The 112,219-nt window shown below is 43.0% G+C and overlaps 3 protein-coding genes, 1 long non-coding RNA gene and 2 other non-coding genes across 7 annotated transcripts in view; 4 read left to right on the plus strand and 2 right to left on the minus strand.

Moving 5' to 3' along the window:
• AMD1 (adenosylmethionine decarboxylase 1) overlaps positions 1-11,301 on the plus strand; it is a 21,183-nt gene extending 9,882 nt beyond the window's left edge. The window contains exons 2-9 of the mRNA XM_003255565.3: positions 2,819-2,905; positions 4,177-4,303; positions 5,569-5,671; positions 7,789-7,831; positions 7,927-8,071; positions 8,362-8,454; positions 8,538-8,693; positions 9,097-11,301. Coding sequence (XP_003255613.2) covers positions 2,819-2,905; positions 4,177-4,303; positions 5,569-5,671; positions 7,789-7,831; positions 7,927-8,071; positions 8,362-8,454; positions 8,538-8,693; positions 9,097-9,237 — 895 coding nt within the window. The 3' untranslated portion in view covers positions 9,238-11,301. The remainder of the gene's footprint in view (positions 1-2,818; positions 2,906-4,176; positions 4,304-5,568; positions 5,672-7,788; positions 7,832-7,926; positions 8,072-8,361; positions 8,455-8,537; positions 8,694-9,096) is intronic.
• A 33,303-nt stretch (positions 11,302-44,604) lies between these two features.
• On the plus strand, positions 44,605-53,970 carry GTF3C6 (general transcription factor IIIC subunit 6). The gene is made up of 6 exons (XM_003255570.2): positions 44,605-44,889; positions 45,230-45,310; positions 46,493-46,556; positions 46,651-46,695; positions 48,490-48,603; positions 53,607-53,970. Exons 1-6 carry the CDS (start codon positions 44,836-44,838, stop codon positions 53,885-53,887), a joined length of 639 nt encoding a protein of 212 aa, XP_003255618.1. The 5' UTR covers positions 44,605-44,835; the 3' UTR covers positions 53,888-53,970.
• LOC115834585 lies at positions 49,569-49,672 on the plus strand. Its single transcript, XR_004029524.1, has one exon. It is a non-coding gene; the product is annotated as a small nucleolar RNA U13 (small nucleolar RNA).
• LOC115834445 lies at positions 51,330-67,762 on the minus strand. Its single transcript, XR_004029334.1, has 3 exons — positions 67,688-67,762; positions 51,971-52,084; positions 51,330-51,441 (listed from the first exon to the last, which is right to left on the minus strand). It is a non-coding gene; the product is annotated as an uncharacterized LOC115834445 (long non-coding RNA).
• A 50-nt stretch (positions 67,763-67,812) lies between these two features.
• Positions 67,813-111,821, plus strand: RPF2 (ribosome production factor 2 homolog). Of its 2 annotated transcripts, XM_003255571.4 has the most exons (10): positions 67,813-67,925; positions 70,804-70,936; positions 74,811-74,848; positions 77,516-77,555; positions 83,803-83,884; positions 86,412-86,488; positions 95,139-95,238; positions 103,081-103,183; positions 109,915-110,059; positions 111,120-111,817. In XM_003255571.4, exons 1-10 carry the CDS (start codon positions 67,903-67,905, stop codon positions 111,297-111,299), a joined length of 921 nt encoding a protein of 306 aa, XP_003255619.1. In that variant the 5' UTR covers positions 67,813-67,902; the 3' UTR covers positions 111,300-111,817. The 2 variants fall into 2 exon arrangements, with proteins under 2 accessions (XP_003255619.1, XP_012361580.1); XM_012506126.2 differs by lacking the exon at positions 74,811-74,848 and having other exon boundaries at positions 111,120-111,821.
• On the minus strand, positions 95,371-95,477 carry LOC115834495. Its single transcript, XR_004029445.1, has one exon. It is a non-coding gene; the product is annotated as a U6 spliceosomal RNA (small nuclear RNA).
• Positions 111,822-112,219: the final 398 nt, after the last annotated feature.

Genomic DNA, 112,219 nt, shown 5'->3' on the forward strand with positions numbered 1-112,219 from the left:
ACCACAGTGCCTGGCCACAACAGCCTTTAAAAAAAGAGAAAACAAAAATAAGAAAGGAAAAGACTATTATACTCTTTAGTTCAGCCATGGAACGTGTTTAAAAGTCTTAATAGAAATGGTGAATATAACTGAGAAAGGGAGGGTGGGATTTGTTAGTGCGTCCAGTGGGTAAAAAAGAATATGTGCAAGAATAAGTTATAGTGGGAAGTCAGTAGGTGATGACTTAAGCAGGTAGCATTATTGATGGACCTGAATTAGATAAGCTCTTAAAATATCTGAAATTTTAATGCTTGTAATACTTAAATCATAGTGGGTATTTTTATTTACCTTCATATTCAGGAATGGGAGTCTTAATAGATAATTTTTGAAAGGATTTTGTAAATTTATCTTAGTCAAGTGAAGCAGGATTTCATTCCCACGAGTAAAGTTTATTTTTTTGAGATGGAGTTTCACTTTTGTTGCCCAGGCTGGAATGCAGTGGTGTGATCTCGGCTCACTGCAACCTCCATCTCCCATGTTCAGTCTTCTGCCTCAGCCTCCAGAGTAGCTGGGATTACAGGCGCCCACCACTACACCCAGCTAATTTTTGTATTTTTAGTAGAGATGGGGTTTCACCATGTTGGCCAGGCTGGTCTCAAACTCCTGACCTCAGGTGATCCATGCACCTCGGCTGCCCAAAGTGGTACAGGTGTGAGCCACTGTGCCTGGCCAAGTTTTTTTTGGTTTTTTTTTTGTTTTTTGTTTGTTTGTTTGTTTGTTTTTGAGACAGAGTCTCCCTCTGTTGCCCAGGCTGGTATGCAGTGGCGAGATCCTCAGCTCACTGCAACCTCCACCTTCAGGGTTCAAGTGATTCTTCTGCCTCAGCCTCCTGAGTAGCTGGGATTATAGGCGTGTGCCACCACACAAGCCAGGAGTAATTTCAAGGGTTATCACAGTATATGTCCTGCATATGTATTCTTTCCATATATGAACAAATTGTTAGCACCCTTTTTAAAGAACCTTAAAACTTTTTAATAGCTCTTTTTAAAAAGTTGCTTAGTCATGTTATAGTCAAATACAGGAACTCAGCTCTGTAATCATTAGCAAGCCTAACACATTAAAGATTTTTGCATGGGTATTGGTACGCAGATGGGTCAGTAACAGTTTCTTATAGCAAAATGGTGAGACAGGCACAAAATTCTACCAGGCATGTTTGGTGTTGTGCTTCCTTTTTAATACAAACAAATAAAACATTTTGCTGTTGGATTTCGCTCAAAAGGTCTTATCTGGTTAACAAATGATTTGCCAGCTGGGCACGGTGGCTCACACCTGTAATCCCAGCACTTTGGGAGGCCGAGGCAGGCGGATCATCTGAGGTCAGTAGTACGAGACCAGCCTGGCCAACATGGTGAAACCCTGTCGCCACTAAAAATACAAAAATTAGCCAGGCGTGGTGGCACGTGCCTGTAATCCCAGCTGCTTGGGAGGTGGAGGTTGCAGTGAGCAGAGATCATGCCACTGGACTCCAGCCTGGGTGACAGAGCAAGACTCAGTCTCAAAAAAAAAAAAAAAAAGATTTGCCATTTTTGTGAGTATAGAGCAATGGCCTTGTCAGATATCATAGGGCTTAAAATTTTTTCTTCTTTTTTTAAAGACTAGGGTATTGCTCTGTCGCCCAGCCTGGTCTCAAACTCCTGAGCTTAAGCCATCCCAGTCCCAAAGTGCTAGGATTACAGGTGATTCTCCTGCCTCAGCCTCCTGAGTAGCTGAGATTATAAGCACCCGCCACCACGCCTGGTTAATTTTTGTATTTTTAGTAGAAACAGGGTTTCACCATGTTGGCCAGGCTGGTCTCAAACTCCTGACCTCAAGTGATCCACCCGCCTTGGCCTCCCAAAGTGCTGGGATTACAGGCGTGAGCCACCACGCCCGGCCTAAGAAATATTTCTGGCAAACAGCTGGGCATGGTGGCACATGCCTGTGGTTCTAGTTACCTGAGAGACGGAGGCAAGAGAATTGCTTGAGCCTGGGAGGTCAAGGCCGAAGTGAGCTGTGATTGCACCACTGCACTCCAACCTGGGCAACAGAGTGAGACCCTGTCTCAAAAAATAATAATATCTGTCATGTTAAGCTGTTCCATGGAATTACATTGTCTTTTTATAATGGGCACACTAGTGAAAGAATGAACACTTGCCTAATTCTATTCTCAGGCAAATTAAGACTAGTTTGTTCATGTCCATATGACCTTCATTGCTATGGTTGCTTGTACTGCACATTTCCTGTTAAATGGGCTTTCTCATTGCATTTGGAGAGCTGCGTAGTATTCCCAAAATCTTCTAGGTATGCTTGTAATTGGCAAAGTCATTCCAGTTTTTTGTGAGTGCTATAAGAGTAACATCACTCACTCTGTCCAGACAGACAGGCTTTCAAATTTCTATGCCAATTAGATTGGTAAAATTATGCTCTTCTTTTTTTTTAAGTGTTTCTTAAGTTTAAAATCTGCACATGTTATAGACAAAGTATCCCATTGAATTTCTATAATCATTGATTAGTTAATGGTTTACCTTGGTTTTTGGACCTTTGAACATTTTTTTGCCTATTTTTCTTTTAGTAATTTGTAAATACATAGTATAATGACCAATTTTTGTTTCATATATAGCATAATATACCTATCATTTATCTGGATATGTTAATACAGATTATTTTGAAAGAAACTAAAAGTTGGTGTACAATATTAATTAAAAATGTGGTCTTCATAAGAAAAAGTGTGAGCTTTGTAATTTTTATGAGTAGGTGGGTACTATTGTGGATTAATCGTAATTTTTTTGTTAAATGATAGATCTGAGTGGGACATACTTTTGAAGGATGTGCAATGTTCAATCATAAGTGTGACAAAAACTGACAAGCAGGAAGCTTATGTACTCAGGTAAGTCCTGTAAAACAAGTGTTAGGTAGCTAATTTCAGTCCTAATCATAATGTGAAACAGTTAAGTTCCTCTCAGTTGCAATTCTGGGGTTTGTTTTGTTTTTTGAGACGGAGTTTCACTCAGTCACCCAGGCTGGAGTGCAGTGGCACGATCTCAGCTCACTGCAACCTCCGCCTCCCTGGTTCAAGCAATTCTCCCACCTAAGCCTCCTGAGTAGCTGGGATTACAGGCATCCTCCATCATGCCCGGCTAATTTTTGTATTTTTAGTAGAGACGGGGTTTCACCATGTTGGCCAGGCTGTTCTTGAGCTCCTGACCTCAGGTGATCCATCCGCTTCAGCCTCCCAAATTGTTGGGATTATACACGTGAGCCACTGCGCCCAGCCTTTTTTTTTACATTATTCTTAAAAATATGGTATAAAAGGAAACGTTTAGTGTAATGTGAATGTTTCTAGGACATAGGTTTTGAAGCCTCACTGGACAGTTCAAGGTAGTTTCCTTCTTTTCCTCCCAATTGATAAAGAAGGACCTCTTAATCAGAAGTTCAGGCAAAGGGAAAGTTAGCTTCTCTATACAAATACAGTTGTCTAATTGGTATATAAAAGCTCATCACCTTTTTTGTAGTTGCAGAGTTAATTTATTCAATAAATACTTCGAATGCTTATAGTATATATTGTGATGGGCCTTGCAGGGGGATACTGGACTAAACAGCCCCCCCACCTTTTTTTTTTTTTTTTTTTTTTCTGAGGCGGAGTCTCAGTCTGTCCAGGCTGGAGTGCACTGGTGCAGTCTTGTCTCACTGCAACCTCTGCCACCCAGGTTCAAGCGATTTTCTTGCCTCAGCCTCCCAAGTAGCTGGTATTACAGGCGCCTGCCACTGTGCCCAGCTAATTTTTGTATTTTTAGTAGAGACGGGGTTTCATCGTCTTGGCCAGGCTGGTCTTGAACTCCTGACCTGGTGATCCACCTCGGCCTTCTAAAGTGCTGGGATTACAGGCGTGAGCCACCGTGCCTGGCCTCTCTTTTTTTTTTTTTTTAAACTGAGCTTATATTATGAATATGCGAATGTTTATCAAAATGCTTACCATGTGCCAAGCCCTGGGGATGTTTTGTATACTAGAAAAAGAAAAGAATAATGTGTTACTTGCTTCCTTGAGATCCTAATATTTAAAAGTACTAGCCAAAATTGTAAATGATAATTAAATTGGTTGATCGCACCCTCAGTAGTACATTAGTATTGTTATAATATTGTGACTTTTTTCAACTGCAGTGAGAGTAGCATGTTTGTCTCCAAGAGACGTTTCATTTTGAAGACATGTGGTACCACCCTCTTGCTGAAAGCACTGGTTCCCCTGTTGAAGCTTGCTAGGGATTACAGTGGGTTTGACTCAATTCAAGTAAGTAAGCAAACATTTAAATATTTTTTCAGGCATAAATGTTAGGGTTCTTATCCTGTAATATGCAAAGTAAATAAATTTATATACTTACTGCCTTTGTTACGATGCTTGCAAACACGTGGTAAGGTATTCATACCTTAGGAAGAGATCTGATTCTCAAGAACAGCAGAAAATATGAAGGAAGCAGAGAATGAGTTAGGATGAAATTCAAATGGGAGAAAGAAATGAAGAAGCCAGACACTTCCAGTAGTTAATTTCTTAACATGGTTACTTACAATAATAGAGAAATGGTAAGAAAAGAAGGAAAAGCAAGAAAAATGTCATTACCGAAATTGTCCAGTCTTTATAATGAAGAGTCAGGTTGAAGAGCAACAGTCAGTATTGAGTTAAATTCTCATACTTTTCAAGAACTAAGGTGTTTTTACCTAGGGTATAATTTTCTGATTAGCAGTTGGTACATTTTATTTTTTTTTATTTTTTATTTTTTTGAGATGGAGTTTCGCTCTTGTTTCCCAGGCTGGAATGCAATAGCACAATCTCAGCTCACTGCAGTCTGCGCCTCCCAGGTTCAAGCGATTCTCCTGCCTCCGCCTCCCAAGTAGCTGGGATTACAGGTGCCCACCACCACGCCTGGCTAATTTTTTTGTATTTTTAATAGAGACAGTGTTTCACCATGTTAGCCAGGCTGGTCTCTTTACTCCTGACCTCAGGTGATCCACCCGCCTCAGCCTCCTAAAGTGCTGGGATTGCAGGCGTGAGCCACTGCACCCGGCCTGAATTTTAATCTTTAACTTCATAAGGAAAGGATGGATTGTCATTAGTACTCAATACAGTTTTTGTTGTTATGAATTGATCCTTGTAAGAAATCTAAAGCAATGTGTGCTTAACTGATGCTTAAAACTAATGTTATTCCCCCCAAATTTTTGCTTATATGACTATTAATAAGCTCAGTTTAGAAACTACAGTTCTAGAAAGGAATATACTTGGTGTTAATAGTTGTTATGACCCATCATCACTAGACTGGGCTTTTTAAAAAAAAAGAGAGAGAGAGATGGGGCTTCAGGATGTTGCCCAGGCTGGACTCCTGGGCCAAGTGATCCTCCTGCCTCCTAATAGCGAGACTACAGGCATATGCTACCATGCCCAGCTAAAATATTTGAGTTTTGATTTTGCCGAGTTTTGATAGGTGGAAAATAGTTGATTAGCTTTGAAAAGTGATAGAATTCTACATCTAAAAGTTATCTTTTTTTTCTTTTTTAATAAAGAGCTTCTTTTATTCTCGTAAGAATTTCATGAAGCCTTCTCACCAAGGGTACCCACACCGGAATTTCCAGGAAGAAATAGAGTTTCTTAATGCAATTTTCCCAAGTAAGTTTAAATAAAATATAAAACTGTTGTCTTCTTAAAGATAGAAAATGCAACCTCTCAGAGATCTTTCTATATGAGAGGATACGTATGCAGATATAGCATTCTACACACTAATATTTGCTTTCCTTGTGGGTTTTTTGGTTTGTTTTAGACAGGGGTCTCCTTCTGTCACCTATGCTGGTGCAGTGGTGTGATCACAGCTCACTGCAGCCTCAACATCCCAGGTTCAAGTGATCCTCCCGCCTCAGCCTCCCAAGTAGCTGGGGCTACAGATGCGCACCACCCCACCTGGCTAATTTTTTTTTTAATTTTTAGTAAAGACGAGGTTTTGCCATATTGCCCAGGCTGGTCTTGAATGCCTGGGCTCAAGGGATCCACCTGCCTTGGCCTCCCAAAGTGCTAGGGTTACAAGTGTGAGTTACTGCACCTGGTTCATATTTACTTTGACTTGGATGTTTTAGGAGTACAGTGGTGATCTTTATATAGCCTGTAATTCAAAATATGCAGAATTTACAAAGATCATTAAAATATCAGATAAAATATTTTTAGTTAAGATTGATAGCTTATTGCAAATTATGTATTACACACATGTACTTGTAAAAATAATTGTGTATCATAAATCAATGCTGTTTAAATGATGGAATTTTAAAATGTAGAATTGATCACCTGCCTCCTCTGGTTTTTCATATAGCATAGAGAGAGTTCATCTTCATCTGCCCAGTCACTCTACTTTGTGTCTCACTCAGTGGTTCTTTTTGCGTTTTTGTTTGAGACAAGCTTTCACTTTGTCTCCCAGGCTGTAGAGCAGTGGCATCTATAGCTCACTGCATTGTCAAACTCTTTTTTTTTTTTTTTTGAGACGGAGTCTCGCTCTGTCACCCAGGCTGGAGTGCAGTGGCGCGATCTCGGCTCACTGCAAGCTCCGCCTCCCGGGTTCACGCCATTCTCCTGCCTCAGCCTCTCCAAGTAGCTGGGACTACAGGCGCCCGCCACCACGCCTGGCTAATTTTTTGTATTTTTAGTAGAGACGGGGTTTCACCATGGTCTCGATCTCCTGACCTCGTGATCCGCCCGCCTCGGCCTCCCAAAGTGCTGGGATTACAAGCGTGAGCCACCGCGCCCGGCCTGTCAAACTCTTGAGTTCAAGCACCCAGCTAATTTTTATTTTATTTTTAGTAGAGACGGAGTCTCGCTGTGTTGCCCAGGCTGGTCTTGAACTCCTGCCCTCTAGCAGTCCTCCAGCCTCAGTGGTTCTTAACATATAGATCATAATGTCCTTTGACATGAAGAAGGATATGATTCCCTTCAGAAAAATGCCTAGTGCTCTGCTCCAGCATTTTATATAATAATTGACCTGGCTTTTTAAAATTGCACAGTGTAAATTAGTGTTTCTTGAACGAAATTGGTAAGGGTTTCTTTCATCCTTTTACTAAGCTTTTATTTGTAGAGGTCAGGGAACTAAAGGTTATCTGATAACATCCTTACTTCCTAGGTAAGGCTGAAAACCTAAGATAATTTAGTAACTTTGCACAAAGTTGCTCATAAGCATGAAAATCGAACTTAGCACATCTTCTAATATGAAACCAAACCAGGCTAATCAGAGTGTTGGGTGTTTAGTGCAAATACCCACCAAGTCAGTCGATCCTGCTTATCTGGGAATTCACCTACTGTTTTCATTCCTTTCACTGATGACATTTCTTTTTTCTTGAGATGGCGTCTCGCTCTGTCACCCAGGCTGGAGTGGAGTGGCATGATCTTGGCTCACTGCAACCTCCGCCTCCTGGGTTCAAGCAGTTCTCCTGCCTCGGCCTCCCAAGTAGCTGGGATTATAGGCGTGTGCCAACACGCCTAGCTAATTTTTGTATTTTTAGTAGCGATGGGGTTTCATCATCTTGGCCAGGCTGGTCTCGAACTCCTGACCTCAAGTGATTTGCCCACCTCTGCCTCCCCCTAAAGGGGTGGGATTACAGGCATGAGCTACTATGCCCTGTCCACTGATGGATGACATTTCTAATAAGTGGCAAATAGTATCATTCTGCTTATTGTGGAAGGGTAGTAACAAACCATCCTATTAAATGGATGTGTTATATTTATTTTGCGTTCTCTTCCCTCAACAGATGGAGCAGCATATTGTATGGGACGTATGAATTCTGACTGTTGGTATGTTTAATGGAATTTTGTGGATTTTTGTTGTCCTATGTAAGATTTAAACTGCCAATTGTCATTTTTAGGAACTATTTTTAACTTTTATTTAGGTACTTATATACTCTGGATTTCCCAGAGAGTCGGGTAATCAGTCAGCCGGATCAAACCTTGGAAATTCTGATGAGTGAGCTTGACCCAGCAGTTATGGACCAGTTCTACATGAAAGATGGTGTTACTGCAAAGGATGTCACTCGTGTAAGCATTTTTAGTAATAATTGTTGCTGGATTCTTCTGCATGGGGACTAAATTTTATTTTTCATTCTTTAACTTTTAAGTTCAGGGTAACAAGTGCAAGTTTGTTACATAGGTAAACTTGTGTCATGGGGGTTTGTCGTACAGAGTATTTCGTCACCCAAGTGTTAAGCCTAGTACCCATTAGTTACTTTTCCTGATCCTCTCCTTCCTCCCACCCTGGGACTAAATTTTGGACTCATTTGAAGTTTATTTGTCAAACCTTTGTTAAACTCGGTCTTTTTTCCCCCCAGGAGAGTGGAATTCGTGACCTGATACCAGGTTCTGTCATTGATGCCACAATGTTCAATCCTTGTGGGTATTCGATGAATGGAATGAAATCGGATGTGAGTAGTTATATATTGCTGCAATAATTATTTAAATGTGTAATAGTCTTTCCATTCTTAACACTGTGAACTGTTTCTCTCAGGGAACTTATTGGACTATTCACATCACTCCAGAACCAGAATTTTCTTATGTTAGCTTTGAAACAAACTTAAGTCAGACCTCCTATGATGACCTGATCAGGAAAGTTGTAGAAGTCTTCAAGCCAGGAAAATTTGTGACCACCTTGTTTGTTAATCAGGTAATTTTATATTTTATTATTAATCAGGTTATTTGATTTTTAAAATCTTAAAGGAAATGAGACAGTGAGGCCTAAGATGTATTCTAAGATAGCACATATACCAGCCACTCAGATATCCAGAAGTAATACTGTTTGAGGTTACTGGTAGCTGAGAAGCTTTGTTTCATTAGACCTCTGTCAGTCCTTGTTTTCTATCTAGCCAAATTGATGGGTTCCTCCTGTCTTGCTATTGACAGGCCTGGTGGGAGGAACCATAAGATGTCCTGGTCCCTCCAGCACATAAGGCAGCTAAAATAACTCAGATGTCTTAGTTTCATTAAGATAAAAGTCTGTCACTTAACTGTTTTGGATGAAAATACTTCTGGATTGCAAACACTAATGGTTATTTAATTTTTTCCCCCAGAGTTCTAAATGTCGCACAGTGCTTGCTTCGCCCCAGAAGATTGAAGGTTTTAAGCGTCTTGATTGCCAGAGTGCTATGTTCAATGATTACAATTTTGTTTTTACCAGTTTTGCTAAGAAGCAGCAACAACAGCAGAGTTGATTAAGAAAAATGAAGAAAAAACGCAAAAAGAGAACACATGTAGAAGGTGGTGGATGCTTTCTAGATGTCGATGCTGGGGGCAGTGCTTTCCATAACCACCACTGTGTAGTTGCAGAAAGCCCTAGATGTAATGATAGTGTAATCATTTTGAATTGTATGCATTATTATATCAAGGAATTAGATATCTTGCATGAATGCTCTCTTCTGTGTTTAGGTATTCTCTGCCACTCTTGCTGTGAAATTGAAGTGCATGTAGAAAAAACCTTTTACTATATGAAACTTTACAACACTTGTGAAAGCAACTCAATTTGGTTTATGCACAGTGTAATCTTTCTCCAAGTATCATCCAAAATTCCCCACAGACAAGGCTTTCGTCCTCATTAGGTGTTGGCCTCAGCCTAACCCTCTAGGACTGTTCTATTAAATTGCTGCCAGAATTTTACCAGTTACCTCCACTTTCTAGAACATATTCTTTACTAATACCAATTTCTACTTCATACTGATTTTTTGGAAACAGCAATTAAAGTTTTTCTTCCATGAGTTGAGTCCTTAAGAAAATGATTCCAGTTACTCATTTTGCATATTTGCTATTTTAACATTATTGGACCCTGCATTTGTAGTCCTTTGATTTCTTCCCTCTCCCTGGTGTCTCCCCCAAGACCCCAAATAAAGCAATACACTGTTAACACTGTGGGTTTATATACTAATTCTGTACCCCAGATGGGGAATGGGGGAGATGGTCCCTGAGCTTAATATTCTTTAAAGGGCATGGGAATTTAGCCTCTCTTTTATTGTAATGTGCTCTTTTGGAAAATAGTTGATTAGCAGGGAAGACCCAGAGTTGTAGATTGAGATTAGGGTGTACTGGCTGAACTGTGGAAAACATAAAATTCTGTGTTCCTCAGTAAATGAGATTAGCGTCTAATGAGTAGCACGCCTTTACTAACTTAGTAGTAGTATAAAATCATTGTTTTTTTTTTAGTTAATTACCAGAGAGATTTAGCATAATTTTGTTCTGCATTCAGTAAATCAAGTCAGTTTGGATCATTCACCTTAACTTTTCCTTTAGCAGCCATTTCCACTAGTTTCCATTAAGTAGTGTTCTATAAACTTTGATCCAAAGCAGAATCAATGTCTTTTCCATCTTGTGACTTAAAGTTCTGTGACTGTGATGCATGTGAGTGTTCTGACTTCATCTGTTCCTCTTAACTACGGTGTTTCCCTCACCATGGCATTCATAGGATGAAATGAATGACTGTCCAGAATGAGAATTTGTCCAGATTATTCAGATAAACATCATAAAGCAGAATACGTGAATAAGTAGAACATGAATAAATAAGTAGAATAACAAAATTCCAAAATACTCAATGGGAAATGACTAGTAATGTAGGCTTTCAAGAGTTGGTACCTTTTAGCTATATTTGCAGATACTCTGGGATTTTAAGGAACTGAGAAAACAGCAAAGTTGACTAAATTTTATATTTCTTGTCCTCTAAATATTTTGATAATTTCTGGATTGATGCAGTGATGTTTTTGTTCCTTCGTATTTATAAATGAAACACCTTTTTTTAGTGTTTCTAAACCTAAAATCTACTTGGTTTGAAATCAAGTGGTTGGAACACTGTTTGACTTTTATTTGAAGCATGTTGTTGATTGAAAATTTCATTGAGGAAGTTTTCAATCAGTGTGATCAGTTCGATTCTGTAATGAGCACAGCACCTAATATTTTGAGGAGCTCTGTTTTGAGGACCAATGCGTAAGGTGGACTTTGTTCGTAAACAATATCCCAATAGATTTGTTGACTTGAGGTCTGGTTTTTTTTTTTTTTTCTAATAGAATTAAGAATTCTAATGTTGAAAAACTGCACAAATTTTTATGGGACAAAGCCTAGAAAAGAGAAATGTAGATTGAATCATAATCTAAATCATGGTATGATAGAAGAGGGAAAGTTTTGGTGCCGTAATTTCTCCTTTCACTGGTGTTGGACTTAAATCAGTTGAAATGTATTTCTGTACCACAATTTACGCTTCAATAAAAGTTTAATTGTCTAGTGACATTCAGAAACTTTTCTGTTGCCCTGTTTTTTAAAGTAGCCTACTTGACCAAATACTATATATCTGAAGTTTAAAATCAATACAGCAATGTGTATTTATGAGTTTGGAGTTAGAAGTTTAAAAGTGTTAGGTCCCAACCTTTATTATTGACTAGACTCTTAAAACATTGGTTAAGGATGATCAAACTATAAGTTTCCTTATTTCATTCATGGTTATTTCTATTAAGTAGAAAAAAATTTATAACCTTGATCATTTTCTTTATTTTTTTAACTTAGGGCCTTGTTCTGTTGTCCAGGCTGGAGTGCAGTGGCTGTTCACAGGTGCGATCGTAGCATACTGCTTCCTTGAACTCCTAGGCTCAAGCAGTCCTGCTGCAGCTTCCCAAGTAGCTGGGAATGCAGGCTTCTGCCATCACACTTGGCTTTGTCATTTTCTTTATTTGGCAACATTTTAGTTCTACAGTCAAATATGTAATAAGCTGAAAATCTTACGAAAATATATATTCTGATCTTTCTCAGAATATGCTTCAGTTAGAAAATATTTCCTCAATTTTCATTAAAAACAGATGGTGTTCCTAGAAAAGCAAAATATTACATATCTGTGCAATACGTAATTCACAAGATTCGTTTGCCAAAAACAGGTGAGTGAATTTGGGGGTTCATTGGTAAGCAGTCACCAAGTTTCCATCATAGACACAAGTGGTAATGTGGTATTATTTTATTCTCCTGGATGGACAATTGTGATGGATTTTTTGGGTTCCGGGCTTCAGGCTTTGCAATTTCATCCTCTGCCCTTCCTCTTGTCATAATGGAAGAGGTGCTGCTAATTTGGATTCCATCCTTTCCTGCTTTCAGAGACTGTCCTGTGATTTCCTAAAATATTTCCATTAGTTTGTTTGAATTTTCTGATTTTCTTCCCTTAGGGCCCTCCACAGGCCTCTGTGCTAGTGCCTTGAATGATGGCAAGTGTCCAAAAAAATTTTTTTTTTCTTTTTAAGACATTTTTGTTCTGTCACCCAGGCTGGAGTGCAGTGGCATGATCTCGGCTCACTGCAACCTCCACCTCCCAGGTTCAAGTGATTCTCGTGCCTCAGTCACTCAAGTAACTGGGACTACAGGGATGCGCCACCACACGCGGCAAATTTTTGTATTTTTAGTAGAGACAAAGTTTCACCATGTTGGCCAGGCTGGTCTTGAACTCCTGTCTTCAAGCAATATGCCCACCTTTGCCTCCCAGCGTGTTGGAATTACAGGCATGAGCCACTGCACCTGGTCAAGTGTCCAAATTCTTAACTCCAAAACTGAACTTTGGGCTGGGTGCCATGGCTCACACCTGTAATCCCAAAAGTTTGGGAGGCTGAGGTGGGAGGATTGCTTGAGCCCAGGAGTTTGAGGCCAGCCTGAGCAACATAGCGAGACCCTGTCTCTACAATAAATAAAAGGAAGTTGAGGCTGTAATGAGCTGTGAATGCACCACTGTACTCTGTCCCGAGCAAAAGTGAAACCCTGTCTCAAAAACAAAAATCGTGCAATAGCCACCGTTTTCCTGGATTCTCAACAGAACCCTATGGTGAAATTCGAAACAAAGCTAGAGGTATGTGACTTCAAGATGGTAAGAAAACCATCAAACAGACTTGTCAAGGGATGTCTGATAAATTGTTAGATATATGGCCTAGGGGCCCAGACAATAGATTTTAGATTTGTAAACATCTTAATATGGAGGGGTTTGTGTGTGTGTGTGTGTATGTGTGTGTGTGTGTGTTTTGAGACAGAGTCTCACTCTGTCACCAGGCTGGAGTGCAGTGGCGCCATCTTGGCTCACTGTAACCTCCACCTCCCAGATTCAAGTGATTCTCCTGCCTCAGCCTCCTAAGTAGCTGGGATAACGCACGCACCACCACGCCCGGCCAATTTTTTGTAATTTTAGTAGAGATGGGGTTTCATCATGTTGGCCAGGCTGGTCTGGAACTCCTGACCTCAGATGATCTGCCCGCCTCGGCCTCCCACAGTGCAGGGATTACAAGCATGAGTCACTGCGCCCAGTTTTAATATGGAGAATTTTCAAACATACAAAGTAAACAAAATGGTACACTAAACCTTTATATACAAGTTTCAACACCACCATTCTAGTTAGGCATATCTGTCTACTAACTACATACCCTTTTTAGATAAAATGTATTTAAATTGAAATACACAAATCCAGCTGGGCACAGTAGCTCACGCCTGTGATCCCAGCACTTTGGAAGGCCGAGGTGGGTGGATTACCTGAGGTCAGGAGTTCAAGACCAGCCTGGCCAACATGGTGAAACCCTGTCTGTGCCAAAAATACAAAAATTAGCCGGGAGTGGTGGCGCATGCCTGTAGTCCCAGCTACTCAGAAGGCTGAGGCAGAAGAATCACTTGAACCTGGGAGGCTGAGGTTGCAGTGAGTCGAGATTGCCACTGCACTCCAGCTTAGGCATCAGAGTAAGACTTCATCTCAAAAATATATATATATGTACACATCTAAGCTATAATTTTGGTAAGTGGTTCTCCTTCGCCCACACCTGACCAGGACAAAAGGAGCTCACTTACTCTACCCAGGCAATTAAGCAATCTCCCACCACCACCAAGCTCAAATGTTTTCATCATAGACTGGGGTTCATTTTTATTTCCTTCCCTGGAACTTTGTAATTCTTTCAGCATAAACATTGTTGAGGTTCAACAGTCCTTATTGCTGAGTAGGACTCGATTGTATGAATATACTATAATTTGTTAATCTGTTTTCCTGTTAGTGAACATTTTATTGGTTTCTAGTTTTTGGCAAGTGTGAGTAAAGCTGCCATGAACATTTGCACACAAATATTGTGACTTCTGGGCATGTAGTGGTATCTTGTGGTTTCAGTCTGCATTTCTCTGACTAATGAACATGTTCTCATGTGTTTATTGGCCATTAATGTCTTTGAGTGTGTATTTTTAAATTAGATTCGTTTTTATTACCAAGTTATAGGAACTCTATGTATTTTGAATAAAATTCCTTGTCAGTTATTTTGCAAATATTTTCCCCATTGTGTGTCTTGACTCTTGATTTTTTTTATATAGTGTTTTGAGCAGAAGTTTCCACTGGAGTCTTAATTTCAATTTTTAAGTGGACTTTTTCTAAATAAATCTGCCTACCTCCAGATTGTTATGGTGGTATTGTTTTCTCATGAAATGTTTAAGCTTTTATGTTTAGGTCTATTATCAATCTCAAGTAAGTTTTTGTAGTGATGTGGGGTGGGGCTTGAGGTTCATTTTTCTCCCCCCATCAAGTTATTCTAACACTGTGGGAAAGATTCTTTTCTCCATCTATTTCTGGAGTGTATTCCCCCCACACACACACACTTTTTTTTTTTTTTCTGGAGACAGAATCTTGCTCTGTTGCCCAGCCTGGAGTGCAGTGATGCGATCTTGGCTCACTGCAACCGCCACCTCCCAGGTTCAAGCAATCCTTCTGCCTCAGCCTCCCAGGTAGCTGGGGCTACGGGCGTACGCCACCACCCCCGGCTAATTTTTGTATTTTTATTAGAGACAGAGTTTGGCCATGATGGCCAGGCTGGTCTTGAACTTTTGGCCTCATGTGATCCGCCTGCCTCAGCTTCTCAAAGTGCTGGGATTACAGGCGAGAGCCACTTTGGATGTGTCCAGAAGGCACCTGGCCTTCTGGAGTATTTTCTCTTTCATTGATCCACTTTTATCTGTCCATGTGCCCATATAATACTGATTGCTGAGCTTTAAAGTCCTGAAGTCAAGTGGTCTACTTGTGTTCCGTTTGTAGATTACTTTGTCCTTTAGATGTGATATAAATATGACAATAAACCTGTCAGTTTCAATTTTTTTAAAAGCCTGATGGGATTATTATAATTAGGTTGAATTGTTTTGTTTTGTTTTTTATATACAGTTTTGCTCTTGTGGCCCAGGCTGGAGCGCAAAGGCACAATCTCGGCTCACTGCAACCTCCAACTCCCGGGTTCAAGCGATTCTCCTGCCTCAGCTACCTGAATAGCTGGGATTACAGGCGTCTGCCGCCATGCCCGGCTAAATTTTTTTATTTTTAGTAGAGACAAGGCTTCACCATGTTGGCCAGGCTGGTCTTGAACTGACCTCAGGTGATCCACCCAACTCAGCCTCCCAAAGTGCTGGGATTACAAGCATCAGCCCCTGTGCCCAGCTAGTTTGTTAATTCCTGAGCATTTTTGGTTTCTGGTTGCTAGTCTAAATGGAATTGGTTTCTTTTTCCAACTGGTACTAGTTTATAGAAAGGCAACTTTAAAAATGTTGACTTACATTATGAGACTTTGCCAATAGTGGGTGGTTGGTTGGTTCCTCCCTTATTCCACTGGTTAGGACTTCCATGGTGAGAAGAGGTAAGAGCAGATTGTGACTAAAGTGAGGTATGTAATAAAATGTAAGGAGGCACCGTCAGGGCAGTGGAAGCGTAGAGTGGGCATCTGAGTGGGAGTACATCCTTGCACTTGCTCCCTCCCTTGCACTTGTACCTTACTTGCTTGGTCTCATGTACTGTTCTGTATTAAGGGCTTACCTCCTTGCCCTGTTGCCAGTTTTAGGAAGAAAGCATTGAATATTCCATCAAGAGTGTTTGCTAGTAGGTGTTTTTGTTTTGCTTTGTGGAGACGGTCTTGCTGTGTCACCCAGGCTCAAGTGCAGTGGTGCAATCACGGCTCACTGCAGCCTCGACCTCTCCAGTTCAAGTAATATCATCTAACCATCCCGAGTAGCTGGGACTATAGGCGCACACCACCACATCTGGCTAATTTTTGTGTTTTAGTAGAGACAGGGTTTTGCCATATTGCCCAGGCTGGTCCCCACCTCCTGGGCTCAAGCCTTAGCCTCCCAAGATGCTGGGATTACAGGAGTGAGCCACCTCAGCTGGCCTCTACTGGTTTTATGTAGATGTCTAGATCAATGCCTTTTATTAGATTGAGATAGTCCCTTCTAGTTTGCTGGGTTCTTATGAATGGAAGATATCACATCCCTACCTCCCTTTTTTACCCTCCATTGAGATGATCATGGTTTGTATGCTTTTTTAGATACTGTTTCTGTCCTCAGAATGAAAGGAGTTAGGTAGTGGAACCTGATGACTGAAACAGGCCCTCTACCATTGGAGACACGAAGGGAAGTGTATGGAGTAGCCATTCTTTTATTGGTTTACTTTCTTAATAAACTTGCTTTCACTTAAAAAAAAAAAAAAAAAAGAAAGCGTAAAGGCACCTGGGTAGTTCTCTGGTTTAAAGTAACTTTGTGGCCAGGTGTGGTGGCTCACGCCTATAATCCCAGCGCTTTGGGAGGCCGAGGTGGGCAGACCATGAGGTCAGGAGTTCAAGATCAGCCTGGCCAACATGGTGAAACCCCATCTCTACTAAAAATACAAAATTTAGCCAGGTGTGGTGGCACAGGCCTATAGTCCCAGCTACTCAAGAGGCTGAGGCAGGAGGATCGCTTGAACCCGGGAGGCGGAGGTTGCAGTTAGCCGACATCATGCCACTGCACTCCAGCCTGGGCAACAGAGGGAGACTCCATCTTAAAAAATAAAAGTAACTGCCCAGTGTTAGACTAGAAATGATAGAGCCCAGATTCAAACTCTGGCAGACTAGAGTTTGTTGTTTCAGTCACTGTTATCTCTCAGCTAAATCTTTTAATCTACTTAAAGCTTTGGAATTCAATTATTTCATCTCCTATTTTATTTACCGTTTAAGAATTCCTCATCTTTGGTAGCCTGTTTGGTTCTGTTGACTTCAGCCTCACCTTTAGCATTTTACTTTATTTATTTATTTAAAGACAGACTCACTCTGTCACTGAGGCTGGAATGCAGTGGTGCGATCTTGGCTCACTGCAGCCTCCGTCTCCCAGGTTCAAGTGATTCTCCTGCCTCAGCCTCCCGAATAGCTGGGATTACAGGGCCCTGCCACCATGCCTGGTTAATTTGTAGAGATGGGGTTTCACCACGTTGGCCTGGCTGGTCTCGAGCTCCTGGCCTCAAGTGATCTGCCTGCCTCAGACTCCCAAAGTGCTGGGATATCAGATGTGAGCCACCGTGCCCAGCCACCTTTAGCATTTTAGATGTAAGAGATACTGAGATGATGCATGCAAAACACGGAGAATAGATGCTGGTTAGTTAATGTGGTCTTAAGTGCTATGCAATTATATAAAACTACATGGGCTGGGTGCGGTGGCTCAAACGTGTAATCCCAGCACTTCGGGAGGCCAAGGCAGGAGGATCACCTGAGGTCAGGGGTTTGAGGCCAGTCTGGCCAACATGGTGAAACCCCATTTCTACAAAAATACAAAAATTAGCCGGGCGTGGTGGCACATGCCTGTAGTCCCAGCTACTCAGGAGGCTGAGGCAGGAGAATCGCTTGAACCCAGGAGTTGGAGGTTTCGGTGAGCCAAGATTGCACCACTGCACTCCAGTGTGGGTGACAGAGTGAGACTCTGTCTCAAAATAGAAAAAGTACATGAATGTTTAGTCAAAAATAACTGGATGAGTATGAATTAAATGCTGGTGTTACTGGTAGATGCTGAATTTTCTGACCCTTAGAGGAGGTCTAGTCTCTACTTGTAGAGGAAATAGATGTGTTAACAACATGAGAAGTTATAGAAGCATGTACAGAGGAGAGCCTCTGCCCAGGGAGTTTAGAAAAGGTTTACAGGAGGGGTCATCTTTGACATGACTGAAAAAAATCCACGAGATGACAAGGGCGTGGTATTCTAACGCAGATCTTTTTATCTGGGGGCGGGAAAAAACAAACCAAAAACCAAAAAAAAACCCAGTGAATTCCGTGCTCTACAAACCGCATGTGATTGGTGTGGGGAGTGGGGACAAGAAATAAGATAGTATTGTGGTAGATGCTATGCTGCCACACCAAGACCACCCCAAAGACTAAGGTCTTTATTCTTTTACTTACCAGGAGTATTGGTTACTAGCAGCTCACAGCCAGGTCCCTCTCTAGAAACTTCTCAGCAAAAAGTTTCTGTATAAGAACAAAAATACTAGAATAAATTTCAAGTATTTGAAGTAGTTTGGGGAAAATTTTTTTTTTTTTGAGGCGGAGTCTTGCTCTGTCGCCCAGGCTGGAGTGCAGTGGCGCGATCTGGGCTCACTGCAAGCTCCGCCTCCCGGGTTCACGCCATTCTCCTGCCTCAGCCTCCCGAGTAGCTGGGACTACAGGCGCCCGCCACTGTGCCCAGCTAATTTTTTGTATTTTTAGTAGAGATGGGGTTTCACCGGCCAGGCGTGGTGGCTCAAGCCTGTAATCCCAGCACTTTGGGAGGCCGAGGCAGGCGGATCACGAGGTCAGGAGATCGAGACCATCCTGGCTAACACGGTGAAACCCCGTCTCTACTAAAAATACAAAAAATTAGTCAGGCGTGTTGGCGGGCGCCTGTAGTCCCAGCTACTCGGGAGGCTGAGGCAGGAGAATGGCGTGAACCCGGGAGGCAGAGCTTGCAGTGAGCCCAGATCGCGCCAGTGCACTCCAGCCTGGGGGACAGAGCGAGACTCCGTCTCAAAAAAAAAAAAAAAGATGGGGTTTCACCGTGTCAGCAAGGATGGTCTCGATCTCCTGACCTCGTGATCCGCCCACCTCGGCCTCTCAAAGTGCTGGTATTACAGGCGTGAGCCACCACACCCGGCCTTGGGGAAAATTTAAAATTTAAAAGACCAAAAAAGGTAGTGCTGGTGCAGCTTACAATGGGATTGCAGAAAGTTAGTTTGGAAGCCAGGAAGCCAGTTCGACTAGAGAGGTAAGAAATGTTAGGGCTGGCATGTGGAAGTGGCAGGGACAGAAAAGGAGTAAAGGGTAGACCTAGAGTTTCTGGCCTCATTCCACTGACAATTCAGGAGAGGGAGGAGGATGGGGATAGAAGGAGGTAGATTTGCTTTTGGATATGTTGAGTTTAATGAGGCAAAATGTGCATAAAGAAACCTAAATTCGTTATGCTACAATCGTGGGGTTATGAGCACTTTCAAAAAGTGCTTAATCTTTTCAACAAGTAATTTTTGTTGTTGTTTTGAGGCAGTCTCACTCAGCTGCCCAGGCTGGAGTGCAGTGGCACAATCTCAGCTCACTGCAACCACCACCTCCCGGGTTCAAGCGATTCTCCTGTCTCAGCCTCCCGAGTAGCTGGGATTACAGCACCCGCCATCATGCCGGGCTAATTTTTGTATTTTAGTAGAGATGGGGTTTCACCATGTTGGTCAGGCTGGTTTTGAACTCCTGACCCTCTGGTGATCTGCCCACCTCGGCCTCCCAAAGTGCTGAGATTACAGGCGTGAGCCACCACACCTGGCCTCAACAAGTAATTTTTAAATAATTTTTAAAAATTTTACAGTGAGATTGGTTAAATAATTATACATTGAAATATGAAGCTATCAAGACTGCATACAGATTTATATTGGCATCATAATTTTGTATAACATTAAGTGAGGAAAAGTAAGATAGAAAAATGGCCGGGCATGGTGGCTCATGCCTGTAATCCCAGCACTTGGGAGGCTGAGGTGGACAGATCACTTGAGAACAGGAGTTTGAGACCAGCCTGGCCAACATAGTGAGATGCCCCATCTCTACTAAAAATACAAAAAAAATTAGCTGGGCATGGTGGAGCACGCCTGTAATCCCAGTCATATGGGAGGCTGAGGCACAAGAATTGCTTGAACCCGGGAGGCAGACGTTGCAGTGAGCCAAGATTGCGCCACTGCACTCCAGCACTGGGCAACAGAGCAAGACCCTGTCTCAACAACAAAAAGACTCTGAATAAAACTAACTTAAAAAAAATAGAAAAATATCCATTGTCGATCTGGAAAATTAAAAAAACAAAAAAGTATTCCTGCAGGTATGAGGCAGGCAAATAGTTAATTATCACCTTTTTTTTTGTTTTAAATAGTGGAACAATAGATACAGGAAATCAAAAGTATCCTGGTGATGGAATTGTAGGTGTGCTTTTGCTTATCTATTTCTATAATCTATGTGGACTGTTTAGTAGCAAATAGGACTATCTTAACAAAAACGTATTCCTCTTATTGTTCATCCATTCCACCCTGAGCCACCTACCGTAAGTCTAGCCCATGCAGGGACTATATTTTGTGAAATAGATAGCTCCTTCGGGGCAGCCACAGACCTGTAGGGAAGCATGGAGAGTGGAGCTGAGGGTGTGCTGGGTTTCAGCCCTGGCCTGAAAATGGACCTTTAGGCAGTGCATATTATATCACTGTATGTAGCTGCCCTGATTGCAGGAAAAGAATGGAGACCAAGGTTAAGGTAAGACCAGGTAAAGTCAGAGATAGAGGCCAATGGCATAGAGGCATTCAAAAAGACAAGGCTTCCAGCCTAGGCAACATAGCTCTACCCCCATCTCTAATTTAATGTGGCAGACACCTGTAGTACCAGCTACTTGGGAGGCATAGGTGGGAGGATCACTTGAGCCCAGGAATTTGAGGCTGTAATTTAGAAGAGTTTCTCGAATGTTTGTTGTTGAAGGACCAGTTTTCATTTCCAATCTGCCACAGACTGATGCTTTTGTAAATGGCAATAAAAGTCAATTGCTATTCAAATGAATTTTTTAAAAATCAAAAATACCCCGTTTTGAATATTGATATAGTCAAAATAAAATTGCCAAATATTTATAAAAACTAAGCACGTGGCTGGGCGCAGTGGTTCACGCCTGTAATCCCAGCACTTTCGGAGGCAGAGGTGGGTGGATCACGAGGTCAGGAGATCGAGACCATCCTGGCTAACACGGTGAAACCCTGTCTCTACTAAAAATACAAAAAATTAACCGGGCGTAGTGGCGGAGGCCTGTAGTCCCAGCTACTCAGGAGGCTGAGGCAGGAGAATGGTGTGAACCCAGGAGGCGGAGCTTGCAGTGAGACGAGACTGAGCCATTGCACTCCAGCCTGGGCGACAGACCAAGACTCCGTCAAAAAAAAAAAAAAAAAAAGGAATAAAACAACACAAAGTTATCAGGGGCTTATGAAAAGCCACCAATGATGCCTGTTTGTGCTCCCAAGTTGACAGAATGACTTCCATATAGAAAATTATGTGATGAATTACTATAGGATATTGTGTTACTGAAGCAAGCACCTACTTCCTTTAAAGAAAAAAATAAAAACAGCTGTGTAAAACCTGAGAAAACAAATATAAACTGAAAAACAGAACATGAAAGAGTGGTGTTCACCGCTCATAGTAAAGATGTCCTTTTTTTTAGAGAGAGGATCTTACTCTGTTGCCCAGACTGGAGTGCTGTTGCAGCCTCAACCTCCTGGGCTCAAGTGATCCTCTTGCCTTAGCCTCCCAAGTGGCTGGGACCACAAGCGTGCACCACCATGCACACCTAATTTAAAAAAATTTTTTTTTGGTAGAGACAGAGGTCTCGCTATGTTGCCCAGGATGGTCTCAAACTCCTGGGCTCAAACAATCCTTTTACCTCGAACTTCTGAATAGTTGGGATTACAGGCACATCCACTGTGCCCAGCTAAAGTTCTTACTCTTTAGTATCTATTGAGCTAAAAGAGTATATCAATTACTTTTTGTTTTGTTTTGTTTTGTTTTTTTGTTTTTCGTTTTTGTTTCTTTGAGATGGAGTCTCGCCCTGTCGCCCAGGCTGGAGTGCAGTGGTGCGATCTCGGCTCACTGCAACCTCCGCCTCCCGGGTTCAAGCGATTCTCCAGCCTTAGTAGCTGAGATTACAGGCGCACGTCACCATGCCTGGCTAATTTTTTGTATCTTTAGTGGAGATGGGGTTTCACTGTGTTGGCCAGGATGGTCTCGAACTCCCGACCTCGTGATCCACCCACCTCAGCCTCCCAAAGTGCTGGGATTACAGGCGTAAGCCACCACACCGCCTGGCTGACTATATCAACTACTCTTATAGCTAGACTTTCTCTACCATTGTTCAAGTTAGAAGATGCTACAATTTGAAAATGATGCTATCAACATGATTATTATCTGATTGGGTGTTGCTGAAAAGACCGATACTTAGATTACTCTATAGTTAATTGGGTGTGGTATATTTTTTCCAGTTAAGAATTAAGGTTAGAAGGGCATTATGTCTGCAACTTACTCTTAAATTGCTCAGGAAAAAAAAAGACATATATATGTATAGTCTAACCTATGTAAAATCTATAGGTTAGGTTTTCTACAATTAGGCTTTATAAAGAAATGTATATAATGTTATAATGTGAAGGCTATCTGAAAATTCATTGTACTGTTCCTGCATTGTTTCTGTATATCTGAAATTATATTTAACTTAGAATGAAGGTTCATGCAAGTGGATTACATATTTGATGAGTGACAGAAAATTAGAATTATTTTTAAATTGATAGATAATTCATATACCACGTCATTATTTTTAAAAAGAATCAAGATTCATTAAAACATCAACTAAAACTATTATGATCCTGACGGCCTGGTGTGCCCACCTGCAGTCCTAGGTACTCAGGAGGCTGAGGGAGGATCGCTTCAGCCCAAGAATTTGAGGCTAGCCTAGGCAAAATAGTAAGACTTAATCTCAAAAAAATTATTATGATCCAAAGTAATTATGAAAAATATTACATAAGCAGAATATGTATGGAAAAAAGAACAAAAAGAAAAATATGTATTCACAGGCACTTTATATCTTATGTTTAACAGCAAAGCTTCTATTGTACTTTCATTAGATAAAACACTAGAGAATTATACTTTGTGGAGTTTTTGTGTTTTGTTTTGTTTTGTTTTTTGAGACAGGGTCTGGGTCTGTCACCCAGGCTGGAGTGCAGTGCTGTGATCTCAGCTCACTGCAGCCTCTGCCTTCCAGGCTCAAACAATCCTCCTACCTCAGCCTCCCAAGTAGCTGGGACCACAGGCATACACCACCATGTCCAGCTAATTTTTTGTATTTTTGGTAAAGTTGGGGTTTCACCATGTTGCCCAGGCTGGTCTCGAACTCCTGAGCTCAAGCTATCTACCTGCCTCAGCCTCTAAAAGTGCTGGGATTACAGGCATGAGCCACTGTGCCTGACCACTTTGTGTTTTTTATTCACTAGCTAGATTGTCAGAGAAATAATTAATATCAAAAATAGAATATCAATGGCACTTAAATTTTTGGCCTTCAAGCAAAAATTTCAGTAATTCTCCAATTTCAGCCTCAATTATGTCAATTGCAAAATTAACTAAATCCCCAAGTTTTATTCCTGGCCCTACCACTTACAAGCTCTTTGGACCTTGAATAAGTCCCTCAACCTCTCTGAATCTAGCCTCTATAAAATGCAGGGAGTCATATTAAGTTGTCTTAGAAATTCCCTTTAGCACTAACATTCTATTGTAAGTTCCTTTTTACAAATAGGGAAATAGAAATTTCTAATTTTAAGTAACTTTGAAGAAGTCACATGATAAGAGGAAAGCCTAATTTTGAAAGAGTCAATTATTAGCTACAAGTCAGTGACAAGTTAAAAAAAAAAGATAAAAGAGTCAATTAATCATATCCAGTCTGGATTCATCCACCAACAAGAAGCCCATTGTAGAAAAACTGTCTTAAACTTCCCAGGCACACCTGCTCTCAAGGATCATCCTCGAGTGATCAGTTGCCAAAGCTCATCTCATTCTATAAGGGGTGGGGAATGGAAGGGCTAAACCTTCTAGTTTGCTCTTGGGAATGTTTTCCATCAGAGGCTCACAGACCTCCTGGAGACAGGAGTAGGAAGGAAGAAGAGGCCCTGGAGTCAACACAGTCTCCACAGAGACTTGGGACAGGAGATGACTTGGCCAAAGGATTGTTGCTACAATGGGCTTTGTGTTTTGTTATCCTTTATAACTACCCAACACTTTCTGGTAAGTGAGAAAACATGTTAGCCTCATTTCGAATCCCTGCCCTTTTTATGTGATCTTAATTATGGGGAAGCGGTACAAAGACTGACCTCTGATCCTCTGGCTCATCAGCATATGGTAATCATCTTAGATTTCTTTGTGTAGTTTGACCTCACAATAAGGAAATATCCTGGTTTGAAGTGTCCACTTCTCTAAAACAGAAAAGGAGAAAAGAAGAAAGGACAAAATCTATAGGTTAGGTTTTCTACAGTAAGATAGGCTTTATAAAGAAATGTACTTTTTTTTTCCTGAGATGGAGTCTCGCTCTGTCACCCAGGCTGGAGTGCAGTGGCACAATCTTTGCTCACTGCAACCTCCACCTCCTGGTCCAAGTGATTCTCCTGCCTCAGCCTCCCAAGTAGCTGGGATTACAGGCGTCTGCCACCACGCCCGGCTAATTTTGGTATTTTTTAGCAGAGATAGGGTTTCACCATTTTGGCCAGGCTGGTCTTGAACTCCTGACCTCAAATGATCCGCCTGCCTTAGCCTCCCAAAGTACTGGGATTACAGGCGTTAGCCACCATGCTCAGCCTAAGAAATGTACTATTTTGATGGAAAGTGGATACTTAAAATTCTGATAGTGACAAATATGTACATAGAGCTTACACTGTGTCAGGCTCTGTTCCAAGCACCTTACATACATTGACTCACTTAATGTTCATAACAACCATATGAGGTAATTATGCTGTTTTGCCCATTTTGCCGATGAGAAAACTGAGGGACAGGGAGGTTAGTGTGATCAGATTGTACATTTAGTAAATCCTTAGTTAGATGAATCCAGGAAGTCTAGCTCCAGTGCCCATCCTCTTAACTGCTGAGCAGCTACCTTCCTAAGCCTTATTTATTTATTTATTTATCTTTTTGAGACGGAATTTTGCTCTTGTTGCCCAGCCTGGAGTGCAATGGCACGATCTCAGCTCACCGCAACCTCTGCCTCCTGGGTTCAAGCGATTCTCCTGCCTCGGCCTCCCAAGTAGCTGGGATTACAGGCATGCACCACCACGCCCAGCTAATTTTGTATTTTTAGTAGAGACGGGGTTTCTCCATGTTGGTCAGGCTGGTCTTGAGCTCCCGACCTCAGGTGATCTGCCCACCTCGGCCTCCCAAAGTGCTGGGATTACAGGCATGAGCCACTGCACCTGGCCACTGCACCTGGCCACCTCTGAGCCTTATTTATTAGTCTTACCTTATACTTAGGGCAATGGTGCTCAAACTTTAAAAAGCATCATAATTACTTGAAGCATTTGTTAAAAGTGCATATTTCTGGTCCATATACCAACCCTCCCTCCCCGCCATTCCGATTCTAGTAGGTCTGTGGTTTAACTGAAGGATCCATATTTAATATTTTATATTGTTTTGAGACAGGGTCTCACTTTGTCACCCAGGCTGGAGTGCAGTGGTATGATCTGGGTTCACTGCAGCCTCAATCAACCTCCTGGGTTCAAGTGATCCTCCCACCTCAGCTCCCAGGTAGCTGAGACTACAGGTGTACACCAACACACTTGGCTAATTTTTGTATTTTTTGTAGAGACGGAGTTTCACCATGTTCCCCGGGCTGGTTTTGAACTCCTGAGCTCAAGCCTCACTTTGGCCTCCCAAAGTGCTAGGATTACAGGGCTGAGATCGATCGATCTATCGATCTATCTATCTATCTATCATCTATCTATCTATCTATCTATCTATCTATCTATCTCATTATCTATCATCTATCTATCTATCATCTATCTATCTATCTATCATCTATCATCTATCTTTTCTTTTCTTTTTTTTTTTTTCAGAGAGAGTTTTGTTGCTCGTTGCCCAGACTGGAGTGCAATGGTGCCATCTCGGCTCACTGCAACCTCCGCCTCCTGGGTTGAAGCGATTCTCCTGCCTCGGCCTCATGAATAGCTGGGATTACAGGCATGCACCACCATGCCCGGCTCATTCTGTATTTTTAGTAGAGACGAGGTTTCTCCATGTTGGTCAGGCTGGTCTCAAAGTCCTGAACTCAGGTGATCTGCTCGCCTTGGCCTCCTAAAGTGCTAGGATTACAGGCGTGAGCCACCACGCCCTGCCTGGGATCTATATTTTTAACAAGCATTTCAGTGATTATATTACAAAGGGTCTAGTACCACATTGAGAAATACTGACTTAGCCAAAGAGGGTTCTTTCTTGTAAGGGAAAAAAATTTTTCTTTGTAATTTACTCACTCACTCAAGATTTATTAAGTACCCACTGTAAACTTACAATTGTATTAATTGTAAAGTTGGTATGTGTAGACTGAAAAGGACTTTGGGTACAAAACTGTTTGCAAAATACAAAATAAAGCAGATGGGCCGGGCGCGGTAGCTCACGCCTGTAATCCCAGCACTTTGGGAGGCCAAGATGGGTGAATCACCTGAGGTCAGGAGTTCGAGACCAGCCTGGCTGATGAGACCCTGTTCCTACTAAAAATACAAAAATTAGTCAGGCGTGGTGGTGTGTGTCTGTAGTCCCAGCTACCCGGGAGGCTGAGGCTCGAAAATCACTTGAACCCAGGAGGCAGAGGTTGCAGTGAGCTGAGATCGCGCCACTGTACTCCAGTCTGGGTGACAGAGTGAGACTCCATCTCAAAAATAAAAATAATAAATAAATAAATAAAGCAGATGGCCAGCTGAGCCTGGATACCAGATTGTTCACATCAGTGAGTAGACAAAGCTAATGAGAAAAAGCATCAGAGGAGCATAACAAAGGATGCTGGATTTGGAAGAAGAACCTTCAGCATGAAAATCTCTTAGCACCAGCCCTTTCTCTGAGGCAATAATCAAGATGTATATTGAGTTATAGCAGAAAGTTAGATTTTGGGGTCAGAGAGATCAGGATTAAAATTTAGACCTTATGGCTGGGTGCGGTGGCTCATGCCTGTAATTCCAACACTTTGGAAGGTCAAGGCAGGAGGATTGTTTGAGGTCAGGAGTTTAAGACCAGCCTGGGCAACAGAGCAAGACCCTTGTATCTACAAAAAATAAAAAAAAAAAAAATAGCCAGGCATGGAGGCACACACCTGTAATCCCAGCTATTTGGGAGGCTGAGGTGGGAGGATTGCTTGAGCCCAGGAGGTCAAGGCTGCAGTGAGCTCAGATCGTGCCACTGCACTCCAGCCCGGGCAACAGAGCAAGACCCTATATAAAAAAAAAAAGAAAAATTAGACTTTGTCACCTATTGCCTATGTGAAGCCTTGGACAAGACACATTTGTCAGTCTCCATTCCTCCATCTGTAAACTGAGGATGGTAATAATCTACCCTCAGGCTTCTTGTAAGAACTGAAGAAAAAAATGAACATCAAGGATTTGACAAACTTCCTGGTTTATGATAGTTACTTAACTGGTGGTCATTATTATTAGGTGTCCTATTGGGAAAATAATGAGGTAACCCCACCCCACAAGATGAACAAGAACAGACTGGAAGGCCAGGCAAGGTGGCTCACCCCTGCAATCCCAGAACTTTGGGAGGTTGAGGTGGGAGGATCACTTGTGGCCTCCCAAAGTGCTGGGATCGAGACCAGCATGGGTAACACAGTAACAGTGCTTCTGTATGAAAAAAAGTTTTTTTGTTTGTTTGTTTGTTTTGAGACAGGATTTTGCTCTGTTGCCCAGCTGGAGTGGTATGAACACAGCTCACTGCAACCTCGACCTCGTGGGTGCATGTGATCCTCCCACCTCAGCCTCCCGAGTAGCCAGGACTACAAACGCATGCCACCGTGCTTGGCTAATTAAAAAAAAAAATTTTGTAGAGATGAGGTAGTGCCATGTTGCCCAGGATGGTCTCAAACTCGCTTGAGCAATCCTCCCACCTCAGCCTCCCAACATACTGGATTACAGGTGTGAGTCACTGTGCCCAGCCTGAAAATTTTCTATTTTTAGAGACTGGGGCAGACACTACTAGCTGCCTTCCCTTGATTCATTGTCCTTTTATTTATTTATTTTTTTCTTTCTGAGAGAGCAGGAATATTGCTAACCACAGAACTACATTTTCCAACCTCCTTCACAGCCCAAGGGTGGCCATATTCCACAGTGTTGGTCAATGGGACTTACATGAAAGTCTACTGGATTTTCTTTTCGTAATTTTTTTTTTTTGAGACAGTCTCACTTTGTTGCCCAGGCTCGAGTGCAGTGGTGCCATCTTGTCTCACTGCAACCTCCGCCCCCTGGGGTTCAAGGGATTCTTGCGTTTTAGCCTTCCGAGTGGCTGGGATTATAGGCATGCACCACCACACTCAGCTAATTTTTGTATTTTTTAGTAGAGACAGGGTTTCACCATGTTGGCCAGGCTGGTCTCTAACTCCTGACCTCAAATGATCCGCCTGCCTTAGCCTCCCAAAGTGCTGGGATTACAGGCATGAGCCACCACGCCCAGCCTCTACTGGACTTTCTCTTTTTTTTTTTTTTGAGATGGAGTCTCACTCTGTCTCCCAGGCTAGACTGCAGTGGCGCAGTCTCAGCTCACTGCAACCTCCGCCTCCCAGATTCTCTTACTTCAGCCTCCCGAGTAGCTGGGATTACAGGCGCATGCCACCACACCCAGCTAATTTTTCTATTTTTAGTAGAGACAGGGTTTTGCCATGTTAGCCAGGCTGGTCTCAAACTCCTGACCTCAGGTGATCCGCCTGCCTCAGCCTCCCAAAGTTCTAGGATTACAGGCATGAGCCACCATGCCAGGCGTGGACTTTCTATTTTATTTTCTCCTTACAGCTTTCTTCTACTTCCCTGGCACAGACACGTGGGGCTGGGGGTGCAAAGGCCATCTTTTGATCAGAAGAGACAATGAGCAGAATAGAAGACAAAAAACAAGATACAAGAAGAAGAGACACTGGTGACATGATGGAGACACTGCCGCTCAAGACTACCTACTCTAATTACCTATGTGAAAAGATTAAACCCATGTGGTGAAAAAAAACAGAAAAGTGAGACATAATCGTCAAAGACTGAGAAGCAAAGTCAGCCTGGCGAAGAAAATAGCATTAGCAAAGGCCCAGTAGCAAAAAGAATATAAGGCAGGATGTAGAGTTTCAATAGATCATCTTGGTTGGAACAAAAGGGCCAGTTGGTGGGTGAAAAGGAAGAGTGTGAGGTTTGATAAGGTGTGCTGGGTTCTGATACAAGTCAAACTGTCATAACAAATGAAAACATTCGTAACACCCTAAGTACGACAGTTTTGCTCTTATAACTTTTACTTCCTTTCTTGAAATGTGTTGGTAATAAAACATTCTATAAGACCAAGCTATTTATTTTTTTTTTTTTTATTTTTGAGACAAGGTCTTGCTCTGCCACCCAGGCTGCAGTGCAGTGGTGCAAACACAGCTCACTGCAGCCTGGGCTCAAGTGATCCTCCTGCCTCAGCCTCTCGAATAGCTGAGACCACGGGCATGTGCCACCATGCTCAGCTAATTTTTAATTTTTTGTAGAGATGGGGTTTTGCCATGTTGCCCAGGCTGGTCTCGAACACCTGGGCTCGAACTCCCCTGGGCCTCCCAAAGGGCTGGGATTATAGTCGTGAGCTTCCACACCCAGCCCTAGACCAAGCTGTTTAAATAAGTAATATTTTGTAAACAGACTAAAGAGCAATGCCATCAAGATGATAGAGCAAACAAAATGGTATAGGCAATGTCAGGGATGAAAAGGAATTTAGAGATATCTCTTTTAATTAAACCTCTCTTTCACCAGATAAGAAGTTTAGAGTCCTGGCAATGTAGGGTCCTGTCTAAAGTTTTGACAATGCCAGACAACACTGCTGCCTCATTTACTAACAGTTGATGGAATCTTTGTGTTCACAACTCTACCCGAATTACACGACTGTTATTCTTTGAAGATCTATATGAAAAATATGAAACATATAAAAAATTAAATAAAAGACAAAGACACTATACACAGAAGATGTTGAAATTAAGGATGGGAGCCGGGCACGGTGGCTCAGGCCTGTAATCCCAGCACTTTGGGAGGCCGAGATGGGTGGATCACGAGGTCAGGAGATCGAGACCATCCTGGCTAACATGGTAAAACCCCGTCTCTACTAAAAGTACAAAAAAATTAGCCGGGCTTGGTGGCGGGGGCCTGTAGTCCCAGCTACTCGGGAGGCTGAGGCAGGAGAATGGCGTGAACCGGAGAGGCAGAGCTTGCAGTGAGCCGAGATCGTGCCACTGCACTCTAGCCTGAGCGACAGATTTGGATTGGTCGAGAGAAATAGAGGAGAGATCAAGAGACATTCCAGTTGAGAAAGTATTACCTGTACTACATTTTCAGGGTGACTGCCTGAATAAGGAGGCCATAAGAGAAAAATAAAGATTTCCAACTGTGACCCCAGTGTCAGAAGTGAAGGTTAATTCAGAAGTGGTGGTTGTTCAAGGGGAAAGGTGACAGAACACATTTCATCTAAAAGTAATTCTTGGCCAGGCACAGTGGTTCATACCTGTAATCCCAGCACTTTGGGCAGGCTGAGGCAGGAGGATCACTTGAGTCGAGGAGTTCCAGACTAGCCTAGGCAACATAGTGAGAACCCATTTCTAAAAAAAAAAAAAAAAAGAGTAATCCCAACACTTTGGGAGGCCGAGGCAGGCGGATCATGAGGTCAGAAGATCAAGACCATCCGGACTAACACGGTGAAACCCTGTCTCTACTAAAAATACAAAAAAATTAGCTGGGCATGGTGGTGGGCACCTGTAGTCCCAGCTACTCGGGAGGCTGAGGCAGGAGAATGGCGTGAACCTGGGAAATGGAGCTTGCAGTGAGCTGAGATCATGCCACTGCACTCCAGCCTGAGCAACAGAGCAAGACTCTGTCTCAAAAAAAAAAACAAAAAAAACAAGCAAAGGTAATTATTTGAGGCCAGGTGAGGTGGCTCATGCCTATAATCCCAGCACTTTGGGAGGCCAAGGCTGGCGGATCATGAGGTCAAGAGATGGAGACCATCCTGGCCAACATGGTGAAACTCTGTCTGTATTATATAGGTTTGAAGCTACACAGATTGAGTTATCCCTTGTATGAAATGCTTGGGATCAGCAGGTTTTCAGATTTCTGGCTGGGTGCAGTGGCTCACGCCTGTAATCCCAACATTTTGGGAGGTCAAAGGGGGTGGATCCCTTGAGCTCAGGAATTCAAGACCAGCCTGGCCGACATGGTGAAACCCCATCTAGTAAAAATACAAAAATTAGCTGGGGGTGGTAGTGTGCACCTGTGGTCCCAGCTACTCAGAAGCTGAGGCAGGAGAATAGCTTGAACCCAGGAGGCGGAGGTTGCAGTGAGCCAAGATCACGCCACTGCACTCCAGCCTGGCAACTGAGCGAGACTCCATCTCAAAAATAAAAAAAAAAAAAGCATTTGCAAGATGAAGTAGTTCTGGAGACCAGTTGCACAACGTGGATACATGTAACATTAATGAACTGTGCACTTAAAGTTGGTTAAGATTGTAAACTTTATTTTAAAAAAGAACTAAAAAGTGCCTGTAATTTTTTTTTTAAAAGACAGGATCTCACTCTGTCACCTAGGCTGGAGTGCAGTGGCACCATCTTGGCTCACTGCAGCCTCCCACCTCCCAGGCTTAAGTGATCCTCCTGCCTCAGCCTCCTGAGTAGCTGGGACTACAAGCCTACACCACCATGCCCAGCTAATTCTTATATTTTTTTTTGTAGAGACAGGGTTTCACCATGTTGACCAGGCTGGTCTTAAACTCCTGAGCTCAAGCAATCTGCTCACTTCTGCCTCTCAAAGTACTGGGATTACAGATGTGAGCCACCTTGCCTGGCCAGCTCTCTCTCTCTCTCTCTCTCTCTCTATATATATATATATATATATATATATTCATTTATTTATTTATTTTTCCTTGAGATGGAGTCTCACTCTTTTGCCCAGGTTGCAGTGCAGTGGTGTGGTCTCGGCTCACTGCAACCTCCACCTCCTGGGTTCAAGCAATTCTCCTGCCTCAGGCTCTTCAGTAGCTGGGACTACAGGTGCGCACCACCACACCTGGCTAATTTTTGTATTTTTAGTACAGATGGGATTTCACCATGTTGGCCATCCTGGTCTCAAACTTCTGTCCTCAAGTGATCCACCCACCTCGCTCCCATAGTGCTGGGATTATAGACGTGAGCCATCATACCCAGCCAAGCCCGATTTCTTTTTTTTCTTTTTTGAGATGGAGTCTCGCTTTGTCGCCCAGGCTGGAGTACAATGGCGCGATCTCGGCTCACTGCAACCTCTTCCTCCCGGGTTCAAGCGATTCTCCTGTCTCAGCCTCCCAAGTAGCTGGGATTACAGGCTCACCACTACGCCCAGCTAATTTTTGTATTTTTAGTAGAGATGGGGTTTCACCATGTTGGTCAGGCTGGTCTCGAATTCCTGACCTCGTGATCCACCCACCTCGGCCTCCCAAAGTACTGGGATTACAGGCGTGACCCACCACTCCAGGCCTAAACCCATAATTTTTAAAGTAATTATTTTTATTAATTTAAACTTTTGCTCAATCTACTTTGAAGCTATACAGGTTAAGTATCCCTTATATGAAATGCTTGGGATCAGAAGTGTTTCAGATTTCTGGCTGGGTGCAGTAGCTCATGCCTCTAATCCCAACATTTTGGGAGGCCAAGGGGGGTGGATCCCTTGAGTTCAGGAATTCGAGACCAGCCTGGCCAACATGGTGAAACCCCATCTCTACTAAAAATACAAAAATTAGCTGGGGGTGGTAGTGTGCACCTGTGGTCCCAACTACTCGGGAGGCTGAGGCAGGAGAATTGCTTGAATGCGGGAGGTGGAGGTTTCGGTGAGCTGAGATTATGCCACTGCACTCCTGCCTGGGTGACAGAGCAAGATCCTGTCTCAAAAAAAGAAGTGTTCCAGATTTCTGTTTTTTTCAGAGTTTGAAATACTTGCATATGTATAATGAGATATCTTGGGGATGAGATCCAAGTCTAAACACAATATTCATTTATGTTTCATATACAGTTTATACACATAGCTTGAAGGTAATTTTATATAATATTTTAAATAACTGTGCATGAAATAAAGTTTTCTCTTTTTTTTAAAATTGAGATGGGATCTTGCTATGTTGCCCAGGCTGGTCTTGAACTCCTGGGCTGAAGTGATCCTCCTGCAACAGACTCCCAAAGCACTGGGATAACAAGCACAAACCATGTGCTGGTTGAAGTAAAGTTTTTTTCTTTCTTTTTTTTTTCTCCTTCCCCTCCTCTGAAACAAACAAACAAAAAAATTTTTAAGCATTCCAATCTAGGAACATGGGATGCTTTCCCATTTATTTAGTTCTTTTTGTTCTTGTTTTTTGAGACAGAGTCTCACTCTGTTACCCAGGCTGGAGTGCAGCGGGGCAGTCTTGGCTCACTGCAACCTCTGCCTCCCAGGTTCAGGCAATTCTCATGCCTCACCCTCCCAAGTAGCTGGGATTACAGGTGTGTGCCACTATGCCCAGCTAATTTTTGTATTTTTAGTAGAGATGGGTTTTCGCCATGTTTGCCAGGCTGGTCTGGAACTCCTGGCCTCAAGTGATCCACCTGCCTTCGCCTTCCAAAGTGCTGCAATTACAGGCATGAGCCACTGTGCCCAGCCTGAAACAAAGTTTTGACTTTGACCCATCACATGAGGTCAGGTGTGGAGTTTTCCCTTGAGGCATCACATTGGCACTCAAAAAGTTTTGGATTTTGGGCCAGGCATGGTGGCTCACACCTGTAATCCCAGCACTTTGGGAGGCCAAGATGGGCAGATCACCTGAGGTCAGGAGTTTGAGACCAGCCTGACCAACATGGAGAAATCCCATCTTTACTAAAAATACAAAATTAGCTGGGTGTGGTGGCACATGCCTATACTCCCAGCTACTTGGGAGGCTGAAGCAGGAGAATCACTTGAACCAGGGAGGCGGAGGTTGCAGTGAGCCGAGATCATGCCATTGCACTCCAGCTTGGGCAACAAAAGCGAAACTCCATCTCAAAAAAAAAAAAAAAGCTTTGGACTTTGGAGAATTCTGGATTTTAGATTTTTGGATTAGGGTTGCTTAACCTGTATCAGCTTTTCAAGTTTTAGGAACACAGATTTACTCCTGCCATCTCAAGTAGTAGGAAGTCTCTCTATACACATATTTTATAAAGAGATGGGGGTCTTGCTGTCTTGCCCAGGCCGGTCTCAAACTCCTGAGCTCAAGTGATCCTCCCATCTCAGCCTTCTGAGTAGCTGGGAGGAAGTCTATTTTGAGGATACACACGACAAGAAAGATGAGAATATCATAGGAACTTAAGAACAGCAAAGTGGTTAGACCGCAGTTGGGAACTAAAATGAATGTGGAAGTGGACAACAAATTCTATGCACACCTACGGATGGAGTTAAGTGTCACTCTCAGTGGCAGGAGTCATGCAGTACTCCCCAACCCCGAGGGTGTGTATCACCATTTCTCTCTGTCTCTATGACTACCAGCCAACTACCTCATTTAGTCATAGCTTCTGCTTAGTCATAATTCCAGTTTACTCATATCGTGTGTCTCTATAACCACTTATAACCACTTTCAGCTTTTCTCCCCACATTCAACAGACTTATTCTCTGTATAATCTCTTTCTTTCTTTCTTTCTTTCTCTTTCTTTCTTTCTTTCTTTCTTTCTTTCTTTCTTTCTTTCTTTCTCTTTTTCTTTCTTTCTGTCTCTCTCTCTTTCTTTCTTTCTTTTTTTTCAGACAGTCTCACTCTGTCACCCAGGCTGGAGTGCAGTGGCGTGATCACAGCTCACTGCATCCTTGGCACCCCAGGCTTAAGCAATCCTCCCACTTCAGCCTACTGAGTAGCTGGGACTATAGCTGTGCCACCAAGCCTGGCTAATTTTTTTTTTTTTTTTTTTTTGAGACGGAGTTTCACTCTTGTTACCCAGGCTGGAGTGCAACGGCATGATCTTGGCTCACCGCAGCCTCCGCATCCCAGGTTCAAGTGATTCTCCTGCCTCAGCCTCCCGACTAGCTGGGGTTACAAGCATGAGCCACCACGCCCAGCTAATTTTGTATTTTTAGTAGAGACGGGGTTTCTCCATTTTGGTCAGGCTGGTCTTGAACTCCTGACCTCAGGTGATCCGCCCACCTCGGCCTCCCAAAGTGCTGGAATTACAGGCGTGAGCTACCATGTCTGGCTGCCTGGCTAATTTTTTTAATTTTTTGTAGATACAGTGTCTCACTATGTTGCCCAGGCTGGTCTTGAACTGGTGGGCTCAAGCAGTCCTCTTGCCTTGGCTTCCCAAAGTGCTGGGACCACAGGCATGAGCCACCACGCCCAGCCCAAATTCTGGAAAGAAAAAAAACGCCGGGCGCGGTGGCTCATGCCTGTAATCCCAGCACTTTGGGAGGCCGAGGTGGGCAGATCACCTGAGGTCAGGAGTTTGAGACCAGCCTGGCCAACATGGAGAAACCCCATTTCTACTAAAAATACAAAATGAGCCAGGAGTGGTGGTGCATGCCTGTAATCCCAGCTACTCAGGTGGCTGAGGCAGGAGAATTGCTTGAACCCGAGAGGTGGAGGTTGCAGTGAGCCGAGATCGCACCATTGCACTCCAGCCTGGGCAAACAGAGCGAAACTCTGTCTGAAAAAAAAATATATACATATGACTGGGTTTGGAGGCTCACACCTGTAATCCCAGCACTTTGGGAGGCCAAGGTGGGCAGATCACTTAAGGTCAGCTGTTTGAGACCAGCCTGGCCAACATGGTGAAACCCCGTCACTACTAAAATTACAAAAAAAAAAAAAATTAGCCAGGCGTAGTGGTGCGTGCCTGTAATCCCAACTACTTGAGAGGCTGAGGCAGGAGAATCACTTGAATCTGGGAGGTGGAGGTTGCAGTGAGCCAAGATCATACCAGTGCACTCCAACCTGGATGACAGAGTGAGACTCCATCTCAAAAAAAAAAGAAAAGAAAAAAATTTGACTGGCTTAGTTCAGTTTTCAAAATTAAATGTGCATCAGAACCTGGCCAACATGGAGAAACCCATCTCTACTAAAAATACAAAAACTAGCTGGGCATGGTGATGTGTGCTTGTAGTTCTAGCTACTCAAGAGGCTGAGGTGGGAGGATCACTTGAACACAGGAGGTCAAGGCTGCAGTAAGCTGTGATCACACCAATGCACACCAGCCTTGGTGACAGAGCAAGACCCTGCCTCAATATAATAATAATAATAATAATAATGTGCATCAGAATCATCTGCAGAGCTTAAACCACAAGTTGTAGGACCCCTTCGCAGCATTTCTGATTTAATCATCTGGGGTACAGCCTGCGAATTTGTATTTCTAACAAAATCCCAGGTAATGCTGACTACACTGATCTGGGGACCACACTTGAGAACCACTGGTCTGGTTAATCATCCTTTTATCTGTTTGGACAGAGCAACTGGGGCAAGCTACCTCATGTTGCCAGTACCATATTTCTGAACTGACTCTCAGGCCCATAACTGGAGATTTTTTTCCTCCTCATTTAGGCAGTCACCCAAGTCTTACGATTTATAACTGGAATGTCTCTGACCTCTTCCTTTATCTTCCTCAGTCACTGCCCTCATCCAGGGTCTCATCTCCCCATACCTGGATCACAGAAAAGCTTCCTGTTTCAAGCTGCCCTAGACCCACAGCTGCCAAATTACCTTTCCACTGACAGTCCTCAAATGCTTATGGTTTCCCTCAAGGCCATCGATCGGCCACCTTTGGTTATCACATTAAGTTAAATTTGGGAACACCTCTAAACTTTTGCTTTTAGGTCAATAATATTTATTTACTTTTATTTATTTATTTATTTATTTATGTATTTGGAGACAGAGTCTTGCTCTGTTGCCCATGCTGGAGTACAGAGGCACAAATCTCGGCTCACTGCAAACTCCGCCTCCCAGGTTCAAGCCATTCGCCTGTCTCAGCCTCCCAAGTAGCTTGCCACCACACCCAGCTAATTTTTGTATTTTTAGTAGAGTCGGGGTTTCACCATGTTGGCCAGCCTGGTCTCGAACTCCTGACCTCAGGTGATCTGCCTGACTGGGCCTCCCAAAGTGCTGGGATTACAGGCGTGAGCCACTGCGCCTGGCCTTAAGTCAATATTTAAATGTCTGAATTTGTTTTTCCATATTGATATATGTTTTTTTCCTTTTTCTCTTTTTTTGGAGACAGGGTCTTGCTCTGTGACCTAGGCTGGAGTGCATGGGTGCCATCACAGCTCACTGTAGCCTCAGTGTCCCAGGCTCTAACGATCCTCCTGCTTCACCCTTCCAAGTAGATGGGACCACAGGTGTGCAACACCACATCCAGCTATTTTTTTAATTTTTTGTAGAGATCGGGGGGTCTCGCTATGCTACCCAGGCTGGTTTTGAACTCCTGGGCTCAAGTGATTCTTCCACTTTGGCCTCCCAAAGGGCTGTGATTGCAGGCGTGGGCCACCATGCCCAGCCTTATATTTCCTTTCTACCAGGACCTCCTACCCCTTCCCTTAAGGAACCCACCTATCCGAACCTTAGGAACATGCTTTAGGAAAAAGCTTCAACTTTTTTTTTTTTTTTTTTTTTAAATAAAGATGACTCTGGAACTGGAACTTTAAGAAAAAAAATTATATTTGGCCAGGTGCAGTGGCTCACACCTATAATCCCAGCACTTTAGGAGGCTGAGGTGAGTGGATAACCTGAGGTCAGGAGTTCGAGACCAGTCTGGCCAACATGGTGAAAGCCCATCTCCACTAAAAATAGCTGGGTGTGGTGGCGAGCGCCTGTAGTCCCAGCTACTCGATAGGCTGAGGCAGGAGAATCACTTGAACCCGGGAGGCAGAGGTTGTAGTGAGCCTAGATAGTGCCACTGCCCTCCAGCCTGGGCGACAGAGTGAGACACTGTCTCAAGAAAAAAAAAAAAAATTATGCAGATTTTGCAATCTTCTCCATCTATTTTTGCTTTAACATAAAAGGAATGCGATGAGGCCGGGCGTGGTGGCTCAAGCTTGTAATCCCAGCACTTTGGGAGGCCGAGGCGGGCGGATCACGAGGTCAGGAGATCGAGACCATCCTGGCTAACACAGTGAAACCCCGTCTCTACTAAAAATACAAAAAATTAGCCGGGTGTGGTGGCGGGCGCCTGTAGTCCCAGCTACTCGGGAGGCTGAGGCAGGAGAATGGCGTGAACCCGGGAGGCGGAGCTTGCAGTGAGCCGAGATCGCGCCACTGCACTCCAGCCTGGGGCACAGAGCAAGACTCCGTCTCAAAAAAAAAAAAAAAAAAAAAAAAAAAGGAATGCGATGGGTGCAGTGGCTCACACCTGTTATCCCAGCACTTTGGGAGACTGAGGCGGGTGGATCACTTGAGGTCAGGAGTTCAAGACCAGCCTGGCCAACATGGTGAAACCCCATCTCTACTAAAAATACAAAAATCAGCCGGGAATGGTGGCAGGGCCTGTGCTGAGGCAGGAGAATTGCTTGAACCCGGGAGGCGGAGGAGGTTGCAGTGAGCTGAGATCATGCCATTGCACTCCAGCCTGGGTGACAGAGCAAAACTCTGTCTCAGAAAAAAAAAAAAACAACCTGCAGTCACTGCAACCTCCGCCTCCCAGATTCAAGCAATTCTCCTGCCTCAGCCTCCCAAGTAGCTGGGATTACAGGTATGCACCACCCCACCCAGCTAATTTTGTATTTTTAGTAGAGACAGGGTTTCACCATGCTGGTCAAGGCTGGTCTAGAACTCCTGACCTCAGGTGATCCGCTGCCACAACCTCCCAAAGTCCTGGGATTACAGACGTGAACGACCATGCCAGCCAAGTGCTTTCTTTTGAATTCAAGGCCTTCAAAGACGGTAATTCCAGTCTTATTTCTAACACTACGTTACTTTCTAGCAAACTGGAATACTTTACTTAGTGTGTTCTCAATATTTAATTGAATCTGATTGTTGGCAGGTGGTGTTGACGTCTACTGTCCTCTAGCACAGAGGTTCTCAAAGCGTGTTCCTTAGACCAGGGCATCAGAATCACCTGAGAACTTGTTAGAACTGTATATGTTCCGCCGAGCACAGTAGCTCATGCCTGTAATCCCAGCACTTTGGGAGGTTGAGGCCGGTGGATTGCTTGGGCTCAGGAGACAAGCCTGGGCAACATGTCTCTACTAAAAATACAAAAAAAAAATAGCCAGGCATGGTGATGCATGGCTACTCAGGAGGCTGAGGTGGGAGGATCACCTGAACCCAGGGAATGGAAGTTGCAGTGGGTAGAGATCGCACCACTGCACTCCGGCCTGGGTGACAGAGTGAGACCCTGTCTCAAAAAAAAAAAAAAAAAAAAAAGGCATATTTTCTGTCCTCTCCTATATCAAACCTGCTGAATCAGAAACTGGGGGTGGGGCTTGAGCAGTCTGCATTTTAATTAGCTCTCCAGCTGATTCTGATACAGCTGAAGTTTGAGAACCAGTGGATTAACATTTAGTTTTCAATCTAAAACAGAATAAGATATATTTTTAAAAGCTCGTATTGTCCTTAAATGGAATATAAACTACTACCTAAGTATAAAATGTTGATTTTTAAGACAAAGTGAGGTGGCACACGCTTGTAATCTCAGTGCTTTGGGAGGCTGAGGCAGGAGGATTGCTGGATCTCAGGAGCTCAAGACCAGCCTGGGCAGCATAGTGAGACTCCATCTCTACAAAAAAAATTTTAAAATTAGCCAGGCATGGTGGCATGAGCCTGTAGTCCCAGCTACTGTGGAGGCTGAGGTGGGAAGATCGCTTGAGCCCCGGATATCAAGGCTGCGGTGAACTATGATCGCGTTTCTGCACTCTAGCCTGGGGGACAAAGCAACATCCTGTCTCTAAAAACAAAAAAAAATTAAAAAACAAACAAAAAGAAAATGTGTTCTAAAAGAACAGGTTAAACAATTTTTAATTCATTTGTCTCCTCCTAGTGGCAGGCTTTTAAATATAGAGCACAACACTTGATTTCTCAGAAATTATATTTCTGAAATTTTTTATGATTCTTTTTTTTTTTTTTTGAGACGGAATCTCACTTTGTCGCCAGGCTACAATCTCAGCTCACTGCCACCTCCAACTCCCTGGTTGAAGCGATTCTCCTGCCTCAGCCTCCCTAGTAGCTGGGACTACAGGTACACGCCACAATGCCCAGCTAATTTTTGTATTTTCAGTAGAGACGGGGTTTCACCATGTTGGCCAAGGTGGTCTCGATCTCTTGACCTCATGATCTGCCCGCCTTCGCCTCCCAAAATGCTGGGATTACAGGCATGAGCCACCTCACCCAGCCAATTCTTATTAACTACAATTAAAATCACTTGGGCCAGGTGCAGTGGCTTATGCTTGTAATGGGAGGCCAAGGCAGGAGGATCATTGAGCCCTGGAGTTTAAGACCAGCCTGGGCAATATAATGAGACCTCGTCTCTATTTTTTAAAAATAAATAAATCAGCCGGGCCCAGTGGCTCACACCTGTAATCCCAGCACTTTGGGAGGCTGAGGCGGGCAGATCACCTGAGGTCGGGAGTTCGAGACCAGCCTGACCAACATGGAGAAACCCTGTCTCTACTAAAAAAAATACAAAATTAGCCAGGCCTGGTGGTGCATGCCTGTAATCCCAGCTACTCGGGAGGCGAAGGCGGTTCAATGCTTGAACCCAGGAGGCAGAGGTTGCAAGGAGCCAAGATGGTGCCACTGCACTCCAGCCTGGGCGACAGAATGAGACTGTCTCAAAAAAATAAAAATTAAAATTAAAAAATGAAAATTATTTCACAGATTTTATATACACGTGTTTTTGTAAACACACAGAATATCTTTGAAAGGATATAAAAGAAACTAATACAAATGGTTGGGGGACGGGGTAGAAGGCTCACTTTCTGGCTGGGCACGGTGGCTCACACCTGTAATCCAAGCACTTTGGGAGGCCAAGGCAGGTGGATCACTTGAGGTCAGGAGTTCGAGGCCAGCCTGGCCAACATGGTGAAACCTGTCTCTACTAAAAATACAAAAATTAGCCTGGTGTGGTATCGTACACCTGTAATCCCAGCTACTAGGGAGGCTCAGACACAAGAATTGCTTGAATCCAGGGGGCAGGGATTGCAGTGGGCCAAGATCACACCACTGCACTCCAGCCTGGGCAACAGAGCCAGACTCCATCTCAAAAAAAAAAAAAAAAAAGCTCACTTTTAACTGTGTATTCTTATGGCCAGGGGCGGTGGCTCACACTTGTAATCCCAGCACTTTGGGAGGCCGAGGCCGGTGGATCACGAGGTCAGGAGATCGAGACCACGGTGAAACCCCGTCTCTACTAAAAATACAAAAAATTAGCAGGGCGTGGTGGCGGGCGCCTGTAGTCCCAGCTACTCAGAGAGGCTGAGGCAGGAGAATGGCGTAAACCCGGGAGGCGGAGCTTGCAGTGAGCCGAGATTGCGCCACTGCACTCCAGCCTGGGCGACAGAGCGAGACTCTGTCTCAAAAAAAAAAAAACAAAAAAAACCAAAACTGTGTATTATTTTGTAAATCATTAAAAGTAAATAAAAATAATTACTTCATAAATACCAGACAATAATAACTTTTGCTAGAAGTATCAGGCTTGTTTATTTTTTTTTTTTTTTTTTTTTTTTTTTTTTTTTTTTTTTTTTTTAATTCGCTTTGCCAGCTATCATGGCACCTCCTCCGCTCCCTCCTCACCCTTCCTCCTCCCTCTCCGATACTCCAGGCCCCCCCCCCCGGCTATTTTGATTTTTATAAGAGGGTACATCTCCTGACCTTGATCCGCCCCTCCTCCAAATGCTATTACACGTGACCACGCCCTTTTTTTTTTTTTTTTTTTTTTTTTTTTTTTTTTTAACGGATCTCGCTCTGTCGCAGGCTGGAGTGGCGCAACCTCCCTCACTCCGCCTCCCGTTCACGCCATTCTCCCCTCAGCCTCTCCGAGTAGCTGGATACAGGCGCCCCCCACGCCCGCTATTTTTTTTTTTTAAGACTTTCACCTGGTCTCTCTCCTCTGATCCGCCCGCCTCCTCCAATGCTGGATTACAAGCGTGAGCACGGCAGGCTTGTTTATTTTAAAGGGACATCTTGAGTTATAACACACTAACCTTTCAAAACGCACGTATTTTCATTCCTCAAGCCTGTGTTTCTGCTGTTCCCTCAGCTTGGATTATCCACTCCTCCTTATTCTCCCCACATCTTCCTCAAAATCTAACAATTTATGTAATTTTTCAATTTACTAAGTTTTTAGATATACAATTGAATTTTTGCTTTCCAAGCAAAAAAGACACAGTAAGTATTATTATTATTATTTTTTGAGATGGAGTCTTGCTCTGTCGGCCAGGCTGGAGTGCAGTGGCGCAATCTCGGCTCACTGCAAGCTCCGCCTCCCGGGTTCACGCCATTCTCCTGCCTCAGCCTCCCGAGTAGCTGGGACTACAGGCGCGCACCACCACGCCCAGCTAATTTTTTTGTGTTTTTAGTAGGGACAGGGTTTCACCGTGTTAGCCAGGATGGTCTTGATCTCCTGACCTCGTGATCCGCCCGCCTCAGCCTCCCAAAAATGCTGGGATTACAGGCTTGAGACACCGCGCCTAGCGTAAGTATAATTATTTTCATCCTCATACAATAAATAAGAAAACTGAGGTTGGAAAACTTCACAATTATTAAGCTTCAGAGCTAGAATTGAAATGTACTTCTGCCAGGCGCGGTGGCTCACGCTTGTAATCCCAGCACTTTGGGAGGCCGAGGCAGGCGGATCACGAGGTCAGGAGATCGAGACCATGGTGAAACCCCGTCTCTACTAAAAATACAAAAAATTAGCCGGGCGTGGTGGCGGGCGCCTGTAGTCCCAGCTACTCGGAGAGGCTGAGGCAGGAGAATGGTGTGAACCCGGGAGGCGGAGCTTGCGGTGAGCTGAGATCGCGCCACTGCACTCTAGCCTGGGTGACAGAGCGAGACTCCGTCTCAAAAAAAAAAAAAAATGTACTTCTAACAGCTCCAGTGTTCCTTCTACTTTTTTAAGCTATGAAATCCTATACATTTAATTAGGCAACTGGACGACAAAAATATACACAAAAGAGTGTTTACTACAGTGTTATTTACAATATCCACAAATTGTAAATAACCTATGTGTTAAAAAATAGAGGATCAAGTTATGGCACACTCATACAACCATTATGTAAAGACAGGCACTGTGGCGTACAGCTGTAGTCCCAGTTACTCAGGAAGCAGAGGTAAGAGGCTCCCATTGAGCCCAGGAGTTTGAGGGTACAGGGAGCTACGATGGCGTCACTGCACTCCAAGCTGGGCGACAGAGCCAGACCGTGTCACAAAAAAGAAAGGAAAGAAAGAGAGAAAGAAAGAAACAAAGAATAAAATAAAGAAAAAGAGACAATGAGCATCATACTAAAAAATTTATATATTACTACTAATAATAGATTAAATGCACTTTAAATGCTTACTATGTGCTGAATACTGGGCTAAATTTATTTTATATGTATTGTCTCATTTAATCCTCACAATAACCAATCTGCCCAAAGCCTTGCTGTTAATAATGCAGCAGAACTTAACTGGTATTAAAGTCCAAAGCTCAGGCCGGGGACGGTGGCTCACACCTGTAATCCCAGCATTTTGGGAGGCCCAGGAGGGCCGATCACCTGAGGTCGGGAGTTTGAGACCAGCCTGACCAGCATGGAGAAATCCTGTCTCTACTAAAAATAACAGAATTCGCCGGGCATGGTGGCGCATGCCTATAATTCCAGTTACTCGGGAGGCCGAGGCAGGAGAATCGCTTGAACCCGGGAGGTGGAGGCTGTAGTGAGCCGAGATGGCGCCATTGCACTCCAGCCTGGGTAACAAGAGCAAAACTCCATCTCTAAATAAATAAATAAATAAATAAAAATCCAAAGCTCATGATCTTAACCACTAGATCACGCTATCGCAAGTACGAAGACCGTTTCTTTCATAATCAGAAACATCTATGGGATACTTCTGAAAATTCTGTTCAAACTTCTCTTGCCCAGGTCTCTGTGTTCCTATAACAATGTGTATCTCTTACAGCACTTGCTTGGATCCATTTATGTACCTCTTACAGATCTTATGCTCCTGCAGGCCTGAAACTTAAGCTCACTTTCTATTTTTCATAGCTCCTGGTGCAGTGCTTTTTACTGTGTAGGCGCTCATTAGTGTTAAACCGAATGTGCCTTTAACTTGGCTTGGGGTACATTGAATTAACAATGAGCGCTCACACAATATTAAGAATTTCTTTCCAAGAAATGTGCTCGGGTCAAACACAAGGCCTTTCTGTCCATGATCCGCCTGAAACCATGGTTTCCTTGCTTTCACCTTTATCTCCTCTGCCTTGCCAGTCCTCCCCGCCAGCGGGGCCGGGAGCCCGGCCACTCCCTAGGTCGCAGGGCCTCTCTTGCGTGACCGAGCGGGCTCCGCTGCCTACAGCAGCCCACCCTCCGCCCCTGCTCTCAGGCACCGAGCAAAGAGGGGGCCCGTGGCGAGTCTCCACGTGGGTGCCGGCGCTCTCGGTGCCCGTAGCCACCCGCCCGCCGGAAGCCGACATCTCGAGTTCTGGCAGAAGCGATTTGCGCGGCGAGGAGCGGAGCGGCAGGAACCCAATAAGCTGCTGCGCGTCGGAGCTGCTGCCCGTGCTCAAGATGGCGGCTCCGGGCGGGCGTGGCCAGTGACTAGGAGGCGAGGCGCCGCGGGACCATGGCGGCGGCGGACGAGCGGGGTCCGGAGGACGGAGAAGAGGAGGAAGAGGAGGTAGTAAGCGCTACGCCGAAAGCCTGCACCGCAGTGGCGGTGATGCCTGTGCTGGCTGTGTGTGGGGGAGGGAGTCGGGGAGCTGCAGGCGGGAGGGAGGCCCCGCCGCTCCTCATCGGCTTCTTGCTTCTGGGCGCGAGGAGCCGGGCAGTTTGGGACCTTAGCCCTAATCGTCACCCCGTACTTAGGATGGGAAGTGCTGGGAAGTTACCTTAGGTAGCGTCCTCTTGCTGAAAACAGGGTCCGGTTTTCACAAATGTGGGAAATTTGGCTTCTTTTGCTAATTGCTCCCTCTTGCCCGCTCGCGTGCTAGCATGTTAACCCCTCTTTCTTTCACCAGGAGCAGTTGGTTCTGGTGGAATTATCAGGAATTATTGATTCAGACTTCCTCTCAAAATGTGAAAATAAATGCAAGGTTTTGGTGAGTTTTCTAGACTTGGGGGGATTGTTCTAGAGTTTCTTAAATGTAAAGCAAGAATGAATGGTGAAATACCTATCCGCAAGTATTGATATATTTATTTCACCTTACAAAGTAGTGAACTCTAAGGATAAGAAGTATACTAAGTATAATTAATTAATATATAATTAAGTATAATGTGGAAGTACAGGGGGGACTATGGGAGCAGATAGGAGAAAATGGCTAACTTTGCTTGCCTGTTTGAATGTGTGGCTGAAGAGAAAGTTAGAGATTTGGAGAAAGTAACATTGTGATTTGGAACAGTACATACATTCCTGTAATCTCAGCACTTTGGGAGGCAGAGTTGGGAGGATCACTTGAGCCCAGGAATTGGAGACCATCCTGGGTAACATAACGAGACCCCCTTTCTACAATAATAATAAAAAAAAATGGCCGGGCGTGGTGGCTCACGCCTGTAATCCCAATACTGGGAGGCCGAGGCGGGTAGATCACGAGGTCAGGAGTTCGAAACCAGCCTGGCCAACATGGTGAAACCCCGTCTCTACTAAAATACAAATATTAGCCAGGCATGATGGTGGGCACCTGTAACCCCAGCTACTCCGGAGGCTGAGACAGGAGAATCGCATGATCCCTGGAGGTGGAGGTTGCAGTGAGCCGAGATCTCGCCACTGTACTCCAGCCTGGGCAACAAAGGGCAAAACTCCATCTCAATAAATAAAAAAATAAAAATAAATAAATTAGCTTGGGATGGTGGCATGCTGCTGCTCAGGAGGCTGAGGTGGGAGGATTGCCTGAACCCTCATGGTCAAGGCTGCAGTGAGCCATGATCATGCCGCTGCATTCCAGCCTGGTGACAGAGCTAGACACTGTCTCAAAAAATAAATAGATAGATGACAGATAGATTAGATAGACTCTTTGCACTACTGTTGACAAAACTTCCTCTGTTTTTAGCTTACTCTTGAAGAGGATGTTGATTGAAATAAACCTTGTTACTTGAGTATGAATTAAGTAGTCTTCAGGTTGTAACTGCTGTGATCAGAGCAGTTGTAGTTTATCCTGTACTTGGTAGGACAAGATGCTCTAGAGGTTCCCCAGTTTTGGAGATTAGTTTCCTTGGTAGCAAGGTTACAATGTTGAAGCCTTTTTCTAATGATTTTTTTTTTATGATCCTTTATTCTGTTGTAGGGCATTGACACTGAGAGGCCCATTCTGCAAGTGGACAGCTGTGTCTTTGCTGGGGAGTATGAAGGTAGGAGGATGTCAGATAGATGGAACTTTTTCTGATATGGGCTTTTCAGAGATGGTAGCTCTTCTCAACAATTTGCCTTGGTATTTTTCTGCAGACACTCTTGGGACCTGTGTTATATTTGAAGAAAATGTTGAACATGGTAAGTGATTGCTAGCCCAGCCCTTTTTAATATGAACTATTTCAATCATAATTAAGCATAATAAATATTAAATAGCTCATGTATCCATTGTCTAGCTGTATCATATCCTACCATTTTCCCAAACGTGATTCAGATTATAGTTAAAAAAAAGAAAACAAAACATGCCAGGCTGGGCCAGGTGGCTCAGTCCTGTAATCCCAGCACTTTGGGAGGCCAAGGCAGGCAGATCACTTGAGGCCAGGAGTTCGAGACCAGCCTGGCCAACATGGCAAAACCTCATTTCTACTAAAAATACAAAAATTAGCTGGGTATGGTGGCATGTGCCTCCCAGCTACTCGGGAGACTGAGGCACGAGAATTGCTTGAACCCGGGAGTTGGAGGTTGCAGTGAGCCAAGATCGCACCAGTGCACTCCAGCCTGGGCAACAGAGCTAGATAGACTGTGTCTCAAAAACAAACAAAAACACCCATTCCAGATACATTTGAAGTCCTTCTATCCCCCTTTCCAAACTTACTTCTTTCCCTCTGTCTTCAGAGATGATCATTCTCCTGAATTCTTTTTTTTTTTTTTTGAGACGGACTCTCACTCTGTCACCAGGCTGGAGTGCAGTGGTGCGATCTCGGCTCACTGCAACCTCCGCCTCCCAGGTTCAAGCAATTCTCCTGCCTCAGCCTCCCGAGTAGCTGGGATTACAGGCGCCTGCCACCACGCCCAGGTAACTTTTGTATTTTTGGTAGAGACGGGGTTTCACCATGTTGGCCAGGCTGATCTCAAACTCCTGACCTCAAGTGATCTGCCTGCCTCGGCCTCTCAAAGTGCTGGGATTACAGGTGTGAGCCACCACTCCTGGCCAAGGAATAAAAGAAGGGCTACTTCATAGGCAGAGCAGCCTACTTTCTAAAGTATGGTATCAATTTACACTCACAGTAGCAATGTATGGAAGTGTCTGTGCTTCATTTCCTTGGCTCAAGGGCCTCATCCTCCCTCCTGCCTAGGCATATAGTTTTCTGAAAGTTTCAACTCCAGGCAGCAGGTTGGCAGCAATTTTTTTTCTCAGGCTTTCATGATTGAGAATGTCCCTACTCCATACTTTGGCTTCAGGTAGTAAGTCTGACTTTGGTCCTTAATTTGATTGGTAGAATTTTAGATCCCAATACACTGTAGGGTAAAATTCCTGGCCCCAATTTCCATTTCAAGGATGAAGCCTGTTAGACCTATGGGTTTAATCTCACTCATAACTCTGTGTTTCTGTCCCTTGAAGATGTTTGTTATTTTGAATCCAGTTGTGCTTTCAACTGTTAATGTATTTTTTTTTTTTTTCTTGAGACAGAGTTTTGCTTTTATTGCCCAGGCTGGAGTGCAGTGGCATAATCTCTGCTCACTGCAACCTCTGCCTCCTGGGTTCAAGCATTTCTCCTGTCTCAGCCTCCCGAGTAGCTGGGATTACAGGCGTGTGCCACCATGCCCAGCTAATTTTTTGTATTTTTAGTAGAGATAGGATTTCATCATGTTGTCCAGGCAGGTCTTGAACGCCCGACCTCAGGTGAACCACTCGCCTCGACCTCCCAAGTGCAGGGATTACAGGCGTGAGCCACCATGCCCGGCCTGTTAATGTATTTTATCTATCATTTTTCTATGCTTGGAGCAGGAGGGATGAGTTATACTTTGAATTTACTACACTATCTTGACAGGAAGTAGTTTAATCTGACTCCCTACACTGGAATTATTAAGGCTTCATCTTTGTTTTATTTGATGGCATAAGAAGTATAATAATGTCGTTCATTTCTGTTCTAGCTGATACAGAAGGCAATAATAGAACAGTGCTAAAATATAAATGCCATACAATGAAGAAGCTCAGCATGACAAGAACTCTTCTGACAGAGAAGAAGGAAGGAGAAGAAAACATTGGTTAGTTCCCTTTATTCTCTGAAAATAGGTGATCCAGTACTGGCTTTGACAATGATACATTGATGCCAGGACAGTCCTTGTACTTTTTAGTAATAACTATACATGATTTTTTTTTGTTTTTTCAGACAGAGTCTTGCTCTGTCACCCAGGCTGGAGTGCACTGGCACAATCTCGGCTCACTGCCACCTCTGCCTCCTGGGCTCAAGCAATTCTCTTGCCCCAGGCTCCTGAGCAACAGGGATTACAGGCACCCACCACCACGCCCAGCTAAATTTTTTTTTTCTTTTTTTTTATCGAGATGGAGTCTCGCACTGTCGCCCGGGCCGGAGTGCAGTGTCGCGATCTGGGCTCACTGCAACCTCCGCCTCCCAGGTTCAAGCGATTCTGCTGCCTCAGCCTCCGGAGTAGCTGGGACTACAGGCACGCACCACCAGGGCCAGCTAATTTTTGTATTTTTAGTATAGACGGGGTTTTACAGTGTTGGCCAGGATGGTCTCGATCTCTTGACCTCATGATCTGCCAGCCTTGGCTTCCCAAAGTGCTGGGATTATAGGCGTAAGCCACTGGTGCTCAGCCACGCCCGGCTAATTTTTTTAGTAGAGACCGGATTTTACCGTGTTGGCCAGGCTGGTCTCAAACTCCTGACCTCAAGTGATCCACCTACCTTGGCCTACAAAGTGCTGCAATTACAGGTGTGAGCCACTGTGCCTGGCCTCATAATATGTTTAATATATTAAAATTGAGGGTACTCCATGTAAACTACCAAGCATAGAGTTAAAATTCAGTTGAACTCTCATATAGCTTAGGGCACTGGGGACATAGAAATCTTTTATCTGCTTGGCATTGGAAATGACTGAGGAGTTTTTGAAGAAACTTGATATCTAAGCCCTAGGGAATTCAGTAGTGCTTCTCTGTCTCTCTCTTCTCCTTCCCCCTCTCCCTTCTTTAATTAAAAACTTCCTTGTATCTTTTTGTAGTTCATAAGCATGATGATTATGTTTTTACATTCATGTGTAAGATGTGCCTCCCTCAAACCTTGTTATGGTATCAGCATATTACCTGTCTGATGTGTAGGGGAAAAAACTTCCTTGTGAGCGAAGTGGATGTGATCACAATAGTTCTGAATTCCCAAGGTGAAATCCCCTGGAAACTTTTGGCAGTTGCAGCAGCCTTCAACAGGCTCACAGCTGGAAAAAGCTGGCTTTTTTTTTTTTTTTTTTTTGGAGACAGTCTCGCTCTGTCACTCAGGCTGGAGTACAGTGGAGCCATCTTGGCTCACTGCAACCTCCGCCTCCTGGGTGCAAGCAATTCTCCTGCCTCAGCCTCCCGAGTAGCTGGGATTACAGGCATGCACCACTAGGCCTGGATAATTTTTGTATTTTTATTAGAGACAGGGCTTCGCCATGTTGGTCAGGCTGGTCTTGAACTCCTGACCTCAGATGATCCACCCGCCTTGGCCTCCCAAAGTGCTGGGATTACAGGCATGAGCCACTGCCCCTGGCCAAAAGCTGGCTTTAAATGTCGGGGAGACTCTAGGACCACAGTTGTTAGTCCTCAGTCTAGTTTTTATTATTATTATTATTTAATTATTTTATTTGAGACAGGGTCTCACCCTGTCACCCAGGCTGGAATGCAGTGGTGCGACGTTGGCTCACTGTGACCTCTGCCCCCCATCCCCCTACCTCAGCCTCCCCAGTAGCTGGGACCACAGGCATGTTCCACCATGCCTGGCTATTTCTTTTTTTGTTTTTTTTTTCTTTTTTTTTGAGATGGAGTTTCACTCCGTCGCCCAGGCTGGAGTGCAGTGGCGCGATCTCTGCTTACTGCAACCTCCACCTCCCAGGTTCAAGCGATTCTCCTGCCTCACCCTCCTGAGTAGCTGAGACTACAGGCGCATGCCACCATGCCCAGCTAATTTTTGTATTTTTAGTAGAGACAGGGTTTCACCATGTTGGTCAGGCTGGTCTGGAACTGACTTCGTGATCTGCCTGCCTCAGCCTCCCAAAGTGCTGGGATTACAGGCGTGAGCTGCCGCACCCGGCCTTTGTATTTTTAGTAGAGATGGAGTCTCGCCCTGTTGCCTGGGCTTGGCTAGAACTCCTGAAGAGACCACTGTGCCCAGCCTTTCTTTTTCTTTTGACGTTTTTCTTTTCTGGAGACAGAGTCTTACTCTATCCCCCAGGCTGGAGTGCAGTGGCGTGATCTCAGCTCACTGCAACCTCTGCCTCCCAGGTTCAAGTGATTCTCATTCCTTAGCCTCCTGAGTAGCTGGGATTACAGGTGCCCACCACCATGCCCGGCTAATTTTTAGTAGAGACGGGGTTTCTTTTCTTTTTTTTTTTTTTTTTTTGGACACGAGTTTCACTCTTGTTGCCCAGGCTGGAGTACAGTAGTGCGACCTCAGCTCACTGCAACCTCCGCCTCCTGGGTTCAAGTAATTCTCCTGCCTCAGCCTCCTAAGTAGCTGGGATTACAGGCACGCACCACCACACCCAGCTAATTTTGTATTTTTAGTAGAGAGATGGGGTTTCTCCATGTTGGTCAGGCTGGTCTCGAACTCCCGACCTCAGGTGATCCGCCCACCTCAGCCTCCCAAAGTGTTGGGATTACAGGTGTGCACCACCGCACCCAACCTTTTTTTTTTTTTTTTTTTAAATAGAGACAGGGTCTTACTATGTTACCCAGCTGGTCTCAAACTCCTGGGCTCAAGTGATCCTCCTGCCTCAGCCTCCCAAAGTGTTGGGATTACAGTGATGAGTTCTTAATTTGCATCCACTTATTCTTCTTCACTTGCTGGTCACCACATACTAGAGACTTTTAGACTGGTGCTTCTTTCACCTGAAGCAGACACATGTTTTTGGAGTTGAACAAATAATAATTTGATGGTTTAAAAGTTCACTGCTCAACAACATATTTGAAACTCTAGTAAATAAGATTCTCATGATGAGTATTTATAGCTTAACAAGGAATAAACATTTGAAGGTACATTGATCTTATAAAATTAATTGTATCACCTATATACAACTATATAATAAACCCTTGTTCTTACTATGTATATCCCTGAACTATCCCCTTTTTTAGGCATCTTGTAATAATTATAGGAAGAAAGAGATACTAGGTTCTAGAATAAACTTGAAAGGCTGACTTGTATCATAAGCTTAGCTATCATTGGGATATTCTTATTAGAGTGAGTTTCCTCTTCCTAGTCTTTAATAATCTGACAGATCTTTGGGAATCTTTGGGTGTTTTGTTTAGTCAAATAAATAAGCAACCAACAATTTGAGTCTGCATTAGTTACCTACTGCTGCATAACAAATTACCCCTAAACTTAACAGCTTAAAACAACAACGAAAAACCAGTATCTTACAGTTTCCGTGAATCAGGAACTTGGGAGCAGTTTAGGTAGGTGGTTCTGGCTCCAGGTCTCTGATAAGGTTGCAGTCAAAATGTTATCTGCAGTCATCTGAAGGCTTCACTAATGCTGGAAGTAAAATGGCTTGTTCATATGGCTTGTAAATTTGTTTTGGTTGTTAGCAGGAGGCCTCAGTTTCTTGCCATGTTGCCCTCCTCACAAGACTGTTTGAATGTCTTCGTGATATGGCAGCTGGCTTCTCTCAGATAAAGTATTCCACGAAAACAAGGTAGAAGTCAAAGTGTCTTTTATGAACTAGCCTTAGAAGTCACAGTCTTGGCTGGGCGTGGTGGCTCACGCCTGTAATCCCAGCACTTTGGAAGGCCAAGGCAGGCGGATCACTTGAGGTCAAGAGTTCAAGACCACTGGCCAACATGATGAGACCCACATTTCTACTAAAGATATAAAAAATTAGCCAGGTATGGTGGCACGCACCTGTAATCCCAGCTACTCGGGAGGCTGAGGTGGGTGAATTGCTTGAACCCAGGAGGCGGAGGTTGCAGTGAGCCGAGATCACGCTGCTGCACTCCAGCCTGGGTGACAAAGCGAGACTCCGTCTCAAAGAAAAAAAGTCACAGTCTTGTCATTTCCACAATATCCTATTCAGTGTGGGACAGAACTACACAGGGGCATGAATACCAGGAAGGTGAAGATCATTGGGGACCATCTTGCAGTCTGGCTACCAAACATGGCTACATACTGGAGGCAAAACAGGACAAAGGAAGTGTGACCCTTACCTTCTAGGAACTTGCATTCTAAAGTAAATTACGTTGAAACAGACACGGATGAATATGAGTGAACATCAGATTCATTCTATTTTAAGTACTATGCTAAATAACAGAATAAAGGATAGTTTCAAGATTTTGAGCCTAGCTAAGAGAACGATGTTATTGCAGGAAAAAAATACGAACATCTATAGTTGAAGCTGAATTGGAAGAAAAAGGACTAATAACCAGGCACAGTGGGTCATGTCTGTGATCCCAGCACTTTGGGAGGCGAGGCAGGTGGATGGCTTGAAGTCAGGAGTTCGAGCCCACCCTGGCCAACATGGTGAAATTCCGTCTCTATTGAAATACAAAAATTAGCCGGGCATGGTAACGCACACCTGTAATCCCAGCTACTCAGGGGGCTGAGGCACAAGAATCGCTTGAACTGGGGAGGCGGAGGTTGCAGTGAGCCAAGATCATACCCACTGCACTCCAGCCTGGGTGACAGAGCAAGACTTTGTCTTTAAAAAAAAAAAATTGTAGGGAAGTAGTTAAGTTTCCTTGAAGGCATGAGATGGCAGAGAGTGCTCAAATTATTTCTCAGAATGAGCTGAGAACTGAACTCTGGAAAAAGGCATGGAATAGTAATCGAAGTTGGTAACTTGTAGTGATTTTGATGGTACCTACCTAATAGGCATTCCAAGGTCTCCAGAGAAGATGCAAATTATATTTTATCAGTAGTTACATACACCATATTCCTTGGTTTCTGTTAGGCTTTCAGTTTGACATGTATTCATAGGATAGAAATTTAAATTAAAGAAAAAATATACTAAAATTCATTTTTTGTTTCTTTTTTTGTTTATTCCTCATCCCCTCCAAATTAGGTGGGGTGGAATGGCTGCAAATAAAGGATAATGATTTCTCCTATCGACCCAACATGATTTGTAACTTTCTACATGAAAATGAAGACGAAGAAGTGGTAGCTTCAGCCCCAGATAAATCTTTGGAATTGGAAGAGGAAGAGATTCAAATGAACGACAGTTCAAACCTGAGTTGTGAACAGGAGAAACCAATGCACTTGGAAATAGAAGATTCTGGTCCTCTTATTGATATACCTTCTGAGACAGAAGGTTCTGTTTTTATGGAAACTCAAATGCTGCCTTAGAAATCACTCCTAGATGAAATGTTTCTCATAATAACTTGTCAAGAACTTTTTAGAGTTGTTACATAAAAATAATTGCTGTGTAGCTTTCAGTCTTTTAATATTTTATTGCATTTTATTGGCTATACACACATATCCAGTCATAACACAACTTATTTTACCAGAATCATTTGGGACCAGACATGAGTTGGATTTTTAAAATACAGTTTAGGCTAGATGCAGTGGCTCACACCTGTAATCTCAGCACTTTGGGAAGCTGAGGTGGGAGGATCACTTGAGCAGCCTAGGAGTTTGAGACCAGTCTGGGTAACATAGGGAGGCCCTGTCTCTACAAAAAATTTTTTAGAATTAGCTGGACATAGTGTCGTGTGCCTATGGTACCAGCTACTGGGCAGCTGACCTGGGAGGATGGCCTGGGACTGGGAAGTTGAGGCTGCAGTGAGCTGTGTTTGTGCCTCTGTACTCGCCTGGGTAACACAGTGAGACCCTGTCTCAAAAAATAAGTAAAATGAGGCCGGGCGCGGTGGCTCACACCTGTAATCCCAGCACTTTGGGAGGCTGAGGTGGGTGGATCATGAAGTCAGGAGATCAAGACTATCCTGGCTAACACGTGAAAACTTGTCTCTACTAAAAATACACAAAATTAGCCAGGCGTGGTGGCGGCGCCTGTAGTCCCAGCTACTTGGGAGGCCGAGGCAGGAGAATGGCGTGAACCCAGCAGGCGGAGCTTGCAGTGAGCCACGCCACTGCACTCCAGCCTGGGTGACAGAGCAAGACTGTCTCAAAAAAAAAAAGCAAAATGAAATATTTTTAAATGACTTTAGGGACCCTTCAGAGTCCTTTAAATTCAAGGTTGTATTAAGGTAAGTATATAAGTTTTCCTTTTGAGGCTGTTACAAATTACTACAAACTCAGTGACTTAACACAAATGTACTGTCTTATAGTTTTGTAGGTGAGAAGCGTGACACAGGTCTTACCTGGGCTAAATTCAAGGTGCTGGCAGGAATGCATTCCTTTATGGAGGTTTTGGGGTGGGGGGCAAATCCATTTCCTTGTTTATTTAGTTGTTGGCAGAATTCAGTTCTTTGCAGTTAAAGGATCAAAGTCTCCTTTCCTGGTTGTCTGTTAGCTGAGGGTCATTTCTAGCTTCTGAAGGCTGCCTTCATTCCTTGGCTCATGATCCCCTTTTCTTCAGAGCCTGCAACAGTGGGTGAAGCCCCTCTCCCATTTTGAATCATTCCTGTTACTTCTATCATCCCTCTCTCTGACCTACCCTTCTGTCTTCCATTTCCACTGTTAAATGTCTATTTGATTACTCTGGGCCCACTTGGATAATCTCCCTTTTTTTCTTTTTTTTTTTTTTGAGACAGAGTCTCACGCTGTTGCCCAGGCTGGAGTGCAGTGGCGAGATCTCTGCTCACTGCAAGCTCCGCCTCCCGAGTTCACACCATTCTCCTGCCTCAGCCTCCCGAGTAGCTGGGACTACAGACGCCCGCCACCACGCCCAGCTAATTTTTTTGTATTTTTAGTAGAGACGGGGTTTCACTGTGTTAGCCAGGATGGTCTCAACCTCCTGACCTCATGATCCACCCACTTCTGCCTCCCAAAGTGCTGGGATTACAGGCGTGAGCCACGGCGCCGGGCCTGATAATCTCCCTATTTTAAGTCGATAACTTTTTTTTTTTTGAGACGGAGTCTCGCTCTGTTGCCCAGGCTGAGGTGCAGTGGCTCGATCTTGACTCACTGCAAGCTCTGCCTCCCGGGTTCATGCCATTCTCCTGCCTCAGCCTCCCGAGTAGTTGGGACTATAGGCGCCTGCCACCACGCCCGGCTAATTTTTTATGTTTTTAGTAGAGACAGGGTTTCACAGTGTTAGCCAGGATGGTCTCAATCTCCTGACCTCGTGATCCGCCCGCCTGGGCCTTCCAAAGTGCTGGGATTACAAGCGTGAGCCACTGCGCCCGGCCAACATTTTTTTTTTTCTTTTGAGACAGGGTCTCACTCTGTCACCCAGGCTGGAGTGCAGCGGTGTGACCACAGCTTACTGCAGCCTTGAACTCCCAGGCTCAAGCAGTCCTCCCACCTCAGCCTCCTGAGTAGGTGAGACTACAGGCACATACCACCATGCTTGGCTGTTTGTTTTTTTTTTTTTTTACTTTTATTTTTTAAGAGATGGGGTCTCATTATGTTGCCCAGGCTGGTCTTGTATTCCTGGGCTCTAGTAATCCTCCTGTCTTAGCCTCTCAGTGTGCTGGGATTACAGGCATGAACCACTGCACCCAGCCAAAGGTATGTAACATTAATTCTGGCCAGGTGAAGTGGCTCACACCTGTAATCCCAGCACTTTGGGAGGCCAAGGCAGGCAGATCAAGAGGTCAGGAGTTTAAGACCAGCCTGGCCAACATGGTGAAACCCTGTCTCTACTAAAAATACAAAAATCAGCCAGGTGTGGTGGTGCACACCTGTAATCCCAGCTACTCAGGAGGCTGAGGCAGGAGAGTTGCTTGAACCCGGGAGGCGGAGGTTGCAGTGAGCTGAGATTGCCCCACTGCACTCCAGCCTGGGTGACGGAGTGAGACTCCGTCTCAAAAAAAAACCAAAAACCAAAAAACATTAATTCCATCTGCAAAGTCTCTTTTGCTAGGTCATTTAACATACACAGGCATTAATACTAGGGATTAGAGCATGGAAATCTTTGGGGCCTATTTTTAGTCTACAACAAAGTATTTTATCGAGAAAAATAATTCCCACTTGAGAAAGACTATTGGAATTCAGCTGTATTAGTCATTTTATTATGGCAGTAAACTAAATCTGTGCTAGTTTATATTTTTTAAGTAAATTATTCACTCTTTGATACTTTGTTACAGGTTGAGCTGTGTAAAATTGCCAATATTTGATTGTTTCCAACTACAAAAAAACAGCAATTTCCTATAGTTTAACCTAGTACCAGTAAGTTAAAACATACCTCATGTTAATTACATCTCACAATTGATGGAGATATAGCTATTTTAACAGATTAAAGAGCTAATGTTCTAGGATGAATAATTTTTTTTTTTTTTAAATCAAGTTCTGGCTCTATCACCCAGGCTGTAGTGCAGTGGCACAATCTGGGCTCACTGCAACCTCCACCTCGTGGGCTTAGGCCATCCTCCCACCTCAGCCTCCCTAGTAGCTGGGACTACAGGGGTGTGTGACCACACCCAGCTTATTTTTGTACTTTTTGTAGAGATGGGGTTTTGCCATGTTGCCCAGGCTGGTCTCAAACTCGTGAGCTCAAGTGATCCTCCTGCCTTGACAAAGTACTATAATTACAGGTGTGAGCCATCATGCCTGGCCCAAATAATTTTTTCTTCAAAAAGTTTTGTATTTAATTGGAAAATGACTTACCTTAATAAAAAGCATTTTCAAATCATAAGCAGATGATTATAAGCATAATCTTCCCAATGTCTGTATGACTTTAATTTTTTTACTTTTGAGATAGTCTGTCACTCTCGTTGCCCAGGCTGGAGTGCAGTGGCACGATCTTGGCTCACTGCAACCTCGGAGGTTCAAGCGATTCTCATGCCTCAGCCTCCCAAGTAGCTGGGATTACAGGCACATGCCACCATGCCCAGCTAATAATTTATGACTTTTTTTTAGTCTCAGCTTTTAATGAACAGCTTATTGTTCCCCCTATATGTATGTATAGGAGAGAATGCTAAATGCCTGACCCAATTATCTATTCTCCCTTTTTTGCTTTGTATCAGAATCCCAGAATGTATTCAGGTTAGCAATGTGCCTAGCTTTCCTTGCAGATATATGTGGTCATATGACTAAGTTCTGGCATTGACATGGAATAAGAAGTGCTGAGTGATGGAAAAAAAAAAAAAAAAAAAAACAAGAAAAAAACAAGTGCTGAGTGGTGCTTCTGGGAAGTTTCCTTAAACTTAAAGGCTTAAGAGGAAGCAGGAGGGCTCATCTGTTCCTGCTGGAACATGGATTTGGTAGCTAGAGCTCCATCCAGCAGCACTCTTGGACTTCAAAGTAACTTTGGAAATAGAAGCCATGAATGGCAGAGCAGCAATATAGAAGACTGGGTCCTAATACTGTGAGATTACCCAGGACTGCTAATGAGTAAAGGGTTAATAAAATCCTTTCTTTCTCCGTGGTGAAATGACCTCGAATTTGGCTTTCACCACTGTTTCTCTGGAAACCTACTAGGCAAGGTAATAATGGAATGTCAGCTGTAATATTAGGCAATATTGTTTATGATTAAAAATGAGCCCTTAGCTGGGCACGGTGGCTCACACTTGTAATCCCAGCACTTTGGGAGGCCAAGATGGGTGGATCACTTGAATCCAGGAGTTCGAGACCAGCCTGAGTGGCATGGCAAAACCCTGTCTCTCTAAAAAACACACAAAAAAGTAGCTGGGCATGGTGGTGTGCGCCTGTAGTCCCAGTTACTTAGGAGGCTGAGGCAAGAGGATTGCTTGGGCCTAGGAGGTGGAGGTTGCAGTGACCCGAGATCACACCATGCCACCGTACTACAGGGCAGGACCGTGTCTCAAAAAAAAAAAGACACCTTATTGGTAAACTATCTGGACCAGGAAGACAAACACGTACTACAAATGCCCATTCACAACATGGGCTTTGGGATTCCTTAAGTGTGGTGTTCCTTATTGCAAATATTTCTGGAAGCAATACTCATGTACTGTTTCAACAGGAATTGGTTTTTCTGGAGCATAAAGCTTCTAAGTCAGGTGGCTTCTGCACCCACCCAAAATGATCTTGTTTCTTTACCCCTCAGCTGACACTTGGGAGGCTGGAGTAAAGACTCCTGCAGAAATAAGTCTCATGCTGCTGTGTTGCTGTGCTGTTCCTTGTTCTGTATCCTGGAATACTAAGTGAGCTGGGTGCCAGATTGGGTTCCACAAGGCTTATTGGGGTCCTGTGATTGTGAATGTCATTCCAAACCTGTAGCTATTGCTGCTGTTTAGGCAGAGAAGGCATTGAGGCTTTGCCACTTTCTACCTAAGAGAGAAATAAGCTACTGTCTTTGTTAGGTCACTCTGTAATAGCCAAACATACTACTAATTGATACATATATATTTTATTTATTTATTTTTAGAGACGGAGTCTTCGCTCTGTCGCCCAAGCTGAAGTGCAATGGCGCAATCTTGTCTCAGTGCAATCTCTGCCTCCGGGATTCAAGCAATTCTCCTGCCTCAGCCTCCCGTGTAGCTGGAATTACAGGCGTGCACAATCATGCCCGGCTAATTTTTTGTATTTTTAGTAGAGACGGGGTTTCACCATGTTGGCCAGGCTGCTCTCAAACTCCTGACCTCAAGTGATCCACCCACCTTGGCCTCCCAAAGTGCTGGGATTACAGGCGTAAGTAAGCCACTGCACCCAACCTGATACATATGTATTTTAGAAAACATGAAAAATATTAAAAAGTAGGCCAGGCATGGTGGCTTATGCCTGTAATCCCAGACTTTGGGAGGCCAAAGCAGGAGGACTGCCTAAACTAGGAGTTCAAGACCAGCCTGGGCAAGATAGCAAGAACTCATGTCTATTAAAAGTATAAAGAAGTGGAATATTCTTGAGATTTGTAATCTTGCAAAAGAAACTGATCTACACTATAGTATAGTTCTACCTTAAATTGAAAAGGAAAATAAAAAATCTTAAATTCTGATGAAAACATTATACATGTTAAGCTCCTTACCTATTTATAAGTGTTTCAAATTTAGTAAAATAAAGTCTTATTTTTTAACTATATAATATTTTGTGAGACTAGAATTTCATTTATGAATTTCTTTGCCATTTAATTGCCTTAGTAACTCACTAGGATTACTTAAAAGCTAATGTTAGAACCAGAGTCCCTGTATAGCTATCACACTAAGTACTACTTTTTAAAAAAATTAAGTAATATTATTTTTAAAAAATAGAGAAGGGGTTTGGCCAGTTGCCCAGCCTGATCTTGAGCTCCCGGGCTCAAGCCATCTGCCTGCCTCAGCCTCCCACTAAGTACTACTTTTGACAGTGAATGCAGTGGATTGCTTTTGTTGACAAATAATACTTTTCAATTTAAAAGGATCACATCGTTGCCTGGGCACGGTGGCTCACACCTGTAATCCCAGCACTTTGGGAGGCCGAAGTCAAGGTAGGCAGATTGCTTGAGCCCAGGAGTTCGAGACCAGCCTGGACAACATGGTGAAACCCCATCTCTACAAAAAATATAAAAATTAGCTGGGCGTAGTGTTGCACACCTGTAGTTGCAGCTACTCAGGAGGCTGATGTAGGAGGATCACCTGAGCCCAGGGAGGTCAAGGCTGCAATGAGGTGTGATCATGCCCCTACATTCCAGCCTGGGCAATAGAGCAAAACCTGTCTCAAAAAAAAAAAAAAAAAAAAAAAAAAGATTGTATTGTTAAGGTGCATCATGGAGAATTGTTCCTTAAGCCCATTATAAAAAATGTTTGCAGCTGGGCATGGTGGCTCACGCCGGTAATCCCGGCACTTTGGGAGGTCAAGGCAGGCGGATCATGAGGTCAGGAGATCGAGACCATCCTGGCCAACACAGTGAAACCCTGTCTCTACTAAAAATACAAAAAAATTAGCCGGGCGTGGTGGTATGCGCCTGTAGTCCCAGCTACTCGGGAGGCTGGGGCAAGAGAATCGCTTGAGGCCGGGCGCAGTGGCTCACGCTTGTAATCCTAGCACTTTGGGAGGCTGAGGCGGGTGGATCACGAGGTCAGGAGATCGAGACCACGGTGAAACCCCGTCTCTACTAAAAATATAAAAAAAAAAATTAGCCGGGCATGGTGGCGGGCGCCTGTAGTCCCAGCTACTCGGAGAGGCTGAGGCAGGGGAATGGCGTGAACCCGGGAGGCAGAGCTTGCAGTGAGCCGAGATTGCGCCACTGCACTCCAACCTGGGCGACAGAGCGAGACTCTGTCTCAAAAAAAAAAAAAAAGAGAATCGCTTGAACCCAGGAGGCGGAGGTTGCAGTGAGCCGAGATCACGCCACTGCACTCCAACCTGGGCGACAGAGCGAGACTCTGCCTCAAAAAAAAAAAATGTTTGCAACTCCACTCATTTATTCATCATGTACTGCACAGCTGATCATAAATTTATGGATAGACAGCCAGCTCAGTGAAACTACTGACGATATATACTTTTCTATTCGTATAGCAGCAGTTTTTAATTTTTTAGAATCTGTTCTTATTTCCTCTTGTTCCAATAGCTTATGTGAAAATATTCAACTTTCCTAATATGTCTAAGGTTTACATGGAATTATCTTCCAGAAATGTTTGTGTTGATTTTGGAGATGAATTTGCTATATTTTATGACTTTGACCATTATTTCCCTGTGGAATGAGAAAATGCTGTTTATAAAATTGTCTACAAGTACATTTTACTTTATTAATACAGTACAAAGTAAATATACACCTTTGTTAATGTCAATTTATAGCTGGTAGTTACTGATAGTTGGTATATGGGTTCAAGGCAGCCATACACATGCATCTTTTCTTTTTTTTTTTTTGAAACAGAGTCTCACACTGTCACCAAGGTTGGAGTGCCGTGGCACAATCTCTGCTCACTGCAACCTCTGCCTCCTAGGGTCAAGTGATCCTCCTACCACAGCCTCCCAAGTAGCTGGGACCACAGGCGCATGCCATGACACCCAGCTAATTTTTTGTATTTTTTGGCGGAGACGGGGTTGCACCATGTTGCTCAGGCTGGTTTTGAACTCCTGAGCTTAGGAGATCCACCTCCCTCAGCCTTCCAAAGTGCTGGGATTACAGGTGTGATCCACGGAGCCCGGCCATACTTGCGTATTATTAATAAGAAGGTCAAAATAGTAGAGGTTCTAGTTTTCTCAGATGCAAAATAAGATCTCTTTTACTATCATGTCTGGAAAATTTTATTTTGTACTCATATTTCATGCTCCCATTTGGCAACTGTATTATTTTCCACTATTGCTGTAACAAATCACCACAAACTTAGTGGCTTAAAACAACATCAATTTATTATCTTACAGTTCTGGAGGTCAAATTCTTAGGGCTTGCAGTGAGCCGAGATTTGGCTGGGCGTGGTGGCTAACGCCTGTAATCCCAGCACTTTGGGAGGCCAAGGCAGGCGGATCACTTGAGGTCAGGAGTTTGAGACAGGCCTGGCCAACATGGTGAAACCCCGCCTCTACTAAAAATACAAAAAAAATTCGCCGGGCATGATGGTCCATGCCTGTAATCCTAGCTACTCGGGAGGCTAAGGTAGGAGGATTGCTTGAACCCCGGAGGCAGAGGTTGCAGTGAGCTGAGATCATGATCTCCAGCCTAGGCAACAGAGCAAGACTCCATCTCAAAAAAAAAAAAAAAAAAAAAAGACAAAAAACAATTGTTAAGTTCCAGTCTTATGGGGCTAAAATCAAGATCTCTTTCCTTGCTTTTTCCAGGTTCTAGAGGCTGCCTGAATTCCTTGGTTTGTAGCTCCTTCCTCCATATTCAAAGCCAGCTGCATTACATCTTATCTCTCTCACTCTGACCTCTGCTTCCATTATCACATTTCCTTCTCTGACTCTTAAACTTCTGCCTCCCTCTTATAAAGTCCATTGTCATTAGATTGGTGCTCATCTGGAAAATCCAAGATAATCTCCCTATTTAAAGATTCTTAGCCAGTCCTGCCGCAGCCTCCTGGGTGGCTGGGATTACAGGCTCCTGCCAGCATGCCCGGCTGATTTTTGTGTTTTTGGTGGAGGCCAGGTTTCACCATGTTGACCAGACTGGTCTTGGACTCCTGACGTCAGGAGATCTGCCTGCCTCGGCCTCCCAAAGTGCTAAGGATCATGTACTTCCTTATAGGGGGTGCTGCTCTAGTATTTGTTTGCATTAGCTTCCTCCCGAAGAATTTGTCAAGAATAACTTGACCTATATTTAGATTTATAAAATATAACAATATTTTCTATACTTTTACTCAGCTGTATTGTACATTTTTTTAAATGGTGATTAGTAACTTTGTACTGTTAAATACTAATTTGGAATTTTTTCATGAGAGGCCAGTTCAAATTACATGTATATATCAAAACAACTACAATTTAAAGATAAATGAAATACAATTGTATTAACTTACAACAATTACTGAACATGTCAGTACAACATGTTACTGAAAAGTTATTAAGGGGAGAATGATAGGGACCATGCCATTCACAAATTATTTTCACGAAAATAAATACTTGAATTAATCAATTTAAGTGTGTGACACTTCTGAATATTTTGTTCATGTCATTCATTTGCTATGCAAATTCTTCACTGTGCAGTGTACTTCTATTTGTATTCTGATAATAATGAGTGGGTTAATAAATTTTTACTGAAAAAAAAAATTCTTAGCCAGGTGCAGTGGCTCACACCTGTTATCCCAGCACTTTGGGAGGCCGAGGCAGGTGGATCACAAGGTCAGAAGTTCAAGACCAGCCTGGCCAATATGATGAACCCCCGTCTCTACTAAAAATACAAAAATTAGCCAGGTGTTGTGGTGGGCGCCTATAGTCTCAGCTACTAGGGAGGCCAAGGCAGGAGAATTGCTTGAATCTGGGAGGCGGAGGTTGCAGTGAGCTGAGATCGCACCACTGCACTCCAGCCTGGGTGACAGAGTGAGACTCCATCTCAAAAAAAAAAAAAAAATCCTTAATAACTGCTGCAAAATCTCACTAACATCACTACCATTCCTGCCACTTAACAGCAGACATCACAAACTTTTCCAAAAAACTAAAAAGGAGGGAATACATCCCATCTCAATCTATTAGGCCAGTATTAATCCAATACCAAAGCCAAACAAAGATTCCACTAGAAAACTACAGGCCAATATGATGAATATAGACACAAAAATCTTCAGCAAAATATCAACAAACTGAACCCAGTAACATATAAAAAGGATCATACACCATGACCAAATAGGATTGATTCCAGGAATATAAGGTTGGTTGGACATATGAAAATCAGTGTAATACAAAATGTTAATAGAATAAAGGACAAAACCACATGATCATCTCAATAGATGCAGAAAAAGCACACACAAAATCCAACACACTTGCATGATAAAAAGCATTCAACAAACTAGGAAAAGAAGTCAGGCTGGGTGTTGTAGCTCACTTCTATAATCTGAACACTTTGGGAGGCTGAGGCAAGGGGATTGCTTGAGCCTAGCAGTTTGAGATTAGCCTGGGCAACATGAGACCCCATCCCTATAAAAAATTTAAAAATTAGCGAGACGTGGTGGTGCATGCCTGTGATCTCAGCTACTCGGGAGGCTGAGGTGAGAAGACTGCTTGAGCCCAGGTCAAGGCTGCAGTGAGCTGTGTTCACACCACTGCACTCCAGTCTGGGCAACAAAGGGAGAACCTATCTCAAAAAATAAATAAATAAAAATAAAATAAAATAAATAAAAATCCAAGCTGCCTTTGTTGCAGAAATTGAGAAATTGACCCTAAAATTCATATGGAAATTCAATCTTGCAAAAGAGCAAAATCATAAAAGTCACATTTCTTAGTTTCAAAACTTACTACAATGCTATATGGTAATCAAAGGTGTGGAACTAGCATAATGAAAACCAGACAGATCCATTAAATAGAATTGTGGGTCCAGGAATAAATCCTTACAATTATGGTCGATTGATATTGCAAAAGGATGCTAAGACAATTCAATGGAGAAAGAATAATCTTTTCAACAAATGATGCTGGGACAACTGGATATCCATATACAAAAGAATAAGCCTATCTCACACCATATAGCAAAATAAAAATGGACCAAAGGCTTAAATATAAGAGCTACAATTAAAAATGTTTGAAAGAAGACATAGGGCAAATCTTTGTGATGTTGGAATAGGGAATGGCTTCTTAGATATGATACCAAAAGCACAGGCAACAAAAGGAAAAAAATAGGTAAACTGGGCTTCAACAAAGTTCAAAAGATCTGTGCTGAAAAGGACATTAACAAGATAACGCCTACTAAATGGGATAAAATATTTGCAAATTATATATCAGGTAAGGGACTTATATCTAGAATACATGAGAAAATATTAGAACTCAACAATAAAAGGACAATCCAATTTAAAAACTGGGCAAAGGATTTGGATAGGCATTTTCCCAAAGAAGATATAAAAATGGGCAATTAATCAGCACATGAAAATATGCTCACCATCATTTGCCATCAGGGAAATGAAAATCACAATGAGATATGAAATGAAAATCACTCATATCCATTAGGATGGCCTAATAAAACAGATGGACAATGCTAAGTTTTGGTGAGGAGTGGAGAAATTGGAACCTTTGGTAGATAGAACAATGCTTCCTTCAACTCCCAGCCCAAAGATGTTGAGAACCCCCAGGTATCTGTGAATATGTTACTTTATATGCCCAGAAGGAATTTGCTATATGATTAAGGATCTTGAGAGTATCATGGATTATCCAGGTGATGCCCATGTAATCACAAGGGTTTTATTAAGAGGGAGTTAGCAGTGTCAGAGCATCAGAGAAAAAGATATGACAATGGAAGGAGAAGTTCAACTGATTATCTTTGAAGATGGAGAAATGCCAAAGTATGCAGACAGTCTATAGAAGCTGGAAAAAGCCAAGAAACCAATTCTCCCCTGAAGCCTCCAGGTGGAATGTAGTCCTACTGACTTCTTCATTTTATTTATTTATTTATTTATTTATTTATTTATTTATTTAAGAGACGGAGTCTTACTCTGTTGCCCAGGCTGGAGTGCACTGGTGCGATCTCGGCTTACCGCAACCTCCACCTCCCAGGTTCCAGTGATTCTCCTGCCCCAGCTTCCCAAGTAGCTGGGACTAGACGTGTGCCAACACGCCTGGTTAATTTTTTGTATTTTTAGTAAAATGGGGTTTCGCCGTGTTAGCCAGGATGGTCTTGATCTCCTGACCTCGTGATCCACCCACCTCGGCCTCCCAAAGTGCTGGTACAGGTGTGAGCCCACCACTCCCGGCCTTCATTTTAGACCTGCAAAACTGATTTCAGACTTCTGACTTCCTGAAGTATAAAATAATAAATGTGTGATAATTTGTTACAACAGAAATAGGAAACTAATACCAAACTCTCTTACATTGCTCATGGGAATTTAAGTGGTGCAGGTGCTTTGGAAAACAGTTTACCAGTGCCTCAAAATGTTACACTTAAGGGTTAGCATATGACCCAGCAATTTTTCTCCTAGAGAATTGAAAATATATGTCCACACAAAAATTTGTACACTAATATTCAAAGCAGCAGGGCATGGTGGCACATGCTTGTGGTCCCAGCTACTCGAGAGGCTGAGGCACTAGAATCGCTTGAACCCAGGAGACGGAGGTTGCAGTAAGCTGAGATTGCACCGCTGCACTCCAGCCTGTGTGACAGAGCAAGACTGTCTCAGAAACAAAACAAAGCAAAGCAAAACAAAACAAAACAAAAAAACACAAAGCAGCATAATCCATAATAGCCAAAAAATGGGAACCACTCAAATGTACATAAGCTGGCTGGGTACAGTAGCTCACGCCTGTATTCCTAGCACTTCTGAGAGGCCAAAGCGGGTGGATTACCTGAGCTCAGAAGTTCAAGACCAGCCTGGCCAACATGGTGAAACCCTGTCTCTACTAAAAAACACAAAAATTAGCAAGGTGTGGTGGTGCGTGCATGTAATCCCAGCTACTTGGGAGGCTGAGGCGGACGGCACAGTAAGCCAAGATCGCACTACTGCACTTCAGCCCAGGTGACAGAGCAAGACTATGTCTAAAAAAAAAGTACCTAGGCTGATAAATGGATAAACAAAATGTGGTATATCCATACAAAGGAATATTATTCAGTCCTAACAAAATGGAAGTACTGATCCACGCTACAACATGTATGAACCTCAAAAACAGATAGTGAAAGAAGTCAAACACAAAAAGCCATACATTGCACGAATCCATTTATATATGTTCAGAATAGGCAAATCCATTGAACATAAAGTAGATTATTGGCTGCCAAGGGCTGGCAGGAGGGGGAAGTGGCGGGTGGACTGCTACTGGGTGTGTGTGTGTCGAGGCGGTTCTTTTTGAGGTGATTAAATATTCTGGAATTAGTGGTGATGTTTGCACATCTTTGTGAATACACCAAAAATCACTGACTTGTACACTGTAAAGGGGTAAATTTTATGGTATGTGAATTATATGGTAACTTAAAAACTGGGGAAAAATCACGATCAGAAGTACATTTTCTGCGCATCTTTTATATACTAGGCAACTGTGGTAGTCATAACTCTGTCACACTGATCGCACAAGTTGTCAAACAGTGCCCCTTTCACATTAATGTTTTTAGTGCTTATGTGAGTACCTACCGTGCAATCAATCAACCTTTCTAGCATCCTGGGATTCCTTGAAGAATAAAATCTGGTTTCTGAATACCTGACTCCAGGTATACACACTAGCGTGTACATCAAACTGCGAGGGTCTATGTTATTTTATTTTATTTTATTTTATTTTTGGGACGGAGTTTCGCTCTGTCGCCCAGGCTGGAGTGCAGTGGCGCGATCTCGGCTCACCGCAACCTCCGCCTCCCGGGTTCAAGCAGTTCTCCCTGCCTCAGCCTCCCGAGTAGCTGGGGTTAGAGGCGCCCGCCACCACGCCCGGCTAATTTTTGTATTTTTAGTAGAGACGAGGGTTCGCCATGTTGGCCAGGCTGGTCTCGAACTCCTGATATCAGGTAATCCGCCCGCCTCGACCTCCCAAAATCCTGGGATTACAGGCGTGAGCCACCACGACCGGCCAGTGTTACTTAAAAGTATTACCTCGCACCTGTAATTCCGGGAAAGAGCCGGGGCAAAAATCCGTAACCAAGGGAACAGGGCGCGATTCCAATCAAGATGGCCGCCAGCGCCTCTAGATGCCCTCTGCGAGGCCGTCCCCGGAAGTGGCATTACGCGCAGCTTCCGGTTCCGCCTGTTCTGGCGCACGTAATCGCCGGGTGCACGTGCATCCCCGCTGGTTAAGAGTTGCAGGTAGCGGTAGCGATGGACACTCTGGATCGAGTTGTGTAAGTGCGCTGGGTCTCAGCCCCGGGGAAGGTTGGGGTGAAAGGGTCCCGTGATGGGGGTGGTACTGTCTCGGCCTCTCACTCTTCCTGGTTACCCCTCTTCTTGCCTGGGTGGGGGCCGATCGATCACCAGCCCAGGTCTTCCTCAGCGCGAGCTGCTTGCCAGGAGACACTGGGGAAGCTCTCAAGTGAGAGCCGTGGGATGGGATGTGGGATTGACGCGTTGGCCGCTTTTATCCTAGCCAGTTGAAAAACGTCTGACTTCCGAAGTATGAGACAGATGATAGAGTGGGGTTAAGAGCACAGCCCTCGGAATCCGACAGATCTGAGTGACAGTCTGGCGCGTCCACTTAAAGCTTTGTGACTTTGGGTCATTAAATATCTCTAAATCTCAGTTTACTCTGTAAAATAGCACTCACCATAGTCATACTTCATAGAGCTGTGAGGGTTAGTTTCGAGAATGTATGTAGAGCCTTTGCTGCAGCACGTAGAAATGTTCATTAGTTTTTTCTTTTCCTTCCAACTTTGTACACTCCTCTGAGTTATCCTTGAATGATACCTGTTTTAAATTTGTTCAAGAATATTTATTGTGCTAAACAGCCCTGCTGTTACTTGCTGTGGTTTTCTTGCTATTTACCTAGGTTAACATGTATCCAAAACGACAGTTTTAGTCATTCAGAGATTTTGCACACCTGCTATGCCTCTAGCTGTTTGGACTACAAAGAGTAGTTTACTAGGTATTGGGACTAGTTCACACCTTAATTGGGAGCAGCAGCTAATAAAACATGTTAATTGCTATTTGCATTTGTTGCTGTTTAATGAGATACAAAAGAGAATAATTTGTATCTTTATCAACCAGTAAGTGATTAGAAGCTTTATATGTGACATTATATCTGGAGCAGTATTTTAAAAATCTACATGGGAAACTAAAGTGTATGTATAGTCTCTTTTTCTTACCAAAGTGTCCATGGGACTGGACGAGGGAGAGTCATAATTATTTGGGAGGATGAATTCTTTCAGTAGATGGCAGAGAACTGTCTGAAAAGCAAGGTGCTCATTGTAGAGGAAGCAGAGGTGAAGCCCCTCTTTTGAACAGAAATGTATAAAAACATGCCACTCCTACTGTCACTTCATAAAGTCAGAATAATAAATTTATTTACCCTTCATATTTTACAGGGTAATTGGTCTAGACGAATTTTTAAATCTAGCTTTAAAAAAAAATTTTGTTTTTGAGTCAGGGTATCACTCTGTCACCCCAGGCTGGAGTGCAGTAGCCCGATCACAGCTCACTGCAGCCTCGACCTCCCGGGATCAAGCAGTCCTCCTACCTCAGCCTGCCAAGTAGCTGGGACTATAGGTGCGCACCACCACAGCTAATTTTTGTATTTTTTGTAGAGACAGGGTTTTGCAATGTTGCCCAGGCTGGTCTTGAACTTCTGGGCTCAGTGATCCGTCCACCTTGGCCTCCTAGAGTGTTTTTATTACAGGCTGTGAGCCACCGCCCAGCCCTAGCTCATTTTAAAAATTGGCTTGTTTACTTGCTGTGTGATCTTGGGCACATTACCTGTCTGTTCAATTGCCTCATCTGTAAAGTGAAGAAGAGAATTGTAACTCGCACGTGGAGGCTCATGCCTGTAATCCCAGCACTTTGGGAGGCTGAGGCGGGCGGATCACGAGGTCAGGAGATCGAGACCATCCTGGCTAACACGGTGAAACCCTGTCTGTACTAAAAATACAAAAAATTAGCCAGGCGTGGTGGTGGGCGCCTGTAGTCCCAGCTACTCAGGAGGCTGAGGCAGGAGAATGGCGTGAACCCGGAGGCGGAGCTTGCAGTGAGCCTAGATCGCTTCACTGCACTCCAGCCTGGGCGACAGAGCAAGACTTTGTCTCAAAAAAAATAAAAAAATAAATAAATAAAAAAGAACTGTAACTCTCAGGATTGTGGTGAAGATTAAGCCTTAACAGAGTGACTCCATGTAAACATCAGCCTTATTATTCCCCATTGTTGGCAATAATGTTGGCATTCTCAGCAATGATGTTGGAGTGCAACAGTGTATACTTCCTGGCAGGCATTGTGGTCTTAAACCTAAAGGAAGATAAGCAGTCATTAGTCTTATGTTTAGTAAATGTCCACAGGTTGATCAGCAGTTGATGCTCAATTCTTTGTATTAGGGTACAGGATACAGTTTGACTACTTAAAGTTTGAAGAAAAAAGAGTAAGAAAAAGTAAGAGTAAGAAAAAAAACAGTGACAGTATTTACTTGAGCCTTTTATTTTTTACTTAAAAAAAAGATTTGAAAGAGCAGTAATAAAAGAATGGTGGGAATATAAAAATGAAAGCTCTTTTTTTAAAAGCTATCAAAACACTTATTTAACAATAATAAGGAAATATCTTTTACTAATATCTCCCAAAAAAGTGAGATTTTGGCCGGGCCTTGTGGCTCGCACCTGTAACCCCAGCACTTTGGGAGGCCGAGGTGAGCGGATCACCTGAGGTCAGTAGTTCAAGAATAGCCTGACCAACATGGCGAAACCCTGTCTCTGCTAAAAATACAAAAATTACCTGGGCGTGGTGGTGTGTGCCTGTAATCCTAGCTACTCGGGAGGCTGAGGCAGGAGAATTGCTTGAACCCAGGAGGTGGAGGTTGCAGTGAGCCAAGATTGTGCCATCACTCTCCAGCCTGGGTGACAGAGTGAGACACCATCTCAAAAAACAAAACAAACAAACAAACAAAAAACAAAAAGAAAGTGAGATTTTTTTTAAGGGTGGAATCCTAAGTGACAAATATGTTTTAAAGAATTTTCATGTTAGTTAAGTCATGGCTTTGCAATGTGAGGAAAATGTTTAAATAGTTATGAATTGTGCTTTTCTGAACAGAAAGCCCAAAACGAAAAGAGCCAAGAGATTCCTTGAGAAGAGAGAACCGAAACTCAATGAAAATATTAAAAATGCCATGCTGATTAAAGGGGGAAATGCAAATGCAACAGTGACACAAGTACTTAAAGATGTGGTAAGTATATATACTTAATCTTTAAAAGGTATTGAAGTCATTTTAGAATTTTCAGCATGCTAGATTGGGCTGCCGGAGAAATACATAGATAAGCTTGCCTTACCATAAGAACTACTAGTCTTAGAGAAGAGCTAAAGTCGGGGGTTTATTTACCTTGCGTGGCACCTTTTCTTGAAGCAACTAGTTCTCTTAGTAAATTTTATTATTATTTTTTAGGAGCACAGGTAGATCTGGTAGAGTGAAGGTCTTCCTTAGTAAATTTAAACTGTTTTCAGTTACTAGAATTTGGCTTACTTACATTTTAGGAAAAAATCTGATTTGTAAAGAGAAGTAACTGCATATTGCTGTATATTTAGTCATTCAATAACACCAGTTACTGTGCCTTTGCTGGGAATTAATAGGTGAGACACAGTTCTTTCACTGAGCTTAGAGAAATAGACATGTAAAAAGTTCTCACATTGTGCTGTGCTGGAGGCATGGACAGGGTAGCATGGGAAACAGTTAAAATCACATAGGGGAGGCCAGGCACAATGGTTCACGGCTGTAATCCCAGCACTTTGGGAGGCCGAGGCAGGAGGATCATGAAGTCAGAAGTTCGAGACCAGCCTGGCCAACATGGTGAAACCCCGTCTCTACTAAAAATACAAAAATTAGCTGGATGTGGTGGCAGGCGCCTGTAGTCCCAGCTGCTCGGGAGGCTGAGGCAGGAGAATCACCTGAACCTGGGAGGTGGAGGTCACAGTCAGCCGAGATCGTGCCACTGCACTCCAGCCTGAGTGACAGAGACTCCATTTCAAAAAAAAAAAAAAAAATCACATAGGGGGACCCCCACACAGGGTAGGTTCCCCCAGAGATAACACTTCAGCTTCATTTTGAAGGAGAAGTTGGTGCAAGAAGTGGGAGAGAAAGAGAAGACCCTCTGAGGCTGAGAAAGAAGTTTGTGCAAAAGGGAGTATGAAGGAGCATTGATGCATTTGGAGAACTATAAATAATTGGGCATGGCCAAAGGAGAGTGGGCTAGATGAGGCCAGAAGAGGAGGCATGGGTCATATAGTAACATGAAGTTTGAATTCTAATCTGAAAGCTCCGTGTAGTCATTGAAAGATATTAAGCAAGAGTTACCATCAGTCCTTTTAATTGGCTTGATTAGAGAGGGTTGAGAGCAAATGTAGGAAACTAAGCCATTGCTGCCAGCTAGGTGAAGAGTATCTGGAGTCCAGTGGTGGCAATGAAAATGAGAAATGACCAGAAAGAATAGATGTTGAGGATAGAAGAGTTGGGAACTAGTGAAAAGTATGACTTCCCAGGTTTTTGGCTTGAGTGCCTGATGGGCAATAATGCCAATTAGAAAATGTATCAAGTGGAGCAGGTTTGGAGGGAAAGGTGAAAGTTTCAGTTTGGGACATGTAATTTAAGTAATGAAAATAAAAGCTTTGTTTTTTCTATCTCTGTAGCCTGGTGTAGAGCCCAGTGTCTGGACATAGTAGGTCCTCAATATATATGTAATCAATGAAAGAAAGGCATAGTATGGGCCAGGCGCAGTGGCTCACACCTGTAATCCCAGCACTTTGGGAGGCCGAGGCGGGCCGATCCGGGGTCAGGAGTTCGAGACCAGCCTGGCTAACACAGTGAAATCCCATCTCTACTAAAAATGCAAAAATTAGCCAGGCATGGTGGTGGGCGCCTGTAATCCCAGCTACTCGGGAGGCTGAGGCAGGAGAATCTGCTTGGACCTGGGAGATGGAGGTTGGAGTGAGCTGAGAGCACACCATTTCACTTACTCCAGCCTGGGCAACAGCAAGACTCCATCTCAAAAAAAAAAAAAAAAAAAAAAGCATAGTATGTGGAGATATCTAGTAGGTTGTTTGACTAATTAGGCCTTGAGTACAGCCAATAGATCTTTGAATTAAATCAATTAAGTAATTGAATACATTTTTGTTGTTGTTATTGAGGTGGAGTCTCACACTGTTGCCCAGGCTGAAGTGCAGTGGTGCCATCTTGGCTTACTGCAACCTCTGACTCCCGGGTTCAGGCGATTCTCCTGCCTCTAGCCTCCCGAGTAGCTGGGAGCCACCACACCCAGCTAATTTCTGTGTTCTTTTAGTAGAGACAGGGTTTCACCATGTTGGCCAGGCTGGTCACAAACTCCTGACCTGACGTGATCTGTCCGCCTCGGCCTCCCAAAGTGCTGAGATTACAGGAGTGAGCCACCATGGCTGGCGTTGAATACATTTTAAACTTGACCAAACTCTATGCGTGATAAGCATAGTCAATTCAGATGTCTGAATGCCTTATATAGGCCCATCCCTTTTTTGAAATGTTTGTCTGAATGTCATTGTGCTAACGGGACACTGCCCCTTTCCTTCTAGTATCCATCAGCACAATGACCCTGCATGTTTAAGTAAGCTTTAAAAGCAGCACAATATTACAGATTACTACAATAATTAAAATTCATCATGATGACTCTGAGTCATCAAGAAGAGGTGGCAATGTTTATTATACGGAAACAGGGAAATAGTTGGCCAAGAATCATCAAAAGTTTTAGTACTTAAAAACATAGATTTTACTGTTGCATTTTCTTTGTTCACCAACTCTGATAGTTGATGAATGATTATTATACCTTATTTTTCATTGTTTCCCTCATTTACCCATTTCTCTAATGCAAGGTAGTACAGTACCTGATGACATCTTTGTTTTCTCTATGATAGAGCAGTACTGGCCACACAAGTAATAAATGATTATAGGCCAGGTGTGGTGGCCCACACCTGTAATCCCAGCACTTTGAGAGGCTGAGGTGGGAGGATCACTTATGCCCAGGACAACAGCCTGGACAACAAAGTGAGACCCCATCTCTATAAATTAAATTTTAAAAAATAATAAAATACAGCCTGGACAACATGGTGAAACCCCATCTCCACTCAAAATACAAAAATTAGCTGGGTGTGGTGCATGTGTCTTTACTTGGGAGGCTGAGATGGGAGGATCACCTGAGCCCTGGAGTTTCAGGCTGTAGTAAGCTTTAATCACGCCATTGCACTCCAGCCTGGGCAACAGAGTGAGACCCTGTCTCAAAAATAAATAAAATAAAATGAATGATTATTTGTGGATAGGTAGAACTAGGAAAAAAATGAACATTGAATAATAGGCATTTTTTAAAGAGCTGTGTTTAACCCTTGGCTAGTATTCTGGTTGTCATTATTGTGACTGTTTCTAAGTTTTCTGATCTCCACACAACATTATTTCAATCTATCAGCCTTTCGTGATAGAATTTATTTTTTCTGTTTTTGTCTACTACTTTTTTTTCTGAGACAGGGTCTCACTCTATCACCAGAGCTGGAGTGCAGTGGTGCAATCACGGTTCACCACAGCCTCGAATTCCTGAGCTCGGGTGATCCTCCCGCCTCAGCCTCCCAAGTAGCCGGGACTGCAGACATGCACCACTATGCCTGGCTAATTTTTGCAGTTTTTTGTAGAGACAGGGTTTTGCCATGTTGCCCAGGCTGGTCTCGAACTCCTGGGCTCGAGTGATCTGCCTTGTCCTCCCAAAGTGTTGGGATTACAGGCGTGAGCCACTGCACCTGGCATTGTTTCCCTAGAAAGAGACTGGACTAAGTCGAGTTTAAAGAAATGAAGGAAATTATTTAAGTTTGATAGACTATTTACAGGGCATAGAAACTTTTAAATAGGAAAGTCTAGTCCAAGAATATTAAGCTTATGTTTCAAGTTACTGTAAGTGATGAAAAGGGAGCCAGGCAGAAGTCCTCAGAGTAAGATTGAGGCCCCAGAGCAATCTTGGAGAGTGACTGTTATGATGCTTTATTTTTATTTCTGCTTTTCAGAATGTGTTTTGAAAGCTATAAATTTTGTTTTACAGTATGCACTGAAAAAACCATATGGTGTGCTATATAAAAAGTAAGTCATGATTTCTTTTACTGTATTTTAAATGATTTTGTTTCATTATAAAAGTAACCACTTTATGGAAGATTTGGAAAACAAAAAGTTTTTTTAAAGATATTAAAATTCCTTATAGTTATTAACATTGTAATTTCTTTCTTTTGGTCTGTTTTTTTCATTTGTATTGAATGTCCTTGCATAGTTGTAACCATAGCATATATATTTTATTTTGAAATACAGATTTACAGAAAAGTGCAAAAATAATGCAGAATTCCCATATACCCTTCACCTGGCTTCCCCTAATGTTACATCTTGCATAACCATAATGCAATGATGGTGCTAATAAATTAACACCAATTCACTCATGTTAATCAAATGACAGACATATTTGATTAGCACCAGTTTTTTTTTCCTTCTTTTGAGACCGAGTCCTGTTGTCGCCCAGCTGGAGTGCAGTGGCATGATCTCTGCTCACTACAACCTCCAACTCTGGGTTCAAGCAATTCTTCTGCCTTGGCCTCCCATGTAGCTAGGATTATAGGCATGTGCCACCACGCCCGGCTAATTTTTGTGTGTGTGTGTTTTTTTTTTTTTTTTTTTTTGAGACGGAGTCTAGCTCTGTTTCCAGGCTGGAGTGCAGTAGCATGATCTCACCTCACTTCAACCTCTGACTCCCTGGTTCAAGTGATTCTCCTGCCTCAGCCTCCCGAGTTGGCATTACAGGCATGCACCTCCATGCCCAGCTCATTTTTGTATTTTTAATAGAGATGGGGTTTCACCATGTTGGCCAGGCTGGTCTCAAACTTCTGACTTTAGGTGATCTGCTCGCCTCGGCCTCCCGAAGTGCTGGGATTACAGGCGTGAGCCACCGCGCCTGGCCCAGTTTTTTTTTTTCTTTCTTTTCTTTTTTTTTTTTTAAAACAGAGTTTCAGTCTTGTTGCCCAGGCTGGACTGCAGTGGCGTGATCTAAGGTCACTGCAACCCCCGCCTCCTGGGTTCAAGCAATTCTCTTGCTTCAACCTCCGGAGTAACTGGGATTACGGGCATGCGCCACTATGCCCGGCTAATTTTGCATTTTTAGTAGAGATGGGATTTCTCCATGTTGGTCAGGCTGGTCTTGCACTCCCGACCTCAGGTGATCCGCCCACCTCGGCCTCCCAAAGTGCTAGGATTACAGGCGTGAGCCACCGTGCCCGGCCCTAGTTTTCCTTTTAATACTCTTTTTCTCTTCCAGGATCCCATGCTGCATTTAGTTTTCACGCCTCCTTAGTCTTCTCCAATTTGTGACAGTTCCTTAGTCTTTCCTTGTCTTTGATGACCTTGACATTTTTGACAAGTACTTGTCAGTTATTTTGTAAATTGCCCCTCAATTTGGGTTTAAATTTTCTCATGAATTGATTGAGGTTATGCATGTTTGTCAAGAACGCTACAAAAATGTTGTGCTTTCCTCATATATTCTTCTGGATTATAATCCAGTGTTCCTAATTTTGTTGCTTAAATTGTTCTGTTTGGCAATTGGGAACCCCCCCCCTTTTGTTTGTTTGTTTTTTTAATATGAGACGGAGTCTCACTCTTTCACCCAGGCTGGAGTGCAGTGGTGCGACCTCAGCTCACCACAACCTCTGGCTCCTGAGTTCAAGCGATTCTCCTGCCTCAGCCTCCTGAGTAGCTGGGATTACAGGTGCCCGGCTAATTTTTGTATTTTTAGTAGAGACAGGGTTTCACCATGTTGGCCAGGCTGGTCTCAAACTCCTGACCTCAGGTGATCCACCAGCTTCAGCCTCCCAAAGTGCTGGGATTACAGACGTGAGCCACTGCTCCCAGCTGGGAACTCTTTTACATTGGTTCCTATAACCTTTCAACATGCCTCCTGTTTTTGAGCACTTCCTTACTTTCTAACATCATAAAATTCTCTGGGTTCATCTAGTCTTTTTCCTTACCACAGCCCTGGAATAAGCTACAGTCATCCCTCAGTATCTGTGGGCGATGGGTTCCAGAAACCTCCCCTTATTAAAATCTGGGTATGCTCGTCTCTTACATAAAATGGCCTAGTATTTGCATGTAACCCACACATATCCTCCTGTATACTTTTTTTAAAAAATGCTTCCCATAAAAGTAAGTTGCATATACTTTAAATCATCTCTCGATTACTTGTAATATCTAATATAATGTAAATGCTGTGTAAATAGTTATAATGCTGTATTTTCTGGTTTATCCTGGTTTTTATTATTATTTTTTCTCTTAATTTCTTAACTTTTTTTTTTAGAGATGGAGTCTCACTGTCACCTAGGCTGGAGTGCAGTGGCATGATCTGTTGTGAGCCACTGTGCTCAGCGGCCCCCCACCCCCTTTTTTTTTTAACACACCTTCTTTGTCTGTTGAATACTGTCAATCTGTGGTTGGTCAAATCAATCCATGGATGCAGAAGGATGCAGAATCCATATGTACAGAGGACTATTTATTTTCCACAAGCCTATAAACTCCATGAAAGCAAGCATCTTCTTTGATGTAGTAGTATAGCATCACTAGCTCCTAGAATGGGTAGCCTGGCATATAACAGGCACTGAATAAATATTTGAATGAATGAATATCCTTTCAATTTTTTTATCATCTGAATATAAAATTACCTTAATATGTTGTATATACTTATATAGATTATTAAAATTGTCACTTTTTTGATATTAGGAAAAATATTACAAGACCTTTTGAGGATCAGACATCACTGGTAAGTACAATGATCTTTATGATTTTTTTTTTTTTTTTTTTTTTTTTTTTGAGACGGAGTCTTTCTCTGTCCCCCAGGCTGGAGTGCACTGGCGCGATCTCGGCTCACTGCAAGCTCCGCCTCCCGGGTTCACGCCATTCTCCTGCCTCAGCCTCCCGAGTAGCTGGGATTACAGGCGCCCGCCACCACGCCCGGCTAATTTTTTGTATTTTTAGTAGAGACGGGGTTTCACCGTGTTAGCCAGGATGGTCTCGATCTCCTGACCTCGTGATCTGCCCGCCTTGGCCTCCCAAAGTGCTGGGATTACAGGCTTGAGCCACTGCGCCCGGCCTAATCTTTATGATTTAAGAAAGCATATAAGTAGTAATTATTCACTAATTCATTTGTACTCCGAATTTGTGATTTTTTAAACATTAGAAGTCATCCTGTGTGAGGGAATTTTGGTGTAAAATGGAGAGGAAATACTTTAAAAAATATCTATGGATCTTTCATTTCACTATGGCTGGGAAATGTGTTATTCATTGCCTGCAAATATATTGATAAAATTTTTAAAACTTGGCCAGGTGCGGTGGCTCACACCTGTAATCCCAGCACTTTGGGAGGCCAAGGCAGGTGGATCACCTAAGATTGGGAGTTCAAGACCAGCCTGACCAACATGGAGAAACCATCTCTACGAAAAATACAAAAAAAATTAGCCAGGCGTGGTGGCACATGCCTGTAATCCCAGCTACTAAGGTGCCTGAGGCAGGATAATCACTTGAACCTGGGAGGCAGAGGTTTCAGTGAGCCGAGATCGCACCATTGCACTCCAGCCTGGGCAACAAGAGTGAAACTCTGGCTCAAAAAAAAAATATTTAAAACTCGAGTTGCATTTAAAGGGCATAATGAGTTTTCAAAAGGAAGTTTGTTATAGATCTATTTTTATAAAGCAAGTTTGAGTTTTAAAAATATGACTCTTCCTTCAGATGTCTTTACTTTTTTTTTTTTTGAAGATTGGGTCTTGCTGTATTGCTCAGGCTGATCTCAAACTCCTGAGCTCAAGCAATCCTCCTGCCTCAGTCTCCCAAGTAGATGGGACTACAGGTGTACACCATCACACCCAGCTTGGATACTTTTAAAACAAGGAACACTACCTGAATTATTGCTAACAGATGTCAATTGCTTTCCTAGAGTTAATCAGATTCTTATTTGAGTGTATAGTTAACCAAAACTAAATGAAACAACTGGTAAGTGAAATCAAAGATTTTTTATAGTAAATGGAGAATGCTGAATGGACTTTTAGTATGTGATGATATTGGTTTCTTCCTTAAGAAAATCATCGGGGCCAGACATAATAGCTCACACCTGTAATCCCAGCACTTTGGGAGGCCAAGGCAGGAGGATCGCTTGAGCCTAGGAGTTCGAGACCAGCTTGGAAAACGTAGCAAGACCCTGTCTCTATTTTAAAAATAAAAATAAAAAAAACTTAATATGATTATATTTTCTTGATAGGAACCCATTGTTTATTTTGAAATAGGGTCTGGCTCTGTTGCCTAAGCTGGAGTGCATTGGAATGATCTCTGCTCACTGCAGTCTCCACCTCCCAGACTCAAGCCATTCTCCCATGTCAGAAGCAGGGACTACAGGTGCACGACACGATGCCTGACTAATTTTTGTAGAGACAGGGCTTTGCCATGTTGCCCAATTTGGTTTTAAACTCCTGAGCTCAAATGATCTGCCCACCTTGGCCTCCTAAAGTGCTGGGATTATGGGTGTGAGCCATCACACCCAACCAGGAACCCATTATTTGTTGTTGTTTTTTTCTTATGCTCACTTGACCTTCTTAATGTTTTTTTCTTTTAGTTAGTGAATTGAAGAGAAAGAAATTAATCTCAATGATTAATTAGATTAAAATCAAATAATCTTATTGTAACTAACTGCAGTGAAGATTATATTAAGATAGTATTGGTAAAATGCATTTTACTTAGTTTTTTTCAAATTACTTTTATTTGTCTCATGTTTTTTACAGTCATTTGTTGACGAGCTCATGAAAGTAAAAATATAAGATTTATCTCAGAATTCTCTCTTTCATATACCACTTAATCAAGGCCTGGTTTTGTTTTTATGATACCGTAATGCTTTTAGTTGCATGACCACTTTGTGGCAGTGTTACATAGTGAAAGCTGTAGCACTTGAGCTTTTTTAGTCTAGTGTTGATATAACAGCTTTTCTTACACTTGAGGTTGTGACATTCCCTCTCTTTGATCTCCCACCTCCAGATATAGGATATATTTATTAGCTATCTGAATCCCAGACCTACAGAGCTCAAAATGGCTATGGAAGGAGTGGTTGTGTTGGAAATAATGGTCAATTTTCTCCTCTTGACCCTCTCCACACTTTTTTTTCCACTACAATCTTGGAGAAATGAGTTTTGCTGCTTTAGAACAGGGGTTGGCAAAAATATACTACTTGCAGACCAAATCCCTCTTTGTGTGAGGCTCATGAGCTAAGAATGGTTTTTACATTTTAAAAGAGTTGGTTAGGCTGGGCGTGGTGGCTCACGCCTGTAATCCCAGCGCTTTGGGAGGCCAAGGCGTGTGGATCACCTAAGGTCAGGAGTTTGAGACCAGCCTGACCAACATGGATAAACCCAGTCTGTATTAAAAATAGAAAATTAGCCAGGCGTGGTGGCACATGCCTGTAATCCCAGCTACTCGGGAGGCGAGGCAGGAGAATCGCTTGAACCCGGGAGGCGGAGGTTGCGGTGAGCCGAGATTGTGGCATTGCACTGCAGCCTGGGCAACAAGAGTGAAACTCCGTCTCAATTAAAAAAAAAAAAGAGTTGGTTAGGCTGGGCACTGTGGTTCATACCTGTCATCCCATTGTTTTGGTAGGATGAAGTGGAAGGATTGCATGAGGCCAGGATTTCTAGACCAGCCTAGGCAACATACTGAGATCCCATCTCTTAAAAAAATTAAAAAATTGGCAGGAAATGGTGGTGGGAGCCCAAGTACTAACTATCTGGGAGACTGAGGGTGGAGGATCAGCTAAGTGCAGCAGTTTGAGGTTATAGTGAGCCATGATTGCACCACAGCACTTTTAGCCTGGGCAACAGAGTGAGACCCTGTCTCACAAAAAAAAAGAAGAGTGGGATAAAAACAAAACAAAAGGATGAGCCTAAAATATTTATTATATGGCTTTTTGCAGGTAATTTGACTACCCCGTTCTAGAATTTTAAGAAATAAAAAGCAGACTTTGTGGAGAATGGGATGAGTTTATATGTATACACGCACACACACACACACACACACTCACACACACGAGTAGGTATGTATATAAAACACTCAAGTATATATGAAGGGTGTTTTATGGAAAGCTTTGAGATGTTAGTCGTACCATGAGAATGTTTTTAAAATTTTAAGAAAGTAATTCCATTGATTTAGACATACAAAATATATATTTTAATTGAGACAGGGTCTCACTCTGTCACCCAGGCTTGAGTGCTATGGCGCCATCTCGGCTCACTGCAACCTCCGCCTCCTGGGTTCAAGCGATCCTCCCACCTCAGTCTCCTGAGTAGCTGGGACCACAGGTGCATACCAGCATACCCGGATATTTTTTTGTACTTTTACTAGAGACGGGATTTTGCCACGTTGCCTGGGCTGGTCTCCAACTTCTAAGCTCATGCGATCCACCCACCTCAGCCTCCCAAAGTGCTGGGGTGACAGGCAAGAGCCACCACACCTGGCCATAAAAAAATATTTTTTGGACACCTACTTTGTTCGGGACATTGTATAACATTGTACAAGGTGTGTTCACATATGACATCTCATGTGGCCTTTGCAAGTTTTTGCAGGAGGTGGTATTATCCCTATTGATAAAGTTAATTCTCAGAAAAGATTATTTGTCCAGATATTTAGTGGCAGACCCTGAATTCTTGGACTTTCTGACTCTGCATCCCCCACTCTGGTTGTGGACAGGCCAGGTGGGTAGTTGTTTGCCCTTTATGCTTCTGTTTAGAGACTAGAATGAATGATAACCAAACTAGGAGCCCATACCTCGCAGAGTCTTGTAAGGAGTAAAGAAAAATTGAGGGTTATGAGTCTTACATCTGTTTTTTGTTTTTTTTTTAATATTAACTTAAGAGGCTTTCCAATTGATTTCTGGACTAAAACATGTTGATTCTAATTTTCACGCTAAAAGTGGTGATCTCAGTAAACTGAATCAAAGCATGTGGGATGTGGAGACTCTAGGCATAATGTCAAAAGAGCTGTCTAGGATTAGAACCCCACACCTAGATTTTTTTACTACTCTGAAATCTGTAATGGAAGTCTGTACTTCTGAGAACCAAATGGATAAGATCTCTCTCTTTCTTTTTTCCAAGATGGTGTCACTCTGTCACCCAGGCTGGAGTGCAGCGGTGTCATCACGGCTCACTGCATGTAGCCTTGATCTCCTGGGCTCAAGTGATCCTTCCTCCCACCTCAGCCTCCCAAGTAGGTGGGACTATAGATGCTCACCACTATACCCAGCTAATTTTTTGTATTTTTCGTAGAGACAGGGTTCCACTATGTTGCTCAGGCTGGTTTCAAACTCCTAATCTTTTTTTTTTTTTTTTTTTTTTTTGAGATGGAGTCTCGCTCTGTCACCCAGGCTGGAGTGCGGTGGCGCGATCTCAGCTCACCGCAAGCTCCGCCTCCCGGGTTCACACCATTCTCCTGCCTCAGCCTCTCCGAGTAGCTGGGACTACAGGCGCCCGCCACCACGCCCGGCTAATTTTTTGTATTTTTAGTGGAGACGGGGTTTCACCGTGGTCTCGATCTCCTGACCTCGTGATCCGCCCGCCTCGGCCTCCCAAAGCGCTGGGATTACAAGCGTGAGCCACCGTGCCCGGCCCAAACTCCTGATCTTAAGCCATCCACCTATCTCAGCCTTCCAAAGTGTTGGGATTACAGACATGAGCCACTGCACCCAGCCAGATACCTTTTTTTTTTTTTTTTTTTTAAATTTAAGACAGTCTCTCTCTTATTGCCCAAACTGGAGTGCAGTGCTCTTGTCGCCTAGGCTGGTATGCAATGTTCTTGTCGCCCAGGCTGGTATGCAATGTTCTTGTCGCCCAGGCTGGAGTGCAATGGTGTGATCTTGGCTCACTGCAACCTCTCCTGCCTAAGCCTCCTGAGTAGCTAGGATTACAGGCATGCACTACCACGCCTGGCTAATTTTTTTATTTTTAGTAGAGACAGAGTTTCACTATGTTGGCCAGGCTGGTCTCAAACTCCTGACATCAGGTGACCTCAGGTGATCCGTCTGCGTCAGCCTCCCAAAGTGCTGGGATTACAGGCATGAGCCACCTTACTAGGCCTCATGTGTGTTTTGAATGTATGCAATGATAGTAGTGATATCCTGTGAGTAAAAGGGATTTGTTCAGCAAATGAAACACTTGGTGTGCTATTCCAAAATGACAGCATAACAAAATAAATGGTTTCATTTTATTTATTTATTTATTATTATTTTTTTTTATTATACTTTAGGTTTTAGGGTACATGTGCACAATGTGCAGGTTTGTTACATATGTATCCATGTGCCATGTTGATTTCCTGCACCCATTAACTCATCATTTAGCATTAGGTATATCTCCTAATGCTGTCCCTCCCCGCTCACCCCACCCCACAACAGTCCCCGGAATGTGATGTTCCCCTTCCTCATTTTATTTATTAACTGAATAGCTTTCACGTATTCTTAGTCTTGAAATGTACATCTTTTCCCTAAGTACCCCAAATCAGAAAACTTGAAGTAAAAAGCTGGAAATACTTTTCCTCTGTATTTTTCTTTCTGGTTCATTAAGTCTTCATTAACTTCCACTGGAAAAAAATAAAACTGGTATAGCGTTTTGTTTTGTTTTGTTTAGACAGAGTCTTACTCTGTTCCCCAGGTTGGAGTGCAGTGTCGCATTCTCAGCTCACTGCAACCTCTGCCTTCTGGGTTCAAGCAATTCTCGTGCCTCAGCCACTAAGGTAGCTGGGATTACAGGCATGTGCCTTCACACCTGGCTGTCTTTTGTATTTTTAGTAGAGACAGGGTCTTACCTTGTTGGCCAGGCTGGTCTCAAACTCCTGATCTCAAGTAATCAAGTCACCTCGGCCTCCCAAGTGCTGGGATTACAGGTGTGATCTACCGTGCCTGGCCTGAAGGTAAGATTTTTAAAGGTAAGATTCTTAAAGTTCTTAAATTTATGTGTTGACTAAATGGGATTTATTTGGTTTTATAGGAATTCTTTTCAAAGAAGTCAGATTGTTCTTTATTCATGTTTGGCTCCCATAATAAGAAGCGGCCAAATAATCTAGTAATCGGTAAGTATAATTTACTTTTTAATGTTTTCACTGATAGAGTCAATTTGTTAGCAGCAGCAAATTCATACCGGTCTGCAGCAACTTGGTTCTTGCCTCTTCAGAGGAAATAATTCATCCAAGGGGCATAGGCAGAGTAAGAGACTGAGGGAAGTATTTGAACAGGAGTGAAAGTTTATTAAAAAGTTTAAGAGCAGGAGCCTGGCATGGTGGTTCATGCCTGTAATCCCAGCACTTTGGGTGGCGAGGTGGGTGGATCATTTGAGGCCAGGAGTTCGAGACCAGCCTGGCCAACATGGCGAAACCCTGTCTCTACTAAAAATACAAAAATTAGCCACGTGTAGTGGCACATGCCTATAGTCCCAGCTACTCAGAAGGCTGAGGCATGGAGGTAGCAGTGAGCCAAGATGGCGCCACTGTACTCCAGCCTGGGTGACAGAGTTAGACCTTGTCTCAAGGAAAAAAAAAGTTATAGAGCAGGAACAGAAGGAAGTAAAAGGAAGTGAAGTCCCCTTGGAGCGCCAAGCAGGCAACTTGAGAGATTCAAGTGTGCTGTTTGACCTTTGACTTGGGGGCTTTATATGTGTTGGTACGCTTCAGGGGTTTGGTGTCCCTTCTCCCTTGATTTTTCTTTTCTTCTTCTTTTTTTTTTTTTTTTTTTCCTGAGACAGAGTCTTGGTCTGCTCCATTGCCCAGACTGGAGTGCAATGACTCAATCTCGGCTCACTACAACCTCCGCCTCCCGAGTTCAAGCAATTCTCCTGCCTCAGCCTCCCGAGTAGCTGGGACTACAGGTGCCCGCCACCACACCCAGCTAATTTTTGTAATTTTAGTAGAGACGGGGTTTCACCGTGTTGGCCAGGCTGGTCTTGAACTCCTGACCTCAAATCCACCCGCCTTGGCCTCCTGAAGTGCTGGGATTACAGGCATGAGCCAGCATGCCTAGCATCCTACCTTGACTTTTCCTTGGGATGAGCTGTCTGCCTGTGCAGTAGCCTGCCAGCACTTGGGAGGGGCCAAATGCACAGTGTGTTTATTGGAGTTGTACGTATGCTCATTTGAAGCATAGAGCAAGTTCATATACCAGTTAAAGTCAGCCATTTTGCCTCCTAGTGTGCATGCTTGAGCCCACCCACCCAACTCCTGAGATCTTATTGGGAAGCTGCTGATTACTAGCTTCAGGTGTTATCTATTTCTTGGGAGCCTGCCTCTCCTTGGCACTAGCTGCAACCAATTGTTATTTTAGCGAGACAGTTAAACAGCTGCCTGACCGTCACCTGATGGTCGCCTGACATTCCTGGTTGGGGTGGGGTGAGTGGGCAGCCTCTCCTGTCCTGTGCGTGTCTGCCTATCTACTGTAACAAGCTCTGTGACTCAGATTAACTGATGGTATTGAGGAATCAGGAGTAATCAATAAGCTGTAAACTAGTTTGGTGGGGTTTTTTGGTTTTGTTTTCACCTTGTGACATTGAATAAAAAATTTTTAGATCAGGCCGGGCACAGTGGCTCACGCCTGTAATTCCAGCCCTTTGGGTGGCCAAGGTGGTGGATCACTTGAGGTCAGGATTTTGAGACAAGCCTGGCCAACATGGTGAAACCCTGTCTCTACTAAAAATACAAAAAATTAGCCGGGCGTGGTAGCACACACCTGTAATCCTAGTTACATGGGAGGCTAAGACAGGAGAATTGTTTGAACCAGGGAGGCAGAGGTTGCATTGAGCCAAGATCATGCTATTGCACTCCAGCCTGGGTAACAGAGCGAGACTTCATCTCAAAAAAAAAAAAAATTTATGTCGGTCTGCAAGTAAAGAATGGGACATATAAATATGACCCTAACAATACAGTGAAGTGCCACAAGTAAGAAAGAATATGAAAAGATTCCCTGGTAATTCATGTTTCTTAGAATGCCATTGCCTTCTGTCTCTGTCGGAATCAAATTCTGGTTTAAACGGGAAGCATGGTCTCTTCGGGCTCTCAGCATCCCTGCCTAGTTAGTTGTAGATGCAACACAATTACTTTATACTTGCATTGAGTGTCTCTGAGCTCCCAAATAGCATGGATCCATTGGAATTGGGGGGAAAAATTATCCTAAGTTGTAGATATTTTTTTCACATGAAATATATATATGTACTAAATCAATATTAGAAAAAAAAGTATATCGACCCACATAAATTAACCCTTCTCTAATATCTATTGAATAAATAGATTGGAAAAAGAACCTTTGCCTCAGTGTATTGAGATTGAGCCTGGCATACTCACTGGCTTAGGCAAGCCCTTTACCTTCTGTGGGCTGTCATTTATTCTTCTATAAAATAAAGGAGTTGGGCTAAGTAATATCTAAGATCATTTCCATGACTAATATCATAACAATAAGCAGAGTTGAAAATGTAAGAAAGTGGGATATGTTTGCGGGGGTATAGGGAGAAGAAAGAGGCAGGTATTAGGACATTTTGAATACACAGCTCTTGTGGGTATATGTAAGGTGGCTCTTTGTGAAAAATACATGCTTAAAAATACATTTTCCTTCCAGGTCGTATGTATGACTACCATGTGCTGGATATGATTGAATTAGGTATTGAGAATTTTGTCTCTCTAAAAGACATTAAGGTAAGATTCTCATAGCAATGAAAAGTATTTTGTAATGCGTCTCTTGGCCAGTAGTGACATCTTGTGGTGAAGAGTACTGATAGAGTTTTGTAGATCAAGAACTTTGTGTTTTTATTTTGACATGCTCTAGGATAAAAATACAATTTTATTTTACCTTTCTTTTAAAAAGAGGAATATATTTGTAGTGAATAGCAACATATGTGGACCTTGTGGCTGTTAGACTTTGGACTATGGTTACTAATTCTTGTCTAGGCCATAGTTTATTTTTTTATTTTATTTTATTTTATTTTTGCTTTTTTCATAGTTTGAATTTATTTTTTATTATTTTATTTTATTTTATTTTTTTGAGACAGGGTCTCACTCTGTCACCCAGGCTGGAGATCAGTGGCATGAACATGGCTTACTTCAGCCTCGACCTCCTGGGCTCAAGCAATTCTCCTACCTCAGCCCCCAAGTGGCTGGGACTACAGGCACATGCCAGCACCCCCAGCTAATTGTTTTGTACTTTTTTTGTAGAGACAGGGTTTTGTTGTGTTTCCCATGTTGCCCAGGCTGGTCTCAAATTCCTGAACTCAAGGGCTCCCCCTGCCATGGTGTGAGCCAAAGCACCTGTAGGTCTATAGTTTAAATACTGTCCTCTTCCTCTGAATTATCACAGCACCTATTTTATGGAACTTTAGAAAAACCTGTAGAATTTTCAAATTGAGCCCTGTTCTAAACCCAGGAAGCTCTGGCTGATTCTATAGTATTTTGGTTACTAACCACCAAATGGCAGCTCAGTTCACCCTTGGGGAGTTGCATCTTTGTGTCATCTTTGTTTTAATGACATTATGAAATAGAAAGTAGTAAATAGTAGTAAAAATACTCTTAGAAAGGCAGGAAGAGTGTTCTAACTCAGCTCCTGGGTACAAATTGGGCTTCTGTTCCCTCAGAACTCTGCTTCAGGCTTAAACTATCTTATCAAATACAGTAATTTCACCTAGACCTCATAGTAATCTGGGTAAGGCCTAAGTAATTTTCTTTTTTGTATAGATTTGGAGATTGAGGCCCATAGGGGTTTCATTGGTAAACTAGAATCACACATATGGTCAGTATAACCAAGATTAGGACTCTTAGGGCTTTGAGAGAAGTGATATTGTTGGTAATAGAAAGTTATATAACTGCTCTCAGTTTATGGGTTTTTGAGGCTCATGGTCTAGTTGGAAGAATTGTAGCAAAAATGTATAATTACTCTTTTCCCTACCTGACTTTAAGAAGAGGACATGCTTTCCAGGTTTGGCAGAATTCCTGTACTAAGCAACTTTATCCTGTGAGTTTGGAAAAAAAGGTTCTTACCAGATCTCTACTTAGTCACCCCAGTTTCCTCAGGTACAGGTGGAACAGTGGTCTGAAATTGGATTTAGAGGCAGAACACTTGGATTTGAGGCCTATCTTGGCTATTTAGATGACATTTGTGACCTGACAAGTCAATGGCTTCCTTGACCTTCAGTTGCAATCACATATAAAATAAGTATAACAATATCAAATGAGATAATACATGTGAAAATGCTTATCAGTAAAGATAATATTCTGTAAAGTATTTTGTAAAGTACATAAACTGTGATGTTTGATTACGGTGGAAACCCTCATATTATTTTTCTTTCTGTTTTTTTTTTCTTTGGAGACAGGGCCTTGCTCTCTCACCCAGGCTGGGGTGCAGTGGCGTGATCTCAGCTCACTGCAGCCTTGACCTCCTGGGCTCAAGCAATTGTCCCACCTCAGCCTCCCAGGTAGCTGGGACTATAGGTGTGTGCTACCTCACCTGGCTAATTTTTTTTTTTTTTTGTAAAGACAAGCTCTCACAGTGTTGTCCAGACTGGTCTCAAACTCCTGGGCTCAGGAGATCCTCCTCCTCAGCCTCCCAAAGTGCTGGGGTGCCCAGCTGTCATATTATTATAGTGCCTCTTTGGGACCATGCACAAATCTCTGGAGATGACCAGCATAACCCCATTTCACCTTTACCACTGCCACTAGCTTATCACCAGCTTAGTGGGAGGGAGCGCTGGCTGATGAGCACATGCCAGCCCCTCTACTCTTTCCATTTCACTTCCAAAGCAATGAAATACTTCAGTCATTGTACAGCTTCTAAACTGGACTGCAGTCCAGGCTCTCACGCCTGTAAGCCCATCACTTTGGGAGGCCCTGGCAGGAGGATTGCTTGAGGCCAGGAATTTGAGACAAGCCTGGGCAACGTGGTGAGACATTGTCTCATATATGTATAAAGTAAACTGGGTAGGCGTGGTGGCTCACGCCTGTAATCCCAGTAGTTTGGGAGGCCAAGGCAGGCAGATTACCTGAGCTCAGGAGTTTGAGACCAGCCTGGCCAACATGCTGAAGCCTCATCTCTACCAAAAATACAAAAATTAGCCAGCCATGGTGGTGCATGCCTATAATCCCAGCTACCTGGGAGGCTGAAGCATGAGAATCTCTTGAACCCAGAAGGTGGAGGTTGCAGTGAGCCGAGATAATGCCGCTGCACTCCAGCCTGGGCGACAGAGCAAGACTTTGTCTAAAAAAATTAAAAAGTAAACTGGACTACAAAACCATTATTGTTTGTCAGGTCTCATTTCTTTTTTTGTTTTTTAGAGACAAGTTCTCACTCTGTTGCCCGGGTTGGAGTACAGTGGTGGGATCACCACTCACTGCAGCCTTGAATTCCTGGGCTCGGGCTATCCTGCCTCAGTCTCCTGAGTAGCTAGGACTACAGGTGTGTGCCACCATGCCAAGTCAAATTTTTTTTTTTTTTTTTAAGAAATGGGGTCTCACTATGTTGCCCTGGCTAGTCTCAAACTCCTGAGTTCAAGTGATCCTCCCGTCTTGGCCTCCCCAACCACTGGGATTACAGGCATGAATCACAGCACCCAGCCCAGGTCTCATTCTTAACAAGAACCATTTAAATTGAACACTACATTTTCATTCATGGAGTGTATATATAACTATAAATTTTATTAATTGAGAATGTGCTTACATTGGCAATTCTTACATGTACATGTACTCAGACTTATTAGGCAGTCCTTTTTTTTGAGATGGAGTTTTGCTCTTGTCGCCTAGGCAGGAGTGCAGTGGCATGATCTTGGCTCACTGCAACCTCCGCCTCCTGAGTACAAGTGATTTTCCTGCCTCAGCCTCCTGAGTAGCTGGATTACAGGCGCCCACCGCCACACTAGGCTAATTTTTGTATTTTTAGTAGAGATGGGGTTTCACCATGTTGGCCAGGCTAGTCTTGAACCCTGACCTCAGGTGATCCACCTGCCTCAGCCTCCCAGAGTGCTGGGATTACAGGCATGATCCACCATATCCAGCCCTAGTCTTTCATTTTTTACCCCATGGTTTTTTTTTTTTGTTTTTTTTTTTTAATTTTCTTTTTTTTTTTTTTTTTTTTTTTTTTTTTTTTGTGAGATGGAGTCTCGCTCTGTTGCCCAGGCTGGAGTGCAGTGGCGCGATCTTGGCTCACTGCAGGCTCTGCCCCCGGGGTTCACGCCATTCTCCTGCCTCAGCCTCCTGCGTAGCTGGGACTACAGTTTTAATTTTCTAAACCACCTGATGGTCACCCAACACACCATTATTTGGTTACAGGTTTATATTTTTAATTTGTTTTGGTACACTTTCCCTTATTTTCCCTTTACTTCTCCCTTGTTTTTAAGACGTTTTCTAGGTATTTCTTACCTCACCTACCTACTTTTTGTTGCCAACCCTTATTCCTCCATTAACTTGTCCGTCCCCTCCACCACCCTCACCAGACAGAGTCTTGCTCTGTCACCCAGGCTGGAGTGCAGTGGTGCAATTTCGTCTCACTGCAACATCTACCTACCTGGTTCAAGCAATTCTCCTGCCTCAGCCTCCCAAGTAGTTGGGATTACAGGTGCCCACCACCACGTCCGGCTAATTGTTTTGTATTTTCAGTAGAGACAATGAGAATATTTAACTCTTTAAACAAACTCAATGAGAATATTTAATATTAGACTCTACCAGGAAATTGAGTGAGTGTTCTAGGAGCCTGTTTCCTCAAGATGGCCATACGTCAAAGGATGATTATATTCAATGAAGTAAGACTAGCCTGGACAATATAGTGAGACCCCATCTCTACAAAAATTTTTTTAAAATTAGCCTTGCTTGGTGGCATGTGCCTGTAGTCTTGTCTACTTGAGAGGCTGAGGTGAGAGGATTGCTTGAGCCCAGGAGTTTAAGGTTGCTGTGAGCTATGATTGCTCCACTGCACTCTAGCCTGGGTAACAGAGTGAGGCCTCATGTCTCCCCCACCGACAGAGTTTCGCTCTTGTTGCCCAGGCTGGAGTGCAATGGTGTGATCTCGGCTCACTGCAACCTCCGCCTCCCGGGTTCATGAGATTCTCCTGCCTCAGCCTCCTGAGTAGCTGGGATTACAGGTGTGCACCACCACACCCGGCTAATTTTTGTATTTCTAGTAGAGACGGAGTTTCACCATGTTAGTCAGGCTAGTCTCAAACTCTTGACCTCAGGTGATCCACCCACCTTGGCCTCCCAAAGTGCTGGGATTATAGATGTGAGCAACCATGCCCAGCCAGCTCATCTATTGTAGACTCCTACCTAGTTCAGGGTCTTCATCATGTGCATGTGACTAGCATTTTTTTTTTTTTTTTTTTTTTTTTTTTTGAGATGGAGTCTCACACTGTCGCCCAGGCTGGAGTGCAATGGCGTGATATCGGCTCACTGAAACCTCTGCCTCCTGGGTCCACGCGATTCTCCCGCCTCAGCCTCCTAAGTGGCTGGGATTACAGGCACACACCACCATACCCAGCTAATTTTTTGTATTTTTAGTAGAGACGGAGTTTCACTATGTTGGCCAGGCTGGTCTCAAACTCCTGACCTTGTGACCCACCCACCTCGGCCTCCCAGAGTGCTAGGATTAGAGGTGTGAGCCACTGTGCCGGGCTGTGACTAGTATTTTTAAAAAATGGAATAGAGTAAAAAATATCAGTGTTGTATGTATTAAGTATTGGGGTTTTTTTTTGGAGACAGGGTCTTGCTTTATTGCCCAGTCTGGAGTGCAGTGGTGCTATCTCGGCTCCCTGCAACCTCCACCCCAAGGTTCAAGCGATTGTCTTGCCTCAGCCTCCCAAGTAGCTGGGATTACAGGCATGAGCCACCACGCCTGGCTAATTTTTGTAGTTTTAGTAGAGTCAGGGTTTCACCATGTTGGCCAGGTTGGTCTCAAACTCCTCACCTCAAGTGATCTACCCACATCAGCCTCCCAAAGTGCTGGGATTACAGGTGTGAGCCACCACGCCCGGCCAAGTATTGTTTCACATAACTTTTATTTGTATTTGTATGACGTGTATACTGGGTGACAACTTCAAGTTATTTTTTTTTTATTACTATGCATTGTGGTCAGGATGGTTTGAAAACCAAAAGTTGTTGTTGATGATGCTGTGCTTTTTGTTCCCTTCTGTACACCTAAATAGACCCTATAGACCTAGGGTCAGACTGTCATGGCTGGAGCATGGAAGACTTGTTAGATCTGGATCAGTTTCTCTATCAGACAGACAGATGTTAGGCACATCTCCATCTCCTAAGTATAGACCATTAAGGTTCTGGGTTTGGAAGTAGAGAATGTCAACAAGAGTGGTCATGGTGAGCAGCAAAGCAACAGGTGACCTCTGGTCCTAGAGCAGAAGGTGTTTTGTTTTTGTACTGTTTTTTTGTTTGTTTGTTTTGTTTTGTTGCTGGATTTTGGATAGTTCTTGATGTTTGGTGAGAACAGAGAATTTATAGGAAGCTCAGACAAACAGTCATTCACCTTCCTCTGTAAATTACTCATCCAGTTAAAGAATTTTTACTATTTCATTTTTTCCTCTTTGGTGGCTTCTAAATCCTCTTTTTAATCACATCACATTCTATTTGGTATAGAAAATCTACAGCTGGTGAAAATATTTTTTATAGTAAGAGTTTCAACACTGCTGATGAGAATTGGCCTGTACTTTCTATAGCTTATGTAAAATTATATTGCTTCTCATGTGAATGTCCAGTTGGTAGTTTAATTTAGCCTTCATTTTATTTTTATTTATTTATTTTTTTGAGGGTCTTACTCTGTATCCCAGGCTGGAGTATAGTGGCATGAGCACGGCTCATGGCAGCCTGAATTTCCCCGGGCTCAAGTGATCCTTCCACCCCAGCCTCCCAAGTAGCTGGGACCATAGATGTGCACCACCACGCCTGGCTAATTGTTTTGTATTTTGTTTGTTTGTTGTTGTTGTTTTGAGACGGGGTCTCTGTCACCCAGGCTGGAGTGCTGTGGTGCTAGCTCAGCTCACTGCAACCTCCACCACCCAGGTTCAAGCGATTTTCCTGTTTCAGCCTCAAGTAGCTGGGACTACGGGCACACGCCACTGCAGCTGGCTACTTTTCATGGTTTTCAGTAGAGACAGGGTTTCGCCATGTTGGCCAGACTGGTCTCAAACTCCTGACCTCAAGTGATACGCCTGCCTTGGCCTCCCAAAGTGCTGGGATTATAAGGGTGAGTCACCGTGCCCAGCCTGTTTTGTACTTTTTCTGTAAAGGCCGTGTTTCCCAGGCTGGTCTCAAACTCCTGGGCTCAAGCGATCTGCCCATCTTGGCCTCCTAAAGTGCTGGGATTACAAGTGTAAGCCACCACACCTAGCCTATAGCCTTCGTTTTTTTTTTTTAATTGAGATGGCTTCTTGCTCTATCACCCAAGCTAGAGTGCAGTGGTGCAGTCTCGGCTCACTACAACCTCTGTCTCTTGGGTTCAAGCGATTCTCCTGCCTCAGCCTCTGGAGTAGCTGGGACTACAGGCGTGTACCACCATGCCCAGCTAATTTTTTATATTTTTAGTAGAGACAGGGTTTCACCATGTTGGCCAGGCTGGTCTCGAACTCCTGACCTCAAGTGATCAGCCCGTCTCTGCCTCTGAAAGTGCTGGGATTACAGGCGTGAACCACTGTGCCCAGCCCATAGCCTTCATTTTAAAATACTTTTTATAGGATATAGTAGGAAAGGCACAGTGGTACAAATAAATTATAATTAAACTTATTTATTCATGAGACAAGGTCTCACTCTGTCACCCAGGCTGGAGTGTGGTGGCACGATCATGGCTCACTGCAGCCTCCACCTTCTGGGCTCAAGCGATCCTCCTACCTCACATTCCAAGTGGCTGGGACCATGGGCACTCACCAGCATGCCCAGCTAATTTTTGAAAGTTTTTTTTGGCCGGGTGCGGTGGCTCATGCCCGTAATCCCACCACTTTGGGAGGCCAAGGTGGGCAGATCACCTGAGGTCGGGAGTTCAAGACCAGCCTGACCAACATGGAGAAACCCCATCTCTACTAAAAATACAAAATTAGCCAGGTGTGATGGCACATGCCTGTAGTCCCAGCTACTTGAGAGGTGGAGGTTGCGGTGAGCCGAGTTAGCGCCATTGCACTCCAGCCTGGGCAGCAAGAGTGAAAGTCCGTCTCAAAAAAAAAAAAAAGGTTTTTCTAGAGATGAGGTCTCACTGTGTTGCCCAGGCTGGTCTTGAACTCACTCCTGGCTTCAAGCCGTCTTCCTGCTTTGGCCTCCCAAAGTGCTGGGATTATAGAGACCGTGTTTCCCAGGCTGGTCTCAAACTCCTGGGCTCAAGCGATCTGCCCATCTTGGCCTCCTAAAGTGCTGGGAGTACAAGTGTAAGCCACCACACCTAGCCTATAGCCTTCTTTTTTTTTTTTTAATTGAGATGGCATCTCGCTCTATCACCCAAAGTGAGCCATCACACCTGGCCTTAAATTTATTTTGATTCAGGGATGCTGGCCATCAGAAGTCTATTTTGGTTGCTTGGTTGGTTGTGTTGTGTTATGTTTTGTTTTCCTTTTGCAAGAGTAACTTTTAATTTTATTCTTTGCATAGACTAATGTTAAGCCCTTTACATCATTCTTTTGCCATCTTTTATTTGGTAATGTAAATGAATGGGACAAAGAATTTTTTTTTTTTTTTTTTTTTTTAGTATAGAAGTCTAGAAGCTTAAAAATGTCATCTTAGCCAGACCCACACCTGTAGTCCCAGCTACTTGGAGGATGCCTTGAGCCCAAGAGTTTGAGTCCAGCCTAGGCAACACAGTGAGACCCTGTCTCTTTAAAAAAAAAAAAAAAAAAATCCCACCTCTGTTTTTACCTCTAATATCGGTATTCACAGACATAGTTTTAGAACATTTAATAAAATGTGAAAACAAATTAGTGTAAAGTATTGACTACTTTAAAATCAGTATAGGCCAGGCACAGTGGCTCTCACCTGTAATCCCAGCACTTTGGGAGGCCGAGGCGGGTGGATCATTTGAGGTGAGGAGTTTGAGACCAGCCTAACCAGCATGATGAAACCCAGTCTGTACGAAAAATACAAAAAAATTAGCCGGGCATGGTGGCGTGCACCTGTAGTCCCAGCTACTTGGGAGGCTGAGGCAGGAGAATCGCTTGAACCTGGGAGGTGGAGGTTGCAGTGAGCTGAGATTGTGCCACTGCACTCCAGCCTGGATGGCAGAGTGAGACTCCATCTCAAAAAAAAAATAAATAAAAATAAAAAATAAAATCAATATATAAACAGTTTAGACTTTGGTAATTATATAATTGCATTTTTTTTTTAGAACGGTAAATGTCCTGAGGGAACAAAACCCATGCTAATATTTGCTGGTGATGATTTTGATGTAACAGAAGATTATAGAAGACTAAAAAGTCTTCTTATTGGTAAGTATTTTAGTATTTATTATCTTCAGGGTAGCTCAGGAAGGCAGTCTCAGACTCTCACTGGTGGCACTTTGCTACTTTAGGTTTGTAACTTCTTTTTTCTCTTATTTTAAAAATAGTATTTATATACTTAAAATAATGGAGTGCTTCACAAATTTGCATGCCATCCTTGCGCAGGGACCGTGCTAATCTTCTCTGTATGGTTCCAGTTTTAGTATATGCGCTGCCAGAGTGAGCACAACTTCGTTTTCCTCCTTTTTTTTGACCTTTCTCTTTTTTTTTTTACCCTTACCAGCAGTAGGAAAGCACCTAAGCATCTCGGGAGAGTTAAAGCGGCTGATGTACTGTGTAGATGATTATTTCTGGATGTGTTAGTAACTTAGGTATTATTTGTATAGTGTTTTATAAAATTCCTGCACCCATCTCCTGTCATTCCTAGCATCATTTAAAATTGAATTTAGAAAGTTGAGGGATTAAAATTTCAAGATTGTATGTATCACCGACCTCCAACTCAAAAACCTTACTTAGTTTTCTGAGTTGAATATACAAGGCCTTTCACAATATATAACCAATGTAACTTGGCCTTCTTGATCTCCTATTTCCTTCTTTTTTCCATTAGAAAGGGTTTATTGCCAATATATTATTCACATTTCTATTGTCTATTCTCGTATTACTCTTATTTATCCAGTTTCTACTATTCATTTAAGTGTCAGATCATCAAGTTTCTTTTCCAGGAAGCCCTCAGTGACCTTCTTGGCTCCTTTTGTTTTTTTTAAAGATGGAGTCTTGCTCTTTTGCCCAGGCTGGAGTGCAATGGCGTGATCTCGCCTCACTGCAACCTCCACCTCCCGGGTTCAAGCGATTCTCCTGCCTCAGCCTCCCAAGTAGCGGGATTATAGGTGCCCACCACCATGCTGGCTAATTTTTTTTTTTTTTTGAGACGGAGTCTCACTCTGTCACCCAGGCTGGAGTGCAGTGGCGTGATCTCAGCTCACTGCAAACTCCGCCTCCCTGGTTCACACTATTCTCCTGCCTCAGCCTTCTGAGTAGCTGGGACTACAGGCGCCCGCCACCACGCCCGGCTAATTTCTTTTTTTTTTTTTTTTGAGATGGAGTCTCGCTTTGTCGCCCAGGCTGGAGTGCAGTGGCGCGATCTCAGCTCACTGCAAGCTCCGCCTCCCAGGTTCACGCCATTCTCCTGCCTCAGCCTCCCGAGTAGCTGGGACTATAGGCACCCGCCACTGCACCCGGCTAATTTTTTGTAATTTTTAGTAGAGACAGGGTTTCACTATGTTAGCCAGGATGGTCTCGATCTCCTGACCTCGTGATCCACCCACCTCGGCCTCCCAGAATGCTGGGATTACAGGCGTGAGCCACAGCGCCCAGCCTAATTTTTATATTTTTAGTAGAGATGGGGTTTCACTGTGTTAGCCAGGATGGTCTCGATCTCCTGACCTCGTGATCCGCCCGCCTCGGCCTCGCAAAGTGCTGGGATTACAAGCGTGAGCCACCGTGCCCGGCCTAATTTTTTTTTTTTATTTTTAATAGAGACGGGGTTTTGCCATGTTGGCCAGGCTGTTCTTGAACTCCTGACTTCAGGCCATCCACCCTCCTTGGCCTCCCAAAATGCTGGGATTACAGGCATGAGCCACTGCAACAGGCCCTGGCTCATTTTTACTTCATTACCATTATCATGGTAAGTGTCAGGCATATAGTAGACAGTTCATATACACTGCTTCATTCTAACAAGAACCTTGTGAGGTTGTTCTACAGATAACCCACACCTAGCGAACTATGCTAGTTCTTAATGATTTGTGTAATGAATGTAAGGACTACATCCTTTTCTATTTTTTTCTCCTTTATGAGGCAAGTCGTGCTCTGATGCCCGGGCTGGAGTGCAGTAGCTCAATCATGGCTCACTGCAGCTTCAACCTCCCGGGCTCAAGTAGCGGGGACCATAGGCACATGCCACTATGCCTGACTAATTTTTAAAATTTTTTGTAAGATGGGGTCTCACTGTGTTACCCAGGCTGGTCTTGAACTTCAGGGCTTAAGCAATCCTCCCATTTCAGCCCCTCAGAGTGCTGGGATTACAGGTGTGAGCCCCCACACCCAGCCTCCATGATTTTTAAAAGGTTATTAATACTTAGCATTCTGCAATTATATTTGCTAGCTCTTTTATAACTCTGGAAAGTAATTTTCCAAGAGATTGGTACTAATTTAAAGGGTCTTGGGTCTGTCTCTCAATTTTTTTTTTTTTTTTTTTTTTTTTTTGAGACCGCATCTTGCTCTGTTACCCAGGCTGGAGTGTACTGGTGTGATCACGTCTTACTGCAGCCTCGACCTCTTGGGCTCAAGCAGTCCTCTACCTCCTGAGCAGTTGGGACTACAGGTTCACACCATGCCCAGCTAATTTTTATTTTAATTTTTTGTAGAGATGGGGGTCTCCCTATATTGCCCAGGCCGGTCTCAAACTCCTGAGCTCAAGCAATCCACCTGCCTCAGCTTTCCAAAGTGGTGAGATTACAGGCATGAGCCACCACACCTAGCTCTCTCTAATTTAAGAAAATCTTCTTACTGAATTTTTTGCTTCTTTTCCCTCATGGGGATTGAGAGATTCAGCTTTTCCTGCACAGGACACTGTTACTCTCAAAGCAGCAGTCCTTTATGGTCCTATTTCACCTTAGTGTTGACAGCTGTGAGGCCTCCATCTGATGCTCAGTGGCATTGTCTACTTTATTCCATTTGAGCTTTTCTTGCACCATGCTTACAAGCTTATGCTATACTTTTTGTTACCCTTGTTTTAAATTTTTATATACTTTGCCCTAGATCACTTTTGAAAAATTGATGGCATATAAAATTAAGTTGTATGCACATGCTTTACAAATCTGAGCCCACCAAAAAAACTGTGACAAACACATTGCTTTCATTTTTCGTTTTTGGGATTATTTATGGTCTTTATTGTCAGGATTATAATTTTTAGGGGAAAAAAACCTGTCACCCATCCTTGGGATTATAATTTTTAGAATTTATTTCCCTTATTAGTAATAGCTACTTTTTAAAAAAGAAACTAAGAACCACTATTATCTGTTTAATCTTTACAAAAGTTCTTGAGTTCGATGACATTCCCATTTCACAGATGGGAAAACAAACAGGGGCTCTGAGAAGTTAAATGAGAGCTATTAAGTAGGTAAGGCCAAGTTGAAACCCAATGCTTCCAAAGCCTGAGCTTTTCTTCCCCTACTGTCCATCTTGCCTGTGGTAAACATTCCCATGATCCCTTCTAGAATCTTTATAGGTTCTTATCCATATTTTCCATGAATTAAATTCATACATGAAAGACAATGACTAATATTTCCTTCTCTCAATATTATATATCCCAAATTATCAAGGGTATTTTTCTTTCTTTCTTTGCTTTCTTTTTTTTGAGACATAGTCTCACTCTGTCGCCCTGGCACGATCTCAGCTCACTGCAACCTCCACCTCCGAGGGTCGAGCAATTCTCCTGCCTTAGCCTCCTTAGTACCTGGGACCACAGGTGCATGCCACACCACACCCGGCTAATTTTTTATATTTTTTGTAAAGACTGGGTTTCACCATGTTGGCCAGGCTGGTCTTGAACTCCTGACTTCAAGTGATCTGCCTGCCCTGGCATCCCCAAAGTGCCGAGATTATAGGCGTGATCTACCGTGCCTGGTCAAGGGTATTTTTCCAGCCAAAATGTCAGCCAGATTTTCAGCTAAGATTTCCATTACTTGTACTCCATTGACCTAGATTTTCTGCCTTTTTCTCTTTCCCCTAGGTCTCCCATATAATTGTTTATTGTCAGTGAGGCAGATACTTACAATTTGTTGCAACACAGAGAGCTTTTGTTTGCATTTGTTTAAATGTTTTTTGTATTTTAATAAGCCCCACCTTCTCATTATTTTGTGCTTCCACTAGATGGCAGGAATGATCACTTAATGCAGTGATGAGGGGAAGCGAGTGAAAACCAAAAAGGAATCTGGACAGAAGCAGAAAGGTAGAAGAGGAGCAGATTTAGACTGTAGGGCACCAAGGGAAGTTGAGTTTTCAGTATAAATATGAAGTAAAACAACTGCTCTTTGGTTTATGTTGTGTGTTCAAAGGAAATATCAGTAGGGAGCAAGAAATGTATGAAGGGCTTTCGTTTAGGAAGTTCCTTTTTTTTTTTCCTTAATTGACCAAAAAGAAAAGTTAACTTTTTTTCATGCAAGATACCCATTTTGTTCATTCTGAATTTGTTTACATCTTTTTTTTTTTTTTTTTTTTTGAGGCAGGGTCTCACTCTGTTGCCCAGGCTGGAGTGCAGTGGCGTGATCATGGCTCATTGTAGCCTCAACTTTCTGGTCTCAAGCGATCCTCCTACCTCATTCCCCTCAGTAGCTGGGACCACAGGTACACGTCACCACGCCCAGCTAATTTTTTTTATTTCTTGTAGACATGAGGTCTTGCTACATTGCTTGGGCTGGTCTCAGAGTCCTAGGCTCAAGCAGCCCTCCAGCCTCAGCCTCCCAAAGTTGGAGGTGTGAGCCAATGTGCCTGGCCTATTCTTCCCTTCTTAAATGGTAGCATATTATATATGTGGTTTTTTAAACAATTTGAAGTAGAGGAATTTTTAATTCTGATTTTCATTATACAATTGAGAAAACTGAGGCCTGGACAGGTGAGTAGCTTTTCTAAGCTCATGCATTTACCAAGTGGCATATTAAAGTTTTGAACTTAGGTCTCTCCAAAGTACATGCTTTTATTTCTTATTTGTTTATTTTTTGAGATGGAGTCTCACTCTGTCGCCCAGGCTGGAGTGCAATGGTGCAATCTCAGCTCACTGCAACCTCCACATCAGCTGTTCAAGCGATTCTTCTGCCCCAGCCTCCTGAGTAGCTGGGATTACAGGCATTCACCACCACGCCTGGATAATTTTTGTATTTTTTGTAGAGACGGGGTTTCGGCATGTTCGCTAGGCTGGTCTCGAGCTCCTGGCCTCAGGTGATCAACTCATCTTGGCCTCCCAAAGTGCTGGGATTACAGGCATGAGCCACTGAGCCCGGCCATGCTTCTATTTATACAGTATTATTATACTTTAGCTTATCATGTTCATAAATTTATTTATCATACTTCTTGGTCAAAATCCTAACAGTGTGTATACCACTTGCATGAGATCTTTCCCAACTAGATCTCTCCTCAGAACTTCCAGCATGGTTTATACTGCTCTCCTTTTAATGTGCTACTTGAAATTGCAGTTGTTTGTATGTATTCATATCTACCTAGAATGCAGGGCCCCTGATAGAAAGATGCTATATGTCATTTATCATTTTGCATAATAGGTGCTCTGGTACAATTTATTAAGTGAATGGATTCTTGCCAATGGTATTCATGTGTAAACAATACTCTGTTGTGTTCTAGCCAGAAAAATACCATGCTGTTAGACTTATTTGCTTTTCGGTTACTAAGTACTACCATTAATGCCCTCCCATTTTCATTCATTACTTGTTTGTGTTACCTTGATGATTTGCAAACTTCAGTGAAATTTCAGTTTGGCAGTTAAGATAAAATGTTGTAATAAAAGGATGACTACTTAGAACTATTGGATACAGACTGAAAATCCTTTTATATGCATAGTCTTAGAAATTTTGACTTAATAAAGAGTACTTTTCCATGTGCTTATTGTGTTCCTAAAGTTTTCTCCCAAAGCACAGATGTCCTGAAAATTTTGCATTATGGAAGTTGTTTCAGAGCAGACTAGAATGTACATATTTCGTTCCCCAGAACTACTCTGACTTCGGTAATGCCACACCAATGAGCGGGCTTTATTAACTTGGCCACTGAAGGAGAGTCAGGCTTTGGCAAAATCATGGGAAAGCTCTTTATTATGATATTTGGATTAAAATATCTTGAAAAGTACAAACTTGTTTTATAAAAATGTCCCAGGCCAGGCGCGGTGGCTCATGCCTGTAATCCTAGCACTTTTGAGAGACCAAGGCAGGAGGAGTGCTTGAGTCTAGGAGTTTGAAACTAGCCTGGGCAACATAGTGAGACCCCCATCTCTAGGTAATATACATATAAATATATGTAATATATGTACTTGTTTTAAATTAAAAATGTTCATTAGGTTTTTTTTTTTTCTTGTTTGGGGGAGTAGAGAAGGGTGGTGTATAAATGTGCCTGCCCACTTGTGTTTGTTTTATACACATTAATGCTGTGTTTTTTGTTTTTTGGGTTTTTTTTTTTTTCGAGACTGAGTCTCGCACTGTCGCCCAGGCTGGAGTACAGTGGCGCGATCTCGGCTCACTGCAATCTCCGCCTCCAAGGTTCAAGTGATTCTCCTGCCTCAGCCTCCCAAGTAGCTAGGACTACAGGCACGTGCCACCACACCCGGCTAATTTTTTGTAGTTTTAGTAGAGACGGGGTTTCACTGTGTTAGCCAGGATAGTCTCGATCTCCTGACCTCGTGATCTGCTCGCCTCGGCCTCCCAAAGTGCTGGGATTACAGGCATGAGCCACTGCGCCTGGCCTGTGATTTTCTTTTGGTTAAGCACAAGAAAGGAAAAGCAGACAACAAAAGATGTGTACATCTGTGCACATGGAGATAATCTGCATCTTATGGGCTAATGGGAAGCAGGAAGGAAAATACTAGGTGGCTACAGAATGGGACTAGAATAGAATTTCCTAGTTACTACATCACCTGCCTTGGGCAGTTCTTCCTAAGCAAACTTGGATAAACTTTTATATAGAACTTTTATCTTAGCCAAATGTTATTCATGAATTTCCATTTAGCCTCCTTGAGGTTCCATTTTCTCAGCTGCAAAATTAAGGTATCACACTTGTTTTCCAAACTTCTTTCATAGCCAAGTCCGTGTAGTATCCTTAACGTGCAGTTCACTGGAGATTTTCTTTTAATTGACTCCTCTTTTTATGTTATTGTTTGAGACAGAGTTTTGCTCTGTCATTCTCACTGGAGTCCAGTGGTGGGATCAGCGATCCTCCCACCTTAGCCTCTTCAGTAGCTGGGACTACCACCTGGCTAATTTTTTATACTTTCAGTGGAGATGAGGTTTTACCAGGCTGGCCTCAAACTCTTGAGCTTAAGCAATTCGCCCAGCTCAGTCTCCCAAATTGCTGGGATTACAGGCATGAGCCACTGTGCCTGGCTGACTACTCTTTTTAAAAGGAAACTTTATGTCCCTATTGTAAATGGAGAATGGTACAGGATAAAATAAATATGTAGTAAATTATATCTGGCTTTGTATCATTAAAATGCTCTCATGTGCCGCCGGTGATATGATTACCACTTTGTGAGAAAAAAGCCTATCACTGATATCCAAGGTTCTTTTCTGGCATTAACAGTTTATAAAGTTTCTTATCCTTTGCTCATATAATCAAGATTTCTTATTAGAATTTTTTTCTTGTTGGCCTCCCTCATAGAAAAAAAAAAATTAAGGCTAATTTGATTTTAATAGTCAGTTTGAACAGCCATTTTTATAGAAATTTGCTATCTTCATCTACCAGTAGATTAAAATTTTATGCTTTGATTTACATTTTTTAAAAGTTAATATTTTCAGTGGATATGATTTTTTGATGCTGAGCTGACTCAGAGGAAGAACTTCAAAACTGAAACATTAAATGTCTCAGTGAACTGAATACCAAAATAAAGTCATGAGATTAAATGCTTTAAGGGGTGGGACCTTCAGACCTTTTTCAGGAATCATTTTTTGTGCTTTTTTAGATAAGTATTGGAGCAAAACTGTTTAGAGTGCAGTTCTTTGTAACTGAATTTTGCAAGTATTTGTTTTGTTTTGTTAATAATTTAATATGTGCTTTTAGATTTCTTCAGAGGCCCCACAGTATCAAATATCCGCCTGGCTGGATTAGAGTATGTTCTGCACTTCACCGCACTGAATGGGAAGATTTACTTTCGAAGCTATAAGTAAGTGCATTTCTTCACATATTTTCTTAATCCTCAGGGTTAGTGTTTAAAACTGTGTGACTGTTTTATAGAGCCCAAACTTAGAATTGGTATCTGGCCAAAAGGTTTTTTGGAGAGTTGGCAGGATAGCAGTGGCAGCAGCTCTGTGCTGATCCTCAGTCCTTTGCCTCCGAAACCCTGCTTTTCTAGTGCCCCAGAGCATCTGATGCTGCACTGTCGCTGAGCCAGGTGCACCAACCCTTCCTAGCTTTATGCAGCATCTCTTTATTGTTCTTGGTTGGATTTACAGCACTAAGCCACAAATCCTTGGCCAGCCAAAGCAAATCTCAAAACCCTAAGTCTAAATAATTGAGTCTAAAAGGAATAAGAAGATTCAGTGACTAGATTCATTTCACTCTGTCTCTCTAGCCTAGGCCTTCTACCCCTACCACAATATAAATATAAATCTTAAGCAGGCCGAGCATGGTGGCTCACACTTGTAATCCCAGCACTTTGGGAGGCTGAGGCAGGCAGATCACTTGAGGCCGGGAGTTCAAGACCAGCCTGGCCAACATGATGAAACCCCATCTCTACTAAAAAAACCCAGAAAAATTAGCCCAGCATGGTGGCACATGCCTGTAGTTCCAGCTGCTCAGAAGGCTGAGGCACAAAAATCGCTTGAACCTGGGAGGTAGAAGTTGCAGTGAGCCATGATTGTGCCACTGCACTCCAGCCTGGGCAACAAAGTGAGAGCCCTGTCTCAGAAAAAAAAAAAATCTTAAGCAGATTCTATGTTTATTAAAGAGTTAATGACATGCTGTAATTGTGGTTCTTGAGATAAGTGTGTGACTTCTCTTTTTTAAGGCATTGGTACTGGCTGACAGAGCCCACAGTTTCCTAAAGAATACACTGACTCCCACAAATTGCCTTTCTCTGTACATTGAGTTTAGACTTTGCTGTACATTTTGAGCTATGGTGTGGCTGGCATTGCAGCCTGAGAGCTGACAGCTTGGTGTTGACCGTGTCTTCTGTACAGTAGTGTTGTTTGTCCAACCATTTGTATCTAGCATTTCGTACATGGTTTTTATTTTGTTTTCCTTCACAATGAAAATACATGACTGACCAGCTTTATGTCCTGTGAATGTCCAAATGAAACTTAAATATTCACCTGTTAGCTAATAATTTCCATCTTGGGCTCAACTGTATTCAATCAGAGACACTTAGTTCTTTTTCTCCATATGATTAATACCACCGCTTCTGTTTTTCTATTTTCCTCTCACTAAAAATAAAATAATAAGGCAAAATGCAGTAAAATACCCAATGATCATAAGATGTAATTAGAGACTTTATAGTAATTTTTAGCTGGTTAAGATCAAAAGCCCCTTAAGTCTCCTGTTTGAGTTTCCATATGTGATTTGGGGGCTTCTAAGTATGTATTACACTATACAGTAGATGACTGTTATTTAGAGAACAAGAAATAAAAGATGAAAAATCACTAATATAAAAAAGTATTCAGGATGGACATGGTGGCTCACGCCTGTAATCCCAGAACTTTGGGAGGCCGAGGTGGGTGGATTGCTCAAGGCCAGGAGTTCAAGAGCAGCCTGGCCAACACAGCGAAACCCATCTCTACTAAAAATACAAAAATTAGCTGGACATGGTGGCACAGGCCTGTCCTCCTAGCTACTTAGGAGGCTGAGGCAGGACAATTGAGCCCAGGACGCAGAGGTTGCAGAGAGTGGGCGGATCACTTGAGGTGAGGAGTTCAAGACCACCCTGGCCAACATGGAGAAACCCCGTCTCTATTAAAAAATACAAAAATTAGCTGGGTATGGTGGCGCACGCCTGTAATCCCAGCTACTTGGGAGGCCGTGGCATGAGAATTACTTGAGCCTGGGACACACGCCTATAATCCCGGCTACTCGGGCAGCTGTGGCACAAGAATTGCTTCAGCTTGGGAGGCAGAGGTTGCAATGAGCTGAGATCATGCCACTGCACTCCAGCCTAGGCGACAGAGTGAGACTGTCTGGAAAAAAAAAAAAAAACAACTTATGTTGGCTAGACACCTGTAATCCTAGCACATGGGAGGTTGAGGCGGGTGGATCACCTGAGGTCAGGAGTTCCAGACCAGCCTGGCCAACGTGGCATAACACCGTCTCTACTAAAAATACAAAAATTAGTCAGGCATGGTGGTGGGCACCTATAATCCTAGCTACTTGGGAGGCTGAGGCTGGAGAATTGCTTGAACCCGGGAGACAGAGGTTGCAGTGAGCCGAGATCATGCCATTGCACTCCAGCGTGGGCAACAAGAGTGAAACTCCATCTCAGACATAAAATAATAAAATAAAAATTGTATAAAATTACCTTCAGGCTATGTATATAAACTGTATATGAAACATAAATGAATTTTGTGTTTAGACTTGGGTCTCATCCCCAAGATATCTCATTATACGTATGCAAGTATTTCAAACTCTGAAAAAAACAGAAATCTGGAACACCTTTCTTTTCTTTTTTTTTTTGAGACAGAGTCTTGCTCTGTTGCCCAGGCTGGAGTGCGGTGACGCAATCTCAGCTCACTACAGCCTCTGCCTCCCGGGTTCACGCCATTTTCCTGCCTCAGCCTCCCAAGTAGCTGGAACTACTGGCACCCGCCACCACGCCTGGCTAATTTTGTTTTTGTATTTTTAGTAGAGACGGGGTTTCATCATGTTAGTCAGGATGGTCTCGATCTCCTGACCTCGTGATCCACCCGCCTTGGCCTCCCAAAGTGCTGAGATTACAGGCATAAGCCACCATGCCCGACCTGGAACACTTCTTTTTTTGAGACAGGATCTTGCTCTGTTGCCCAGGCTGGAGTGCAGTGGCATAATCTCAGCTCACTGCAACCTCTGCCTCCCGCATTCAAGCGATTCTCCTGCCTCAGGTGGGTATGTATGCCCTCTGGGATACAAGGGAGATAAAAATATAACGATAAAAAATCATTGAGAGTAAGAAATGAATAACAGTAGCCTAAAACTCTTCTGTGTTGAACGGTTTCACAGAAAGTATTCACTTGTATTTAGTGAAAAGGATTTATTTGTAAAGAAAGATACAGAGAAAATAAAACAAAATAGAGAATTATCAAGTCAGACTTTAGAACAGGAATAAACTGGCCCGGCGTGGTGGCTCATGCCTGTAATCCAGTTCTTTGGGAGGCCAAGATGGGTGGATCACCTGAGGTCAGGAGTTTGAGACCAGCGTGGCCAACATGGTGAAACCCCGTCTCTACTAAAAACACAAAAATTAGCCGGGCAACATGGTGTGCACCTGTAATCCCAGCTACTCAGGAAGCTGATGCAGGAGAACCTGGGAGGTAGAGGTTGCAGTGAGCCAAGATCGCACCACTGCACTCCAGCCTGGGTGACAGCGAGACTCCATCTCAAAAAAAAAAAAAAAAAGAATAAACTAGCAGTAAGGCCGGGCGCGGTGGCTCATCCCTGTAATCCCAGCAGCACTTTGGGAGACCGAGGTGGGCAGATCACGAGGCCAGGAGATGAAGACCATCCTGGCCAACACAGTGAAACATCATCTATACTAAAAATACAAAAAATTAGCTGGACATGGTGGCGCATGCCTGTAATCCCAGCTATTCAGGAGGCCAAGGCAGGAGAATTGCTTGAACCATGGAGTCGGAGATTGCAGCAAGCCTGGATTGTGCCATAGCACTCCAGCCTGGTGACAGAGCAAGACTCTGTCTCAAAAAATAAAAATAAAAACAAAAATAAAAAACTAGCAGTGTAACTATAATACATAGATCCACCAAAAATCTGATTGCTAGAATCACCTTTACACTAGCATGACATCTTTCATAATGAAAAAAAAGTTTGAATTTTTAAAATCAGAGACCCTAGTATGTAATTTTGATCACTAGATGTTCCATATGTGCCTTGTAATACTTGTTAGCTATTAATTTGAAATAGAAAATGGACAGTGTGATTGAGAGTGAGCTGCTACTTGAAAGAATCACTAAACATGTGGATCAGCTTAGCTTCGAGAGGCTGTGCCACACTTGGGGAGCATTGAGGATGGGAGGAAGGGGGTGGTCCAGAGATTCAGCATCACCTCTGAGCCTACTGACCTGGCTTTGAGCTGGGCTCAGCCACGTGACATGGGCAGGTCACCACTTCTCAGGGTCTTTGTTTCTTCCTCTGCAAACTATAGCAATACCATTTAGATAATTCTGAGGTCCCCCTAAGATTGACAGTACTGCTTTATAAGAGTAAAGAGGTACTCATAAATGGGCATATACCAGAAAGTATGTCTGACTTAACTCAGCTCCCCAGGCATTCTTTGGGCTAGCTATACTGTGGAACCCTTTCCCTCTCTCTTACTGCAAATTAGCCCTTATGCAATTTGAAAATGGTAATATTTAATATTCACACACTTTATTTGTGAAGATTAATGAGGCTTATAAAATGGTTTTGAGCGTTTTGGATGAAAGGAACTCTAAACAGGAAATTATATTAATATAACCTTTAACATGATCTTTTGGGTGAATAAATCATAGTGTTATTGACCACTGTTCCTATACATCCTATAGTAATTATTCCTTATATGTGAGTGACTATTTACATCCCTCGGGAAATTTTATTCACTATAGGGTCAGAGCCATTAATATGAAACAAAATCATTATTAATGCCACATGTGCCTTTGCACAATGGTTAGGCCTTAAGGGGGGAAAATATGCAAAACAAAGTGTTAGCATACTTTAAAAAGCAAACACAACATTCTAATAGAGGAGTTTACTTAATGAAAACAGACTTTCAGCCACAGAAGTGTACGAGAGGGAGAAAAATGAGGAAATTACAATTTGAACATTAGTAGTAATGTCACTCTTCCTCAAGAAATAGGCAAATAATATTTAAAAATAGTAGAAATTACCAGTTAGCATATCTACCAGCTTGAGCCCATCTGAGAGAGAAAGAACTGGGTTCTGTTTGCAGATAACTAAAAGCTAGAGAGTGTTTCCTTAAATCAGTTTGATCTTCCAGTAAACATACTCACTGTAATGATTAAGATCAGATCATCTACACAGATAAGTATGACATTGTACTTAATTCTTTAATGAAATAGCAACATAGGTAATTATACATAGTTATTTGGAAATCTTAATTTTATGTACCACTCAAAAAATTAATTCATTAGGACACTTGTGTGAATAAAAAGGCACAATATTAAATTATTATATGCACCCTGAAACTATGTACATCTATTATAAATCAATTTTAAAAATTATTTTTAGTTAATTAAAAGGTACTTCAGTTAATTAAAAGGTGCTTTTGGCAGTGTATAGTAGTACTTGGGTGATTTGAATCTATCGGATATGCCATGTGCTGTTTTGAATTGACAAGTTTTCTAACTAGCTGAAAATTAGCACTTTTAAGTGGAAGAAAAAATTTTAGTTGAAAATTAAAATACATGTCCCTGATTTCTTTTTTTGTTTGTTTTTGAGACGGAGTCTCACCCTGTCTCCCAGACTGGAGTGCAGTGGGGCCATCTCGGCTCACTGCAACCTCCGCTTCGCGGGTTTAAGCGATTATCCTGCCTCAGCCTCCCGAGTAGCTGGGACTACAGGCATGCGCCACCATGCCCGGCTAATTTTTTGTGTCTTTAGTAGAAATGAGGTTTCACCATGTTGGCCAGCTGGTCTGGAGCTCCTGACCTCAGGTGATCTGCCTGCCTTAGCCTCCCAAAGTGCTGGGACTGCATGGTGAGCCACCGTGCCTGGCTGCTCCACCATCACTTTATCCTGCCTGTATTCCCCAGTTCCCCTCCACCAGTGTTTCCAGATCCAGAGCTGTTTAGACATAGGGTATTCAGAAAGTTGTGGTTTTGTTATTTTAAGATTTTAAAATTCACTTCAATGTAAGGAAGTTAGTAAATGTCTGTGCTATGAGGAAAAGGTGATTCTGAATGGGTTGGTTTAGCTCCTACAGTCTTAGATAAGAACTTGTTAATTGTATAAACATACTGTTTCAAAGAAAAAGCCAATTAAAATTACTTTTATACATACATAAATCTATGAGTAAGATGAAGAAGTCAAATCAAAGGATTTTATTTCATTTCTGAGAATAATTTTGTATCTCACTTGGCTGTTTCTCAGTAATATTGTATAATTTTATTACTGATTTTTAAAAATAAGCAAACTGCCCTTGACCTCAAAGGGAAAAAAATTTTTTTAATTTGATATTCGTGTGACCCTTTAGCTCAAAAAGGGATAAAAGACTTATAAAAAAAAGCTGGGCGTGGTGGCTCATGCCTGTAATCCCAGCACTTTAGGAGGCCGAGGTGGATGGATCATGAGATCAGGAGATCGAGACCATCCAGGCTAACATGGTGAAACCCCATCTCTACTAAAAATACAAAAAATTAGCCAGGTGTGGTGGCAGGCGCCTGTAGTCCCAGCTCCTCGGGAGGCTGAGGCAGGAGAATGGCGTGAACCTGGGAGGCAGAGCTTGCAGTGAGCCAAGATCGCACCACTGCACTACAGCCTGGGTGACAGAGCGAGACTCTGTCTCAAAAAAAAAAAAAATTTATAAAAGAAAAAGTGAACCAAAGGATACACTTGGCTTGAATAGTATGAAGTATTTAAGTAAGTCTTTCTAAACATTTTATATCATTTAATGGAATTGTAAATCCCCTGAACAAAAAATATTTGGAGAGGACTTTTATGAAAGTCAAAGCAACATTTCTTTTTACCTATTTCCTAAAGATTGCTGTTGAAGAAATCTGGTTGCAGAACACCACGGATTGAATTGGAAGAGATGGGACCCTCATTGAATCTGGTTCTGAGGAGGACACACCTGGCATCAGATGACCTTTATAAATTATCTATGAAAATGCCAAAAGCTCTCAAGGTATATGAGTTAGAGCTTGGTGCCATATTTATTTGTATTTTCTACTTTAATCCTTTTTCTTTCCAAAAAGAATTTGTGGCATATTAAAAGACAAGGATAGGCCAGACGCGGTGGCTCAATGCCTGTAATCCCAGCACTTTGGGAGGCCGAGGTAGGTGGATCACAAGGTCAGGAGATCGAGACCATCCTGGCTAACACGGTGAAACCCCGTCTCTATGAAAAATACAAAAAATCAGCTGGGCGTGGTGGCGGGCGCCTGTAGTCCCAGCTACTCGGGAGGCGGAGGCAGGAGAATGGCGTGAACCAGAGAGGCGGAGCTTGCAGTGAGCCGAGATCACGCCACTGCACTCCAGCCTGGGTGACAGAGCCAGACAAAAAAAAAGACAAGGACATACATAAAGAGATCAATACAATAGATTAAACTAGGACTCACAGAGCCAGGAAAAGGAGACAGAACCAAATAAGCCAACAATAAGGGATAATAAAAAAAAGAGTTGCAAAACCCAGACATGAGGTTTGGCTAAGTGCCTTCTGATAGTCAAGACTGCTGTTTTCAGCAAAAGAAAGAGTTGTTTGGTACACTGTAAAGACTGAGGATTTAGAGTACAGGGTATGTAAACCATATGTGCATAAAATGTGTTTTGACTTTTTAAGTAGTTTTAAAAGACAAGAAGGAATGTAATCTCTAAAATGCCAATAGAAATTGAAACGATAGTCACAACTCCTTAAGCTAAACACAGGATATTTTCTTGATGTGTGACAGTGGTTAGTGTAGTTTACAGTTTTGTTTTTCAAAGTGCGGCCTGACAGTTTACCTGGGAATTGTGCAGAATATCAGGCCCTACCCTAGACATACTGAATTAGGATCTGTATTTTATCAAGATGCCAAGTGATTTGTATGCACACTTAAGTTTGAGAAGAAAAGTGTATAGGGCTATATACTCTCACGAAGGGGCAGGCACTAATGGAAATTGCTACTAAGATAGTTGTTACAGACTAGGTTTTTACTGGCTCGTTATAGTAGAAGGCCATTAAATATATACGTATTATTTTATCGTAGCCAAAGAAGAAGAAAAATATTTCCCATGATACTTTTGGTGCAACTTATGGAAGGATTCATATGCAAAAGCAAGACCTAAGCAAACTACAAACCAGGAAAATGAAGGGGTTGAAGAAGCGACCTGCAGAAAGGATAACAGAAGACCAGGAGAAAAAGTCAAAAAGAATTAAAAAAAATTGATGGAACTTAGCCAGCCACTACTGTTTCATTGTGTTCTACTTAAAAGAATTATCAAGCGTCAATCCATTCAGAGTTTCTTATAAGATCTTATTATATATTTTTATAACATGATAATTTTACGATATATTATTATGAACAGTAATATACTAGTATTAAGTGTAAAGTAAGCCTTTTATTTGAGACATTACACCCTGGTGTGCCATTTTCTCTTGTGATATCCCCTGCCCTCCACAAATTCTTCTTTTTCATTGGGTGGATGGGTGGGTGAGGAGGGATCTCCATAACCATTGGGATTTTTTTGAATTTCTGGCCTTAGCTAAAGAAAGCCACAGGAAGCAGAAATGACCTGCAGGAGCTGTGTAGACACTCTCCATATGAATTACCTGGAAAGTTAATCTCCTCTCCCAACATGGATCTACATTCTGATTTTTATTTTCTACTTTTATTTTGCCTGAAATCCTACTAGTTGACATTTGAGATTTTAAGCTTTGTGGCTGAAAATATATAGATCTCTGAGAGGGATGTCTGCTATCTGATTATTGATACATTACGCTACTGTTGATTGTTTTAAGAGACATTGCTACTAAGTAGAGCCCACCCCGCTTCTCTGAGAGGAAGCCTGTGTTTTTTGGTTGGTTTGTTTTTAAGAGATGGGGTCTTGTTCTGTCACCTAGGGTGGAGTGCAGTGGCACAATCACAGCTAACTGCAGCCCTGAACTCCTGGGCTCAAGTAATCCTCCCGCCTGAGCCTCCTACATAGCTGGGATTACAGGCATGAGCCACTGAGCCCTATTTTTTTTTTTTTTAAAGCAATGAGGTCTTGCTGTGTTGCCCAGGCTGGACTCAAATTCCTTGGCTCAAGTGATCCTCCCACCTCACCTTCCTGAGCAGCTGGAACTACAGATGTTAGTCCACTGCAC

The sequence above is a fragment of the Nomascus leucogenys genome, chromosome 3 (genome assembly GCF_006542625.1).
Source record: "Nomascus leucogenys isolate Asia chromosome 3, Asia_NLE_v1, whole genome shotgun sequence".
Lineage (NCBI taxonomy): Eukaryota > Metazoa > Chordata > Mammalia > Primates > Hylobatidae > Nomascus > Nomascus leucogenys.

What these genes read in the sequence shown, in the direction of transcription:
- GTF3C6 (XM_003255570.2), top strand. Translation starts at nt 44,836, where the DNA reads ATGGCGGCGGCGGACGAGCGGGGTCCGGAGGACGGAGAAGAGGAGGAA. An exon ending in CTTTGCTGGGGAGTATGAAG is followed by an intron (nt 46,557 to 46,650) that starts GTAGGAGGATGT and finishes ATTTTTCTGCAG; the next exon opens with ACACTCTTGGGACCTGTGTT. An exon ending in GGAAGGAGAAGAAAACATTG is followed by an intron (nt 48,604 to 53,606) that starts GTTAGTTCCCTT and finishes CCTCCAAATTAG; the next exon opens with GTGGGGTGGAATGGCTGCAA.
- RPF2 (XM_003255571.4), top strand. Translation starts at nt 67,903, where the DNA reads ATGGACACTCTGGATCGAGTTGT. An exon ending in TATGGTGTGCTATATAAAAA is followed by an intron (nt 74,849 to 77,515) that starts GTAAGTCATGAT and finishes TTTTGATATTAG; the next exon opens with GAAAAATATTACAAGACCTT. An exon ending in ACTAAAAAGTCTTCTTATTG is followed by an intron (nt 95,239 to 103,080) that starts GTAAGTATTTTA and finishes ATGTGCTTTTAG; the next exon opens with ATTTCTTCAGAGGCCCCACA.